Source organism: Gorilla gorilla, chromosome 3 (assembly GCF_029281585.2).
Source record: "Gorilla gorilla gorilla isolate KB3781 chromosome 3, NHGRI_mGorGor1-v2.1_pri, whole genome shotgun sequence".
Classification (NCBI taxonomy): Eukaryota; Metazoa; Chordata; class Mammalia; order Primates; family Hominidae; genus Gorilla; species Gorilla gorilla.
The window spans coordinates 25,673,235-25,786,365 of NC_073227.2; the positions used below are offsets into that span (position 1 = coordinate 25,673,235).

The 113,131-nt window shown below is 44.4% G+C and overlaps 2 protein-coding genes, 1 non-coding gene and 1 pseudogene across 3 annotated transcripts; 2 read left to right on the forward strand and 2 right to left on the reverse strand.

Annotated features, from left to right (window-relative positions):
- Positions 1 to 24,423: 24,423 nt before the first annotated feature.
- Positions 24,424 to 50,263, reverse strand: QDPR (quinoid dihydropteridine reductase). The gene is made up of 7 exons (XM_004038478.4): positions 50,013 to 50,263; positions 47,317 to 47,409; positions 42,437 to 42,533; positions 39,783 to 39,923; positions 30,262 to 30,370; positions 28,692 to 28,775; positions 24,424 to 25,267 (listed from the first exon to the last, which is right to left on the reverse strand). Exons 1-7 carry the CDS (start codon positions 50,115 to 50,117, stop codon positions 25,162 to 25,164), a joined length of 735 nt encoding a protein of 244 aa, XP_004038526.3. The 5' UTR covers positions 50,118 to 50,263; the 3' UTR covers positions 24,424 to 25,161.
- A 1,684-nt stretch (positions 50,264 to 51,947) lies between these two features.
- On the forward strand, positions 51,948 to 65,429 carry CLRN2 (clarin 2). Its single transcript, XM_004038480.5, has 3 exons — positions 51,948 to 53,582; positions 60,849 to 61,028; positions 64,797 to 65,429. The coding sequence occupies exons 1-3, from the start codon at positions 53,330 to 53,332 to the stop codon at positions 65,060 to 65,062; spliced, it is 699 nt and encodes a 232-aa protein (XP_004038528.3). The 5' UTR covers positions 51,948 to 53,329; the 3' UTR covers positions 65,063 to 65,429.
- Positions 65,430 to 66,909: 1,480 nt separating this feature from the next.
- On the forward strand, positions 66,910 to 67,013 carry LOC115934486 (small nucleolar RNA U13). The gene has a single exon (XR_004070277.1). It is a non-coding gene; the product is annotated as a small nucleolar RNA U13 (small nucleolar RNA).
- A 22,636-nt stretch (positions 67,014 to 89,649) lies between these two features.
- LOC101154288 (nascent polypeptide-associated complex subunit alpha-like) lies at positions 89,650 to 90,287 on the reverse strand (annotated as a pseudogene).
- Positions 90,288 to 113,131: the final 22,844 nt, after the last annotated feature.

Here is a 113,131-nt window from a genome sequence, read left to right on the forward strand (position 1 = left end):
TGCCCACCACCGTGCCACCTCCCTACCAGCTTTATATATGCGCAACTCTGCCTTAAATTTACTTTCTATCCTAACAAGTTCTTGATACATTCATTCTCAGTACACATTTTCTTAAAACTCAAAGTTTTATTTCCTCTTTTATCCTTCTGCCCCTTGGGAAAGCCCACTCATTTCCCTGCTCAGACAGCTGGTTTGGGAAAGTTGCATGCAGCAAACGGGAACAGCTTGCCCACTGAACCACCATGCAGGAACAGGAGCTACATTTGGAATTCACAGCCCAGAAAAATGTCCAGCCTGCTTACAAAGCACCGGTAGAGGCTCAAAGGAAAACAGATACAACATAATCCTTTTCTTTTGCTAAATGACATCCTCATTTACATCCTCACCATATTAATTCTCTTTGTTTCAACTTAACTAAAGTCAAAGACAGCTCCTCAGGAAGTGTTATTCACATGTATTAGACAGCCTAAAATGACAAAATGTTCTAATTCCATTCGTGGATAAAAGTCAATTTGACACCAACACTAAGCTGTTATTTTTCAAATAACAACGGTAATGTTTAATTAGAATTTAACCTGGCTGCTTGCTTTCATTTAACAACGTACAGTACGTTGACGAAAGCAAAGATTGACGTCCAATGTAAATGCTGCATTTCAAAAAAAGCTGCACACTAGTAGTATCTAATTATGCATAACACTGCCATTAATTACTAATATTTCAAGTGGCTTGGAGGGTTAGCTGGTCTTTAGTCCTTCCTATTATGACTACAGGTAAGCTTAAGTCTTTGTCAGATTATCACAATTGCTTTTAGTGATTACTTCTATAAACCAAGCCTACAAAAACCCTCCTAAATGATTAATTATATTTCTTGATCTGTTTTAACTAAAAAAGATAATAGAAGAAAGCATCTAGCATCATGCCCAGCACATAGTAGTTGCTTAATAAATAGTAGCTATTAACATAGTAAATAATCGGCTGGATGCAGTGGCTCATGCCTATAATTCCAGCACTTTGGGAGGCCAAGGTGGGCGGATCATCTGAGGTCAAGAGTTTGAGACCAGCCTGGCCAACATGGTGAAACCCCGTCTCTACTAAAAATACAAAAATTAGCCAGGCATGGTGGCAGGCGCCTGTAATCCCAGCTACTCGGGAGGCTGAGGCAGGAGAATTGCTTGAGCCCAGGAGGTGGAGGTTGCAATGAGCTGAGATCGTACTATTGTACTCCAGCTTGGGCGACAAAAGCAAAACTGTCTAAAAAAAAAAAAAAGTAAATATTCATACTTTTTTACTTGATCATTCATTACCAGAGTCCCGAGCTACTCACTGATGCAGTAAGTTTTCTTTCCTTCTTTCCTCTCTTAGACTCCTGCAGTCCATCATCTCTAATATCCACTCACTGCTTCATTCATTCATGCCACACACAGTCACAGAGCACTTGTTCTGTGCCAGGCATACATTTTCTCTAGATACTGATTCCTAAGGAAATCTCCCTCTTGGAGACCCCCAATGCATATATTAGAGGCTCTGAGAAGTTTTATCTATCTATCAAATAGAGGATGGATAGATAGATGATAGATAGATAGATAGATAGATAGATAGATAGATAGATAGATAGATAATGGATTAACTTTCAATATTTTCCTTACTTATGGACCTCTTTTTCCATGGACACCTATTACCATCCCAGCACAATGGTGTTCTAAGGAACACACTTTGGGAACAGTGCAGGACCACACCTGACACACTGTAGCACACTCGACCAAGATTCTGTCCTCGACCAAACTCTAGCCAGGGCCCTCTGAGCCCTTTCTCTACTAGGCCTCAAGGCATGGCCTAGAAAGACTTGAGCAAACACTAACATAGTTTCTAACAGCTCAGCCATATCCCTAGGACAACTCCAGCTTCCTTAAAGTGCCTGCCTGAGAAAACTCCAGGTTGCCAAAATAATGTACTGTTTGTTCCAGCAACCTGAGGACAGAGCCTGTCTCCCAGTCTCTGTGGGAGGGTAGGAGCCCACCTACGTTCAATAAGAGCCAGACAACAAACCCAGATGGGTTTCACATGGACCAATCTTTTCTCCCTACTTTTTGTAATTTGTCATTTCTCTGACTCAAATGAGCCCCCAGTCGCCCCCACCCTACTCCAGTCTCCCTTTAAAATGCCCGGTCACCTCCATACAAATCAAAGTGGAGTTTATACCTGACCTTCTTCCCTATTTCAATAGTATACAGTAGTTAACCCCTTTCGGAGGTTTTATGCTTTCTGGTTTCAGTTACCAGCAACTGTGATCTGAAAATATAAAAAGAAAAATTCCAGAAATAAACAATTCACAAGTTGTAAATTCCATATCTGTTCTGGCTATCATGATGAAATCTCACACCATCCCACTCTTTCCTGACCTGGACGTAAATCATGTCTTTGTCCAGGGTACTCACGTTGCCTGTGCCACCCACCCACTAGTCACTCAGTAGCAATCTGGGTTATCAGATCAAAAAAACAGTATATAGGTGATATGGTTTGGCTGTGTCCCCACCCAAATCTCATCTTGAATTCCCACATGTTGTGGGAGGAACCCAGTGGGAGGTAATTGAATCCTGGGGGCAGGTCTTTCCCGTACTGTTCTCATGATAGGGAATAAGTCTCAGGAGATCTGATGGTTTTAAAAAGGAGAGTTTCCCTGCACAAACTCTCTTCTCTCTTCGCCTGCCACCATCCATTTAAGATGTGACTTGCTCCTCCTTATCTTCCGCCATGATTGTGAGGCCTCCCCAGCCACGTGGAACTGTAAGTCCATTAAACCTCTTTCCTTTGTAAATTGCCCAGCCTCTGGTATGTCATTATCAGCAGCATGAAAACTAATACGATACGGTTTGGTACTATCTGTGGTTTCAGGCATCCACTGGAGGTCTTGGAAGATAACCCCTCAGATAAGAGAAGACCACTGTATTACTGATTAATATCTGTCCATACCACATTAACTGGTGTCTGACTTTGTTTATCTTTGCCACTCCACCTAGTTCTCCACACATGAAAAGCCCTCAGGGAAGACTCATTATAATTGATACAGGAGGATCTAGTTAATGCAATGAGGTCTAGGTGAGAATTGAGACTATCCTGCTTCCAAAAAGCAGGAAACAGGTATGTTTGTCCAAGACAACAAATTCCAGAACTGGCCTTAGAGTCCCACAGATGTAACTAAAATCCCAATTGGTCCATTGTGAAACCAACTTATCTGGGTCTCAGAGGTCCCAGTGAGGATTAACTGAGATAATGCTGAGGAAGACCAAAGCCTCCCCTGAGATATTTGTGATGCTTTACTCTCACAGTTGCCTTTGCCTGTGCCTAGCTACTCAGCCTGTGCATCACAGTCTGTCCCTCAAGACACAGATAAGGAAATCAGCCTTTCCTTTAATAGGAGGGAGCAAGGAGGCATGGATAAAAATTTTAACCAGTGGGCCAGGCACGGTGGCTCACACCTATAATCTCAGCACTTTGGGAGACTGAGGCAGGAGGATCACTTGAGTTCAGGAGTTCAAGACCAGCCTAGACGACATAGTGAGACTTCCTCTCTACTAAAAATCAAGAAAATTAGCTGGGTGTGGTGATGCGTAACTGTGGTCCCAGCTGCTTGGATGTATGAGGCAGGAGGATCACTTGAGACCAGGAGTTCGAGACTGCAGTTTGCCCCGCTGCACTCCAGTCTGGGCAACAGAGTGAGACTCTATCTCAAAAAAAAAAAAAAAAAAATTTAACCAGGCCGGGCACAGTGGCTCACACATGTAATCCCAGCACTTTAGGAGGTTGAGGCGTGCAGATCACTTGAACTCAGGAGTTCAAGACCAGCCTGGCCAACATGGTGAAACCTCGTCTCTACTAAAAACACAAAAATTAGCTGGATGTGTAATCCCAGTTACTCAGGAGACTGAAGCATGAGAATTGTTTGAACCCGGGAGGCGGAGGTTGCAGTGAGCCAAGATCATGTCACTGTACTCCAGCCTGGGCGACAGAAAGGCTGCGTCTCAGAAAAAAAAAAATTAACCAGTGGAGGCCAGTAATTTTTTCAACACATGCATGCACAGGCACACACACACACACACACACACACACACACACACACACACACACAGCATTTTTATAGATTTTTTCCAAGCATGAGATGAAACAAAGGAGCAGTTCCATGGCAAGAATAAAAATAACTCCAGATTAAATATCAGACACCCTGTTCTTTAAGAGTTCCTCTGCCTCCCACCACCTCAGCAAAGCTGTGCATTCTCCTTTGCTCTCTCCTCACACTTTTATGCAGAGCCAGTCAGCTCTTTGTGGCCTCAACCCCTGAATTTGATTCCAGGTCTACCAGCTCTCCGAAAGACATTCCCATAGAAGCCCTCATGAACAGGCAAGCATGCTCTCAAATAGCAAAGTTTTCCTCTGCCTAAGCCTGCACCTACGCAGATCCCAAGAAAGCCAACTTCAAGTCCAAAAATGGCCCATAAGGAGGCAGCTGGAGTGTAAAGCAGAACTCCCCAATCTCCAATCACTCAAACATGAGCTGCCTGAGTTTCCCCATATACCACGTATTCATACCATGTCTACTAGAATGATAACTGCCGAAAGATGCTTGTGTCCTAATTCCCGGAACCTGTGAATATGGCACCTTACATGGCAAAAGGGACTTTGCAGATGTGATTAAAAGGATCTCGAAAAGGAGAGATTATTCTGGATTTCCTAGGAGGGCCCAATGTAATTATAAGGCTCCTTATAAAAGGGAGGCAGGAGGGTCAAACTCAGAAAAACCAGGTGTGTTGTGAGGATGGGGCCCTAAGCTAAGGAAGGCAGGCAGCTTCTAAAAGCTAGAGAAAGCAAGGACTCAAGTTCTTCCCTAGAGCCCTCAGAAGAAATGCAGCCCTGGCAACACCTTGATTTTAAGACTTCTGTTTTTGTTTTTTGGGGTTTAGTTTTTTGAGATGGAGTCTCGCTCTGTTGCCCAGGCTGGAATGCAGTGACACGATCTTGGCTCACTGCAACCTCCACCTCCCAGGTCCATGCAATTCTCCTACCTCAGCCTCCCAAGTAGCTGGGACTATAGGCATGAGCCACCATGCCTGGCTAATTTTTTGTATTTTCAGTAGAGACAGGATTTCACCACGTTGGCCAGGCTGGTCTCGAACTCCTGAGCTCAAGTGGTCCGCCTGCCTCGGCCTCCCAAAGTGCTGGAATTACAGGTGTGAGCCACTGTGCCCGGCCACCATGATTTTAAGACTTCTGGCCTCTGTAACTATAAGATGATCAATTTGTATTGTTTTAAACCAATAAGTTGGTGGTAATTTGTTACAGCAGCAATAGGAAGCTAATACACTATGTACATTACATTATGTAGTGTATTCCTCAGGTAATGTTTATTTTTTATGCACTGTCTACTTATCCTCATCCTCACAATAATATCCATGTATTCGTGGTTTTGATGTGGTTGCTATGTATTTTCCTAATACACATCAAAATAAACAAATGATTATTAAATAAGAAGCATTCACCTCTGTCCCTCCCCATACCCCCGGTACACCTGCCCCGAGGGCACAGTGTAAATCCCACTTTGGAAAATTCTGGTGCAAAGAGATGCTCAAGGCCCTCAAGATGGGAAACCAGAGTTCCACGCCTGGCTCTTCCACTGATGGCCTTGAACGGGTCACTCTGAAACTCCTGCTCCCTAGCACTCTCCTCTGTACAGGGGTTCCATAGAATTTCTTGTTGGACCCCAGCCCTCTGCTGTCCACCAGGATTAGGCAGGACAGTTGGTGGCTGAGCAGAGAGTCAGCCAAGGGTTTCCATTCCCTGGGCCCTTAAACCCATTCCTCTTACCTGAGTTCTCCAGCTTGAACCCCCCACGCCACCCCACCCGGTACTTGGAGTCAGAAAGCTGAAGTTTAGAGCAATGACAACCTCTCTCCACTCCTCTTTTTCCCTCCAGAGCATCTATGCCTTGAGCCTAGATGACATCAAAGAAAAAAAGCTGCTTCACATCTCCCTCCACCCTCCGTTGGTCACTCTGAATCACACTCACATAGAGAGATGATCAGCCAACCACTCCAGTGTGGTTTAAAGGCAGGAACACTACAGTAAAAGTTCAAAAATCGGGTTTAAGTATGGCTTCATGACCTGCCAATCCTGTGATCTTAGCCTCTCTGATACTCAGTTTCCTCCTTTGTAAACATGGAAAATCTGACTTAGCTCAAACTATGAGTATGAAGATACAATGAAATAACATAGGCTCAATCTCACAGCACCAAGCCTGATACATGGTAGGTATTCAGCAAATGTCACCTGAGCCTAAATTGGAATCAATAACCATTTCCAAAGTGTGCAAAGGGGATGGACACTGTACAGGGACTCCTGATACGTGACGGCAGGGCACAGACCTTTTCCCATGGCTGGCGGACACACTGAGGTCTACACTGCTGTTGCGATGACTGTTGCTGTTTGTGTGCTGTTGTTTGAAGGTGGATTGGGCTTTCACGATGTTGCAAACTTGGCGATGTTTAGGAAGCTGCTACTATTACATTGGTGCAAAAGTAATAGCGGTTTTTGCTATTGCTTTTAATGGCAAAAACCGCAATTACTTTTGCACCAACTTACACATTTTTGAACCTATTTCCACTTCTGTGAAGTAAGCCAGAGAAATGAGGGGAGAAAGGGTGAGGGGAAGAAGACAGGAAGGCAGGAAAGGAGCGAAAGGCAAAGCGAACAGCAGCAGGTCTCCAGTGCTTGGGGTGACTTATCGATCTCAGATCCACTCACAGGGCTAAGCAGAGGCCCCACTAGGAAAAGAAAACTGAACCAAGTTTCCCACGCTAGTTTTCCAAAACGAATTGTCTCATCGGCTGCCAATGCCTGCCCCCTTGTGGAAGTTCTTCAAACTGCTTGTATTTTTATTTATATATTCATTTATTTTTAATGCCAGGACACTTGGAAAGGCTCATAATGAGAAAATGTTTTAAGCTTCCAGAGGTTCCCCGTTGCCTAAAGATAAAAACCACCTGACAGAGATCCTTCATGATGCAGCCCCTGCCCACGAAGACACCTCTCCTCCATGCACTCCCCGCCAGCACTTCATCCTGTAATGATAACAAGCTCCATAGTTCCCCAATAATTAATCGAGTTGATAATAGGCCAACTTGGGAACGAGATAGACCAGAGTTCAAAATTCTGATGCTTTTTCCTCTAGCTGTGTGGCTCTGGGTAAGTTATCTAACTCACGGCTGGGCACCGTGGCTCACGCCTGTAATCTCAGCACTTTGGGAGGCTGAGGCAGGTAGATCACCTGAGGTCAGTAGTTTGAGACCAGCCTGGCCAACATGGTGAAACCTTGTCTCTACTAAAAATACAAAATTAGCTAGGTGTGGTGGCACACGCCTGTAGTCCCAGCTACTCGGGAGGCTGAGACAGGAGAATCACTTGAACCTGGGAGGCAGAGGCTGCAGTGAGCCAAGATCACGTCACTGCACTCCAGCCTGGGCAAGACAGAGTGAGACTCCATCTCAAAAAAAAAAGAAAGAAAGGAAAGATATCTAACTCTCTCAACTTGTTCCTCATCTTTAAAATGGGAATAATAACAGCACCTACCTCCTAGGGTTGCCCTAGAATTAAATTAGAATTAAATGAGGTAACGCATGAAAAGCATCTTCCAAGGGTGCCTTATGCCCCATGCGCTTCAGCTGCCATGGGTAAATGCAGCCTGTTCTTTCTTTTTTTTTTTTATTATACTTTAAGTTTTAGGGTACATGTGCACAACGTGCAGGTTAGTTACATATGTATACATGTGCCATGTTGGTGTGTTGCACCCATCAACTCATCATTTAACATTAGGTATATCTCCTAATGCTATCCCTCCCCCCTCCCCCCTCCCCACACCCCACAACAGGCCCCAGTGTGTGATGTTCCCCTTCCTGTGTCCATGTGTTCTCATTGTTCAATTCCCACCTATGAGTGAGAACATGCGGTGTTTGGTTTTTTGTCCTTGCGATAGTTTGCTGAGAATGATGGTTTCCAGCTTCATCCAGCAGCCTGTTCTTTCTACCCCTGAGCCATTCACTTAACAAGCGCTTATTATGCATTACTTGGATGACAAAGGAGGCATAGTCCCTGCTTTAAAGAACTTGTAGTTGAGTGAAGAGACAGAAATATAAACAAGTAACTATTATACTCTTAATTTGACAAAGGTAGTGTTTGAGTTAAATATAGCTTGTGTCCCTCTCAAGCAAAGCAAAACCTAAGATAAGGGATTGTATGCACTAATTTATTTAAGGAAGTGGTCCTCGGAAGCAGAGTTGGGGAGTAGGGGCATAGGAAGAGTGAAACAGGGCAGGAGGGAAAGCCAACACACATTTTATTATGTTGGTGCAAAAGTGATTGCAGTTTCTGGTATTACTTTCAATGGCAAAAACCGCAATGACTTTTACAGCAACCTCATACCAAGCTGCATCACGTTCTAAGTAACTGGGGATGATGCCACTAGAGGCTGTCTAAGGAGTGGTGAAGAGTGATGTGCCTCATTGTGACACATTGTCAGAAGGACAGGAGGGGAACATTCGTCCACCAGCCCGTCTCCCAGTGGTCAAGTGTGTTGCCCCTTGGAGCATTAACTCTCCACCCTCCCAGGTTTGCGCATGTGCGAGTGCCCGGCACATTTCTGCAGACATCCCATTCCTCAATGTCAGGCAAGCCCAGAGGCAGAAAGCGAGGTAGGCAGGACAGCCAGGGAAATGCGGTCAGCTTGCACTTGCTCAAAGCTGGTGGCCCCAGCCATGACTGGAATAAAATGTGGGCAGGGAGGATGCAAGGCGAGGCACAAAAGGTGGCCGATGACGACACAGGAAACTGTCGGTAGGAGGGCCACCTGACCCAGCCCAGCCTTTGGGCAGAGGGATGGAATTTTATCAGATAAGGGTTCCTGGAACGGATGACTATGCCAGGTCTAGGAGGAGTTAGCTGAATCAAGGTGGAGAAGAGCAGAGAAAGGGCTGGGCTAAAGCAATGGAGGAAGGTGGAGTGCAGAGGCAGGAGGAGGGCAGGTTCAAGGAATAATTAGGGGGTACAATTGTCAGGGCGAGGCGAGGGACGGGATGATGAGTGGGGAGTAAGAGTGGTTGTGGATAACGTGGTTTCTGACCCCCGTGTCTCCACTCAAGACAGAAAGGGAAGGAGGAGAATGTGGCTCCCAGGATGGATACTGAGCTCTGATGCACCATGTTCAACTTAACTCTGCGATACTCAAGTGGAGAAGTTCAAGAAGCTCCCAGGTGCTGGAGTCGGATGCTTAGGAAGGCTTTAAAGTTGGCGTACGGAGAAATGGAACAGGATCTTGAAAAGGACTTGCTGTATCAGGTTTTCATTAATGTGCAAAGGCCAAGAACACAACAGGTACCAAGTCCCCACATTCCTAGGCAAAGTGTTAGGTCACTGGTGCAGGACCCATCAAGAGACTAGGAAGCCATTGTCAGATCCCACGCATACCCACCACCAGCCTTTGATGCTGGAGAGGTGGAAGAGGTAGAGACAATGTCTCCAGAGAGCTGTTGGAATCTTGCACCATTTCTCCTCTCCCTGCCCCTCTCTGGGGAGTGAAGAAGGAGGGCAAATGCTCATGTTTTCCCAAGGCCAGATGTGGGCCACATGGGAAGGAGCCAACCTCAAGCCATGTTGAAAGGAACACTTCCCAGGAGTTAGCCTGGAAAGACAAAGTGACCCTGCAGGGATGGGGGACCATGGAAGCCTAGAGGCTGAGGGGACCATGGAAGCCTAGAGGCTGAGGAGACCTGCTGGAGGAGAAGACTGTGTGCTTCAGGGTTGCTGTGGTCAGAGGATGCAACAGGGTGCACCCAGCCAAAGAACCAACATTTAATAATCTGCCATGCCCAGACAGCACCTACATCTGGATATATCTGAGCCAGTCCAGCACATCCTCCCTGTCCTATACTGTTCCTGGATCCAGCTTGCCAGCACCCTCAGAAGTGGATCCCTCAGCTCCAGTCGAGCCTTCAGATGAAGGCAGCCCCAGCTGACATCTGACAGCAGCCTCACAAGAGACCCTGAGCCATAACCCCAAAATAAGTCACTCCTAAATTCCTGACCCACAGAAACTGTGAAAGATAATAAGCTATTCTTTTAAGCTTCTAAGTTTTGGGGTGATTTGTTTACACACCAATAGATAACTAACACATGGCTCCACCCCACTACTACTAAATCAGGATTGGGAAAGTTTCCAGGAATCCATTTTTAATAACCTCCCAAAATGATTCCTTTGGTAACCAACTAAATTTAGAGGAAGAAGACCAAAGTGGCATCTCTGGGAATCCTGACCTTCAGGGTTTCCATGAACTTTACAGTCTTGTGAGTGAAACTGACAATAATCCCACCAATGTTATTTAGTTGTAATTATGATCTGGGTTTGAAGGAAGCAGGAAAGGGTTTGGGCACCAATTTTAAGAGTCACTGAAACATCACTGGTGTAACTTGTAGCTAAGTAAGCCAAACATGCTTCCAGCTAAACTGACAGCTCCACCCAGTGGACATTTTGAAAACTTTTCTCATCTGAGTTTTTTTTTTTTTTTTTAATTTTATACACTTGGATTCACTGGCAGCTGAAAGCCCACTATCACCATCAGCTAAGATGCTGATTCAGATCATGTTTGCATCTTTGCTGCTTACCAGCTGTTAACTACCTAAATTGCAAGCCCTTTCATGCACTTCCGAAGGAGTCTGATTTAGAAGATCAGAGAGCAAAAGTAGCTAAGGAACAAACACTACAAAAAAAAAGTCGTGGTACAGGCAGGGCGCGGTGACTCACGCCTGTAATCCCAGCACTTTGGGAGGCCGAGGTGGGCGGATCGCGAGGTCAGGAGATCGAGACCATCCTGGCTAACATGGTGAAACCCCGTCTCTACTAAAAATACAAAAAAATTAGCCAGGCGTGGTGGTGGGCGCCTGTAGTCCCAGCTACTCAGGAGGCTGAGGCAGGAGAATGGAGTGAACCTGTGGTGGAGCTTGCAGTGAGCCGAGATCGCACCACTGCACTCCAGCCTGGGCGACAGAGCGAGACTCTGTCTCAAAAAAGAAAAAAAAAAAAAAAAAAGGGCGTGGTACAAATATATTTTCAAAATGTTGGGTCTGCTTCTACCCATGGAAATAAATCAGATTTTTAAAAAGAAAGAAAAAGGAAGGGTGCAGTGACTCCTGCCTATAGTCCCAGCCCCTTGGGAGGCTGAGGCAAAAGGATCACTTGAGCTTAGGGGTTCAAGACCAGCCTGAGCAACATAATAAGACTCTATCTCTACAAAAAATACAAAAATTAGCCAGGTGTGGTGGCACGTGCCCATCATCCCAGCTACTTGGGAGACTGAGGTGGGAGGATCACTTGAGCCTGGAAGTCAAGGCTGCAGTGAGCTGTGATTGCACCACTGCACTCCAGCCTGTGTGACAGAACGAGGGCCTGTCAAAAAAAAAAAAAAAAAGAAGAAGAAGACAGAAAGAAAGAAAGAAAAGAATTCTGCATGAAATTTTTATTAACCAAAAATTCACTTCTCCACAGTAGATATTTTTAATATTTATTCAAAGAACCACCAAATTATTAGCCTTGCGCAGTGGCTTGCACATCCCAACGAGGCTTGTCAGAGCCTCTGTGAGGCACAGCAGAGCTGCCAGACCACTGCAGGGATGAGGTGACAATGTGCTGATGGGGACCTGAGTGGGATATGGGAGAGTCCAAGGGATAAAAAGACTTCAACATCAAATTTACTGATCCTGATTTCTGTGCTGTTTCCCTGAAAGCAAACAGGCACTGGGCCCACCCATAAGTGTTGCTTCGCATGAAATGGACAAGGTCACAACAGAGAGATGAGCTGCAAATCACTCACTCAACAGCAAGGCCATCTTTGCTTGGCCTGAGTGCCTATGTTCCTGTGCCACACCAGTTTCAGTCCCTTACATGGCTCTGGCACAACACAAAAAAAGAGAGATGGCAAGAGGAGCTGGGCAGGGGACTGAATCCCCCAGGCCATTACAGTGGATTCAGTTCAAGCCAACCCCACACAGGTTCACAGCAACCCATATTGCCCAGGGAAGACCATGACCTCCTTCCCTCCCCAGGGCTCCTTAACATTGACTGAACACTTACTATGCTGTAGGCCTTGCTTTACAAGCATTGATTCATCTTCACAACTTTAATGAGGAAACTTCTATTATTATGTTCATTTCACAATTGAGAAGAGTGACACATAGAGAGAAGTCTGCCAGTTCAGCAGTTACTCTGTGGCCTATGTGCCTGGCACTGAGCTACATACTGGGAGTTGCAAGGATGAGTTTTAAAAACAGACAAGTTGGTCAGGCGCGGTGGCTTACGCCTGTAATCCTAGCACTTTGGGAGGCCAAGGCGGGTGAATTGCCTAAGCTCAGGAGTTCGAGACCATCCTGGGCAACATGGTGAAACCCCATCTCCACTAAAATACAAAAAATTAGCCAGGTGTGGTGGCACACACCTGTAGTCCCAGCTACTCGGGAGACTGAGGCAAAGAATCGCTTGAGTCCAGGAGGCAGAGGCTGCACTGAGCTGAGATCATGCTACTGCATTCCACCCTGGGTGGACAGAGCTAGACGCTGTCTCCAAAAAATAAATAAATAACAGACAAGTAAATGGCACTGCTCCTGTCTCATGGAATTTATTTCTTTTTCCTGTTTCATTAAGTCATACAGCAAAACTTGCATTTATTTTATTTTATTTTATTTTATTTTATTTTATTTTATTTTATTTTATTTTAGAGATAGGGTCTTGCTCTGGGACCCAGGCTGGAGTGCAGTGGCATAATCACGGCTCAAGGGATCCTCCCACCTCAGCCTCCCAAGTAGCTGGGACTAAAGGCACACACCACCATGCCCAGCTAATTTTTGTATTTTGGGTAGAGATGGGGTTTCGCCATGATGCCTAGACTGCTCTCGAACTCCTGGCCTCAAGCAATTCTCCCACTTTGGCCTCCCAAGGTGCTAGAATTACAGGCGTGAGCTGCCGCATCTGGCTCACATCTTACTATATCATAACATATATCATGCACGCTGTCTTTCGCTTGACGCTGTACCATGAGAATTTTCTCATATCACTAAAAATTATTTGAAGATGTGATTTTTAATAATTCTTAGCACAACTAGATTGTGCTAATTAACTGTATGGCTTATTTGCAGTCTGGTATAATGTAGTAGTTAAGAGCGGTCTGAATGCCTGCTCAAATCCTGACATTTGCTGCTTGCTAACTGTGTGATGCTGGGCAAGTAACTTCTCTCTATGCCACACTCTTCTCAACTGTGAAACGGACATAATAATAGAAGTGTCCTCGTTAAAGTCGTGAAGGTGGGTCAATGCTTGTAAAGCAAGGCCTACAGCATAGTAAGGATTCATTCGGTCAATGTTAAGGAAGAGAGATGGCAAGAGGAGCTGGGCAGGGGACTAAACCCCCTAGGCCATTACAGCAGATGCAGTTCAATGTCAAGCAGACCCCTACTGGGTTCACAGCAGCCCATACACCCCAGAAAGGATCTGGACCTCCTTCCCTGCCCAGGGCACACCTCCCATTCAGCAGTTATTCTATGGCACAAATCATATTATATCATAATGTATGGTGATTATTTAACAATTCTGTGCTGCTGGTCTTTTGGATTGTTTCCAAGATTTCAGTAATGATGCAGGAATTTCATTTGTTATATTTTTTTGTCCTTGTTGCTGATTATTACATAACACTTAAGATATGGAATTACTAGATCAAATGGTATAAAGTTGTAAGACCCTCAAATTACTTGCCAGAAAAGTTCTGCTACTTGACTGGCCACCAGCAGGGTTTGAAATTACACTTTACCAATTACCACCTGCATTTTAAAAATCATTGCTAGTTTGGTAACTATTATTAATGCTATCTCACTGTTTCCATTTGCAGTTCTTAGATAACCATTGAGATGGGATATCTTAATTCTTCTCTTACTCAGATTTTCAGTCCAAATTACTTTATCCAGAGCTAAAAAATAATTTGCAAAAATGCAGTAGGAAATTCTGCCAGGAAACAGAAAACTGAGGCAGAGGCCAGAAAGGGACTTGCTTAGTCCAGGAGTATCTCCAGACTATATAGAGGCTCGCTCAATGCTAAGAACATTCTAGAAAAACATTAAGTTTCAGGCCTGGCATGGTGGCTCACGCCTGTAATCCCAGCACTTTGGGAGGCCAAGGCAGGTGGATCACCTGAGGTCAGGAGTTCAAGACCAGCCTGGCCAACATGAAGAAACCCTGTCTCTACTAAAAATACAAAAATTAGCCGGGCGTGGTGGCAGGTGCCTGTAATCCCAGCTACTTGGGAGGCTGAGGCAGGAGAATCGCTTGGACCCGGGAGGCGGAGGTTGCATTGGGCCGAGATCACGCCACAGCACTCCAGCCTGGGCGACAGAGCAAGACTGTCAAAAAAAAAAAAGAAAGAAAGAAAGAAGGAAGGAAGGAAAGAAAGAAAAGAAAGAAAGGAAAAGAAGGAAGGAGAAGAGAAAAGAAAAACATTACGTTTCTTCCAATAATCCCCTGCACAGAGCTCTAGGACAGCAGAAGCCCCTGGCACAGTAGGATTTTCTCTCTAATGTGCTTTCTTTATCCCCCACGGAGCTTTGCTCCCCACCGTCTCTGTCTCTAAAATGCCCCCCAGTGGCCTTTATTTTACATCTAAGTGATGGTATTACAATAGAAATTGACCTGAAGGGGAAAAAACTTGGACTCAGCACCAGTTTCCTCCCATGGACAGAGCCTCCGAAACTGACCCTTCCCAATTCTTTTGCCAAGCCCCCAGGAGAGGCTGTCCGTCGCACTTTGAAAGGCAGCATGCGGCCACACCATTCACTTTACTTAGACGCTTTCTATTTCCTGAGATTTTAAGCAGCTGTGACTTAAAAACACTCATAGGTGACAACAGCATATTGCCCAAGTCCCCAGCTAGACACAATCTGCCACAGAATGTGGCCACACTGGGAACACCACTCCCCAGGCCCCAGGCTATTCCAGAAGGATGAGTGGCGATATTGCTACCACCCTATCATTGCAACAAGTAGAAACTGAAATTAAGGACTAATGGCTTTGGGGCAAATTAAAAATGCAGAAGTCAGAGGCACTGTTTCCCAGAGAGGCCCACTCTTCCCTCTGAAGTACAGAAAAAAACAGTAAATACTAACCAGCTGCCATCTCACTGAATACCCACAGCCACACCATAACGGAGATGGTAGCACTCCCATTTTACTGATAGGACACTGCATCGGTCAGGGACCAGCCAGAAAACAGAACCACTCCAATAGAGGAAATTTAATAAAGAGGATGGGTCATATCAGAGATGGAAAAATCCAGAATCCAAACAGGGGACAATGAAGCGACCCAGAGATAAGCAACAGTGAGAAGCCACTGCAACTCAAGGGCTGAGAATCAAAGGAAGAGCCGTGGGCAGGCCCTGGGGAGCTGTTTCCACCCAGGAAGGAGCCAGTCAGTGGGAGTGGGGAAAAAAGAGGAGACGCAGCCACAGCCGAAGACGTCACCACTGCCCCTGAGATGCCACTGAGGCAGGAGGGGTAATGGGGATACTGTGCTTCTCCCCTCTCCCCATCCTCCCTTTCTCTACCAGGCCCCCAACTGCCTGATCCTACAGGAAGCCAGGGACAGGGGAGCCTGGAAAATGTGGTGCCTGACATGCAGACTGGGACTGAGAAGGGCAAGCAATAAATGTGAGAAAAGAGGCCAAAGGCTGGCCCATTGCTCGTGGTCCCACAACTACAGTGTGGCAGAGCTAGGTAGTGAACAAAGTGCACCTGTGTCCACCAACCTGCTGCATGGAGGAAGCCACCAAGGAAATGAGAGGCGGACAAAGCAGCAGATGGCAGGAATAAACAGGAGGAGATGTTACCGTCATGCCTCCCTAACCAGAGAATCATACAAACCACCAAGGGTGGCGCTTGGGTGTGGACCCCGGCTCCCTGACTCACTTGCATCACTTAGTAGGGATGTGCGGGATCGTAAATTTCTCCAAGGCTGTTTTCCCGTCCACTCATTCAGCACTTACTCAACACTGAACAGGTGGAGAGGCACTGTGAAAAATAATGCTTCAGGGGGTAAGAGAAACTAATCTTCATCCCTTCTCTCCTCTACGTTCCTAACCCACCAGGAACAGACAGGAAGGTAGAGGTGAGAAATCAGTTCTGCACAGGCAAGAAGAGGGCAGAAGAGTGAGCAACCCACACAGCCCAAAGTCCATGCAGCAGACCCGCCCCTGGTCCATATGTTCCAGTCAGTCTTTATTTACAGTCTCTCCAATCAGATAAATCCGTCCTTCCTCCTATGGTGAGGAGCAAGTGAGGACCTCAAGAGAGGAAAAGATACATTCCTGCAAAAACCTTCCCATCCTGGAGCTGAAGAGGTGAATGCCTTAAGGATATACAAGGATGTATGTAAAACCCCACACAAACAGCAGATGGCCCATGAATGCCACATATCATTAGCACATTCAGGGACCAAGTGCCAATGTGCAATCTCTTTTTTGTTTGTTTGTTTTTGAGATAGGGTCTGTATTAGTCCGTTTGCACGCTGCTGATTAAGATATACTCAAGACTGGGAAGAAAAAGAGGCTTCATTGGACTTACAGTTTCACATGGCTGGGGAGGCCTCAGAATCATGGCAGGAGGCAAAAGGCACTTCTTACATGGTGACGGCAAGAGAAAAATGAGAAAGAAACAAAAGCAGAAACCCCTGATAAACCCATCAGATCTCGTGAGACTTACTCACTATCAAGAGAATAGCAAGGGAAAGACCGGCCCCATGATTCAATTACCTCCCCCTGGTCCCCTTCCATTCCCACAACACATGGTAATTCTGGGAGCCACAATTCAAGTTGACATCTGGGTGGGGACACAGCCAAACCAAATCAGGGTCTCACTCCATGATGGCTGGAGTACAATGGCATGATCACAGATCACTGCAGCCTCAACCTCCCAGGCTCAAGTGATTCTCCCACCTCAGCCTCCCACGTAGCTGGGGCTACAGGCATGTGCCACCATGCCAGGCTAATTTTTGTATTTTTTTGCAGAGAGGGGGTGTTACTATGTTGCTCAGGCTGGTCTCTTAACTCCTGGGCTCAAGTGATCCACCCACCTAGGCCTCCCATAGTGGCTGGGAGCCACCATGCCCAGCCTTACAATGTGCAAGCTCAACTCACACTTAGTATGTCCCGCACCCTGTCCATAAGGGATCTCACAGACTTCAGTGCAAATTCAGCTTCTTTCTACACTGGCTATGTGGTTTGGGAAAATAACTTAAACTCTATGATCCTTAGTTCCCTCACCAGATATGGAACTAATATCTACCTCACTCAGGTGCTTAGTCCAGGTTCCCTAGAAAACAGCGAGAAACAAAAGCTTATGTGCAACTGGAAATCATCAAAGTTAAAAATCATGTTCTTCAAAGGGCACCATCAATAAAGTCAAAAGACAACCCACTGAATGAAAGACATGTGTGGCAAATCACTTATCTGATAAGGGAATTGTATCTAGAGTATATAGAGAATCTAAGAATTCAGTAATAAAAGGATATTATTAAAAATTGAGCAAAGGATCTGAACAGACATTTCACCATATGCAAATAGCCAACAAGTACATGAAAAGATGCTCAACATCATCAGCTATGAGGGAAATACAAATCAAAATCACAATGAGATGCCACTCCACACCCACTAGGATGGCTATAATCAAAAAGAGACAACCTATAATCAAGCAATCAGTGCCGATTTTTAAGAAAACCAAAATTTTTAGAGTCTAAGATACCAACTGAATTAAAAATTATGTAATACTTGTGGCACTTTGACAAATGAGACCTTGAGGTCCTTACTTGCTCCTCACCATACAAGGAAGAGGATGGACTTATCTGACTGGAGACATGTAAATCAAGACTGACTGGACTGGACATGTGGAAAAACTAAAACCATCATACACTACCAGTGGAAATGTAAAATGGTGCAGCTGCTTTGGAAAACAGCCTAGTAATTGCTAAAATGGTTGAATATAGAGTCACCATCTGATATTCAGTAACTCTACTTGTAGGCATGTACCAAAAGAAATGAAAATATATGTTCACACAAAAGGTGAGTTTTGCAAATGTTCACAGCATCATAATTGATTATGGCCAAAAAGCAGAAACAATTCACATGTCTAACAACTGATGAGCAGACAAATAAAATGGAATGGAATATTATTTGGCAATAAGAACTGAAGTATTGCCTCGTGCTGTGTAACATGAACTTTACTTTCCCGTCACACTTCCATATAAAATTAGAAACAGATAATAAGAATAACAACCAATACTTTCTGAGCACTTCTATATGCCAGTCCTTTTGCATGCATTCATTTGTTTAATCCCTGGAGATCATGATAATGTTCCCGTTTCTCATATGACTCAGATATGGAGATATAAGAAATATTCTCAAGGTTCTACAACAAGTAAATGGAAGATGTCCAAATTCATGTGACCTGACTCAGGGTCCCTCTATAACTCTATATTGCTTCTAGGTGTGGGTTATACTCACACTGAAAGTTCCAAAGAAAAAGTCACAATTGTTTAATGGAACAGACCACAGTGGGTTCCTCCCCAGTACTCTGGAGCCCCATGGCATGCTGTTCTATTCCTAGAAACTGTGTACGCTCTCGGCTTCCAGGAACATGCAGGCCGACCTCCAAGCTGGTGACAGCCCATTTGGAAGGGGGCAGAAGCCACAATCTGGAATGTAGCAGGAAATTAGCACCTAGAGGCAAGCTGTCTTCAGGCAAGTTCGGGCTGAGGGAAGCTAAAATTCAATAAGCCAGGCTTCAAATTACATGTATCTGATCAATTCCCCAAGAAATTTCAGCTATAAAGCATACCTGTGAGAACAAACAGATTAAAAAACTTGGTAGAGTTTTCCAGATTCTGTTCAAGGATAAAGTTTAGAAGATTCCAACAAAGTACCTAACCTAAGTTAATGTTGTCTGTACACCATTTCCTCTCCTCTCATGCTTTCATAACCCCACTCGAATCTTCCCTACTCCCCATTACTCTACTGAACTGTTTGTCAAGATCTCAAGGACCTCCCCACAACTGGGTCCAATGGTCAGTTTTTATAGCCCTTATCTTACTTGACTTCTCACAGCATTCAACACTGCTGCTCATTCCCTCCCTTCTTGATACTTTCTTCACTTTATTCCTGGGACACCACATTCTTACTTTTTCTCCTACTTTATTGGTTGTTCCCTTTCAGTGCCCTTTTGTTGATTTTTTTCTATTATCAGAGAAATTATCTTCTTCTCTTCTCTTCTCACGTATTTAGTGTATTGCCAGTTTCCAATTTATTTCCTCTCTGCTCCAAAGCCACCCTTCATTGCCTGTTCTGCAATAATGGAACTGGACTCTGTAAACATTTCTCCTGCACAGCTGATACAATGTTCAGTTTTGCCAAAAGAGAGTGTTGGAGGAGGGGGCTTCCTTTCCTGGTTCTGGTGTGCTTCCATATGGTTCCTGCCACATGGCTACCATGTACATGTGAGGGACATCCAGCAGCACTTCATGCACCCTGGCAGGGTGCTTCCTGCTTCCCCAGTGGCTGTAGACCAACACAGGCCCAGGGAACCCAACAAACTCTGCTGTCCAGTGCCATACCGTCTCCATGTCCACTTCTCTATGTCCTACTCTATGTCCACCGCCATACCTTCTCCAATGAAGCTCAGGTCCCAGCCTTGGGGAGGGACTTGTCTTCCAAATTTGTTCCTCAAGTGCTGTCCCTCAGTGCAAGAATATTCTTCAGAGTTCTCATTAGCCTTTTAGAATTAATCCTTGCTACTGGATAATTCTTTGTATTACACTGACCTCATTCACAATACTGCGTGGCTTCTGTCTTCTGGACCCTGGCCAACACATTCCCTTAGTGATCTCACCTAGTCTCATAACTTTAACTGCTTAGGACCCCCAGATCTCTCAGGACCCCTAGATCTCTCTCTCTCGAACACCAGACTTAATACAACTGCCCACTTAACATCTCCACTGGGGTATTAATAGAGCAAACCTCTATGTCCAAAACAACACTCCAGATACTCCCAATACTTGCTCTATCCACAGCCTTCTCTATCACACTTGCTAACTTAATCCTTCCATTTGCTCATGTGAAAAACTTTGGGAGACATCACTGACTCTTTTCTGTCTTACCCTCACATTAAATACACCAGGAAATCCTCTTGAATCTATCTTCAAAATATCCACCATTTCCCAATTCTCCTCTCACGACCTCCACTGCTACCACCCTAACCACTGTCATTTCTTGCCTGGATTCTTGCAAAAACCTCAGTACTCTCCTCAACACAACAGCCAGAGCAATCTTTTAAAATATATCATGCCACTCTTTTGCTCAAAATCCTTGCGGCAGTTCCCAAAATCCAAAACCAAATCCTTAAAATGCCCAACACCCCCTTACATTTGCTATTCCCAAACTGTGCACCAAGGCACTCCAAGGCAGCATGCACAGGGACTCTACAGGGTACTTTCCATGTTCTAGGTCATACAGCAATATCAGTCATATTACTACTATAAAATTGTTAGAACCCAACCACTTGTAAATCCAAATCATTAGTTATTTTCTTTGATGTAGGGGCATTGTAAAAAATTACTAAGACACTAAGGGCACTATGGGCCTAGAAAATTGGGGAACCCCTACCCTACACAATCATCTGTCTGATCTTATCTCCTGAAACTGCCCCTCTGCCTCTCTGCCCCAGCCAACCCAGCCTCCCTGTGTTCTTCACCCCACCTGGTACACTACTGCCTCAGGCTCTTTGCAATGACTGGTTCCTCTGTCTTAAAATGTCCTTACCTCAGATGCCCTTGGCTGCCTTCTACACTTTCTTTCAGATGTGTTCAAACGTCACTTCCTCACATGAGATATTCCATCACTGCCTGTATTAGTGTGGGCTGCCATAACAAAACACCACAGAGTGGGTGGCTTAACAACACACATTTATTTTCTCTGTTCTGGAGGCTGAAAGTCCGAGACTGAGGCTCCAGCCAATTCCATCTCTTGTGAGGGCTCTCTTCTCAGCTTGTGGACGGCAGCCTCCTTGCTGTGTCCTCACGCAGACTTTCCTCAGTGCATGCGTGTGGGAAGAAAGTGAGAGGGAGAACTCTGGTGTCTCTCCTTATAGGAACACTAATCCTGTTGAATCAGTGCCCATCCTCACGAACCCATTTCATCTTAGTTACTTCCTGAGAGGCCCCATCTCCAAATACAGCCACATTAGAGTGAGGTCTTGAACATACAAATTTGGGGGAGACACCCACATTCAGTTCATAACACTACCATTTCTGAAATTGCAATCCCAATCTCCCCAACACTCCCTCACCCCCTTACCTTGCTCTCTTCACCCCACAGTTCACCTTCCTCGTACTCTCCAGTGAATTCATATTATGAATTCTATTGTTTATTATCTGTCACCCTCTCCCCCAACTAGAATAAAACTCAATGATTAAGGGTAGGAGCCTTTGTCTACTTGTTCTTTATGTGTCCCAGGCATCTAGGTGAGTGCCTTGTACACAGTTGGTACTCAGATGAGCTGCTGAATGAATAAAGGAGAAAAAACATCTCCTTCCTGGCCCCTTTTCCCTTTTCATTCTCTTTGCACATCACCAGGGAAGGAAAAGAAACACACCTCAATAATCGATTAGTTTGAGGAGAGCTGGTAGTCTTCATTCCATTTAGAAACCAGATCTGGTATTCAATAATTAAAAATAATTAATAATTAATAAGCAGCCCAAATTTCCACCAACGGATGAGTAGGTAAACACCAGATTAAAAGACTTCCAAGCAGTCCATGATTCTAGCATACTCATCTATGACTGCTGGATATGAGATGTGATTTGATTTCTTTAAAGAAGAGAGGCCAGGCACGGTGACTCACGCCTGTAAATCCCAGCACTTTAGGAGGCCGAGGCAGGCAGATCACGAGGTCAAGAGATTGAGACCATCCTGGCCAAAGTGGTGAAACCCCATCTCTGCTAAAAATACAAAAATTAGCTGGGTGTAGTGGTGCATGCCTGTAGTCCCAGCTACTCGGGAGGCTGAGGCAGAAGAATCGCTTGAACCAGGGAGGCGGAGGTTGCAGTGAGCCGACGTCATGCCACTGCACTCCAGCCTGGGTGACAGAGCGAGACTCTGTCTCAAAATAAAAAGACAACATGAAAAATGAAGTGTATTTATTAGGATAATCAATAATTACCAGGTCCGGTTCTAAACGGAATGAAAACTACCAGCTCTCCTGAAACTAACTGTACCCTCGTTAAGTCTCTTAGTGTGTGGAACTGTTTCTTCATCTGAAAATTGGAAACAAGAAGACGTGCAAGGTACAGCATGAGGTAATGTGCTCAGGGTGCTTTCAACAGCTAGACTTGTATACTAGTTCCAGCTGCGCAGCTCTCTAGCTAGGTGACTTTGAACAACCAGTCCAACCTTCTGAGCTCCCATTTTCTTTCCTGTAATAGTTGGATAAAATCACCTCGTAGTGGCAAGAATCAAGAGACTTCTCAAAAGTTAAACATAGAGGCCAGGCGCAGTGGCTCACAGCTGTAATTTCTAAGCACTTTGGGAGGCCGAGGCAGGTGGATCACTTGAGGTCAGGAGTTTGAAACCTGCCTGGCCAACATGGTGAAACTCTGTCTCTTCCATCTCTACTAAAAATACAAAAAAAAAAAAATAGCCAGGTGTGGTGGTGGACACCTGTAGTCCTAGCTACTCGGGAGGCTGAGGCAGGAGAATCACTTGAACCTGGGAGGTAGAGGTTACAGTGTGCTGAGATCGCACCACTGCACTCCAGCCTGGGCAACAGAGCAAGACTCCATCTCAAAAAAAAAAAAAAAAGATAAACGCAGAAATTACCAAATGGTCGAACAATCCTGCTCCTAGGTATATATCCAAAATCATTGAAAACAGATACACAAACACTTATACATGAATGTTCACAGTGGCAATGCTCACAACAGCCAAAAGGTGGAAACAGCCCAAATGTCTATCAACAGATCAGTAAACAAAATTGCAGTGGATACATATAATGGAATATTATGCCACAAAAAGAAAGAAAGTACTGATACATGATGCAATGGGGAAGAACATGGAAAACATAAAGCTAGGTAGAAGGAGCCAGATACAAAAGGTCACATACTGATTCCATTTATACAAAATACCCAGAACAGGCCAGGTGCAATGGCTCACGCCTGTAATACCAGCACTTTAGGAAGACAAGGCAGGAGGACTGCTTGAGTCCAGGAGTTTGAGACCAGCCCGGGCAACATAGCAAGACCTGTCTCTACAAAAAACTTTAAAAAATATCTGGGTGTGGCACGCGTGCCTGTAGTCTCAGCTCCTCGAGAGGCCACGGTGGGAAGATTGCTTGAGCCCAGGAAATCAAGGCTGCAGTGAGCCATGTTCATGCCACTGTACTTCAGCCTGGGTAAGAAAGAGCAAAACTGTCTCAAAAAAATAATAATACCCAGAATTAATTCACAGAAACAAAATGCAGATTGGTGGTTGCAGGGGTTAGGGAGCAGGAATGGGGAGGAACTGCTTAAAGAGCTCTGGTTTTTCTTTTGGGGTGATGGACATGTTTGGGAACCAGACAGAGGTGGTGATTATGCACTACTGTAAATGTGCTAAATGCCACTGAACTGCTCACCTACTTAACTTTTAATACTTAAAATTAGCCTTAAAATGGCTAATTTTGGCCAGGTGCAGTGGCTCACGCCTGTAATCCCAGCACTTTGGGAGGCCAAGGTGGGCAGATCACAAGGTCAGGAGATCAAGACCATCCTGGCTAACACGGTGAAACCCCATCTCTACTAAAAATACAAAAAAACTTAGCCGGGCGTGGTGGTGGGCGCCTGTAGTCCCAGCTACTCGGGAGGCTGAGGCAGGAGAAAGGTGTGAACCCAGGAGGCGGAGCTTGCAGTGAGCCGAGATTACGCCACTGCACTCCAGCCTGGGCGACAGGGTAAGACTCTGTCTCAAAAAAAAAAAAAAAAATTATGTGAATTTCACCTCACTATAAAAAGAAAGAAAATACGTGGTAAAGGCCTTTAAAAACAGCAACTGTCTGGTGACTAGAGATCTGGGCTTAGCTCTGCCAGTTACTGGCAACAAGGTAATGTCTCTCTGGGCTTCAGTTTCCTCATCTGTAAAATGATCGGGTTGGATTAAACCACTACTAGTTCTCGACCAGGACAGCCCACATTGGCCATATGTGGAGAGCTGCTTCTAAATGCACAGGGCCATCCCATCACCCCCAGATTTTGACATGTCCAAGGCAGAATCAGGCCTGTTTTCTTGTGTTGAAATATTTATTTCAGGATTTAAATCCACCCCCTTCTGAGAACACCAGATTAAAAGACCTCCAGCAATCCATGATTCTAGTATACTCATCTCTGACTGCTGTATATAAGATGTGATTTGATTAAAGAAGACAGACAACAAGTGCATTTGTTAGGAACAACATTCTGAATACTCACGAGTAGTTATCTTGCACGCTTAACCCTAGGCCAGAGGACACAGGGCAACCACACAGGAAAAGGATACCAGGACAGAGTCCACGGAGTTTTGCTTATACCACAAAAGGAGTTAAGGCAGTTTAATTCAAGGCTGCGAAAACTACGTCTATGACATAAACATGACATTCAAAAATAACTCAGCCTTTAAAATGTCCCCAATACCAACAAATCAACAAAGTAGTCAAGATGACAGCCACTGTCAAGGACAGATGAACAGTCTCAAAAGCGATCCAACATGACACTGCTATAGCAGGTGCTATGCAGAGCCCTCCCTATGCAGTTAACACAGATTGACGGATGCTATTTGCAGGCTGCCAGTCTCGCATGTCTTTACTTCACATAAATGTATTACACTGTCCTAGGAGAGCAAATGCACGTTATGTGAGAGAAAAATAGGACTCATTATCTCGTACCACAAACAGGGGCTACAGAAAACACAAGGCTGGACAAGGCCATACTGAGATAGGTTAGTGACTTTTCTGGCAGGCCCCTCACAGGCACTGAGATGAAGCCTAAAAATATGCTGGGGTGAGTTCCGTCCTTCCTTCTGTGGTTACCACCTGGATTAGGCTTCCTGAGCTCGGTCGGTTTTTCCCTGTGATCCAGTCATGGAAGGTTCTGGAACAGAAAAGAAAAGTTTTTTTTATATTCTCAAAGCAAAAATCTGGGCACATGCTGACCTTCACAGTGACAGCTTGTGGGGTGGGGGGAAGGGGTGGCACAGCAGCGACTGTTTAAAAGCCACTAAGGGCTGGGCGCCATGGCTCACATCTGTGATCCCAGCACTTTGGGAGGCCGAGGCGGGCAGATCGCTTGAGGTCAGGAGTTCGAGACCAGCCTGGCCAATATGATGAAACCCCATCTCTACTAAAAATACAAAAATTGGCCGTGGTAGCACGTGCCTGTAATCCTAGCTACTCAGGAGGCTGAGGAAGTAGAATCACTTGAACCCGGGAAGCAGAGGTTGCAGTAAGCCGAGGTCGCGCCATTGCACTCCAGCCTGGGCATCACAATGAGACTCCATCTCACAAAAAATAATAAATAAATAAATAAAAGCCACTAAAGGTCAGGCATTATGGCTCACCCCTATGATCCCAGCACTTTGGGATGCCAAGGAGGGCGGATCGCTTGAGCCCAGGTGTTTGAGGCCAGCCTGGACACAATGGCAAGACGCCATCTCCAAAAAATAATAAAAAATAAATAAAAGCCAGTAGGCACGATGGACACATACCCAGGCCCCCAGTGAGTTCAGTGGTGTACTCATTCTAATCTCTGAGTGGCAGGATTTGGCATAAGTTTAACTTTCATTTTGGTATTTTTCTACATTGTTGGAATTCTTTTGTGATTTTAAAGATTCTAATTTGACCAGGCGTGGTGGCTCACACCGGTAATGTCAGCAATTTGGGAGGCTGAGGCAGGTGGATCACTTGAGCCCAGGAGTTTGAGACCAGCCTGGGCAACTGGGTGAAACCCTACCTCTAAAAAAATACAAAAAATAGCTGGGCATGGCACATGCCTGTAGTCCCAGCTACTCAGGAGGCTGTGGTGGGATGATTGCTTGAGTCCCGGAGATCAAGGCTAGGGTAAGCCATGATTGTGACACTGCACTCCAGCCTGGGTGACACAGTGAGACCCTGTCTCAAAAAAAAAAAAAAAATTGTTTTTAAAGATTTTAATTAGTTCAAAGAGAGAGACACATGCACAATACTCTGCTATATTACCTTCTCATAAATTTATGAGAGAAACAGATGGAATTCATTTATTTGGCATTTTTTTAATCAAACATTTATAGAGTACCCACAGCTGCACCAAACAATGGAAAAAGAGATAGAAAAAAACAGACTATTACAATAAAATGTTAAATACAGTAACAGGGCCTTTCACAAATCTGAGCAGAGGAGCAACTGACCCCACTTGCGGCAGTCAAAAAGACCCTCTAAGAAGACAGGAATGAAAAAGGGCAAAAGAAATTCACAAGAAACAAGAAGTAGATGATAATTCTTTAACACAAAACATTTACATTTGAGTACATCATCCATTTTGACAATTCACCAGCTGAGACTTCGGACCTTCATTAACTAAAAAGTGCTCAGCAGTTCCTTCCTGGGAGACTCCCAGTGCCAATCTGTAACCTTCTGGGCCAGCGCTGATGTGTAAAGGTCCAGTCATTCAGGCCCCTACTCTGGGGTTTGAACAAGCTCATATGAGCACATGGGCTCAAAAAACAAAGCGTTGCTAAAACTCTCTAAAGTACTGTCATGTCATGGCCTCATCTCTGGGGACAGGGCAGGGCTTGGTGAGGGAAGGCTCTGAAAGAGACCAGTGCCGTTTGGATGTGTAGGGTTTTGTGTGTTGGTTACACATGTTTTTTTGTTTGTTTTGTTTTTTTATACTTTAAGATCTAGGCTACGTGTGCACAGCGTGCAGGTTTGCTACACAGGTATACATGTGCCGTGCTGGTTTGCTGCGATGCATGTTTTAAATGGTCTTACTTCTTCACCCTCATCTGCAGCGTGGATAGGTGAGCGAGAACGCCATTCTACCCAGGGATGGTAGAGGAAGGATGTGCTCGCAGACATCTCAAAGCAAACTTTATGCCAGCTTTTCTGAGAGTTTTCAAATACCACAAATGGGTGGATGTGATCTCTAGAACAAAAGGGGGCCTGTGACAGCCCGTCCTCTGTGGGTCTGTGGCTCAGCACGAGTTCAGACACAAGATCCCAGATGTTCCATCTAGAGTCTAGGTCTTAGATCAGTATCTCAAGTGTGGTTGGGAGTGTCGGCCTTTAAAAAGAAATTCAAACACAAACACAATTCAAAGCTTGATTTCCTCTACAATTTCAATTTTTTTCCTGCAAATCAAGCATGAAGCATGATTCCTGGCATAGACAGAAATGACTGCCAGCACACCAGTTAAGACCATAGGCTCTGCAGCCACACCACTTGTGTCAGATCCTGGCTGTGCTGTGTGACCTTAGGCGAGTGACTTAGCCCCTGCCATCCCTCCAAGTCTCTACGCCTTAAACAAAAATGACAGCTCCTCCCTCAGAGTTTGCTATGAGCATTAAATAAGAGTTATGAAGTGCTTAGAATGGTGACTGGGACATAAAGTGTTATGTAAGTACACATTTCAAACATAAAACGCAAAACCCAAATTTCTCCCGATTTAATTTAAATGAGATTGTGACATCAGGCCAGAAGCACACTGTTAACTTCACAAACATCTCTTCTAAACAGTCGTCAAAGCAGTTTACACAGAGGCACTGCTGGGTCAGGCTGTCACCTTGACCCTCTCGGCACCCCTGCTCCCTGTGGGCAGGGATCCCATCTTTGTCCTCACCGTGACCCCAGAGCCAAGGGCAGCACCTGGCCCATAGTGGGTGCTCGATGAACACATGCTTACTAACTAGAGGGGCTTGAGGAACTGACACCTAAACAAACACAAAAGAGGAATTCAGCTCTCTGTCCCATGAGCGTTCAAATGCCACCCATATTCACAAATGGGCAAAAAGGATTTCAGAAATTAAAGGGCACTTTCTGTGGGTCTGTGGCTTGACACAGATTCAGATATGTGCCCCCAGGCCATCTACCTGGTGTCTCCCTCCCCCATGGAGTCTCCTCATCACAGCAGTAACGACGCAAACTGCAGCTGGGGATCACTGAGCACTTGCTATGGCCAGACACTGTGTTGAGTGCTTGCCGCACACTATCACATTTAATCCTAACAACCATGATGGACCTCATGATACAGGTGGGGAAACTGAGGCCTCAGCAGGTCAATAATGTGCTCAGCATGGCCGGTGGTGAGGGAGCGAGCCAGCATTCATATCGGCACTACCCATTCTGCCACTCTGCTGCCTGTCTCCAAGTCCAGCTACCCTGAGATTCCGTCTGATGTGCAATGCATCCTCAGAGTCCCAGAGACCTCCCAAGACCACCCGGATTGACGATCTCAGGGAACACAGACTTGTCCTCCGGACCACAGCAGGCAGAGAATAGGGGCTGGAAGCTGCTCAGTCATGGACATGTCTGTAATACTCACTCAACTAGGAATTCTAAGGGTGTCCAGGAGCTGAAGTCAGCCTCAGGCATTGATTTCCTGTTCATCGGGGTATCCAGGGTAACCCTGCAATGGACACAGATAAGCACGTCATTCATGTCGCTCCTTTCTAACAACAGGTGCCCAGTCCCCCTTGGCCAGGAAAACGCAAACATACAGCATGACAACCTAGAGCCTCTGGCACTGAGGGTGCTATTTACATGGAAAGATCAGACAGAGAGATAAGCAGAGAGAGAGCAGGAAGCTGTCCCCGCTAGCAAGGGCCAGATCTGAGCATAATTCAATAAGGTGCGCTGTGGCTCACCACTTAGGCAAATAAGAACAAAACAGAAGGAGCCACATTTTGCCTTTTTAAAAAAGAATCTTCACTGAATTAAACTGCTTTGTTGCTGTGTCTTTATTCACTCCCTAACATGCAGCACACTCATTTCTAAGGATTTAAGATAGTTATATGCCTTTAAATACGAGAATACTAAAATACTAAAATTTTAAATATGTGGCTATTTTCCACAAAACCTTAAGATTTTTGGCAGAATAATATAGAATTCAGATATGCATGAATCTCCCAAGAACATCAAGGCCTCAGGAATCATTCGAATCATTCAAAACAGCTGTGGGAATCATGTCACAGAATCGCAGAACCTCACAACTAAAAGGGAACCAGAAAGTCAATCAGTGCAGTCCCTACAGTCTCAGCATCCCTTTATAGGACCACAGGCAAGAGGCAAGCCTGCTGGTGCTGGAAGCCTTCCAGCAAGAAGGAGTAGCCTCCCTCCAAAGCAGCTGCCTCCGCCTGGGACAGCTGATGGGGGACAGTCCCCCGATGACCAACAGAAACACCTCCAACAGTTTCCCATATTCTCTCTCTCTCACCCACACATACCCCATATAATGACTTGAAAGACAGAACTACATATAAAAAAGTAAAATGTGTAGTCTAATTTTAAAGGAAGAAATGAAGGGAGAAAAGAAAGGGAGAGGAAAAAAAGAGGCAAAAAAGACAGACCCATCCAACCAGCCAATCAAACATTCTGGACAGCCCAGGAGAATGCAAAACTGGAAGTATTGCTATGGTCTGAATGTATCTCCCTCAAACTCACATACAAAACACAAACTGCAACGTAATAGTATTAAGAGGTGGGGTCTGCAGGAGACAAGTGGGGGCCTTTAGGAGGGGATTAGCATGCTTATAAAGGAAGCTGGAGGCAGCCCATTTGCCCCTTCCACCGTGTGAGCAAATATAGAAGGCGCCATCTATGAGGAATGAGCCCTCGCCAGGCACCAAATCTGCTGGTGCCTTCATCTTGGACTTCCCAGCCTCCAGAACTCTGAGCAATACATTTCTGCTGTTTATAAATCACCCAGTCTAAGGTATTTTGTTAGAGCAATTCAAACAGATTAAGATAATAAGTATCTTAAGAGACTTTGGTGTGTTTCAGAACCAGAGGTGAGAGCACACACAGGTTGCTTGTGGAAAGCTACAGTCAGACAAATGGTCACCCGCAGCAGTGGGGCAGAGGTGGGCAGCGGCCAGGGAACCCCAAGCACTTACGGGAGCACAGCGATGGCGGCTGCCCCGGGCGGCATGCCGCTGTTCTTCCCAGCCAGGCTCTGGCAGAGCTGGTGAACAGCACCCTTGGCCATGCCGTACCCGATCATACCTGGGAAATGGGGAGAAGATGGCTCAGTGACCACTGGCGGCCAGGGGGACAGCAAGGACATGCAATCTTCTCTTGAGATCTCTGTTGCCTGAAAACTTTATAAATAGCTGCATCTGGCCTCCTCCTTCAGGTCAGACGCCCTCACCAACCCCCATCAAAAAATTGCAGAGAGCCACGAGAAAGAGGGGATGGGAACACGTGGGTTGGGAGTTATGGCCTCTGGCCAGTTTCCAAGAACACACAGGCTTCACACAGGCCACCGGTGCATCCAAGGTGCAGCATTTCAGGGTCCAGAAGAGGCCAGGAAGAAAAGATAAATGAACATTTATGGAGAGAAAAGTGGAGGAGACATGACATTTCAGGTGTACCTACTATTCATCTAACACTTAACATTTATTACAAAAGCCAGAAGGTTGATCTTATTTTTATTCTTAGGAAACCAAGACTCAAGACAGGTTGAGTACATGCCAGGATCACACACAGACTTGTGCCAAAGCTGAAGGAGAGGTTAAAGCCCAGGCAAGAAATGGGTTCTGAACCTTTTGATCACTAAATGCTTGTGAGCACCTGGCACACAGAGGTACTCAATGGGACAGCAAAATCAAGCAGTCACTTGGAGTATAGGACTTAAAGTCAAATTACACATATTCAAATCCCAGTTCCTCCACTTACCACTAAAGAAATTCTGGGAAAGTTCCCAAAACCTCTCTAATCCTCAGTTGCTGCATCTGTAAAATGGGTTTGAGGTGTTTTCTAACACAGTCAATTCTCTAAGTCTCCAGACACCAACTGGGTGTCTGACAATTCAATTAGAACTCCCAGCTAGGTGTGGTGCCTCGTGCCTTTAATCCCAGCACTTTGGGAGGCTGAGGCAGGAGAATCCCTTGAGCCCAAGAGTTCCAAGACCATCCTGGGCAATGTAGTGGGACCCCATCTCTACAAAAATTAGCCATGCCTGCTGGTACATGCCTGTGGTCCCGGCTACTCGGGAGGCTGAGGTGGGAGGTTCACTTGAGCCTGGGGGAGGTCAAGGCTGCAATTAGCTATGATCACCTCACTGTACTCCCGTCTGATTTAAGGGCTCAGTCTCACAAGACCTACCCTACTTCAGATGGCAGTCACAAGTCCTGGGCCCTTAGACTTCTGACCGACAGGCTAAATCAGAGGTTTGCACAACCCCCTCTTCAGGTGCAATAATTTGCTAGAATGGCTCGAAGAACTCAGGCAAACGCTTTTTTTATAGTTACTGGTTTATTATAAAGGATACAACTCAGGAACAGCCAGGTGGAATGACACAGAGGCAGGGTAGGAGAGGGGGTGGGCATGGAACTTCCACGCCTGCTCCAGCCACGCCACCCTCCCAGAGCCTCCATGTGTTCAACCCAGATGTTTATCACATCTGGAAGTTTGTATAGAGCTTAATCTCCAGCCCCCGCTTCCTTCCAGGAGGTCGGTAGGTGGAGCTGAAAGTTCTAACCTCCTAATCGCTTGGTCATTCTAAGAAGTAGCTCCATCCTGAGGCTGTCTAGGGGCCCCAACCTACTAATCACCTTATCAGTATAAACTCAGGTGTGATCCAGAGGGGCTCATAACGACACACAGGAATAGAGTACTTAATTGTAAGCATACCCTTAGCACAGGACAGGCACTCAATGAAGGTTTCCCATCAAATCAATAGAAGTAATGTGCCCTGGAACCCGACTACCTGGCTTCGTGTCCAGGCTCTGCTGCTTGCTAGTGACTGACACTGGGAGAGGCTACTAAACCTTGGAATCCTCAGTTTCCCATTCAGTGAAATGGGAATGACAATCCCAAATCCTAAGGATAATACAACAATCAAATAAAATACCATGTACAAGTGTAGCAGACAGGGAGGGTCTCCAGGGACTATAGGAGTTTCATCAGCTTGAACAATCAGCCTGTTTCACAGCCTCCTGCCCTTCAGCCTGGTTTTTCCCACAACTTGCATGGAATGCAGTCACCAAGTCAGGTGAAACCAGCAACTTATAGAGATGATCCCAAGTGGACTTTCCTCATTACCATGCTACAGTCTCCACCCGGGAGGAGCTACAGCTTCATCACCAGAACATGTGACTATGTGCTGGCGTGATGACTCACTGCATCTGTGCCACTGGGACCCCTCCTCCACATGCAATGACACACCCTTTCCCCTCTCCATCACCCCATGAAACCCTCCTGGGAGAGATGCTGCTTTGGAGAATACTTCCAGTGTCCTCCTTAATTATGTCAAGTAATAAAACTCCATTGATTGTTTTTTTTCCAGGTTAACAAATCCCCTTTGTACAGTACTGAGCACAGAGGAACACTCAATCCTGGCCATTATTGTCATTCATGACTCTCAGCAGGTCACTGGGAACTCTTTTTCCTCGGACAGCAATAAGGAATTGCAAAAAGGGTCATCAACTTGGAATTCAAAAAGTGCAGCCCTAACTCCTGTTTTTCCAGCCACCAAAAAAAATCACAGGTTCTGTGGGCCTGCTTTTCCATCTGTCAGTGGGAGTGGTAACTCAGATCGCAATTTATTCACAAGGCTGTGCTGAGGATGGAAGGAGACTGCATCCAACAAGGGCCTTGGAAACCATGGAGGGCACGCACAGAACCCGATCAGGGTGGAGGGAGCCCAGCCTGGTGTAGGAGGGGCTTTGCTCAGCACCTTGCCAGGGAGATGTTCTCCCAGTGACTGCGGCAGGGAGGGGGTGATGCTTCTCCCAGTCTCCCAGCTCATCATTATTCATATTATAATACATGATTCCTCTCCAGATCAAGCAGTCATCTGCGGCCCATCCAGGGCATTTCCTTCCTTATCAGCGATGGAAGGACTGTGGCATGACTGGGATGGTGACAACTCTGGCCTTAACACCATCAAACCGACCTGCCATCACTCTGCTGCCCGTAAAGCCAGAGCCTGGAAAGTGGCTGCCAGGGTCTGCCTGCTCCTGGGCATCAAAACCCACTTACCCCACCCCATGTCATGGAGCCTCTTCTATGTGGGAATCCCTAGGCTCAGTGTTAGAAAGACGAAGAAGCACAAGGCAGCTCCCTGGCTCCCAGGAACGGCACAGCACACCAGAAAGAACCCAGAATCTGGACTTCGAGGCCAGGGCTTGGAACCCAGGTGATTCCTCACCACTGCGACTTGGGCGAGCAGCTCTTTCAGCCTCTGGTTCTTCCCTGCTAAATGGGATCCAATGCTAAGCTAAATAGGCTTTCCTGAAAACGACGTGAAATGTGACACATCTCATAAACTCGAAAGGGCTCTTTCATTCCCAGAAGAAAGTAAGTTCCACAGAGGCAGGGATTTTTATTGTTTTGTTCACCAATGTATCCCAAACCAAAAGGTGGCATTCAATAAATACTTTATTTGGCCAGGTGAGGTAGTTCAGGCTTGTAATCCCAGCACTTTGGGAGGCTGCGGCAAGTGGATCTCTTGAGCCCAGGAGTTTGAAACCAGCCTGGGCAACATGGCGAAACCCTGTCTCCACAAAAAATACAGAAATTAGCCAGGTGTGATGGCGCGCGCCTGTAGTCTCAGCTACCCGGTAGGCTGAGGTGGAAAGATGGCTGGAGCCCCCGGGAGGTTGAGGCTGCAGTGAGCCAAGATCACGCCACTGCACTCCAGCCTAGGTGACAGAGCCAGACCACATCTCCAAAAAAAAAGGAAAATAAATAAATAAATAAATACTTTATTCACTGCTTTCAGAAAAGAGCAATAGGTGGGTTTCTCAAAGGAGGATAATGGGGCTTAATCAAATGGTGGCCACTCAAAAACTGTGGGAATGAAAAAACAAACTGGGGCCAGGTGCGGTGGCTCACGCCTGTAATCCCAGCACTTTGGGAGGCCGAGATAGGTGGATCACCTGAGGTCGGGAGTTCGAGACCAGCCTGACCAACGTGGGGAAACTCCGTCTCTACTAAAAATACAAAATTAGCTGGGGGTGGTGATGCATGCCTGTAATCCCAGCTGCTCCAGAGGCTGAGGCAGCAGAATTGCTTGAACCAGGAGTCAGACGTTGCGGTGAGCCAAGATTGCGCCATTGCACTCCAGCCTGGGCAATAAGGGCAAAACTGTCTCAAAAAAAAAAAAAAAAAAAAGAACAAACTGGTAGCTCTGTTCATTAAAACTACGGTAGGTGATTCTCAGTAACTCAAGAGTTTCTCAATATTCCAGACAAACTAACTTTTAAATTATTTAATCTATGATGAAGTGAAAAGAATAAGGCACAGAAAAGCCTCTATTGAGTCATCAAATTATGGTGCTTTTCTTTTTTTTTTTTTTGAGACAAGCTTACTCTGTTGCCCAGGCTAGAGTGCAATGGTGCAATCTCAGCTCACTGCATCCTTGACCTCCAGGGCTCAAGCAATCCTCCCACCTCAGCCTCTTTTTTTGTTTGTTTGTTTGGAGACAGAGTCTCACTCTGTCACCCAGGCTGGAGTGCAGTGGCGCAATCTCGGCTCACTGCAACCACTGCCTCCCAGGTTCAAGCGATTCTCCTGCCTCAGCCTCCTGAGTAGCTGGGATTACAGGTGCCTGCCACAACGCCTGGTTATTTTTGTATTTTTTAGTAGAGATGGGGTTTCACCATGTTGGCCAGGCTGGTCTCGAACTCAGGTGAACCACCCGCTGTGGCCTCCCAAAGTGCTAGGATTACAGGCATGAGCCATCGCACCCTGCCAAATTATGGTGCTTTTTAAAAAGTATGTGAATGTGACATGGGTGCACACTAGAATGGGCACAGAATGCTTCCCAAAGGACACCCGAGAAGCCATCACTGTAGTTGGGCCTGAGAGGGAGTGCCATAGAGATCAGCGGTGTGAGTAGGAGAGAGTCTTCCTATTCATTGTGTTTCTTTTAGTGCCATGTGAATTTTTACTACATGCATTGGTTAGTTTTCCAATTTAAAAACTGATTACATTATTTAAATAAAAACTAATACAGTGCCTTCTTGTCTTTTCCCATAAGCTCTATTTGTCAAAGCAAGTCCTTTTCCAAGACCCTGTTTGAATCAGCTCCCTCAACAAAACCCTTTCAGAGGTGGACTCACCCCCCCAAGACCACTCCGCTTAGACCGTAATGTAGCCCGGTCTCACACTCACACCACCTGCACCCTTGCTGCCGGAGGAGGCTCTGAATATAATTATATTATCTCAATATAATTATATAATTATCTCTATATAATTATATTATCAGTAATTGCTATAATTACTGATTATAATTATATATTAATTACTGATCAATGTATTACTCAGACCAATCTGCTACTAACTAGCCAGGTTGTCTTAGACAAGGCACCTAAAATCACTGAACTTTTTTTCCTCCATAATCAAGGGAAAATAATAGGACCTACTTTACAGATACCGCTGGTGATGAAATAAGATCAAGCTTAGCCCAACAAGCCAAGCACCCAGAAGACAGATGCCTAAAAATATTTCTTTCTTTTTCGCCAAGTCTGTTGAGGTATAACTGAAACACAATAAACTTAAACACATTTAGGGTGTACCATTTGAGCAAATGTTGACATTGTGTATACCTGCTACCTATTGGTCTTCCTTTCCTCCCACTATTCGATGGATATTTGCTGACAGAAGCAAGGGACGTCTTTTATTAAGGTAGGTTTCCCTCTGCCCCGCAGGCATGTGGCAGGAATGGGGTCTTTCCTCTTTATGTTCCCCCACTGCGCCCAACTGTAGCTGCTCACTAAATGCTGCTATCACAGCAACAAGAAGGAATGATGAGTCACTGTAAACCTCTCCACCTTCTGAAAACCACTATTTCTTCTAGAGGTCATCAGGCTCCCTAAAATCCTCGGCACACACACTGTTTAAGATGTAATTGCTGTGGAGGCATCGCAAGTCCAGCGGGAGGTGGGGGGATGACAGCCCAGCCAAGGGACCAATCACAAAACTGCTTCAACAACTACCTCAAATTGCAAAAGAGGGTCAAGGTCTCAAAGAGCTATTTGGAAGCACAAGAAGAATATTTCGCCATTCTTAGCTTCTCTGTTTAATCAGGAGGCATAACAAACTCTTCAGTGATTAAAATAAACCAGGGCATAAGTGCTCATTAACCCAGACCTGGTCCTCAAAATCCCAGAGCTCTCTCTTGACTCCATTCGAACAACACAACACAAGAGCAGGGACTCTGACAAAGGAAAGAAACAAGCAAATAGCAACCGTAATGGCTTAATTCTAAAGAATGACCTTTCCTTGGGGACACAAAAGGGGTTATTTGCAAGATATGAAAAAAAAGACATTTCACTAAGAAGGTCAACACTTCCAAATTACTGAATGATCAGTGTGGTCCCCCAAAACTGATTTCCAATCACAGCACAGATCCTTTAATGGTAAACAAAAGTGAACACCATTTTAATACTGTTTGTCCTACAGAAGACAGTCTAGAAATACAATCTTGGAAATAGGAGGGTGAGGTTTTCTCAGTATCCTTTCAAGTGAAAAACTTCTCATGTGCAAACAAATCTTCTTGAGTTTGAGGGACTACTAAGCCTGATTCATCATTTACTTTCAAATTGTAGATCTATTTCCCCAGATTTTTCTGAGGTCTGCAGCATACTTAAAAGATCTCATGACTCAAATTATTAATAGCTTAACAAAATCTAACTTAAGAGGTTAAAGATGAACAAATTCATTAACATCGGAGGCAGAACAGCTGGGCAGAAATAAGCCTGGAGTAAATAATAATAATGGCTCACACTTACTATTGACTCTCTGTAATACCTTTCTCATCCATTTAGATCCATTGAGACATTTACAAGGTACAACCACCATATATATAAAGGAGACACTATTTTATCTTATTTTACAGATGACAAAACGCAGACTCAGAAAGGCGAAGTAACTTGCCAAATGTGTCACAGTAAGTGGCAGAGCCTTAAGAGAGAAGTCCAACGTGCACAGTTCCAGAGCCTGCAGTCTTAACCACTACCCAAAATGTAATCAAAGGATACTTGCAAACCAAAGGAAAGTAGGAGACTCTTCTGTCATTTAGAAAAATCAGTCTTTTGGTCCTAGGGTTTTGTTTTTTAAAATGTCAAGCTAAGACTCACTTCTCTGTTTACTTTCTACTGCCTCTGTTCCATGTCATCTTAAATAAAAATCAGATCTCAACCAACCAGACAGCTAACATTTACACAGCTTTAATGATTGCTATAGCCATGGACTTGTAACATCACATGCTCTAAGAAATGGAAGAAGAAAATGAGAGGGAAGGTATTGCTAGTAGTCACAGCCTCACAGTTCAGTGAGTTACATTAAAATTGAGAAGCAGCTGGCATAGTGGCTCGTGCCAGTAGTCTCAGTGCTCCGGGAGGCCAAGGCAGGAGCATCACCTGAAGCCAGGAATTTGAGACCAGCCTGGGCATCATAGCGAGACCCTGCTTCTACCAAAAATACAAAAATTAGCCAGGCATGGCAGTGTGTGTCTGCAGTCCCAGCTACTCAGGAGGCCGAGGCAAAGGATTGCTTGAGCCCAGGAGTTCCAAGCTACAGTGAGCTAGATCATACCACTACATTCCAGCCTGGGTGAGACCCTGTCTCTAAAAAAATAAATAACTGAGAAGGGTCCCAAGGTCTCTACCACTTACAAGAGAGTCAAAAAGAGCTCCCCCCACCTTTTTTTTTTTCTTTTGAGAGGGAGTCTTGCTCTGTTGCCCAGGCTGGAGTGCAGTGGCGCGATCTCGGCTCACTGCAAGCTCCACCTCCTGGGTTCACGCCATTCTCCTGCTTCAGCCTCCCGGGTAGGTGGGACTACAGGTGCCCACCATCACGCCTGGCTAATTTTTTGTATTTTTAGTAGGGACAGGGTTTCATCGTGTTAGCCAGGATGGTCTCGATCTCCTGACCTCATGATCCACCCACCTTGGCCTCCCAAAGTGCTGGGATTACAGGTGTGAGCCACTGCGCCCGGCCAAAAGCTCCCATTTTTTTAAAAGAAGAGTTCAACTTAGGTAGTTGAGGTAGACACTTTCTGCCTCCCTATGCTGCCCCTTTCTACCCCTGCTTAAATTCCTTTAGCCCTATCCCACAGGGAGTGTTATGGGCTGAAATAGATCCCCCCAACATTCGTATATTGAAGTCCTAATTCCCAGTACCTCAGAATGTGACTGTATTCGAAGATCTTTAAAGAGGCAACAAAGTTAAAATGAGCCCATTGAGGTGGGCCCTAGTCCAATATGCCTGGTGTCCTTAGAAGAGGAGGAAACGAGGACAGACACACAGAGGGAAGACCACATGCAGACAAAAGGAGAAGGCAGCCATCTACAAGAAAAGAGGATTCAGAAGGAGCCAGCCCTGCAGATACCTTGATCTCCAGCCTTTTAGCCTCCAGAGTTATGAGAAAATAAATCTCTGTTGTTTAGGCCACCCAGTCTGTGGCTACCCAAACAAACTAATACAGGTCATAAAAAATGCAAAAGAAATGACATAATGGAAAAAATACACAGTTGGTAGATGATTAGGGTTTTGGTTCAAGTTAAGTCTGCAACTTACTTCCTGCACAAACCCAGACAAGTTCCTTAACTCTCCAAGTTTTAGTTTCCTAACCTGTAAACTGAAAAAGATAATATTGATGAGATTAAAGTGAGAATATATGTGAAATGAAAAGAGTGAATATAAGACCTACGATTTATTGTGAATAACAGTAAGACTTGCCATTTATGGGTGCCTACCATGTGCACTTTCTACATAGCTACACCTCTACAGTTTTACAGCACTCTTCAAGTTAGATATCACTGTCACTATTTTACAATTAAGGAAACTACAGTAGACATCTGGTCAGAGACCGAAGAACTGGTTCAGGGTCACACAACTAGGATAAAGAATCCACCCCCAACCCTCTCATTCTCTTTTTGTTTTCTAATGTAGAGATAGGGTCTCACTATGTTGCCCAGGCTGGTCTTGAACTCCTGGGCTCAAGCAATCCTCCCGCTTCAGCCTCCCAAAAGTGCTGGGATTACAGGTGTGAGCCACTGTGCTGGCCAAATGAACCTCTCTCATTCTAAAACTTACGCTATTTCCAGCTGCTAAGCTGCTTCCCTGGAACACATGGATTCAATGTGATAATAATAATCCATGTTTATTAATTAATTAATATCCACTAAACCATTCATTCCAGTGTAGATCACAGATAAATAAACTAAATGGGGGTTGCCAGATCATAGCGTTCCTTACCACCACCATAAACATAAGGCCAGGCAAACAAAAGATCAGAACTCTTCTCCCTAAAATGATTCAGGCCCAAAAGAAGACAAAATCCATCTATCTGTTAAGCAGCTTAGAGGGTAAAGGCTTTAACAGTCCTCATCCCATGAAAGTGTCCAGCAGCCCCAGCAAGCAAGGTAAGCACCCCCACTCCACAGATGGGGAAATAAAGGCTTACCAGGAGTCCCATCCAGGGCAGCCTTTGCGCCAGCCAAGGTCAGGAGGCCTCCTTCCTTGAGATGCTTGGTAGCCAGATGGCTGGAGATGGTCGATGTCCATATGCTCTGCTTCCACATCAGGTCACAGTTCTTAAAGAAAGCTGAGTGAAAAAAACATGTGGGCTCAGCATTCCCAGGAAAGAAACCAAAAGGTAAGCTCAACTCATGCAGCCCCACACTCAGGGAGGCCCTCCCTCCTGGTCCCCGGGTCCCTGTCTACAGCAAGGTCTAACACAAACAGCACAGAGCTCAGTGGTCAGAGACACAGGTTCAAATCCAGGCCATGGGATCGCCCGAGGTTCAGCGTCCTTACCTACACACTGGCAAAATGTTGGCCAATAAATTTTAGGAAATAAACCTGGAGTTTACTGATTTGCTGGACTGGCTTTAATTCAAAGATTATTTTATTTTATGAATGGTATCAGATTTGTAATAAGAACCTATATGTCTACGTCAGGTTTTCTCTGTGATAAAAATCCAAGGGCCTATTACTGTACAGCTATAAAGAGAGCTTTTACTGAGCTACATATTTTATGTCTGAAAGTTTAATGTTAGCTTTAAAGACTCTTTAAAAGAAAGCTAAAATAACAACCATTTTACACTTGTTTTAACTCCCCGGACTTGCCAGAGACATAAGGAAGAACAAATGGTAACATATGTCACACCACCAACTGGGCAACTCGAAGGGCATGTGGTACCTGGTGATCAAAAAAGGATGTCCGCCTGATATAGGAGGGGTTGGTAGGTGATAAACAAGAAATTGCATTTCCCCACTAAAAAAGACTAGGAAAAAAACCTGATGGATCCACATTTATCATTTCTTGCTCCCAAAACATACAAAAAGGTTATCAAGCTGTTTTGCTAACCTGATCACCTCACAAAGCACCACTCTCACATTGACATGTGGGTCACAGAATGTCAACGTCTTTTTAAATGGCTTTGGCTAATAAATGTAGAAGGGATGACAGAATTAGAAAACTACCATTTTCCAACCCCTGAATAAGTGCTTCAGGCAGAGACTATCAACGAAGGCCTAAAACCACTGGGTGAAAAGTATAATACTTGGGAAACAGGACATTCACACACAATACCACAATACCACACATCCCACAGATGACTGACTTACTGCACACAGAAAAAAAGTACCTTTATAATGGAAGTCTGGCAGTTGCCATCTCAACCAAGCATCAAATTTGGCATCCCTAAGGGTAGGGCAAGCTGCCATGCTGAGCTTCCCAGGTGATGTCATATAAGGTACACACCATCACTCAGGAAGAATTCGCACCACAAGAATGTTTATGCTAAATCTAACTGAGTCTCTAGACCCAAATTCCAGTTCACGGGGAATACCAAGGATAGAGGAACAAGTCAAACAACACCTTAAAGAGAAGTTCAGACAAGTTCAGAATGTGAGACATGCTATATGAAAACTCCCAAGGACTTGACAAAAAGTCTTATCACAAGGGATTCTTTTAAAAATTCTAGATTTTCTAGATTAAGAGACTAAAAACAACATAATGCAGTACATAAACCTCGAGTGGAATATGTTTAGGGAAAAAGAACTATAACAGACATGGAATAAACTGGGGAAATTTGAATACGGGCTCAATATCATTAATCTTACATAATTACTGTTAATTTTCTTAGGTACAATGGTACCACAATAATGTAGGACGGGCTTATTCTTTGGAGAAACACGCTGAAATATAGTGAGGTGTAAACTTACTTTCAAACAGTTAACAAAAAACAATGCACAAAGTACACAGGCACAAGAAAACAAGCTCAACTCAAGTACAGCAAATGTTAACAGTTACTGAATCTAGATGGAGCATATAAGGGTGTTCATTGAACTGTTCTTTCAACTTTTCTGGTATGCTTAGAAATGTTCATAATGAAAAGTTGAAAAATGGGCCAGGCGCACTGGCTCACGCCTGTAACCCCAGCACTTTGGGAGGCTGAAGGGGGTGGATCACCTGAGGTCAGGAGTTCAAGACCAGCCTGGCCAACATGGTGAAACCCCGTCTCTACTAAAAATACAAAAAATTAGCTGGGCTTGGTGGTGGGCACCTGTAATCTCAGCTACTCAGGAGGCTGAGGCAGGAGAATCGCTTGAACCTGGGAGGCAGAGGTTGCAGTGAGCCGAGATTGCACCATTGCACTCCAGCCTGGCGACAGAGCAAGACTCTGTCTTAAGAAAAAGGGTAGGTGAGTGGAGGGGAGGGAAGGGAAGGGAAAAGAAAAGATGAAAAAAGGAATCAGCTTTAGTAAAATCTCAAGTTTGACTTCTTCTGACTTTCTAAATGATCTCTGCACTTCCTACACATCCTCCAATGCCTGAATAGCACATGGCCTGGGGCACAGGCCATGCTGATTTCATTCTGCCTCTACTTTAAACTCAAACTCAATGCCCCCGTCCCCTCACATCCTCCAGGGGAAGCTTCTTCTTTATCCATAAAATGGATTAAGAGCATTAATCACTCTCTCCCCGAGCAACTGTAAAGATTCCGGGATATACACAAAAAAACAGCTGGCCTGTCACCTAGTGCAAACGCAATCCTTGTCAGCTGGACAAAGAGCAGAGCAGAACAAATGAGTGACTCAGGAAAGGACTCACACTTGGATTTGGCATTGCCCCCGGCCCATCCTCCAGCAACGCAAAGAATTGCATCCACCTTCTCTTCACCCAAGAGCTTTCCAACCTCAGCAGTCACCTTCAACACAAGAACAAAAAAATGTATAAACCGTAAGGTAAGCCAACACAGGCTAGCATCTTTACAGATACTCAGTTTCTTTTTATCTTCTTTTTAAGCCAGTTTACAGTACCTGGCAATTAACGCTTTGAGAATTAGACGGAAGACTAAGCTCTGATGAGCATTTTAGACACTGAAGCCCAAGTACATTTCAGTGTGATTTTTAAAAAACAATCTAAAGTCTCTGTGTATACATTCTGAAAGGCAGAGACATGGGCATCCCTTGAAATACAACAGTTAATAAATAAAAGTAGGGAAAGGTTAAAAAAAAAAAAAAAGAAAAAAGCACCTAGAGCTTCACTGCCTGCCCATAGTTAACATCCTGGTGTATTTCTTTCCAGACTCTCTTCACAAATCACAGAATTATAATCCAAAAAGAAGATCAACCCTATTTTCCCCACCCCCATCCAAAAATCCCTTTAACCGCAACTCTGAAAAAAAAGCCAACGAAAAATTGTAAGAAAAATCATGAGCCAAGAAAAAATACAGTCAATAGCAATATGTTGGTAATATTAAGTACATGGGGGTTCACTTTAATGATCTCTCTGCTTCTGTTTGTTTGAGATTTTAAAGCATTGAAAATATATGTATGCCCTCTTGTTATAATTTATTAAAAGAACAGTCTGTCAGGACAGGCAATTCTGGCCATCCACCATGACTCTTCCATATTTCTCTGGAATGGCTGAGATGACAAATCCCAATTGCTTCATTAAGATCAATCTCCTTAAGATTTCTTTTTTTTTTTTTTTTTGAGATGGAGTTTCGCTTGTCTCCCAGGCTGGAGTGCGATGGCGCCATCTCGGCTCACTGCAACCTCCACCTCCCCGGTTCAAGCGATTCTCCTGCCTCAGCTTCCTGAGCAGCCGGGATTACAGGCGCCTGCCACCACACCTAGCTAATTTTTGTATTTTTAGTAGAGAAGGGGTTTCGCCATGTTGGCCAGGCTTGTCTCGAACTCCTGACCTCAGGTGATTCGCCTGCCTCGGCCTCTCAAAGTGCTGGGACAACAGGATTGAGCTACCACGCCTGGCCCAATCTTGTTAAGATTTAAATCAGGCTGGGCACAGTGGCTCATGTCAGTAGTCCCAGCACTTTGGGAGGCAGAGGCAGAAGGATCACTTGAGCCCAGGAGTTCAAGACCAGCCAGGGCAACATAACAAGACCTCATCTCTACATTTAGTTTTTTTTTAAAAAGACTTAAATCAACACCCTGTGTCTCTCCCAGTAGGAACATTTCAGTTGATTACCTCTTTCCCCAGTTTCATGACAAAACTGAATGTTATGCTGTTTGTTCAGAAATTCTTAAGGTTGGGGGTATGGTGGAGAAGGTACTCCTCTTCCTTTGGTGGAGTAGTAGAAGAAGGAAGAGATTTTCAAAGAAAAGTTTATAAGCATCTCTCAATCTCTGTCTTACATATGCACTCTACTGTCAAGTCTTGGGTGGGGACAACCTCCACATTCAATCTACAGGGACATTAGAAACCTATAATTAATCAGAGCAGAAGAGACACTGAAGAGACACCAATTACAGAGACCCGCACCTGGCAGGACTGCTGCTCTCCAAGCCCAGGCACCACCCTTCCATTTAGTTTTGGCTTTTATTACTTTATTTTTTGTTTGTTTTTTAGAGAAGGTTGGGCTCTGTTGCCCAGACTGGAGTGCAGTGGCATGATCTCGGCTCACTGCAACCTCTGCCTTCCAGCCTCAAGCCACCCTCCCACCTCAGCCTCCCGAGTAGCTGGGACTACAGTTGTGTGCCACCACATTCAGCTAATTTTTGTATTTTTTTGTAGAGATGGGGTTTCGCCATGTTGCACAGGCTGGTCTTGAACTCCTGGGCTCAAGTGATCCTCCTGCCTCAGCCTCCCGAAGTGCTGGGACTACTGGCATGAGCCACTGCACCCAGCCATTTTGGCCTTTATTACTTTATTCACATGAAATTATTTTGCTTTAAGGCAGCTTAGCATAGCAGTTAAGAGAACAGCCGTCAGATCCCCACTGCCCATGTCCAAATAGTGGCTATGCAACCTTTTATCTGTTTGACCTTTGACAAATACCAGGGCCGTTCTGTGCCTCAGTTACCCCCATTTAAAAGGAGGATAAAATTAGAAGCTTTGTTTTGGGATGTAATGAAGACTACATGTGTTAATGAAAATAAAGCACTGAGAATGGTGCCTGGCAACTAACAATGATGCCATGTCAACTTTCACTATTAAATTCACTAAGGTCAATCTGTATGACTTAGGTATGGGAACATTGAGACCACACTGAGAAAAATAAGAACAACAAAAATGAAGTGCTAAAATAAGTCATCTGGCTTTTACATTCCAATCTATGTCAAACTGACACTTTAGAAAGAGCAAATGAGTAGCAGAGTTGTGCTCACAGTTTTATGTTCAAAATGTATAGATTTATACATGTATATTTTGGAGAGACAGACTGGAAGGAAATATAAATAAGTGATTAACTACATGTTAGAACTATAAATGATTTCCCTTTTCTTTTTGCTTATTTGTATTTTCTATATCATACATGCATCACTTCTAAAATTTTAAAAATTTGTTATAAAAACCAGATAAGGATCATAAAACATCAGTATTGAGATTACAAAGGAAAGTGCAACTAAATGAAAAGCAGACCCACGTACAGACCAAGTGGCACCTGAACTTATTAAAGTTCGTATCTGGAGACCTATGATCCTGACTCCACCGAGTAGCCTGTTGGCCTTGTCACTTAGTCGCTGCAAACTTGTCTTCACAGCTGTAAAATGGCCGGCCTGCCTGCCACACTGAGTGGTTGGGAAAATATGGCGCTTCACACAGTGATGTGAAGTTATCCTTGGGAATGTGGGCTACAGCACTAAAAACCATTAAACACAGAGTCAGCTGCGCACAGTGGCTACTCGGGAAGTCCCAGCTATTCGGGAGAATGAAGCAGAAGGATCCTTTGAGTCCAGGAGTTCCAGTCCAGCCTGGGCAACACAGTGAGAACCTGACTCAAAAGTCATCCAGGCAGTTCACCAGAAGGGCTTCTCAAGAAAGTTAAGCACTGCTTAAGAGCATCTAAGATTTTTCTTTTCTTTTTTTTTTTTTTTGAGACAGAGTCTCACTCTGTCACCCAGGATGGAGTGCAGTGGCACAATCTTGGCTCACTGCAACCTCTGCCTCCCAGGTTCAAGTGATTCTCCTGCCTCAGCCTCCGGAGTAGCTGGGACTACAGGCGTGCGCCACCACGCTCAGCTAATTTTTGTATTTTTAGTAGAGACGGGGTTTCACCGTGTTGGCCAGGATGGTCTTGATCTCCTGACCTCGTGATCCGCCCATCTCAGCCTTCCAAAGTGCTGGGATTACAGGTGTGAGCCACTGCACCCAGCCTAGAGCATCTAAGATATTTATACCATGATATCCATCAAACTGTTAATAGTGCATCCTTCTGGGAAATGATACTATGATGGGGAGAAAAGGGACAGTTTCACGGTTTATTTCTATATTTACATAGTTTTGTTGGACTTTTGTTTTATAATATGCATATCATTTTATAATTAAAAATAACCTGTTTTGTTAGTGTTCCTGCTGTGAACTGGGTAACTCCACTTTTTAGAATGTATCCTAAATAATCAGATATGTGGGCCAGGTGCAATGGCTCACACCTATAATCCCGTTACTTTGGGAGGCCAAGGTGGGTGGATAACTTGAGGTCAGAAGTTCGAGACCAGCCTGGCCAACATGGCAAAACCCTGTCTCTACTAAAAATACAAAAAAGTTAGCTGGGCATTGGGGTGCATGCCTGTAATCCCAGCTACTCAGGAGACTGAGGCACAAGAATTGTTTGAATCCGGGAGGCAGACGTTGCAGTGAGCTGAGATTGTGCCACTGCACTCCAGTGTCAACAGTAGAGCAAGACTCTCTTAAAACAAAAAACAATAATAATCAGATATGTAGACAAAGATGTTCATCACAACATTCTTGACAATAGTAAAACAAAAATCCTGCAAAAAACTCAAATGTGCAATAAACAAACTAAATAAATTATGGCCATTCCATAAAATGGAATATCACGCATCTACAAAGAGGTTTTTTCAGTAATCTGGAGAATTATTTAAGTATATAAAAAAAAACAAAGCTGACCGTAAACTATAAAATACAAAATTACCTAAACTTGTAAAAGGAGTAACATACAATATGCATAGAAAAAGACAAGAAAATAGGCCAAAATGTTAACAGTGAACTAACTCAAAATGATTATATAATCTATCTTTGTATCGTTTTTCACTTTTTCCAAATTTTCCTCAATGAACACAAATGGCTTTCCTAGTTAGAGAAACAACAGCTTTAAAAAAAAGGAAGAACAGGCCAGGCGCGGTGGCTCATGCCTGTAATCCGAGCACTCTGGGAGGCCAAGGCGGGCGGATCACAAGGTCAGGAGTTCAAGATCAGCCTGGCCAACATGGTGAAACCCCGTCTCTACTAAAAATACAAAAAATTAGCTGGGGGTGGTGGCAGGTGCCTGTAATCCCAGCTACTCAGGAGGCTGAGGCAGGAGAATTGCTTCAACCCAGGAGGCAAAGGTTGCAGTGAACGGAGATCATGCCACTGTACTCCAGCCTGGGCGACAGAACAAGACTCCGTCTCGGGGAAAAAAAGAAATAAAAGGAAGAACATACAGCCAAAGGAAGAACATACAGCCAGTGGTCACCTCTCCCCAGGGTTCCCCTCACAACGTTGGGGGGCCTTTTTGAAACTACCTGGTCAGCCTGCTCAGTGAACGAGTCTGTCATTTTAACAACGACGCTAGCGCTGGCCTCTTCATTCTCCACCACATCAATGCTGGCAACCCACTGGAAGGAGAAAACAGCTTTGGTTAAGAGGCAGTGAGGTGTTATTCCATGAAAGAGTCACACATAGAAATGAGGGGAGCTGGCCAGGTGTAGTGGTTCACGTCTGTAATGCCAGCACTTTGGGAGCCAATGTGGGAGGATCTCTTGAGGCCAAGAGTTTGAGACCAGCCTGGGCAACATAGCAAGACCCAGTCTCTACAAAAAAATTTTAAAATTAGTCAGGTGTGGTGGCACATGCCTGTAGTCCCAGCTACCCGGGAGGTTGAGGTGAGAGGATCACTTGAGCTCAGTGAGCTATGATCGCACCACTGTACTCTGGGCTAGGTGACAGAAGGAGGCCTTATCTCCATTTAAATAAAAAAAAAAAAGAAAAAGAAAGAAAAAGAAAGGAGGAGAGTGGAGACAGGTAAGAGGCTTCAATGAAAACACACCCTATATTGGGCTCCATCCCAGGCCCTCCTACCTCCAAACACTCTACTCCGCCTCCACATTCACCTCTAAAACACAAACCCTGCACTTCTAGAGACATCAAGGGCCAGCAAATTTTCTGTAAAGGGCCAGATCACAATTACCTTAGGCTTTGCTGGCCATATGGTATCTGTTGTTACTCAAATCTGCAATTGTAACAGAACACAGCAATAAATAGGGGAAAAAAATAAGTGCACCTGTGTTCCAATAAATCTCCAGAGCTGAAATGTGAATTTCATTAATTTTCGTATACAACAAAATATCATTCTTCATTTGATTTTATTTTCAACCACCTGAAAATGTAAAACTATTCTTAACTCTTGGGCTGTACAAAAACAGGTGGCAGACCAGATTCAGCTCACAAAGGATCCCTGTCCTACAGCAGAGAGGGATGGACTTTAGGATTGGAAATCAGACAGATCAGGTTTGAATCCCAGCTCTGCCAGAGTGGCTTTCTCACTCCGATGCTGGGCAGAGGTTCCTAACAAAAGAGGTTGTTTGTTGATGATTAACAGGGTCAGTGTAAGAATTAAATGAAATGGAAGATGCTAAAGCTCCTGGCACAGGTGATGTTCAGTCCTTACTCAGGGTCTCTTGGTCTGAAGTCCCCAGAGATAATTATCTCTACCTTAAGCTGTAAACACAGCATCTATTCACCAACATTTGTTATATTATTAATTAACTTGTTATTCCACGGGGGATACTGAAACAATGAAAAGTCTCCATCATCCTAGCCCTCCCTAAGATGGCAGGAAGAAGCTCGGAGGGGAAAGACCAAGAGCCAGAGGTAAATCAGCTCTCCAGATTCTGCCAAGACTAACGTGAACCAAAGTGCCACCACCAGGAGAAAGCACAGCCTTCACCCTCTAACACATGACGCTAACAGGATCTACTGCCTTAAAGATATTGGGGGCATTAAGAGTCTATGGGAACTCTGGTACTGGGAACACAGTGCCTGGCCCTTGGCAGAAGTGCTGCCTCTGTCACCACCATGCATCTCTGAAGACCTGGGAAAGCGCCCTTATCAGTGTCCCCAGGCACTGAGCAGATGGGTGGCAGGAAGGGAGTGGTGTGACTGAATTCTTCAGAAGCATATTCCTGTACCAGATTCTGAGCAAGAAGAAAACCTTGGTAAATGTACACTATTTGGGTGATGGTTACACTAAAAGCCCAGACTTCACCACTACACAACATATCCATGTAACTAAACTGTACTTTTGCCCCCTTCATCTATAAAAATTAGATAGTTGTTTTTTGTTGTTTTTTTTTTAAAGAAAATCCTGAAAGCCTTTTTCTGGTCCCAGGGGAACTCTTGCCCAGGCTGCTGTGCTGCTGCTGCTAACTAAGTTCCCAGAACGCTGCCGCTGGCAGGGTCTCCACCGGGAAATTGCTGAGGCCTGCTGAGCGGCTGAGGTCAAGGGTCTTTGGCCATGGGTCAGCTCTGCTCCGACTTGCCGCCTCCTGGAAATTGACACCTGACTATGCAAAGTAGTTGAAATAGTCTTTGCAGAGCAAAGAAGCCGTTAGCGTTTTTCCGTGCTGAGCCTTCAAACTGTCAGATCCAATGGGGCTAAAAGAACAGGGGTGGGTAGTAATAGTAACATTAATAGACAGCATTTAAACAGTTTTTACCAGGCGTCAGGTAATTTATGTGCAACGACACCAATTATCTCATCTAATCCTCGCCAACTCTCACTGTCAGAATCTCCATTGTACAAATGGGGAAACCGAAGTCCTACGGCGTTAAGTAATCAATACGCGGTCTCATGACTAGTAACCGGGACTGGGCTGTCTCATTCTAGAGCCTTCCTTCTACACTCTCTCTCCGTCCTCTCACCCCCCGCTCCCGTTCCTCCCCTTTGGAATTCTCTCTCGAGTCACGCTGGACTTTTTGGGTCTGGCGGAGGCCCACGGAGCACCTCCTTGCACAGCAAAGGCCCAGCGCCCTGGGACTGGCGTGCGCACGCACTCAGAAACAGGAATAGATGCGTAGACCTGTGCGCGCACGTGCAAGCAACACGGGTCAGGGGGTGCACAGGGGCCCCCACCTTCCTCTAGACTGCCCCCGCCGGGTTCCACACGAAAGCCCCCGGTCACCCCCGAGGAGACCCAGCAGCCCCAGCCCGCAGCATTACCCAGTTGCGGGCAAGAAAAGCCTGCACGCATCGAGAACCCAGAGCGCCCCTGCCGCCGTACACCAGCACCCGGCGCGCCTCGCCTGCAGCCGCCGCCGCCGCCATCCTGCTCCTGCCAGCCCGGCTCCCGCAGCTCCGAATGCCCCGAGCCCGAGCGCCGCGCCCCGCCCCGGCCGGCCAACCCCGCCAAGAGGGAACGCGCGGCGGCCGCGCCCCGCTCCGCGCCCGCTGCTGCCGCCTAGCGCGCTGCCACGCTAGGGGCGCCCCGCCACCCGGAGGGACTGTAACTTCGGCCAGGCCCTGCCCCTGGGACGGGGACATCGGCGAAGCCCCTCCTCCCACCCGCCGGCAAGTGCTGGGCCTCGGGGCGTGCAGCGAGCGGGGCTAAGGGCGAGGAGAGTGGAGAGCGGGTGTTTTACGAGCATTAATTTGTGAAGTGTAAGCATGTAAAATATAGTATAGTACAATTTTCGACCACTGTTTTGGCAATTTTTTATTTTTAATTGTGCATCAAAATAGAGATTTAAGTATTCCCACCTGCCAAAAAAACAGAAGAGGTCGCTACGCTCAAGGAGCTGAAAGTCCACTGCGGAGACGAGACAAACCACACTAGGTCTTATTTCTTCTATCTAACCGTAAATTTATACCCATTAATCCAAATGGCCCTTTTACCACATGCCACCCATCGCCAGACATAGATCCTGGCATTTTCTCCCTTGTATATTAGTTATTTCTGCCCATGGCCTGTATCTTTAACACAGAGCCTCTCATCTACAGCACTACTGACATTTTGGGCCAGATAATTATTTGTGACAGGTGCTGCCCTGGGTATTGTAGGATATTTACAGCATCCCTGGCCTGCATATACTAGAAATCAATAGCAAACCCCTACCCCTCACTCATAACAATCAAAAATATCTCCAGATTTAACAATTGTCTCCTAGGGGCAAATTCATCACTGATAGAGAACCAGAGCTCTAACACTCTCATAACCTTCTTGATAGCAGAACCCTGTATTATATACATCTTTGTGCCACTTCCCATCTACATATAGCCTTGTACACAGCAGACACAGATGTTTGTTCAGTAAACTTGTGCCAGGTAAAGCATGCAGAAATATGTCACTAGAGAAGAGGATGCAGCCAGCAGCACATTTTGTTGTCAGAAGCTTCATTATCAGAAATAGAACGGCTAGGAGGCTGGATGGAGAGGAGAGCACCATCTATTTAGTGCCCCTTATATCCAAGGCACTGCGCTAAGTGATCTGCCTGTATTTCACTTTACTCCACACGATAATCCTATGCAGATTAGAAAGCTGAGGCATGAGAGTCACAGACACTTGTCCAGAAGAGTGGGAATTTGAACACAGGTCTTCAATAGCTAGAGTTCCACTTAACCACACCTTTGTTCAGCAAGACAAAGGCTTGTTGGGAATCAAGTGTTTCCCTTAGAGTTTTTCTGAAAACAATTGCTTAACCCTCAAAACACCAAAAGTTGACACAGGTCCCTCACTGACGGCAGAAATATGACTCAATGATATTTACGCAAGTCCTGACTTGTCAAAGCATGCTTAATGTTAAAATAAGAACGTGAACTAACATTATTGATCACTTAATGTGCCAAGCAGTCTTCTGAGCCTTTTATATGTGTTCTGTTATTTTTTACCAGAAAAACATTTGCTGTTTCAAAGTCACTGGGATGAAGATGAGCTGTTGTAGTTCAAAGACCTGAATTTCAGCCCCAGCACCGACATCCAGTTTTCCATGAGAGAAATGGCTGAAATCGTACATCTCCTGTTTACCATAAAGGGTTGCTGGAGCATAAGAGGTGAGCAAGCATATGGTCAAAGCATTTTGCATTTTGTACGTGGTAAAGTGCCACTCATCTGTATATATAGTAAGAGACAGGATCTCACTCTGTTACTCAGAGTGGCATGATCATAGCTCACTACAGCCTTGAGCTCCCGGGCTGAAGCAGTCTTCCAGCCTCAGCCGCCCGTAGCTGGGACTACAAATACACGCCATCAGGCCCAACTATTTTTTTTTTTTTTTTTTTTTTGTAGAGATAAGGTCTCACTACATTGCCCAGGCTCAGAAATTCTCATCTTTATTTTCACTGTGGAGTGGCCACTGAAGTGAGCCCCAGTTACGAGGAAGGAAACTGACATTTCCATTAATGGGTCCCTCTGCTTCCTTGACACTCTCCAAGTGAGATTCCTGGGACCCCTATTGGTTAACAGTGCAACTTCCTGAACCCCCCTTCAGGCTTCTGTGACCAACTAAGAAATTTTACTGCTCCACTTCTGCCCAACTTTGCTCCCCAGAGATATGGATAGAGTGGCTGTTGCCAGTCTCACATGATGTTAAGTTGATATTCAGGAATAAGGTAAAAGTCAAAATGTCAAAGTCCACAGTCTAAGATAGAAAGGAAAGAATATTTCATTCCTAGTATCTACAGATTAAAAGGAAAGCCTAGATCTTCCACTATTAGAAGAGATGAATACCCCAGCAGTGTGGCTACTATTTGCTAATACACTAGAAAAACACTTTTCTCTCCCATTTCAGATAATGTAGAAGGAGGGACGGGTGAGAGCAATGTTAAGTGTTGGATTCCAGGCTGCCCCAACAGCCACAAAGTAATTCTAGTCACAGTTTACCCCCAGCAGATTCACACAGTGAGAAATTCAAAAGGCCCTATTTACACATTTCAATATTAAAGCCCCAAGAACCGGGGTCATTTGATGGTATTAATAACAGTCCTAAAGATTCTGACAGCAGTGACATTTCAGAGAAAGAAATGCCAGGGCACCCATGCATCAGCGAGATCGACATTTGATACTGCGCATTGTTGGCAATATTCAAGTGCTAATCATTCTGTTTTTGTTTTCCTTCTAACATACGCATTTTTTGAGATTGGTTTGCGTCTCTTTATCATCAGAGCTACATGGTTTTGCTTATTACTAACTCCTTTATCATTACGAGGTCCACACCAGGGCTATTTAAATACTTGAAACGAGGAACAGTTAAACAGTCTGCTGAAACATTAGTCTAGGAGGAGATATAAGGTTACTTCCTTCAGTAACACACTCCGCTACATAGTCAGGTGAAGACTGTCTCTATAGAGGCTTCTGGATGTGGTTGTAGGAAGCATGGACTGTGCAAGCTTGCGCGGAAGGAGGACGAGAGGATGGACTTACAATCTTGAAACAGAGTGTTTGGAAGAGCTGACCTTGGAGCAGAGCATTGCCGAGTATCTGAAAGATGTCAACGACCCTCGCTGCTGCTCGGAGACCTTGGGGATGACCTGCACCCACTAGCATGCCTGGATGGTTCAAAAAGGCGTGGTATGGGCTGGCGTCTTTACTGAGCTTCTCCTCCTTCATCCTGATCATCGTTGCCCTGGTAGTGCCCCACTGGCTGAGTGGGAAAATCCTTTGTCAGACTGGAGTGGATCTGGTCAACGCCACAGACAGAGAGCTGGTCAAGTTCATTGGGGACATTTACTACGGGCTCTTCCGAGGGTGTAAGGTGCGGCAGTGTGGGCTCGGGGGCCGCCAGTCCCAATTCACGAGTGAGTATATTGGGGGCATGAAAGCTGATTCTAGGCACTCATTTTTGTTAATGTGTAAGAGTGCTTATGTCTCATTGTGGAATTTGGCTGCTGCCTCAATGTCAGGCATAATGTCAAAGTCCACAGTGAGCCAAGGGTTCTGGATCCACATCAAAAAGATCTTTCCTTCCTTCCTTGCTTCCTTCTTTTCTTTTTCTGTAGAGATGTATAGAAACATTAGAAATAAGGATTTGTGCATTTTTGCAGTTTACCTCTATTAATAATGACTATTAAAATATTGAGAGTTTACATGTGTCAGACATTGTAAGCGCCTCACACCACTTGTCTCCTTAAAGCCTTACAACAAAGTTATACAGAAGGAATTGTTAATGTTCCCATTTTCCAGAGGAGTACACTGAGGCTTGGAGAGGTTACATAACTTACCTGAGGTCACCCAGCCAGGAAACAGTAGAGCCGGACTCCAGACCCATGCCACATGACCACAACAGTGGGTGGAGGCTGCCTGCAGAACTGAACCTTTGGGAAGCATGATGACCGCTTCCACATCTACTTTTGTAAAAGCTTCATAGTCTGAGAAAATGCAAAGGGGCACTGTGCTTAGGTTCTGGAATCAGACTACCCTGGCTGAAACCCCTACTGGAAAGTGTACTGGTGGGGAGACCTCAAGCAAGGCACTTGCCTGTTCTCTGTGAACGTGAGTGGGCACGGACTTTGGGTGGCGTTCAGTGTGGCATCAGAGCTGCCCAGGATGTAAGCAGAGCAGTCTGCACAAACAGGAATCCAAGCTGGACTTAGGAACGGGCTTCTGGAAAGGAAAAAACAAAACAGGCAATATTCTGCAAGCCTTTTGAATCGATGAGATCGCTGGTGAAAAGTGTCCACACAAAACTGTAATTAATCAATACCATGCCAATGCAAGGTGATACAGAATTGTATTCATTCCTTGATTTCTATATTTCAGAATTGTAGTAGTTTATAGAAATCTGGCCAAGGTAAATGTCGTATTAAATTTATAAGGACAAAAAGCTGGAACCGTTGACAAATATAATAGAAATTGTCATCATTTAAATACACACAAATTTACATTTGTTATGTATATTCAAGATCAATATGTCTGGGCGTATTTATATTTACCTAGCAATTAGATTAGACCCTGGATATTGAAAAAATAGCTCCATCAAAATTATAACATAAAACTTGAAAACACACACACATAAACAAATAAAAAAAAGAAATGCTAAAAGCTAACCATGACAACTACATGGACTACTTGATTCTGAACTAGATGCTTTGCTATAAAGGATGTCATCGGGACTGTAGGGGTCAAGAAAACTTCCCCTTTGCACTCTGAAGGTTCTCTAAACAATCTACTGACAAAAGGCAGATTAATAGGGAAAATGGGAAAATGGCATACACATTTATTAGCATGCATAGGGGAAAAATCACAGAGTGATTGTCCGCTATCTCAATGGGGTACAGGTGGTTGTATCCTCTTCATCTTAGGGGAAAGAGAGATGGGAAAGTGTGGATGATTTTAGGGGACTAGTAAATTATTTTTAGGGAAATTCAATGGGCTTAAAGAACATACAGTGAGCTGGGACAAAGTCTGTTGAGCCCACAGAGCAGACATTGGTTTGTGACAAAAGTCTGTCCAGCTGTGTTAACAGACTTTAGTCTTTCTTCCTGTGATATGGGTACAATTAATGAACACTCAGGGAAGGGACCAGAGGTCTTTTTCTTTGGTAGGTCTGGATGTAGGCAGGTAAGGGAATGTCAGAGAACAACCTCATCCTGTGCTTATGAGACAGACAAAGAATGGAGAGACACGAGGGAGAGGGGAGGCCAGAGAGACCTTGAGACTTCACAAAGCTTCATATTTTAGGGGTGTTGGTTTCTGAACCCCAACAGGTAAATCATTGAAACTTGAATGGGGTGAGAAGATTAAACAGCAGTCACATGCCAGCATTAACCTAATGACCAGACCCCTGCCATTCCCAGCTCACAGAAATGTAAACTGCTTCGAGTAGGAAGCTGCAAACAAATGCATATTTTGTTTGAGCCTTGGAGGAACTCAGTAAGTACTTCTTGCCTTCCTCCTTCTTCCTTCTTAGAAGGACACCCATGGGAAACATTCCCCTGGGTTCATCTAACGTGGTCTGGTCTGGAAAGCATCAGAACCCTGTGAGAAGCATAAAGGACATTTTATTCTTGTCCCTGAGTAGAAGCCTATTTGAGAAGGTTTTGTTTCCTGCTGCCCTGGGGTTGTCTCAGAGGAGGGTCTGTAAACATCCATTCGCAGTATCTTGGATGTGATTCACTTTCAAAGCATTCACGAGGAGCCTGGGGCCAGGTTCCTCCTGTGCTTGGCTGGCTTTACCCCAGTACAGCTCAGGGACACTGATAGTGCCAGTCTAGTCTCCTTTAGATTTACAGCTTTTAATTCTAGCACAGTGTAACCTCGAGGCAGCTACGGGGTATATCAGAGCCTCCCACAACCAGGAGTCTGTTTCTCCTGGGGTCTCTTTCTGCCATTCACTATCCATCTGTAGAAAAAAAAAAAATAATCCCCACAGTTGCAGATCAGTGTAGATGGGGACGTAAGTGAAAATGCTTTGCAAACTCTGGGATGGGGAGGTTTTATTGGGTCTCGTTCACAAACAGCCACTTTTCTCATCACAGAGTTCTCCCCAAAAAGTCACCCAGAGGAATAAATTCCCACGCCAATCATGGAGAAAACCAAAGAACTATCCATCACAAAGATTAAGGTCCTTTTTTTATACCCAGGCCCTATGAAATAAAAACAAGTCAACATGGCTGTTTGGGTGGCTACAGAAAGAAAAAGACAAACATTACTTTAGCATTGTCCACACATTCAATTTTACTATGGGGTATTTAGAGACCAGGCTCTTAAGAAAGCAGGGATGAACAAACCAGACAAGTACTTGCCCTAGAAAAGCTTACCATCTGGCCGAGTACAGTGGCACATGCCTGGAATCCCAGCACTTTGGGAGGCCAAGGCAGGTGGATCGCCTGAGATCAGGAGTTTGAGACCAGCCTGGCCAACATGGTGAAACCACGTCTCTACTAAAAATACAAAAATTAGCCGGGCGTGGTGGCAGGTGCCTGTAATCCCAGCTACTCAGGAGGCTGAGGCAGGAGAATCACTTGAACTTGGGAGGTGGAGGTTGCAGTGAGCCAAGATTGTGCCATTGCACTCCAGCCTGGGTGAAAAGAGTGAAAATCCATCTCAAAAAAAAAAAAAAAGAGAGAAAGAAGAAAGAAAAGTTTACCATCTGATAAAGGAGAGGCAGATAAATATATACTAGGCACAGAACACAGTATCTGAAGCCACTGCCTTGTAGTTCATTTCCTTCCATTTTTACTATGCTAGAGAAGAGATTTTATTACGCCCATTTTACTGATGAGGAAATTAGAGACCAGAGAAATCAATACATAAAATAATTTCTTTAAAAGCACCTAATGTAATAGATTGCTTTGCAGCTTTTAGTTCTCTGGTTCCTCTCTACTTCCTGCCTCACAGGTATTCCACTAGTGGCCAGGACCTGGGTTTGACTTCAGATGTCCTGCTTTTCTTATTTGTCCTGCTTTTCTTATTTGCCCTGCTGGGGCGAAAAGGACTGCCAGACCTCTCTGGGATTCGGAGCAAACAAATTATCTTAGATGCTGATAGAATGATTAATCAATTCTGGTATTCAAGTGAGTTGCCTCTAATGAGTAGGAAACAACTATATCTATTCAAATTCAAAATAAGACCTCCAGAATTCAAAAGACTCTATGTTTAGAATTTTAAACCTCTACTTATCTATGCTTTCTGATTTTTCTGCTCTAGCCCTGTAATAGAGTAGTTAAGCTGGCACTTTTCTTGCTGTGGGAGCGTGGCTAAGCTATGTCACTTCTCTGAGCCTCAGTTTCCTCATTTGTAAGCATGAGAGAGGGTGTCCATGAGCAACAGAACAAAGAATATGTATAAAGCCACCGGCACATAGTCTGCACCCCATATAGGTGGCTGTTGTCATTTATCACCATGAGTCGTGTAGGGTCGTGGATTTCAAGCTGGAAACTTAAATTTAATTCCTAGTGGGAGACATCTAAAACTCTTGGAACCTGGGTTTCAAATGTGAAAGGCAAGTGAGCAACAGCTTTCCTAGGGCAGCACTGGGTGTCACGCTAAGGCAGAGTCACCTCTCAGTGAGAAAGTAGAAAGAACTGGTGCATTAACACTCCTGAGAAATGATTTGAATTTCTACTTTTTTCTTCTTTTTTTAAAAATAATTTAATTTAGAGACAGAGCCTTGCTATGTTGCCCAGACTTATCTCCAACTCCTAGCCTCAAGCAATACCCCCATCATGGCCCCCAGAAGTGCTGGGATTACAGGCATGAGCCACTGCCCCAGCCTCGAATTTCTAAATAATGACATATATTAAAAAATAATAAAATCTCTATTAACCATGAGGTCCTGAGCCCTGTGTTATGGCCCAAGAATGTGGGGGTTGAGTGAAATTTGCCCTTTGCCAATAAGTATTTTTTAATTATAGTTAATGCACTTCCTACTATGAAGGCCGAGGACTGGGCACTCTTTACCACCCTCTCCACATCACTCCATATGCCCCAAATTCCCTCTCCCCCGTCATCCTAATATGATTATTTCTCAATTTTTAAAAATCAAATCTGGATATGGGTTCAATCATTATGTGGATATAATTCTTTCTTTTTAAAAGATGAATTATATACATTATGGACATTATGGATACTTTATTAAATCAGTCTATTCACATACTGTTTTTTCTCCAATCTTTTGCTATTGTAATGAATATCCAATATTTGATCCACGCTTTGAGCACATGTGGGAGTGCTTCTGGAAAATAAATTCCCAGAAGTGAATTTGCTTTAGTAGATGTTGCCAAATTGCCCTCTAACAAGGTTACATGAATTAATATTTCTACGAGACTTGAGAGTGCCTCTTCCTTACACCATTGTCAACACGGTGTGTTAGCAAACATTTTGATCTTTGCCATTCACATAGGTGACTGTTTTCTATTGTAAGAGTTTTGGTAAGCATTACTATGTTAGTCATGTGTCCTAAGGATTGCCTGGTCAAGAAAGGGGATAATGAAACAATTTAAAAATCAGGCACAAGTGGCAGGGTCTGGTGGCTCACGCCTGTAATCCCAGCACTTTGGGAGGCCGAGGCGGGCAGATCACTTGAGGCCAGGAGTTTGAGACCAGCCTGGTCAACATGGTGAAACCCCCGTCCCTGCTAAAAATGCAAAAATTAGCCAGGCATGGAGGCGGGTGCCTGTAATCCCAGCTACTGGAAAGGCTGAGGCATGAGAATTGCTTGAATCAGAGAGAAGGAGGTTGCACCAAGCCGAGATGGTGCCACTGCACTCCAGCCTGGGTGACAGAACAAGATTCTGTCTCAAAAAATAAAAATACATAAAAATCAGGCACAAGCTACTGTGTCTGAAACAAAAAGGGGCTGAGAGTTTGAAAAGAGAAAAAAAAATCTAAGGGACATTAAGATGGGATAGAAGCACAGGGAAGAAAGACGCTTTACAAAGACAAACTCACTGGAAAGGAGCTCATCTTCCAGGGTAAAGTTTCCAATGCTGATTAGATAACCATAGGGAGATAAAAATAAATGGAAATTCAGAACTGGAAAGAAACATCAGAACGCACAATGTAAACGTGGAGTGCCTGAAAATGTGTGGGTGGAAAGGACACCTAACGGGAAAAACAAAAACTCTAGTTCTCAGGACTGGGAGACGCCAACCTTCAGTGACTAAGAGAGGCAGGTGAACCAGCAAAGGAACTAGTTCCATCAGGGTGGGTATTCAGCAGGAACCTTGGAGCAATTGCAGAGGAATGAGTATGCTCAGAAGTTCTGTAGCTTTCATAATGTTCAATTCTTCATGTAAAACTACTAAAGATCATGCCTTGACACTGTTGATACCATACAGTTGTGAACAACAGTTCTCAGAAAAGGAATTTGGAGTAAAGAATTTATTCCAGTTAACGGTTTGCAAACCAGGGAAACACAGCCTCTGGTGTAAAAGGAAGGTGTATTCCAGAGAAGAAAGGGAAGGCTCAGATTTTATAGCAAAAGTTCCCACCCAGGTTTCCAGTCAGGTCTGTTTGGGTAAATAAAGGATTCAAATTCACTTAGTTCTGATTGGTGGATACAGCTGAACCCTGATTGGTCATTACAGCTGAGCCCTGATTGGCTGAGGCAGATCTCAAAGATAAAAAGGTGTGGGTTTTCAAGGAACTCAGAAGATGCGTGTGACCCCCTCATCAGTAAATGGCCACTTGGCCCTATTTTAAATTTAGAGCCAGTTAACCACTCAGGACCCATCTTGAAGGACTGGCTCTTTCAGGGTCACATTTGTTCTCATAGTATATTGAACTATAATCTTATATAGAATTAAGAGTTGCCTTCCCCAAACACAAGCAATTTAATGTCTCCAAGCCTGTGGGTATAGGGAGTTTATAAAATCTACCTCATGTCTTTGTCATGCACATTGAACAAGATGACGATGTAAAATGTTTGGCCCATGACTGCACTTAGTAAATGTTGATTATCCTCAATTCATATGCAGGGATTACTATCCCCATTGTACTGATGAAGAAACTGAGGCTTGAGAAGTCACATGACTTTCCCAAGACTGTCAAAATATAACAGCAATAACCACAGCTGCCATTTTTGAGAACTGACTTTCCCAGGCACTATTTGAGCTACTCTATTATGTTATGTCATTTCATCTTCACAGCTGGTACTGCTGGCAAACATAGAGAAAACAAATATGAATTAAGATTTCACTAACTTATTTTGCCATATTCATAAGGCAAATTAATATTTTAATAAAACGTTGTGCAACCTGAGAATTATGTGTCCTTCATACATGGGGATAAGCCAGGGTCTACCTTGCTAAGTCACTGGGGCCTGTGTGCATCAGTTCACATCAGATCCCAGAGCTTCAAGCTCATTGCAACTTAAATTGACAGCCAGGGCACATTTTGATTTTGTGTCCACTCTAAGGAACAGAGGCTTGTTGGTCAACTGACAAGCATGAATCTGGGGGCCGTGAGTTCATCTCAGAAAGTCTCCCACTGTTTGAAATCCCCACGCTTGCTGTCTTGCCCTTACCCCTGTCTGTCGAAGCCTTTGTGGTAAGCAAGCTTGGACTTCGTGAAAGTGAGTCTAACTCTGACATTGAAATAGTGGCTGTGTCTTGTCTCCCCAGTCTTCCCACACCTGGTGAAGGAGCTCAACGCAGGCCTTCATGTGATGATTCTGCTGCTCCTATTCCTGGCCTTGGCCCTGGCTCTGGTCAGCATGGGCTTTGCCATTCTTAACATGATCCAGGTCCCGTACCGGGCAGTCAACGGTCCTGGGGGCATCTGCCTATGGAATGTCCTGGCAGGTAAGAAGTCCCTTAGGGAGAGAAAATTATGTCCACACCATCACAGGGCTGGGCTCCAAGTAGTTGGGCAGAAGGTGTGAAGGAACTAAAAATGCCCCACTGGAGCCTTGACCTTCCTGGGTCTAAGACCTTCTTGATGAGCATGGAATGAATGTCCTCTTTTTCTTTTTCTTTCTTTTTTTTTTTTTTTTTTTTTGAGACAGGGTCGCACTTTGTCACCCAGACTGGAGTGCAGTGGTGCGATCTCAGTTCACTGCAGCCTTGACCTCCTGGGCTCAAGTGATCTTCCCACCTCAGGCCCCCAAGTAGCTGGGAGTACAGGCGTGCACCACCATGCCCAGCTAATTTTTTGTATTTTTTGTAGAGACAGGGTTTCACCATGTTGCCCAGGCTAGTCTCAAACTCCTAAGCTCAAGGGATCCACCTGTCTTAGCCTCCCAAAGTGCTCATGAGTTTCCTCTTTAAGTTGCAGAGTCTGTCACAACAAAGAAGCATCTTATTAGAGTACGTGAACGGCTGAGGGCTTAGAGCAGTGAAGAGAGATCGAGGTGAACGAAGAAGCCAGAAGACAGAGAGCTGGAAGTAGGGAGAGGTGGGGGCCCTGAGATGGGAAAGAGATGGAGCTGGGGCTGCAGCTAAGGCTGGGAGGAACTCCACAAATGACAGAAGAGAAGGGTAGTGTGAGCAAGAGGCCATTCGTGAAAGGCTCCTCCATTCAGGCTCTGGGTTGAGAAGGGGAAGTGAGTGCCATCTAGTTGCCAAGGTCTTTGGTGTTCCCCACACACACACACTTGGGCATATTAATGCAGACGTGGCTCACTGGCTGTCTCAACTCTCCCTCCTCTCACCTCCCCAACACCTTCACTGCACCATGCCCTTAAACTAGATGCAACTTACTGAGCAACCACTAAGGGCTGGGCAGGGACCTGGAGATTTTGCATGCATTGCTTCATTTAAATCTCACCACATCCCTATGGGAGGTATTATTAGACCCACAATTAGAGATGAAGAGCCTGAGGCTCAGAGAAGTTAAACAGTCGCACCACAATGAGTGGCAGAGGTGGTATTCCAACCTAGGCATAACTGATTCTAAGCTCTTTATTTTTCCACAGATCCATGCTCTCATTTATGACCATCATGACCTGTTTTCCAAGCCAAAAACTACAAGATGTGTGTGTGTGTGTGTGTGTGTGTGTGTGTGCGCACGTGCACGCGCATGTTGATTTGGGAGTATATTGATGCACAGAAATTAATTCATATTTAATTATGCACTTAACACATCATCTGTAATGAAAATAACAGAATCTTGTGAAATGAGGGCTGTCACAGAAAACTCAGGTCAAATATTCAAGGTACCATTAGAACAATAATCCCTCACTATGATTGCCTTATACAAGAATAATATAAAAACAGGTAATGTTATTTTATTATGTATTATAATGTATATCAATCAATCATTATGTATTTGCCTTTGTTTGCAGATGGTAGCCACCCTGTAGAATTGTTCATATACATGGCTTACCCTCATCAAGACTACAGGTGTCTTCCTCATCTGCATGAATCCTCACAGAGGCTGTCATGTAAAAAGTGCTCAACCCTGCTTATTAAATAAATACTTATCTCTGTCCATTCCTTTCCTCAGAGAGATAGCACTCTCAGACTCTACTGATGAGAGTATTAGCAACAGGCAAAAAAGCCTGGGCAACACAGCAAGACCCCATTTCTACAAAAAAATTAGCTGTCCATGGTGTCCGGTGCCTGTAGTCTCAAATGCTTGAGAGCTATAATCCCAACACTTAGGGAGGCTGAGGTGGGAGGATTGCTTGAGCCTGGGAGGTCCAAGCTGCAGTGAACCGTGATCATGCCACTGCACTCCAGCCTCAGCCAACAGAGTGAAACCTTGTCTCAAAAAATAAAAAATAAAAACAGGCAAAGCTTTATGTCTTTTGACAAAACTTTATTTCTTGCCACTGAGCTTAAAAAAACAACACTGTAGTGTCAGAAGGCAGAAAAAGGTGAATAGCCTTTGAATATCTTTTGACTAAACAATTCCATGTTTGAATTTATGCTAAGGAAATACTGGACAAGAGAACAAGGATGTACATAAAATGGTATTTGCTGTAGCACTTTATAATATCAAAAAATTAGAAGTAATCTAGACATCCAGAAATAAGGTCATACTTACATAAATTATAGTGTGTGACCTTATTTCTATAATTTAGTAGAGACTGTTTAGTCTCTACTAAAAATACTTACATAAATTATAGTGTGTAGTGCATAAAATACTATGCATTCATTTATAGTCATGCTGTAAGCCTGGCACGGTGGCTCACGCCTGTAATCCCAGCACTTGGGGATGCTGAGGCGGGAGGGTTGCTTGAGCTCAGGAGTTCAAGACCAGCCTGGGCAACATAGTGAGACCTCATCTCCACAAACAAACAAACCAACAAAAATCAAAAATTAGCCAAGCATGCTGGCATGCACCCATGATCCCAGCTACTCAGGAGGCTGAGGCAAGAGGATCGCTTGAACCCAGGAGGTCGAGGCTGCAGTGAGCCGTGACTGCACTCCAGCCTGGGTGACAGAGCAAGACCCTGTCTCAAAAACAAAAATAAAAACAGACAATAAAGTCATTCTGTAACAGAATATGTAACAACATGTAAAAATGTCCAAGTGAGGGGGAAAAAATCAAATTTAAAATCAAAGTAAGAACACCATAATACTAATTTTCTTAAAGAGAAAGAAACATAAAGAAAAACACTAAAATGTTCAAAGGGTTCAAACTGGCTTTTAGGATAAAAGTAAATTTGCTTATGATTTTCTCTGGTGTCCAAATTTTTCTTCGATGAAGATATACTAATCTTTTAAGAAGCATCATAAATGTGTTATTAAAAATATTAATTAAAATTGAAACCAGAGGAAGAGAGGGGAAGAGAGAGAGAGAGACAGATTCCTCCCAGAAAGTCAAAGTTTCAAGCAAAACATAGGGAAGTAGTTTGGAATTCTTCCAGTTTTCCCCTCCCTCCTTTCCTTTTTCTATGAATGGTCATCCTTATCCTTAAGCATGGAAGGAGGATAATTAAACAGGAGAGCAACAGTTTTTCTTACATCTTGCCACATAGCCTTCACGGTCTTCATAGAAATCCTAGGATATTTTAGACAATGAACTTCTCCAAACGTGGATCCTTAGGAAGCATGGTACTGGGTAAGGGGAAAAATTGGAAGAGTGGGCCGGGCGCAGTGGCTCACACCTGTACTTCCAGCACTTTGGGAGGCCAAGGTGAACGGATCACTTGAGGTCAGGAGTTCGAGACCAGCCTGGGCAACATGATGAAACCCCGTCTCTACTAAAAATACAAAAATTAGCCGGCTGTGGTGACAGGCACCTGTAGTCCCAGCTACTCAGGAGGCTGAGGCAGGAGAATGGCTTGAACCCGGGAGGCAGAGGTTGCAGTGAGCTGAGATGGCGCCACTGCACTCCAGCCTGGGCAATAGAGCAAGACTCCATCTCAAAACAAACAAACAAAAATAATTGGAGGGGTGGAAATTCAAAGCTGATAAAGCAGATCCTCTCTTTCCCCGCACAATCCTGCCTTTCTCCTTCATACTGTGTGGGTTATCTCCTACTTTTAAAAGCAAATTAAAACTTATGTCTTCCTCATAATTTTGTTAACCCAAAACAAGTTTGTCACATGTGGCACAGAAATGCCATCTCTCATAGAGTTGCAAAAAGGAGCCGTGAATGAGGGTGACCTTTTTGAGTTTCAGGCGGCATCGTGGCGTTAGCCATCACCAGCTTCGTGGCTGCGGTGAAATTTCACGACCTGACGGAACGAATCGCCAACTTTCAGGAGAAGCTCTTCCAGTTTGTGGTGGTGGAAGAACAGTATGAAGAGTCGTTTTGGATGTGCGTGGCCAGCGCTTCGGCCCATGCTGCAAACTTGGTCGTGGTGGCGATCAGTCAAATTCCCCTCCCTGAGATTAAGACCAAAATCGAAGAGGCCACGGTCACAGCTGAGGATATCTTGTATTAATAGGCTTCCCCTGTTCACACCCTGTCCTAAGTCAGTTCTGTGTGGGAATGGAGTCCTCATGTTTTTGCAGCCTTCCCACTCCATCATGGCTATGTTCTCAGCAGTAAGAAAAAGGATGTGAAGGACCAAGGCTGTTGCCTGGTCCAGAAAAGAAAAATTTGCCCGGAATCCCCAGCGTCCTTGCATTCCTCTCTCATGACCTTGGAGTTCAAGTTGCAGCTGGAGACTCTGCCACTTGCCAGCTGTGTGTGACATTAGACAATTCACTTAATGTCTATGTCTCTGTTTCATCTGTAAACTAAGCACAGTAACAACTTTGCAAGGCTGTTGTGAAGTTTAAATGGGTGATGATATTGCCAGATTCTGCATTCTGTAGAGCACTTGACAAATATAAGATACTACATACTCCAATAAGTGTCTGTAGATCCCTGGTTGATTCCATACAATATTGGGCTGGTGAGTGGGGAAGAATTCTAAGAGGAATATGATACTGTTCCCGTTCCTGCCCTCCAGAAACACCTATCTTTCCACATGACACAGGACTTAGCAACGGTAACACTAAGAATGTAAGTAACTGCCATTTTTTGAGTGGTTACTATGTGCTAGACACTGTTCTAACTCATTTATTAACTCATTAGGTCCTAATGGCAAAAACAGCAATTACTTTTACACCAACCTAATAATAGAACAGCCATAAGGGACCGAGGAGGGAATTAAATCTTGGGGATGGGATGTGGTATTAAAGAAAGTATCACAGCGTGAACATTTGATCTGAGCTTTGAAAGATGAGTAGACTTTTTCCAGTGGTGAAGGAAGCAAGGTTAAAGAAGGGCATTCCAGGATGCGTCAGTAAAAAGGCTGGGCACAGGGCATGAAATTACAAGGAGGGACTGGGCACAGTGGCTCACACCTGTAATCCCAGCACTTTGGGAGGCTGAGGTGGGCAGATCATGAGGTCAGGAGTTCGAGACCAGCCTGACCAATATGGTGAAACCCTGTCTCTACTAAAAATACAAAAATTAGCCTGCTGTGGCGGTGTGCACCTGTAGTCCCAGCTACTCGGGAGGCTGAGGCAGAAGAATCACTTGAACCCGGGAGGCAGAGGTTGCAGTGAGCCAACATCATACCACTGCACTCCAGCCTGGGTGACAGAGTGACACTCTGTCTCAAAAAAAAAAAAAAAAAAAATTTCAAGGAGGGCTTAGTAGCGTGTGAGTACTCAATGGGATTAGAATGTCACTTTAATCACCTGTTGGAGAAATTCGGCTGTTTTGTGTTGGGTTTTCCTAAGTGCCACTGGAATGATTAATTTTATGTGTCACTTTGGATGGACCACAGTACCCAGATATTTGGTCAAACACTTCTAGATGTTTTTTCAAAGGTATTTTTTGATGAGATTAACATTTAAATTTGTGTATTTTGAGTAAAACAGATTACCATCTGTAATTGGATGGAATTCCCTCATCCAATCAGTTGAAGGCCCTAATAGAAAAAAGGCCTCGCTCCCCTGAGGGAGAGAGAATTCTGCCAGTAGACTTTTTGGACTCACACTGCAACTGTCACTGTATCTCCAGCCTGCCCACCAAGCCTCAAGATTCTGGAATTGCTGGCCTCCTGAGTCATGTGAGACAATTCCTTAAAATATCCCCCTCTTTCTCTCTGTCACTACACACACACACACACACACACACACACACACACACACACAGCCTGTTGGCTCTGTTCCTCTGGAGAACCCTGACTAACAGAGGTACACAACTCTATGAACTCATTTTCCCATGGTGCTAGCTTGGATGAATCTTTTCCCAGGTCTCTATCTTCATGTCATGCAAAAGTTATCTAATGTGATCCTTTTGTAGTTCATGAGGATGATGATTGGGTTTTCATGCACGTGTGTGAGATATGCTACCCTGGAACCTTGTTATGACATCTGCACATTACCCATCTGACCTGAAGGAAAAAAAAGGAAAAGGAATTTTTTTTTTTTTTTAAACAGAGCTTCGCTCTTGTTGTCCAGGCTGGAGTGCAATGGTGCAATCTCAGCTCACTGCAACCTCCGCCTCTCGGGTTCAAGCAATTCTCCTGCCTCAGCCTCCCAAGTAGCTGACATTACAGGTGTGCGCCACCACCCCCAGATAATTTTGTATTTTTAGTAGAGATGGGTTTTCACCATGTTGGTCAGGCTGGTCTCAAACTCCTGACTTCAAGTGATCCACCCACCTCAGCCTCCCAAAGGGCCGGGATTACAGGCATGAGCCACCGTGCCCAACCTAGGAATTTTTTTTTTTAAGTGATCTAATTCCCCAGATTAGCTCCATCTAAAATGACACCTGATTTGGTGACTTCAGGAAGTGCTCATGTCCTCTCTCTCTTCTTTATAATTCCTTGCTGGGCTCACCTGCCCCTTTCAGCCCTCTTTCCACATCCCAGGCATAGCTTCAGCACTATTTAGTGGACTGATGTCACTCACCAAAGATGCAGATGGCACATGGCTAGAAGAGACAGTTATGTGATAGGAGATGGATCCAAAAGATAGTGACAGACTGCCAAGCTGTCTTGAAAACCAGAGGAAATGTCAATATCGTATCAAGTTTGAACACAAAGTCCTGCTGACGGGTTTTTTTTTTAAATCAACACAAATACAGAAAATCTGACAACAGTTTATATGACAAGTGTCTGAGGATCTTGGTACATTTATTCATTCAACAGTATTGATACTGATCTAGGTGCTGGGACTAAAGCAGTGAACTGACAAAAATCTCTGCCCTCCAGACATTTCATTCTCCCAGCAGCTGGGGATGATTCATACTGAGAAGGCTTGTGATGGAGCTATGCAAAGAGTTAGCACGGTGGACAGGTGTGGTGGCTCATGCCTGTAATCCCAGCACTTTGGGAGGCCAAGGAGGGAGGGCTGCTTGAGTCTAGGAGTTCAGCCTGGACAACATAGTGAGACCCTCTCTCTCTATTTCCAAAAATAAAAATAAAAATAAAAAGTCATCAGGGCCATAGCCTTTGAACTGATCACTGCCTTCAGTCATATGCAGACCATCATGCCAAGAAGGGAGCAGAGTGGGCTGGGTGCAGTGGCTTACGCCTGTAATCCCAGTACTTTGGGAGGCTGAGGCGGGCGGATCACCTGAGGTCAGGAGATCAAGACCAGCCTAGCCAACATGGTGAAACCCCGTCTCTACTAAAAATACAAAAATTAGCCGGGTGTGGTGGTGGGTGCCTGTAATCCCAGCTACTTGGGAGGCTGAGGCAGGAGAATCGCTTGAACCCAGGCTAACGTTGCAGTGAGCTGAGATCACGCTATTGAACTCTAGCCTGGACGCCAAGAGTGAAACTCTGTCTCACAAAAACAAAAAAAGAGGGGGGGCAGGGTGAATTCAGTTTTGCTTCTAAGTGTAGATTAGGATTGACTTTAATCAAGACAGTTGTGTTTCTTTTTTTTTTTTTTGAGGCAGAGTCTTCCTCTGTCGCCCAGGCTGGAGTGCAATGGTAGGATTTTGGCTCACTGCAACCTCTGCCTTCCGGGTTCAAGCGATTCTGCTGCTTCAGCCTCCCGAGTAGCTGGGATTACAGGTGCTCACCATCACGCCCAGCTAATTTTTTGTATTTTTAGTAGAGACGGGGTTTCACTATGTTGGCCAGGCTGGTCTTGAACTCTTGACCTCAGGCAATCCACCCGCCTCGGCCTCCCAAAGTGCTGAGATTACAGGCATGAGCCACTGCACCCAGCCGGATGTGTTTCAAGAAGTCAAAGTGCAGGCTTTTGTACGCATGTGCATTTTTTCTGTGGCAGAGGCCATAGCTTTTGAAAGTGTTTCAGAAGTATCTATAACGTCTTTAAACCATGATCCAGCAGGTGGCAACCATAGTGTTACTGGTAATAATCAGGCTTAGTCTGAAAGACCATCTTTCAGGAATACTGTAAATGAGATTCCTATATGGCATTTAGCAGGTTGAGAGTGGGGGTGGGAAGAAGGGAGATTAAATATCTGGGTCACAAAATTCACTTGCATTATTTTTCAAATGCACAGAGGAAAATGTAGCTCTTTTATCTTGACTATAATTAATTTGGTCACTCTATAAGTGAATAAATAGTAGCTTCAGGAAGGGGGCTGGTCACAGGAAAAGACCAAGGCAGGATTAGAGGGTTGGGACTTCCAGCCTCACCCACACCCATGACTTCTGGGAGGAAAGAGGGGCTGAAGGTTAAGTTGATCACCAATGGCCAATGCTTAATCAATCATGCCTACATAATGAAGCCTCGGCAGAAAACCAAAAGAACTGGGTTTGGAGAGCTTCCAGATGGCTGAGTATGTGGAGGCTCCTGGAGGGAGGTGCACCCAGGGAGAGCATGCAAGCTCCGCGCTCATTCTCCCATACCTTGCTCCATGCATCTCTTTATCTGTATCCTTTGTGATCTCCTTTGTAATAAACCAGTAAATAGAAGTGTTTCCCTGAGTTCTGTGAGCTGCCCCAGCAAATTAGCCAAACCCAAAGACGAAGTTGTGGATTTGGCTAATTTGAGGCCAATCAGTCAGAAGTTCCAGAAACCCAGACTTGCTACTAGTGTCTGAGGGAGGAGGGACAGCTTTGGGGACTGAGCCCTCAGCCTGTGGGACCTGATGCTATCTCCACATGGATAGTGTCAGAACTGACTTAGAGCACACCCACCTGGTGTCTGCTGCAAAACTGATTGCTTATTTGTTGATGGAGGGAAATTCCCCACATTTGGTCATAGAAGTCTGTATTAATTGTTGTTGAGAGTAGTTTGAGAGCTCAGAAAAACACTGAGTTCTTTCCTCTCAGAGGTCACCATCTTGTGTGGGCCAGGCACTGTACACTTTCTCCTTAATTCTGACAACAATTATTCAAGATAAATAATATTATCTTTTTTTTAACAGATGGGTAATTTTAGGTTTGGAGAATTTAAGGAACTTGCTCAGCCCCATTGCTAATAAGTAATGGAGAAAGACTTCAGCCCTCATTTATATGACGTCAAGGCCACCACTTTTGCAATACACCAAGATTATTGCCTTGAATCACTCTTGAGGCTCCTTCTCAGGATTTCTGCAAGTGGCTGTGCAGGTTGCACCCAAGGGAGGTGCAAGTATAGGGGGTGAGGGACTAGCCCATGCACCCCTGGCTTGTCCTGGCCTCATCCACAAAGGTGCTTTCTCCTAAAGGGGATGCCTTTTCCTAAGGCTCACAAAGGTGTCCAGTGGCCTGCAGTGCACTATCCCTTCCAGCTGACCAGTCCATGCAAAGTCAAAATGTTAGTCATAACATTATTTTATGACATTAATTAGAATGTGATGATGATTAATTTGCATATGCCCTTTAAAAATAATTATCCTATGCATACATTTGTATGCTTGCTAATGATATGATATTACTCATACTAACTGCAGGGGCCAAAGCCAATAAACTTTAGCTGCAATTAAGAAAAGTAATTTGTTACTGGTGAAAAGAAGTTCTACTCTATGTTCACAATATAAAAAATGAGTAATTGCCAGGGCCGGTGGCTCAAGCCTGTAATCCCAGCACTTTGGGAGGCCGAGTCGGGTGGATCACCTGAGGTCAGGAGTTCAAGACCTGCCAGGGCCGGTGGCTCAAGCCTGTAATCCCAGCACTTTGGGAGGCCGAGTCGGGTGGATCACCTGAGGTCAGGAGTTCAAGACCAGCCTGGCCAACATGGTGAAACTCTGTCTCTACTAAAAATACAAAAAATTAGCCAGGCGTGGTGGAGTGCGCCTGTAGTCCCAGCTACTTGAGAGGCTGAGTCAGGAGAATCGCTTGAACCTGGGAGGCAGAGGTTGCAGTGAGCTGAGATCATGCCATTGCACTTCAGCCTGGGCAAAAAGAGCGAAGCTTCATCCAAAAAAAAAATGAGTAATTCATGGTTTTCATTAATGAAAATATAACTAATAACATATACAATTTATCAAGACTTTTGGATAGCAAGGATCTTTCCATGTCAAATCAGAGCAGAGTTATATGTTACAAATATACTTCTCTCTCTTTCAAGAAAAATGTGAAACTATGAAGAGTAAATTAAACAGCTCCTCACACTTCCAAAAGCATATAATAAAAATGCTAACTCCTTCAATTTAAAAAATCCTGTTTTCTATATCATAAATAACGTCACTGCAAAGAGGTTGATGGTTAATGAAAACTAACCCATGCTTTAGCAAAAATGTGCAACATAATCCAAAAAGACAATTGCATTGTTTTCCTAGGGTTCCTGAAACAAATTACCACACACTTGGTGGTTCAGAACAACACACATTTATTATCTTGAGAGTTTCAGAGGTCAGAAAACCAAAATGGCTCTTACTGGGTGCTATGGTTTTGATGTGTCACCCAAAGTTCATATGTTAGACATGGCCCCTAATTCAAAAGTGTTGAGAAGTAAGACCTTTAAAAGGTGATTAGGTCATGAGGGCTGTGCCCTGGTGAATGGATTAATTCACACTCTCTCATCGTGTAATGCTTCCCACCGTGTTATGATGCAGCAAGAAGGCCCTCGTCAGATGCCAGCATCTTGATATTGGACTCCCCTGCCTTCAGATCTATGAGAAATAAATTTCTTTTCCTTACAAATTACTCAGTTTTTGGTATTCAACACAAAATGGACTAAGACACTGGGGTAAGTCAAGGTGATGGCAGAGGTCAAGCACAACGTCTCATGCCTGAAATCCCAGCGCTTTGGGAAGCCAAGGTAAGAGGATTGATGGAGGCAAGCCTGGGCAACATAGTAGTGACCCCCATATCTACTAAAAATTTAAAAACTAGCCAGTCATGGTGGCATGCATCTATAGTCCTAGCTGCTCAGGAGGCTAAAGCAGGAGGATCACTTGAGCCTAGGAGTTCCAGGTTACAGTGAGTTATGATCATGCCACTCCACCCTGTCTGGGTAACAGAATGAGACCCCCTCTCAAAAAAAAAAAAGAAAGAAAGAAAGAAAGAAAGAAAGAACAAGAAGAGAAAAGGTATTGGCAGAATTGTGTTTCTTCTGGAAGCTCTATGACAAAGTTTGTTTCTTTGCCTTTTTTAGCTTCCCGAGGCCACCTGCATTTGCTAAGTCATGGTTCCTTCCAGCAATTATATATTCCCAGACTCTGCTTCCATCATACAGGTGATATGGCTCTGACCCTTCTGCCTCTCTCTTAAAAGAACCCTTGTGATTATACTTGGTCCACCCAGATAATCCAAGACAACTTTGGGGAACAGATTTCCACCTACCACAATAATGTTAATGCCAGTATTTCTTGTTCTAACAATATTCATGAAAAGAACATAATGTTTAGATATAAAACTCATGAACAAAAAAGGTATTAATTATTAATCATTACTAATAGATTAGCATCACAATTTAGAAAATACTTGCTGGGGCTGGGCGCTGTGGCTCAAGCCTGTAATCCAGGACTTTGGGAAGCCAAGGTGGTCAAGAGATCAAGACCATCCTGGCCAAGATGGTGAAACCCCATCTCTACTAAAAATACAAAAATTAACTGGGCATGGTGGCGCATGCCTGTAGTCCCAGCTACTCAGGAGGCTGAGATAGGATAATAGTTTGAACCCGGGGATGGAGGTTGCAGTGAGCCGAGATCGTGCCCCCTGCACTCCAGCCTGGTGACAGAGAAAGACTCCATCTCAAAAAAAAAGAAAAAAGAAAATACTTGCTGGGAATGAAGTGCTAACCTACTTCCAGTACTTAAATATTAAGCCAGGTTCATCGCTGGAAGTCATAGAGGGGAAGGAGGCTACGCAAGGCACAGGGAATCTCAAAGGTGAAATGTGAAATGTGATTTCATGATGTGATACTGGAGAGGGACACAGCAACTCAGAGAAGTTCCTGAGCCCATTTTATTTATTTATTTTGTTTTTATTTTATTTTATTTTATTTTATTTATTTTATTTATTTTAATTTTATTTTATTTCTTTTTGAGATGGAGTCTCACTCTGCCACCCAGGCTGGAGTGCAGTGGCGTGATCTTTGCTCACTGCAACCTCCATCTCCCGAATTCAAGCAATCCTCTTGCCTCAGCCTCCCAAGTAGCCGGGACCACAGGCATGTACCACCATGCCCAGCTAATTTTTTTTTTTTCTGTATTTCTTTGTAGAGACGGGATTTCACCATGTTGGCCAGGCTGGTCTCGAACTCCTGACCTCAAATGATCCGCCCACCTCAGCATCCCAAATTGCTGGGATTACAGGCATGAGCTACCATGCCCGGCTTCCTGAGCCCATTTTAGATGAATTTCTACAGGTGAGAGATTTCTCCTATTCATTTCCTCATGATTCTTCGTTTCCTTTTGTTTTGGTAGTTTGGGTTGTGAAACCAAGAGTAGAGCTTCTTAACAAACCTATGCAACTAGGACACACATGAAATCCTTGCCAAATAAATTAGGTTGTATGCTCTCTGTTTCTTACTTTCTTTTCTACGGCAGTGTCAATCATGAGTCAGCAATAGTCACAGCTTGACAAAAATAAGGCCAATCAATAACGGAGCGTTTGCCATATGCTAGGCTTTCTACTAAGTTCCCCACATGCATTGTTTCATTTTCATTCTCATAAAAATTCTGAGACGTAGTTGCTCTTATTACCAGTTTTGGGGTTTTTGAACAAAAGTTCTCTGAAAAGAAATATGGAGGAAAGAGACTTTATTCCAATGAACAGTTTGAAAACCAGAGAGATGCAGCCTCCTTCTACCCCTCTATGATTTTCAAGGATGTACCTAGCCGCCTAACATATAAGGATTTGAAGTAGGTGCCTACCCCATTCCCAGCCTTGCAAACCAAGGAGACACAGTTTGTAAACTGAGGAGATGCAGCCTTCAGTTTGTGAACACAAGTTCTCTGAAAAGGAATTTGGAGGAAAGAGACTTTATTCCAGTGAACAGTTTGCAAACTGGGGAAACAACTTCAGTGTAAAACAAAAGTGCATTCCAAAGAACAAAGAGAGGGTTCAGGTTTATAGCAAAACGTCCACCCCAGCTTCCCAATCAGGTCTGCTTATGAAAATAAAGGATTCAAACTTTCTTAGCTCTGATTGACCAACACAGCTGAGTTCTGATTGGTTGGTAGAGCTGCACCCTGATTGGTTTATATAGCTGAGTCCTGATTGGCCAAGGCAGGTGAGCTCTGATTGGTTGGTTCAGGTGAGACCTGAAAGTCTCCAAGTTAAAAGGGTGTGGGTTTGCGGGGAACTCAGAGTATATGTTTGACCTCTAATAAGCAAATGGCTCCTTGGCTGTATTCAAAACTTAGGCCCAGTTAGCCACTCAGGATCCATGTTGAAGGATTGACTCTTTGAGATTCACATTTATTCATTACATTTATTCACAAGTTAAAGAATTAGAAACACAGCTTTCTCATTTGTAATATAACCAAGTCACGTAAGATAATCTCTAATTTTCTTTCCCTCTCTAAAATATTATGACTTTTAATGCTATATAATGTATCCAGATTTATAGTGAATAAAGCACCTAACTATATGCCGGGCACTAAGCTAGGCATTTTCATGAATGCTATTTGGTAGTAGTTGACTACCAGTGTGATTGGAGATGCTGTTACATACACTGACAATTCAATATTGTGAGGATTTCAACCACCAATTCAACTATATTCTGAATATATTGTATATGCATTTCTCTGATGTTCGTGGCTGAGTTCTTGGTTAAATAAAACAAATGTAAAAACATGGCATGTAATTGTTTGCTTTATTGCTTTTTGTTTTGGAAAAAATAATAAGCAACACTAACAAATGACTTTGGAACCACAGTGATTTTTCTTTTGTCATTGACCTCTTGCGGAACAATAAATTGGATATAATACATGTTTTTCTTCTAACATAACAATTCTCTCAACCTTACAGATTTCAAGGGAGTAGGAGGCAGGAGGGAGTGAGGAGGACAAAAAGAATTCTTTCTATTGAAAAGGCGATGTGGCCAGGCGCACACACTTGTAATCCTAGTACTTTGGGAGGCTGAGGCTCAGGAGTTCCAGACCAGCCTGGCTAACATGGTGAAAGCCAGTCTCTACTAAAAATACAAAAATTAGCTAGGCGTGGTGGTTCGTGCCTGTAATCCCAGCTACCCGGGAGGCTGAGGCAGGAGAATCACTGGAACCTGGGAGACAGAGGTTTCAGTGAGTCGAGATCACACCACTGCACTCCAACTTGGGCAACAGAGTGAGACTCTATCAAAAAAAAAAAAGAGAGAGAGAGAGATGTTTGTAAGAGGCCCACAGAAGTTCTCAGCACCAGACCAGGTGTGGTGGCTTATGCCACCCTGGGGTAGGAGGCAGGAGGGAGTGAATAGGACAAAAGAATTCTTTCTATGGAAAAGGAGATGTTTGTCTATTAATATAATCCCAGCACTTTGGGAGGCCGAGGCAGGAGGATCAGTTGAGCCCAGGAGTTTGAGACCAGCCTGGGCAACATAGGGAGACCCCATCTCTATAAACATATATTAAAAAAAAAAGAAAGGAAAAAAGAAGTTCTCAGCACTGTTGAAGAGAGAAATGAGCCATCCTCGAGTCATCCTGTCTACTCTTGTTGAAGCTTCCCTGGGTACCACAGCTCAAGTGGCCCACCTGAGAGGTGGCTCCTGATATACCAGCTGTTTATTAACTATGTCAGTAATGGTGATTTCTGACTCCAAAACAAACTACTCAAAATTTTACTTTAGTTTTGAAAAGTAGTGTTCCTATGGTGAGTAGTCAGCTGAACCATTTTAAAAGCCCATCCTTCAGGGTTTTGCTGTAGTAGGTTATTCCTTGTAATGAAAACAATTTTCTTGAAAATTAATTAATCGTGATGTTTTAAATCTTGTTTTGTAAGTATGCCTTTGTTTCTTTAAAGCCCTCATCATGAAGGCCTCGTCTATTTTCTCAGTCATCACTATGGCAAACTTTAACAAGTTAGTTAGAATTTACAAAACTGTGGCAAAAACACTGTTAGGTACTTCAGAAAGTAAAGAATGGGAAAGTAAAGAATGCATGACTTTTTCAAGTTTCCTTTACATAGCACGTTGTATGCCTTTCAGCAAAAATGAAAATAATAATAATAATACATTGAAATAGGTAATATTCCATTTATTAAAGTTATACATTCACAAAATTTGTTCCTCCTTAAATTGAAGTTCAGCTTATAAATATTATTGTTCTGTTTTTTAGGTTAGCAAATTTTAGTGATCTCTTTTTAAAAGCTTTGGTTTACCATTTGGTCCCCTTTATGAACGTACTAAATAAACATCTTGACACAGCCTGTATAACTTAATTTATTTTCCATGCACTTCAATTAACTGACAAAATTTAATAATTCTTCTAAGTCTAATGAATTAAAGTTAAAATGCTGTGAACCTTAAGTTATCTTAAAAATTCTGGCTGGGCGCAGTGGCTCAAGCGTGTAATCCCAGCACTTCGGGAGGCCAAGGAGGGCGGATCACGAGGTCAGGAGTTTGAGACCAGCCTAGCCAACGTGGTGAAACCATGTCTCTACTAAAAATACAAAAAAAAAAAAAAAAAGCTGAGTGTGGTGGCAGGCGCCTGTAATCCCGGCTACTCGGGAGGCTGAGGCAGCAGAATTGTTTGAACCTGGGAGGCAGAGGTTGCAATCAGCCGAGATCACACCATTGCACTCTAGCCTGGGCGACAGGGCGAGACTCTGTCTCAAAAAAAAAAAAAAAAATTCCAGCCCTGTATATAAATAAGCAAAACATGATTCCAAATCATTAGAAATATACGGCTGTCCTGTTTCACCAGCAGACCAGCTTCTCTTTCATCACCAATACATAAAATAATAAGGAAGTACAAATTTTAAAATCAAAAATATCAATACCTTGATTTTGCTTCTTTTAAGTATTTTTGTACTTAATTCTAAGCTTTGTCAGGGCAAAAAGACACTTACTCACAAAGTAAATGATTACATCATCTCTCACAACTTTAGGAATTACCTTCCCATCTATTTTGGGAATTGACTTCTCAGGAGGTTTGAGGTTGCGTTGTGACCTTGAGTCTTGCCTCAAATTAAACCCAGTTTAATAGTGAAGCCTGCCTTATACCTTACCACTATTGTTCATCTTTACTACCCTGCTCGACGTTTTCTTTTTGCTTATCTTTAACATGCTAGATAATTGATATTTGTGTTATACTTACTGTATACTGCCTGTCTTTCTCCATGAGAATGTCATCTCTATGAGGACAGGATTTTTTTTTTTTTTTTTTTTTTTTTTTACAGAGTTTCACTCTTGTTGCCCAGGCTGAAGTGCAATGGCACGATCTCGGCTCACTGCAACCTCCACCCCCTGGGTTCAAGTGATTCTCCTGCCTCAGCCTCCTGAGTAGCTGGGATTACAGGCATGAGCCACCACGCCTGGCTAATTTTGTATTTTTAGTAGAGATGGGGTTTCTCTATGTTGGTCAGGCTGGTCTCGAACTCCCAACCTCAGGTGATCCGCCCACCTCAACCTCCCAAAGTGCTGGGATTACAGGCGTGAGCCACCGTGCCCAGCCAGGACAGGAATCTTTCTAGGGCTTTTGCTCTTTGACAGATGTTAAGCACCCAGAAACTGTTCCTAAATTATTTAGAAAATAGGCCAGGTGTGGTGGCTAATGCCTGTAATGTGCCAGTTGTAATTTTGCAATATCTATACATATGTAGGTACAGTATGTGTGTATGTACCTATATATGTATCTATACAGTATGTAGCCTTTTCAGACTGGCTTCCTTCATTTAGTAAACTGTATTTACGTTTCTTCCATGTCTTAGTAGCTTGATAGCTCATTTCTTTTTAGCACTGAATAATATTCCATTGTCTGTGTGTACCGAAGTTTATTTATCTATTTATCTACTGAAGAACATATTGGTTTCCTCCAAGCTTTAGTAATTATGAATAAAGCTGCTATAAACATCCTTGTGCAGGTTTTTTTGTGGTCATAAGTTTTCAACTTCTTTGGATAAATGTCAAGAAGTGTGATTGCTAGATGATATGGTAAAAGGATGCACAATTGGAAAAATTGTGTGTTGAGGGTGGGGGTTAGATGGTTTCAGGATGAAACTGTTCCACCTCAGATCAGGCATTAGATTCTTAAAAAGAGTGTGCAACCTAGGTCCCTCACGTGCACAACTCACAATAGGGTTGGCGCTCCTGCGAGAATCTAATGTGGCCGCTAATCTGACAGGAGGTGGAGTTCAGGCAGTAATGCTTGCTGGCCCACAGCTCATCTCCTGCGGTGCAGTCTGTTTGGTTCCTAACAGGCCACGGACCAGTCCCAGTCTGTGTGGCCTGGGGTTTGGGGATGCCTGCTATAGACAATGGACAGATGTACCGAAAAGAGTAGAAGGTTGTATATTGGCCGATAAATTTTGTAATACCAGCTATCTTGCAGAAAGTGTTTCCCACGTGCCAGCTACTGTGCTAAACACTTTATCTGCTTTACCTGTATTATCACATTTAATTCTCATGGCATTTTTATAACTTTTTACTTTTACATAGCCTTAGACTTAGAGGAAGTTGCAAAGAGAGTACAAAAATTTCCTAAATATTCTTTAGCTAGATTCTCCAAATGTTAAAATTTTATCACATTTGGGCCAGGTTCAGTGGCTTATGCCTATAATCCCAGCACTTTGGGAGGCTGAGGCAGGAGGATCACTTGAGTCCAGGAGTTCGAGGCCAGCCTGGGCAACAAAGTGAGACCCTGTCTCTGCAAAAAATGGAGAAATTAAAAAAAATTTTTTTAATTAAAATTTTTATCACATATGCTTTATCATAGTCTCCCTCCTTTTTCTTTCTCTATGTGTGTTGTGCAAACATCTGTGTGCATACATTTTTGCTGAACCATTTGCAAGTAAGTAGCCAAGGACATCTTACCACTTTACCCCTAAATATGTCCATGTATATTTTCTAAAACACAATGTACAGCAACCACTGTACAATGATGAAAACTGAGAAATCAACACTGGCATAGTTCTGTTATCTAATCTACAGATTTTATTCCAGTTTTGTCAGTGGTTCCCTTTATGTCCTTTATAGTTCTTGTTGTTTTAATATTTTCTACTGCTGCAAGGTCCAGGTTGCACTTGATCTTCATTTCTCTTTAGTCTCCTCTATATCAGTACAATCCCTCAGTGCTTGTCATTTATGACACTGACATTTTTGAATGACATGGGACATTCTTTTTTGGATCTCCCTTAATTTGAGTTTGCCTGATGCTTTTTTTTTTCTTTTTTTTTTTTTTTGAGACGGAGTCTCACTCTGTCGCCCAGGCTGGAGTGCCGTGGCGCGATCTCGGCTCACTGCAAGCTCCACCTCCCGGGTTCACGCCATTCTCCTGCCTCAGCCTCCCAAGTAGCTGCGACTACAGGCGCCCGCCACCACGCCCGGCTAATTTTTTGTGTTTTTAGTAGAGACGGGGTTTCACCGTGTTGGCCAGGATGGTCTCGGTCTCCTGACCTCGTGATCCGCCCGCCTCGGCCTCCCAAAGTGCTGGGATTACAGGCGTGAGCCACCACGCCCAGCCCCCTGCCTGATGCTTCTTTATGATTAGATTCAGGCATGTGCTTTCTCGGCAAGAATACCTGCAAGATGACATTTTGCCCATCTCAGCGCATCTCAACAGAAAGCGTGTGATTCTTTTCTCTCCCATTGCAGATGGTGTTCACTTTAATCATCTACGAAGTAGTACTGGCAGATTTCTCCACTGTAGTTTCTACTTTTCCCATTTTAATTAGTTAGTATCTTGTTGAGAGATATTTCTCATCAAATTCTCACCATTCAAACCATGACTTTAGCATCCATTGATGATTTTCTGCCTGAATCAGTTGTTACTGTGGTGATTGCCAAATGGTTCCTTTTCTAATCCCATTATTTCTTCTAAGTTTATTGGTTGGCATTCTACTGTAGGGAAGAGCTTTCCCTTCTCTCCCACTGATTCGTACATTTATATCACTATAGACTCATGAGTTCCTATTTTGTTCCATTGTTTACTCTCCATTACCATCATCATTTATTTTGATACTCAAATTATCCCAAATTTGGCTGGTGAGAGCTCTTTCCAGCCAGCTCCTGTTCTTTTGACATGCCCACACCATTATCTGAGCACTTCCTCGCCTATGGCATGGCAAGAGTCTAGGCTCATTTAGTACTTTCCCCATCCCAGCCTTGGAATCAACCTGAGAGAGCTACCATTTTGTTGTTGTTGTTTTTTAACATGGTAGAGTTTTAAGTCAGGTGCTGTCATCGTTCCTATTTTATAAATGAAAAAGAGAAACTCAGGAAGCTGGATATGTGGTTAGAGATAACAGAAGAATGAAGGCAACTCAATAACATTTTGCTACCATGCCACACAAAACCATGAGGAAAACACCATTAAAATAACAACTGGGCCATGGTAGTGATTTGGGAAGACCAATTTAACTCCCATTTGAGATTAGGGACCACTGCTCCCTCACCCTGGAGCACTGGCTAGCATGCGAACTCTTGCCAACTTCATCCTTGACAAAGAAACAGCAAAAAAAGAGAAGAGGCCATCAGCAGCTGCTGCAGTACCTGCTAGGAAACCAAATGCACTCCACACTGGTGTTTAATTGTCAAACAGACAATGGAAATTTGATTGCACTGAATTTTGAATATCTTCAATTTTAAGATTTATCAGAAATACACTGTCTGGGTTTTCAAAAATAAATATTTATTATCATTGGTGAATGTGATGTATCCTTGCTGGATTTTTACTATGTGAAAATACATTTTGTATTGTTTATTGAAAATGTAATAAATTGATGCAATAAGACAATTTTTAAAAAAGATTCCTCTTTTCCCAATACCCCCAGCATTTTTGACAGCTTTATTGAGCTAGAATTTTTACAGCATAAACTTCAGCTATTTAAAATGTACAACTCAAGTGGTTTTCAGTGTATTTACAGAATTGTGCAATGTCACATTTTTAGAACATTTTTATTACCCAAAAAAGAAACCTTCTGCCCATTGGTAATCACTCTTCATTCTCTTCCCCATGCAGCCCTAGGCAACCACTAATCTACTTTTTGTCTCTATGAATTTGCCTGTGCTAGATATTTCATAGAAGTGAAATTATACCAGATATGGTTATTGTATAACCAATGACTGGTTTCTTTTTACTTAGCCTAGTGTTTTCAAGGTTCATCCATGTTGTGGCATAATATCTCAACATTTTAACTTTTGTTTTTTTTGAGACGGAGTCTTGCTCTGTTGCCCAGGCTGGAGTGCAGTGGTGCTATCTCGGCTCACTGCAAGCTCTGCCTCCTGGGTTCACGCCATTCTCCTGCCTCAGCCTCCCAAGTAGCTGGGACTACAGGCACCCGCCACCACGCCTGGCTAATTTTTTTTTTTTTTTTTTGTATTTTTAGTAGAGACGGAGTTTCACTGTGTTAGCCAGGATGGTCTCGATCTCCTGCCCTCGTGATCCGCCCGCCTCGGCCTCCCAAAGTGCTGGGATTACAGGTGTGAGCCACTGCGCCTGGCCCATTTTAACTTTTTTATGCCGTCATAATGTCCCTCTTCCCATGCGATACACATCAGACTTATTTTCCTTCTGCTTTCTTCAAATAACTATATTAAGCATGTTTTTATTTCTACAGAATTTTCTTCTTTGTAAGTTTTAATGGCTGTACCAGTAGTGAATCCCATGACATCCCCCTACAGTGGAAATTTCCAGGCTTGTCATTTCAGACAATGCAGTCGTTCCTGTAATCCCTATTCATGCAGTCATTCAAGATGAATCTGTTTACAAAATCTGAGCCAAAGGATGACCCACAACAATAATCACTTTACTACTCAACTGTTCCCTCTTGCAGCTAAATGAAGGTTTTGTCCTCGGGAGACGGTGACATCACCTCTAGGGCTGACAGGCCACAGCCACTGACCTCCTCATCTGGGCTTCTCCCCGGAAGAGGTGGAAGTCATTGTCATTGTTCCTCACAAAGGGCCGCTGTGCTGAAACGCAAAGTAAACAAGCAGAAATGACAGGCTGCTTCATTATAGAACTAGCACTTCCTTCTCACACTCATTTCTTAGTAAACAGACATGGGTTTGTTTTCGCTTTTTACTTTTTATTGGTGAATATGTATTTAATATGCCTAATTTTTATATATATATATATGCATAGAAACTACAGTATTGCAGTTCTAGGTAACTATTATCCAGCTTCAATAATTATCAGCCCATGGCTAATTTTGTTTCCCCTGGACATTTACCTCCACTCTCCACCTCCATTAACAAAAGCTTCTTACTGAAAATTATTCCAAATAGTTACTTCATTGTCCCTGCCCTGTCATCCCATAGATCCAATTATTTTCATTTTGTTTTCAACAGATTGTTTTGGGAACATTACTATGTGTTTGGCACAATGCCAGGTCCTGGGGATACAAAGATGAAGATGACATTGTTTGGGCAGTTTACAGACCAGGAACTAGAAACACAAACATTGTATTTTATGATAACATGAGGTTGGAGGATGGCCGGAGCTGATCCTGACACAGCCTGGATCAGGAAGCGGTGGGGTTTACAAACAAAACCATTAATAGTAATTACATGGCCCGGCGGGGTGGCTCACACCTGTGATCCCAGCACTTTGGGAGGCCAAGGTGGGTGGATCACCTGAGGTCGGGAGTTCGAGACCTGCCTGACCAACATGGAGAAACTAAAAATACAAAATTAGTCGGGCATGATGGCACATGCCTGTAATCCCAGCTACTCGGTAGGCTGAGGCAGGAGAATAGCTTGAACCTGGGAGGAGGTTGCGGTGAGCCGAGATCACGCCATTACATTCCAGCCTAGGCAACAAGAGCAAAACTCTGTCCCAAAAAAAAAAAAAGGTAATTACATGCTGGGGCGAGGGTAAGTTTACAGTAAATTTGCTAGTATGGAAGTGCTTATGTGCTATTATTTTAAAGTTTAGCTGGGGTTAAAGTAGCTACAGCAATGAGGTTGGAGTTGGCTAAACTGTGAAAGCAAGTTCGATGGAACCCTGGGTCCACTGTACTGGGCATGAATCACAATCTAGATAACCCAGAGCACTTACTGCAAAGTCAGTGATAGCTCTTCTGTTTTCCACATTGCCGCAAATTTCCCCTAAGGTGAGGCCTGCAGCTAGCTTGAATGGGGAAAGTCAGGGCGTAGGTATAAATTAATGTCTTCATAAATTTGTATCAGCCTCACAGGTATGAATCTGTTAAATGTATATACACTTATAAAATATATATGTATCTATATATAGCCAGCCAAAACTGGGAAGAAATTGAATTGCCTCTGTATTAAGAGAGACATAATAAAACCAGACAGTAGCTTTGCCTGCCTAATGAAAGGAGGTGTCTCCTACAGGCCACCTGGCCTAGACAGCTGACACCCCCTGGGGTACGGGGACAGTTCTTTGGTGCAGTGATCAGCATGTCCTTAACAGACTGTTCCCGAGGTAATACCTACTGCGATCTGCTCACCTGTGATCTGTCCACATGCCGTCTGCCTGCGCTGGGTTCTGTGCATGCATGCCAGTCTCTCTGGGCCAGAAGCCAGAACTGGGATGGAATTCAAGGAACCACAGAAGTCTCCCTCTCACTGTCAATTTTGAAGAATGAAGAAGGGGTAGGCAGGCAAAGGCAAAGAACTCAGGATGAGGGCATAAATAGAAGCAGAGGTATCGAGTCAGGAAACAGCACAGCCAGGTCACAGCAGTTCAGCACCCACTGGGACAAGCGCAAGACAAGAAGTACGGAAGGAACACAGGCAGGCGAGAAAGGTAGGGCCAGGTTCAAGAGGGATTCCTGCGTCCTGTGAAGGAACTGATGCTTCACTGAGGGCTGAGAAGCAGGATAGGTGGCGCATAAGAAGGAGCCCTCGAGCAGCTTGTGGACAGTACATGGGAGCAGAGGATCCAAGCAGGAAGGTGGTGCGGCGTCAAGGGCAGAGGGAGGCAGCCTTCAACCAGTTCTGAAATGAACCAGGGCTGTCATGGGCAGGGTTATGCCCTGCACCGCCCCCCCAACTTATGTTGAAGTCTTGACCCCGGGTACCTCACAATGTGACATATTTGGAGACAGGGCTTTTATTTATTTTGTGAGACGGAGTCTCGCTCTGTTGCCCAGGCTGGAATGCGGTGGCGTGATATCGGCTCACTGCAAGCTCCGCCTCCCGGGTTCAAGAGATTCCCATGCCTCAGCCTCCCCAGCAGCTGGGATTACAGGCTCGCTACCACAGGGCAGATCCCTCATGAGAGTAGATTCCTCAAGAATAGCTTGGGCCATCCCCGTGGTAACAAGTGAATTCTCCCTCTATTAGTTCACAGGAGAGCTGGTTGTTTAAAAGAGCCTGGCAGCTCCTCCTCCCCCCTTGCTTTCTCTCTCACCGTGTGACAGTCCTGCTCCCACTCTGCCTTCCACCATGAGTAAAATCTTCCAGGTCGGGCGCGGTGACTCAAGCCTGTAATCCCAGCACTTTGGGAGGCCAAGGTGGGAGGATCATGAGGTCAGGAGATCGAGACCATCTTGGCTAACATGGTGAAACCCTGTCTTTACTAAAATACACAAAATTAGCCAGGTGTAGTGATGCATGCCTGTAATCCCAGCTACCAGGGAGTCTGAGGCAGGGGAATCGCTTGAACCCGGGAGGCAGAGGTTGCAGTGAGCTGAGATCACGCCACTGCACTCCAGCCTGGCGACAGAGCAAGACTCTGTCTCACATAAAAAACAAACAAACAAACAAACAAACAAAAAACAAGCTTCCTGAGGCCTCACCAGAAGCAGAGGCAAGCACTATGCTTTTTTTTTTTTCCTTTTTTTTTTTTTTTTTTTTTTTGAGATGGAGTCTGGTGCTGTTGCCCAGGCTGGAATGCAGTGGCACAATCTCAGCTAACTGCAGCCTCTGCCTCCAAGGTTCAAGTGATTCTCCTGCCTCAGCCTCCCAAGTAGCTGGGATCACAGGTGTGCGCCACCACACTCAGCTAATTTTTGTATTTTTAGTAGAGATGCAGTTTCCCCACATTGACCAGGCTGGTCTGGAATTCTGGACCTCAAGTGATCCACCCATCTTGGCCTTCCAAAGTGCTGGGATTACAGGCCTGAGCCACCACCTCTGTCCTACTATGCTTCTTATACAGAAGCATAGTATAAGATTCTGCAGCATTCTGTCTGCAGAATTGTGAGCTAAAATAAACCTCTTTTATTTATAAATTACCCAGCCTCAGGTATTCTTTAATAGCAACGTAAAATAGACTAACACAACAGCCATCTACAAGCCAAGGAGAGAGTGCTCAGAAGAAACCAAGCTTTCTGACATTTTGATCTTGGACTTCTAGCTCCAAAATTATGAGAAAATAAATTTCTGTTGTTGAAGCCACCCAGTCTGTGGCAGCCCTAGCACTCTAATACAAGGGTACAATATGAAGTGGAGGAGGGTCAGGAAAATCAGCAAGACATCAGTTGCAAGAGAGGATAGAGGAGAAAGGATCGGGGAGGTCTCCCAGACGTCTTGTTTGACGACTGAGTAGAAGGCAGTGTCACTACCTGTAATGGGATCCAGGGATGAGGTGGATCTCAGGGCCTGTGGATGAGACATCCCAGTAAAAATGCATAGCAGACAGTTGGATGTAAAAGTCTGAAACATTTCAAGAAGAGTGAAACAACCATGATTTTTGTCCCATTTCTGGGACCCTATTGCTCTGTGATATCTCTGAGCCTCAGTTTCTTCAACCGTAAAAAAGGTATATTGGCGGGGCGTGGTGGCTCACGCTTGTAATCCCAACACTTTGGGAGGCCGAGATGGGTGGATCACTTGAGGGCAGGAGTTTGAGGCCAGCCTGGTCAACATGGGGAAACCCCATCTCCAATAAAAATACAAAAACTAGCCAGGGGTGGTGGTGCATGCCTATAATCCCAGCTAGCGGGGAAGCTGAGGCAGGAGAGTCGCGTGAACCCAGGAGGCGGAGGTTGCAGTGAGCCGAGATTGTGTGACTGCACTCCATCTCAAAAAAAAAAAGGTATACTAATACCTTTCCTGTCTACCAAGGAGAGTAGTTGAAGGGGCAAATGATAATAATACCATACATGTAAAAATTCCCTGAAAACTGAATAAGGCAGCATTAAAAAAAAAATATATATATATATATATATATAATTATATATAAGCTTTTCTGGGACACCACTTTTAAAATCAAAAGATGATTTTAAAGCTTTTCTGAGTTCATTTGAGGCTTTAAGAACAATTTGCCTCAAAATGACAAAGCTCGTTCTGGGCATGATCATTTTATCAAATCCTGGATCTGGTAGTTAAAAGTGTCATTGTTTTCTTTTTTGTTTTGTTCTGTTTGTTACCAAAGGCTATAACTATTTGGTGGCAATTTGCCATTTCTGGAATCTTAATCATACTGGCTTATAATGTGGTCTGCTCTGAACAGAGCTTATTTATAACTACACAACTATGTGCATTTTCTTTAAGACTTAGGAGGAATATTATAAATCAGGGATAAATTGTTTCATAAGTGAATCAGAAAGAAATTAGAGAAGTAATGAGCTTTGACTGCCTTAGGTATTGTTGCTGTGATTATTAAATGCATTAGCTAATAGTTTTACCATGGATACTATATAATACTATCACACCGTATATGTTTTAATAATCATATCAAAGCAATCCATGGTGCAAAATAATTTCTAAACTATGATTCTGTTAAACATGTCTAAAAATGAAAGTGGTATGACCACCTTTTGCCACTAGGGGGAAGCAATCGATTGACCATAAACTCATCATGTCTCAGCGGGCGTGGGGCTGCCGGTTGGATCAAGGAATCTTGAATGATTCTTTCAGCTCAGAGTCACTCTGTGATTCCACTATGCTTCCAGTTTCAAGTTCCAATTGAGTAAGGAAATACCTTTTAATATTTTAGATAACGTTGCTAAGTATAACGAGGGTTATTTCTCAGCGGGGTGTTGCAGGACCCTAGGAAACAAAAACTGTTAGAACTTCAGAGGTCTTGACTGGGCGCGGTGGCTCACGCCTGTAATCCCAGCACTTTGGAAGGCCGAGGCGGGCGGATCACGAGGTCAGGAGATCGAGACCATCCTGGCTAACACGGTGAAACCCCGTCTCTATCAAAAATACAAAAAATTAGCCGGGCGTGGTGGCGGGCGCTTGTAGTCCCGGCTACTCGGGAGGCTGAGGCAGGAGAATGGCGTGAACCCGGGAGGCGGAGCTTGCAGTGCGCAGAGATCTCGCCACTACACTCCAGCCTGGGCAACAGAGCGAGACTCTGTCAAAAAAAAAAAAAAAAAAGAATTGTAGAGGTCTTACATCCTACCAGTAACCTGTCAGGTCACAGCCATAAAGGTTTTCTCTCTGGTCCTCTGTGTCAGCGCAGGGTTGTAAAAATCAAATTACTATACTTGATTAATAACTCATCAAGGATAAAATAGTATAATACATAGGCCCAGCAACTCTAACAAGTGACTGGCCTTTTTTTGTGTGTGTGAGACAGGGTCTCACTTCTCACCCAGGGTGGAATGCAGTGGTGCGATCTCAGTTCACTGCAACCTCCACTTCCCGGGCTCAAGCAATCCTCCCACCTTAGCCTCTCGAGTCTCTGGGACTGCAGGCTTGCGCCACCACACCTGACTAATTTTTGTATTTTTTGTAGAGATGGGGTTTTGCCATGTTGTACAGGCTGGTCTTGAGCTCCTGAGCTAAAGTGATCCGCCTTCTTTGGCCTCTCAAAATGCTGGGATTAGAAGCGGGAGCCACCACACCCTGCCCAAACTCAATTTTATATCTATAAAGTTTCACTCTTTTTAAAAATTATCACTGTAATAATATATATCAGAAAACTTGAAAAAAATACAAAATTATGAGAAAGAAGATAAAGATTAAACCACTGTTTATATTTTATTTTCTTAAATGGTTTCCCAAATTACTGTATTTAATTAAGTCAACACCTTAAATCTCTTCTGGAATAAGGAAAGCAGGATGGGTAGATAGACCGACACAGATGTGAGGAATTATCTCAATAGTTTCCAAACCTGGCTGACGGTCAGAATTACCTGGTGAGCTTTTTAAAACTAAATCAGAATCTCTTTGGGGAGGGAGGAGAGGAAAGAAGGAAGCTAGACTCCAGAGAGAGAGAGACAGCGAGCGAGAGAGGAGTGTGTGTGTGGTGTGTGTGTTTGGAGTTACCCAGTTGATGGTTTAGAGTTGGCATTTGCGAGCTGCTGAGGTAAACAAGTTTGCAGGTGTTGCCACGGAAAATATACAGAGCTTCCTTGGTGTTCATGGGGATGTAAAAACAAAAAAAAAAGAAAGAAAATATAAGGCACCAGAATGGTTAAGAACTTAAATTTAACCCCAATAGTGAAGACCAAATTAGAATTAAATTATTTTACCAAAAAAGAAAAATTACTTTGTCATATGAAAAATCGTGGCAAGCATACATTTGACATATTGATAACTGTAATGATACGTTTGGGTTTTTTTTCAGTCAGTGTTCTTTTATTAGAGAAAGGAGTTTATTCTAATCCTCAATACTGAGAACAGTTTGTCTCTGAAAGTATATGTAGATGAGCAAACTGCTAAACAAGAAAACAGTCCGGGCGCAGTGGCTCACACCTATAATCCCAGCACTTTGGGAGGCCAAGGTGGGCGGATCACGAGGTCAGGAGATGGAAACCATCCTGGCTTACATAGTGAAACCCCGTCTTTACTAAAAACACAAAAATTAGCCGGGCGTGGTGGCGCATGCCTGTAATCCCAGCTACTCGGGAGGCTGAGGCAGGAGAATTGCTTGAACCAGAGAGTTGGAGGTTGCAGTGAGCCGAGATCACGCCACTGCACTCCACCATGGTGACAGAGCAAGACTCCATCTCAAAAAAAAAAAAAAAAGAGAGAAAGAAAGAAAAGAAAAGAAAACAAGAGTTCTCATTCACAAAGGACCTCTGCAGTTTAAAAATAAAAAAAAGGCATCAGGATTTCTCAGGACAGTCACTTACATTTCAGGGACACCAGATTATTCTCTTTTTAATTTTGAGACAGAATCTCACTCTGTCACCCAGGCTGGAGTACAGTGGTGCCACCACCGCTCACTGCAGCCTCAACTATGGGCTTGTGCCACCACACTCGGCTAATTTTTGTAGTTTTTGTAGAGACAGGAGTCTCACTATGTTATCCAGGCTGGTCTCCAAGTCCTGGGCTCAAGTGATACTACTGCCTGTATTTCCCAAAATGCTGGGATTACAGGCGTGAGCCACTGCTCTTGGCCCAGGGTAGTATTAAAGGAAGATCCCAGACCTGACAGAGGTGAAAATAAGAGAAAAGATTATTAGTCTCCTTTATTTTGGAAGCAGAAGAATGCCAAGAAATTCTTTAAAAGGCAAGTGGTTGGCCATTAATAATCGCCTGGGCTGGGAGTGCAGTGACTGTGGGACTTTGCATAATTTGAATGTTTATTTTATTCTAATATTTTTCCAAGAAGAAGCCATAATTTTATTTATGATAGAAACAGGTACAAATTTCAAACCAAGTTGCAGTTATTCTTTTGAAACACACAAAAACAGTCATTTTCAGGTGGTCACATTGTTAATTCTGTAATAGCAGTTACAATATGATTACTGTTGTTCTTCAAGGCTCGGACTGCCTTTGCTCTCAATACATTTGCTTGTGACATGACCAATTCTACGTCCTTAACTTCCACACCTGTATCATCAACCTTTTCCTCTCCAGTCTCCTCTTGTATAGTTGGAGTCTGTGTGTTTTCTTGAATGTTTGAGACAGCTCACGCTGTGTCTTAGCAGGTGCTACCCATGCTTGTTAAGATAAATCCTTGATCTTGGCTTCCCCAAAAACACACACATAGGTATCTGAAGCAGGGTTCTTGTAGACATCTGGTTTTGTGATGACAAAGAAGATATTCTTATATTTCCAGTAGTGACTGTAGTAACCCCTGTTATCTACGGAAGACCGAGTTTGGACATAGCCTTACGTGCCTTCTTTTCACTCTAACTCTGTTTTGCTTTACTGATTAACACTCATTGATTTCAGCTGCTGCTGCCAGCTGGGCTGCTTGTGTGGTATCTCTGTGGAATCCTGTTCCTCGAGCTCTGGTACTGATTTATCACTGTCAGCTTCTGTTCCAGACCCGGTCTCCACCTGGGGCTGTGGCAACTCCTGCTCTGTAGCAAGAATGGTTTCTGTGGCTTCACCAGGCATTTAGTGCAGGGAACATGAGACCAGGATGGTGGCAGAAAGACAGCCAGCAAGAAGGCAACAGTTTATTTTTTAAAAACTAAATGGGGCTGGGCACGATGGCTCACACCTGTAATCTCAGCACTTTGGGAGGCCCAGGCAGGCAGATCACTTCAGGTCAGGAGTTCAAGACCAGCCTGGCCAACATGGTGAAATCCCATCTCTCCTAAAAATACAAAAATTAGCCGGGTGTGGTGGTGTGCACCTGTAATCCCAGTTACTTAGGGGGCTGAGGCAGGAGAATTGCTTGAGGCCAGGAGGCGGATGTTGCAGTGAGCCGAGATTGAGCCACTGCACTCCAGCCCAGGTGACAGAGCAAGACTCCCTCTCAAAAAAATAAAAATAAAAAAGAAAAGAAAAGAAAAAAACAAAAAAACACTAAATGTACATCATACGACCCAGCATTTATGCTCCTGGGCATTTATCCCAGAAAAATGAAAACTTATTTCTAGATGAAAGCTTGTACACAAATGTTCATAGCAGCTTCATTGGGAATTACCAAAAACTGGAAGCAACCAAAATGTCCTTCAATAGGTGATTGACAGAAAAATAAAACAAAACAAAACTGTGATACATCCATTCCGTGGAATAATACTCTGCAACAAAAAGGAGTGAATTACTGGTATACGTGAGAGCTTGAATGGATCTCAAGAGCGAATACTGGGTGAAAAAGTCAATCTCAAAAGTTCACATACATCCCAGCTACTTGGGAGGCTGAGGCAGGAGAATCAATTGAACCTGGGAGACGGAGGTTGCAGTGAGTCGAGACCATGCCACTGCACTCCAGCCTGGGCAACAGAGCAAGACTCCAACAAGTTCACATACGTTATGATTCCACTTATATAGCATTCTAGAGATAATACAATGATAGAGCTAGAGAACAAATTCGAGGTTGCCAAGGGTTAGGGATGTGAGGCGGTAATTGTGACTACAAAGGGGTAGCTCAAGAAGGATCTTTGTGGTGATGGAATAGGTTGGTATCTTGATGCCAGTGGTGGTTACAAAAATCTACATAAATGATAAAAGAACATTGAACTGTATGAACACCTTAGACCAATGCACCTTCCTGGTTTTGATATTACACTAATTATCTAGATGTAGAAGTAACCACTGAGGAAAACCAGTGAAGGGTAAGTGGAATCTCTCCGTACTTTCTTTCCAACCTCCTGTGAATCTACATATATATATATATATATATATATATATATATATATATTTTTTTTTTTTTTTTTTTTTTGAGGCAGAGTCTTGTTCTGTTGCCTGGGCTGGAGTGCAGTGGCGTGATCTCGGCTCACTGCAACCTCCACCTCCCTGCAACCTCTGCCTCCTGGGTTCAAGAGATTCTCCTGCCTCAGCCTCCTGAGTAGCTGGGATTACAGGCACATGCCACTACGCCCGGCTAAGTTTTGTATTTTTAGTAGAGACGGGGTTTCACCATGTTGGTTAGGCTGGTCTTGAACTCCTGACCTCGTGATCCTCCTGCCTCGGCCTCCCAAAGTGCTGGGATTACAGGCATGAGCCACCGCACCCGGCCACCAATAATTTTTTGTAAATAAAAAAAAATTTTTTTAAAGTAAGCATATCGCTGTTCACCAAACAAAAACACATCAGCTGGTCAGGCACAGAGGCTCATGCCTGTAATCCCAGCACTTTGGGAAGTCGAGACGAGTGGATTACTTGAGGTCAGGAGTTCAAGACCAGCCGTGCCAACATGGTGAAACCTCGTCTCTACTGAAAATACAAAAATTAGCTGGGCATGATGGCTCATGCCTGTAATCCCAGCTACTCAGGAGGCTGAGGAGAATCGCTTGAACCCAGGAGATGGAGGTTGCAGTGAGCTGAGATCGCGCCACTGCACTGCAGCCTGGGTGATAGAGTGAGATCCTGTCTCAAAACAAAAACCAAAGCGAAACAGAAATAAAAACACATCACCTTCCCTAGACTCCAAATTTTACTCTAGCTATATGCTAATACTTCCAAAATTGGCATCACTAGCCAGCATGACTCGCCTGCTCTCCAGACCCATATACCCAGCTGCCTATTGCATCTTTCCACTTGGATATCCCCAGGTTCCTCAAACTCAATTTGTGCAAAATGGAGCTGTCTTCCTTGCTACCTCCTTCATTACCCTCACCACAATTGCTTCTCCTCCTGGGTCTTCAATCTCAGTTGAAAGTAGGATATCCACTGTGTTGCTTAAGCTAGAAGTTTAGGAGTCATCTTTAAATTTCCCCTTCCCCTCGCTTCAGATCCAGTCCATCACGAAGTCATCTTGATCCTACCCTCCAAGTAGCATGGCAATTTTCCACCTCTCTCCTCTGCTTCAGCTCCATATAGGACAAGCCACCATCAACTTTATCCTGTGGCCTACAAAAGCGTTCAACCACTGGACCCTGCTTACCTGTCCAGCTCCATCTTCTCTTCACTATCTATACTGCAGCCACATCCCCCTTCTTCCAGTTCCGTGAAAGACCAGACACATTCTTCTGCCTTTCCTCACGCCTTTCACTCACCTTCTCTCCTCACCTGTATCAGTCTTGCTTTTCGTTCAGGTCGCAGCTTTACTGTTAATTTTTATGGGAGAACTTTCCTGACTCATGAATTAGGTAAGAGCCTTCTGTTCCGTGCTCTTGGAGCACTGCGTACTCCCCTCTCACAAGCTTTGCTCAGCTCACACTGGTGAATTGTCTTTCTTCCTTTCTGCACGATGTGCTGAATAAAGGCAGAGGTTATGTCTCTTGTTTATCTTATAACCCTGTGTGCCTATCTCATTACCTGCCATATAGTGGGTCCTCAACATATTTATTGTGAAGGAATGAAGCAAATAGATCAATGCTGGGGCTCATGAGTAAGTAAAGGAATTAAGCAAATAGATAAAATGCTGGGCTCAGGAGTAAGTGAAGGAATGAAGTGAATAGATCAATGCTGGGGCCCTTGTACCTCAGGACACTCTTGCTCATCTTGCTCACCTGCTGTATCCCCAAGTGTCTAGGGTACTGCTTGAAACAAAGCAGCCGTTCAATAAATATTTGCTGAATGAATGAATGGCTGCACATGCCGAATTTCCATCCCAGTAATCTGAGGAGGAATACATTACGCTGTCTGTGATACAGTTACACTGAGAACATCCTCTTAATTCTTAATTGACAAAGCAATCCTGAGATCAGATTACACAGGAAGGAAGAAAATATAAACAGAAACACGAAATAATATCTCAGGTCCTTACCCATGTTTTATTTACCTTCCCCCAAGTAAAACCATTTTTCACAACTTATTAGAAGACTAGATTTTCTTTCTAAAGGGGTTGAATCAGAGATACTCCAGATTTGGGGGCCCCAGACCCAGGTCAGGGAGGGGGAGACACCTAACAGAAAATAGGGAAATTAAGTGAAAAGCTGCAGACTGGATTATATGACCCCAGATATATTTCTCCTGATTTGCTCCCAAAAAAACTAGCAGTCAGGCTATTAAGACAGACGGGCAATTGAAGGATCCCCTTTAGGGGAAAGAGGAAGCCCAAGAAAAAAGCTTGCAGAGTTTGACATTTGGTGATGTCCCAATGAAATGATGGAGTCCCACCTAATCACGCAATAGTAATACCTACCAATTATCAGGTCTTTCCCATGAGCACGAAGAGGTTTCATTTGGCCTTTCAGTCCTCACTTTGTGTTTGTTTGCTCTTTTGTTTTTGTTTTTTAATACTTTCAACTTTTATTTTAGATTTGGGGGTACAGGTGCAGGTTTTTACATGGGTATGTTGAATGATGCTGAGGTTTGGGGTGCAATTGATCTCACCACCTGGAAAACTACTAAGTGAACATAGTACTAACATAGCTACTTTGTCAACCCTTACCCCCTCCCCACCCCCAATCCCTCACTTATTCAACAGCCAAAGATCACCAGGCATTGGAAGAAATCCTGCCAACGTCAAAGTGAGAGACCAAAACAAACAAATAAGAAATCAGAACTCAGAACAAACAGAGCCAATTCAGAGAGCAGAAAAAAAAAAAACTTCAGAGAAAGTGTAATTAATATCCACAAAAAGACAATAGTAAGTATTGCATCAATGAGAAAAGAAAGCTCTGGGAAATTAAATTTTTTGGTACCAGAAGTAAGAAATTCATAAACAAAAAAACAAAGAGATGAGAAATAGATCAATGTTTTTTTAAAAACATATGTTAAACAGATGTTCATGGCTCACACCTGTAATCCCAGCACTTTGGGAGACCAAAGCAGGTGGATCACTTAAGGTCTGGAGTTCTAGACCAGCCTGACCAAAACGGTGAAACACCATTTCTACTAAAATACAAAACTTAGCTGGGCATGGTGGCAGGTGCCTATAATCTCAGCTACTCAGGAGACTGAGGCAGGAGAATCACTTGAACCCAGGAGGTAGAGGTTGCAGTGAGCCAAGATTGCACTACTACACTCCACCCTGGGCAACAGAGCAAGACTCCCTCTAAAAAAAAAAAAAAGATACAAATAATAAAAAAAAAAGATGTTCAGTCTTTATTTGTGCTTAGTAGATGCCTAATATACAGTAGTAGCTGTTATCATCTCACTCAGAAGATAAATTTGCCAATGATCTTTGCACATGAGATTCCTTCTTTTTTTTTTTTCTTTTGAGAGACAAAGTCTCACTCTGTCACCCAAGCTGAAGTGCAGTAGTATGGTCATGGTTCAGTGCAGCCTAGATATCCTGGGCTCAAGGTATCCTCCCATCTCAACCTCCTGAGTAGCTGGATCTATAGGCACACACCACCATACCTGGCTAATTTTTTTATTTTTATTTTTGTAGAGACGGGGGCCTCACTATGTTGCCCAGGCTGGTCTCAAACTCCTGGACTCAAGCAACCTTCCTTCCTAGGCCTCCTGAAGTGTTGGAATTACAGGCATGAGCCACCACACCCAGCCTGAGATTCCTTCTAATTGAAATACATCTTCTAGGACTAGTTTATTAAAACAAATTTCAAAGTTTCACAGATATTATTTTAGAACATTAAACTTAGATTTGTACATAGCCATGAATTTATTCAGCATATGTAATATACAGTGCAATCGTATTGATTTAAACAGCATTAACAAATGCTGGTATTTGTTGCTGGCAACAAATTAGACCAGGAAGTGGCATTAAAACAAGGATGAGGGGAAAATATGTAATAAATGCTCCTTGGCCAGTGATGATGAAGGCATGTTCAACAGGTTGGCCTCCGATTCATATAAGTAAGAAGGTCCACTACTAAAATTCAGAATACGCGTTGACTCAGCATTGGCTCAGATTTCAACCCCTCCCGAAAAGTCTTAAAGGGATATTAAGATAAGCTAATGTAAACAAAAACACATGGGCAGTAGAAGGCCAACAACAGACACTGGGGCCTACTTGAGGATGAAGGATGGGAGGAGGGAGAGGATCGGAAAAACTACATATGCTTATTCCCCAGGTGACAAAAATTATCTGTACACCAAACCCATGTGTCCCACAGTTTACCTATATAACAAACCTGCACATGTGCCCCTGAAGCTAAAAGCTTAAAAAATAATAACAAGCTAGTTTTAACATCTAAATATTGTACCAGGCACAGGTTATATTTAGGAGTTAAGTTTCTAAAAAGTCCAGACTATTTCTTTCCAGCTTTATACTTATCTAAAAAGACCAAATACACTAAACCAAAGATGAAATTCAAATTTTTAAAAAACTGATTTTCCTTATATGGAATAGGAAAAATTGCAAAGTTAAATAATTCTTGAGTTTCTTTTCACTTCTAAGTCCTTTCTACCAATAGTAAAATAATAAAATTAATCCTCATATTTAAATTAAAAAATTCACAAAACTAACTGAATTTATCAAACAGGAAATCAGGCACATGTGCTTTACAGATAGTTTAATTGTCCAGGAATTGAAGTGTCCTCTACTTCCTCCATAGATAGTTCTATTACCTGATCACTGCTCTGCTGGAGGAAAAATCAGTTGCCTGCATAGGCCCCCGCATTGATCCAAATTCTAACACTCAATTTGCTTTGGATAGAGTTTAGAATTTCTCCCCCTGGGGAAAAGAACTAATATTCTAGTGCAAGACTGAAATTCAAAATACAGACAGTTATTAGAAAACAAACATGGTTAGGTAATTGTATTTGCTTATGTTGCTTTTCCACTGACTAATGGGTTAGAGCTGAAGAAGCGCTCCATTTGTTTCAGTGAAATCTATCATTCACTGATTAAACATGCATTGAGCCAGACACTGTACTTTGCTCTACACTTGATCTTAGCTAAAAGGCCGAGAAGCAATCGTATTTGGCTCTAATAGTAACATGATGGAAAGAAAGTAAGACCATCAAGTAGTTGATGGTCAAGCCGCTTTAATGTAGGCATAGGCAGAACCTCATATTGCTCAAAGCTTTATTTAAATAAAAAAGAATGTGGACGATGGTTCTTTCTGAGCCTTGCTATGAAGTGGTGTGGAAAAGTCCAGTGAGTAATCCCTACTGCTCATGACAAGCGCAAAGTTCTATTTGCTGCTTTAATGTCAACACAGTTTTTTTTTTCTGAGATTTCTGGAAGTTCTGTAACTTAAGGGTTAAAGGTAGAGACCCTAGGGTTCAACAGGTCAGGGTCCAAATCCCTGCTCTGAGAACTGTAGCTTGGCCTTGGGGAAGATACTTTGTACCTCTGAACCTCACTAATTTATGAAGGTTAGATTTGGCAACATGTGACAGCCAGCTGAAATCAACAGTGACTGAAATGCACCAGGACTTAACACATTCCCATTAAAGAAGTGTGGACTTGCTGTCCTGGACATGTATAGAATGTCCATGAAGCCACTATGGACCCAGGCTCCCTCCCCTGTCTACTCCACCATCCCTAGGGTGTGGCTTTGTCTTCACAGCCCAAGATGGCTCCGGAAGCTCCATCCACTGCATCTACATTCTACTACATCTGCATTCTACAGGCGGCAGGATGATGGAAAGGCCTGAAACATTGGTTTCTGACCCCTTCCTTATAGCAAAATGGCAGGTACTAAATGCAAACCCTTTTGGTCATTCATTCAACAAATATTTGTTGAGCACCTACTATGTGCCAGTGGCAATAGGAGGCACTAGAAGTACAATGGTGAATAAGATAGACAGGGTTCCTGTCCTCATGGGCCACAGGTTATTGGAAGAGCCATAAGAATGATTTAATTGGCATGGCAATAAGCCCTGTGGAAAAAAAAATTGAGAGTTTAAAAATCATAGATGCAGAGGACCTGATCTAGGTGCAGACGTCAAGAAAATGTTTCTTTGGGGAACTAAATTTGTGCTTGGACCTGTGAGATGAGTAGGAATTACTACATGGGCAGAAATTGCTTGTTGCCTAGAAAATATCCACACACACTCTCTCTCTCTCTGTCCTCCCACCACTCTCCCCCACATCCTAGACAAAGTCTTGCTCTCGTTGCCCATGCTGGAGTTCAGTGATGCAATCACAGCTCACTGCATCCTTGAACTCCTGCGCTCAGGTGATCCTCCCACCTCGGCCTCCCAAAGTGCTGGGATTATGGGCATGAGCCACTGCACCTAGCCGAGACTTTCTTTCTTTGCTAGTTTTAGAACCCAGATTTCATTCAGGATAGCAGCCCTCCTTCCAGACAGGGATGGCCAGTGGAATGTAGGTGGAAGTTGTTGAAAAGTGTCCTTGAAAGGGAGTGACTCAACTAGGTGGGTGCCATTGGTCTTTCCCCTTCCTCCTGCCTAGCTGACACTGCAGCAACCACAGACCTTGAGGATGGAAACTATACACCGAATGTTGGGAAAGGCAGCCTCATTCACGCAGCTCTTTGACCCCCTCCTTAGCCACATAAGAACGAGCCTGGGGCCAGTGCCATGGCTCACGCCTGTAATCCTAGCACTTTGGGAAGTCAAGGCAGGTGGATCACCTGAGGTCAGGGGTTTGGAACCAGCTTGGCCAACATGGCAAAGCCCCATCTCTACTAAAAATACAAAAATTAGCTAGGCATGATGGCGCATGCCTGTAATTGCAGATACTTAGGAGGCTGAGGCCGGAGAATCACTTGAACCCTTGAGGTGGAGGTTTCAGTGAGCCAAGATCGTGCCACTGTAATCCAGCCCGGGCAACAGAGCAAGACTCCGTGTCTCAAAAAAAAAAAAAAAAAAAAAAAAGTGCCTGGAGCATTTCCTAAGAGATAAAAGAGAAGATACAGAGCCTGGCCGGGCGCAGTGGCTCACGCCTGTAATCCCAGCACTTTGGGAGGCCAAGGCAGGCGTATCATCTGAGGTCAGGAGTCTGAGACCAGCGTGACCAACATGGAGAAATGCCGTCTCTACTAAAAATACAAAATAAGTCCGGCGTGGTGGTTCATGCCTGTAATCCCAGGAACTCTGGAGACTGAGGCAGGAGAATTGCTCGAACCCGGGAGGTGGAGGTTGCAGTGAGCCAAGATCGCACCATTTCACTCCAGCCTGTGCAACAAGAGCGAAACTCGCCTCAACAAAAAAAAGGGATAAAGAGCCCACACAGCCTGGGCCTGGCTTGTCACCTTGTGTGGGAATGCCTTTCCCTGTTTCAGGCTCAATGTGTGCTCCTTTGTTCTGTTTAAGCAGGTGTGTTAATGGCCCTCAGGTATGCCCCTGGCTATCAGTGTTTTAGACCCCATAGGGGCAGGGAGGAGACAGGGTCCTTCTGCTGCAGCATGAAACAGGTGCAGGGGGGTGTGTCTGCTGTGAGGGGACTCGCTGGTCATGGGGGACCGACATTCACTATTGAAGCTGATTTCTCTGTCTCTTCTCTGTGTGAGTAAAGCACTGTTCCATCCAGGGCTCAACTGTGTTGTGTTCTCCCTTGTGACTCAGACACCAGGATGCAGTGGGCGGAAGGGCTAGGACTTCTGCTCCTGATAATAGGCAACAGATGCCACTTGCTTGACAGTTTGGCTCAGTGAGCAAGTCTCTATGAGATGCATCATGATGGGGTAGAAATGCAAGGGCTTGTCAGCCACATTGCCCCAGGGTGTTGCTGACTCTCTGGGGTGTAGAGGGGTGGGGGAGGCTGGCCTCCCTCTGATCACAGAGTGATATTCCCATGGTATCCCAGGGGCTGCAGACAATGTCAGAGGGAAGTTGGAGGAGCCCCTAGTGCAGACAGTTTTACCTATCCCAGTCACTTGCAGGCCTCAAATAAGATCTGGTTGCACTCAACACAGAACCACGAATGACATTGCTGAAAACAGAACTGTGGAAATGAGGTCCTTCTCTGAGAATGAAATACAAAAATTGAAGGACAAATATGGACGAATGCCAGGGAAGTCTCACGGAGCCTGGCTGGCACATCTGTTCGATAAAGGGACAATATAGACCCAAATGTCTCTGGCCAAATGGCGCAGTTAAGGATGAGGCCAGTTGAAACAGGGTCCTTTGCAGCAGTAGCCTTGGAAGTTGTTCAATAAGCCATGGACCAAATACTGCCTTTGTAACCTTTGGAGCCTGCTGGCCCCATGGAACTGCTGGTAACCCCAAAATCCATACATGCCAATTGGAGTCTCTGGCAGCAGGAAACTGCCACTAGAGGACACCAGCCTCTCCAATCTTGGACACATAAGTTGCCTGAGGCAGCTGCCAGATACACCCCTTTCAAACAGCAGCTCCTTGCTTGCTATTGGGCACTGGTGGAGACTGAGCATCTTATAGCCGGAGTGCTGCATGTGATGCTATGACCTAAACTACCCATTCTCACTTGTGTGTTTATGAATCCTATCAATAAAATTGGACAGGATCAATAGAGCTTAATCAGCAAATGGAAATGGAACATCCAAGATTAGGTCCAGCCCGGACCACGGGAACTAAAATCCTCCATAAACAAATAGCCAGCTTAGCAAAAGGGACCAAGAGACCCACTCTGTATGCTTTGCCCCTCCAGTGGCGACCTGGGGTCCAAGATTCAAAGATGTACCTGCCAGTGGCATGACATGGTTTACTGATGAGTCTTCAAAACAAAGCAAATGGGGTCCCCTGGCTTGTGGCTACCATCTGCCCAGCAGATGGTCATCTTTTGACTTAGACTGGATATAAATCTTCTCCCCAATGGGCCAAACTGTGTGCAGTGGTGATGACCATGCAGTCCACACCTACTGCTATACCTTGCTACTTTTCACCAACTTATGGGCTGTTGCCAAGAGTCTAGCCCTGTGATTGGGGAATGGCAGCTGAATGACTGGACTATTGAGAGATCCCTCATGTGAGGACAAGAACTATGGAAGCAGCTTGCTGACTGGAAAGTATGAATATATGTCACTCATGCGGATGCTCATGGAAAAGGGCCTTTTGAGATGGATCATGAATGAAACTCATGCCGATCAAGCTTATGCCCTATGAGTGACAACCACCTGCTTGATACATCAACCCACTAGACATGGAAGTCCACCACAGATACAAGAATGGGCCAAGGCCTGAGGGATGATCCTGAAAGATGAGACTAAGGATGCAGTACAATCTTGTGATTCTTGCCAAAGGGCCTAAATTGTTTCAAGAGGAAAATTAGGGCACATAAACTGAGGACTAGGACACACCTAGATCTGGTAGGTTGACCTCACTGGACCCTTGACCCCTAGCCATGGGCCCCATTGGTGCCTCACTGCCATTGACACCTACTCAGGCTATGGTGTTGCCATTCCAGTCTGTCCTGTGGATGCTATAGCTACCATAGATGCCCTTGAAAAGAACTTACGTTTTTGGATACCCCAAAAGACTTCAGTCTGACCAAGGAACCTCTTTCACTGTCCAAGCAACACAACAATGGGTGGACCCCTTTTTATTTTGAAATGGAGTTTCGCTCTTGTCACCCAGGCTAGAGTGCAATGGCACGATCTTGGCTCACTGCAACCTCCACCTCCTGGGTTAAAGCGATTCTCCTGCCTTAGCCTCCCAAGTAGCTGGGATTACAGGTGTGCGCCACTGACTTCCATGGAATATGATGGACTTTCCATGCACCCTATCATCCACAGGCACATGGAGCCATTGAACAATGGAACATCCCACTCACACCGTCACTGATGAAAGGACACATGGCCTGCGAATGGTGTGGCACCCCTGTCTCACTAGGGCAATGTAGACAGTGAACACTCCATTCTAGCACAACAGAAACATGACACTGCAGCACGTATTGGAAAATACTGAGTTTGGTGGGAGTCGAGGTGGACCAGGGAACTGCCTGCTTACCTGCTTAGGCTGTGCCTGTGATATCTCAATCTCAGTATATCCAACAGTTGTGGTTTTTTTTGTTTTTTGTTTTTTGTTTTTTTTTTAGAGCACACATCTTGGGGATGGTTTGCAGTCTGGGCCACCATAGTACTCACACAGGGCCTCCTGACTCTAATCTGGAGCTGATGTTTCCCTGGATGCCTTCCTTTTATGGGAATCCCACAGGGCTACAGGATGGGACCAAGGAGTACAAAGGTGCTAGGGTACCTCTAGTGTCTCTAGGGGAATCTAATTCTTCCATTCATGTGGGTGATGCTGCTGAACATGTCAAGTTTGTACAGAACATGACCTTCCCTCCTGGACTGGATGAATAAGACCAAAAGGTCTGGCTCAAGCAACAAGGGCAATGGCTGTCCTGAGAGGTAGTAGCCTCAGTACTGGAACAGACAGCCTGGGTTGTCATATCTGGGCAGCTGATACTCCAAGTAATAGAAAAGAGCACCTCTGACCACAGGAAGCATGAGAAGTGGGTGCCTAATCTTTCCTCCTCTTGTTTCTTCACAGTACATGGATTGAGAACATATCAGCGAAGATCATCCCAGCAGTAGCAGCAGTGAAAGACTGGAAGCGTTGCCAGGTCTTCCACTTGAGTATTGTGAGCCTATCCCTCCAGATTAATAGTTCACATGTGGCCTATTGCAAATGTGACAGGGGTCCCAGTGGCCATCAGTGGGTTCTGATCAGACAGTGCCACCCTCAGTCTGGGTTCAGATACACAGAATACATAATATACCCCATGAACGAAGCTTACCTTAACCATAGATATAAAATAAGAGGTGGACTTCATTTTTATTTTTTTATTTTTTGAAACACAGTTTCACTCTGTCGCCCAAGCTGGAGTGCAGTGGCACAATCTCAGCTCGCTGCCACCTCTGCCTCCCGGGTTCAAGCGGTTCTCGTGCCTCAGCCTCCCAAGGAGCTGGGATTACAGGCACACACCACATTGCCCAGCTAATTTTTGTATTTTTAGTAGAGACAGGGGTTTCACCATGTTTGCCAGGCTGGTCTTGAACTCCTGACCTCAAGTGATCTGCCTGCCTCAGCCTCCCAAAGTGCTGGAATTACAGGCATGAGCCACCACACCCTACCTGACTTTCTTTTTTAAAAATAGATTTCAGAGTGAGGTTTAATTCTATGCTCACTAAAACATCCCAGCTGTTTTCAGAAACATGAAAAGTCCTAAGTTGCCGTGTGACTTTTCTTGGTGTCCATCCTGAGGGCTTAGTCTGTTCCAGATGCCACAGGAGGAGCCAGCACCACCAGACATCAGACGGGTTTGTGGAGGGTTGCTTTAATTAATCACCCTCCTTAAACTTGTCATTAACATAATGCACCCAGTCCAGAATCAGTTGCCAGTCAGACCTACAGCAGCCCCACCATGCCCATGGCAACCCTACATGCTCACCATGGGAATCCAGTTCTTGGCTAGCTCCTGGTAGCATGAACCCAGGGAACCTCACTCAGCATTGCTGCACCATCCACACCCTTAGGGTGAGCCTGTCTGCCAGCCTGGCCACACTCCAGTGGTATCCTGCCACCTGAACCATGGTTAAACCAGACACACATTTTGTACAATTGGACTAGAGAATCTTAGAACAACTGCTTCTTGGCCAGAGTTAAATATGTGCTCTCCTGGGTTACATATTCCTCTGTGGGGTGTAGTAGCTTGCAAAGTGCCTGTCCTCCTTAGATGGGGAATGTTGTTTGAGAATTTGGGGTCCTTCGGTGTTTGTGCAAGATGACACTCCAAATTGGAAGGGCCACATACTTCTGGCACATCACAGGGTTGCCTGAGTCCATTTGCCAGGAAAACAAACATGCCTGGTTCCACTCTGCTGCCCATGTCCTCATACACAGTATAGGCACACAGGTCCTGGATAAAGATGATACACATCTTGTCATTGACTGTGTGGAGATAGCGAATGCTACTGCCTGTGCTATTCAGGACCAGCGGGATGCATTAAACTCACTAGCCAAGGTGGTGATGGACAACCAAAGTTCTCAATTATCTGCTGGCAAAACGGGATGGCATTTGCATGACTGCCAACACCTCTTGCTGGGTATAAATCAATAATTCAGGCAAGGTAGAAAGTGAGCTAGAGAAGATTCCTGCTGAAGCGGGGTGCTGGTCAGCTGTACACACGCAGTGCCCCCAAGACTCATTCTTTCACTCATTTTAGCACACTCAATCCTGGCCCTTGGGGGCTCCTGGTTGAGGACCATCCTCCAAGGACTGATCGTCCTATGGGTCTGGTTCTCCTAGTCACCCTGATGAAGGGCTGCCTCGAAATGACAAGGAGTCTCTACAAACAGACTGCATCCATATCAGTGGTTCACAACACTAAACCCATTTCTCCCTCTAGATTTAGGGTGGGCAATGATCCTACTGGATTTGATGTGCTTTATCTGCTATTTCAGTGGCTAAGTGAGGGTCAGGGGTGGACCATTGGGAAAGGAAGACTCAGGTATGAAGTCTTTTGATACCCCCTCCTCCGTGGACATGGTCACATAAGAATTGGCCATGGGCCTAGAACACGTCTTTACTAAGAGCCCACACAGCCTGGGCCAGGCTTGTTGCTTTGTGCGGGAAAACCTTTCCCTGTTTCAGGCTCAAGGTGTTCAGTGTGTGCATCAACGACCTTCAGACACGCTCCCCAGCTCTCAGTGTTTCAGACTCTGTGGTGGTGGGGGTGGATGTAGGTAGTCGGGGCGGGGGTGTGTGTCAAAGGGTCATGCTGCTACAGCACAAGAGAGGTGCAAGGAGGCCAATTGCCCTGTGTCTGCTGCAGGGGGACCCATTGGCCATGGGAGACCAACACCCACTATTGAAGCTGCTTCTGCTCTGTCTCTTCTGTATGTGAGTAAATCATTGTTCCATCCCATTCTTGACTGCACTTGAACTTCTGCTCCTGATAATAGGTGTCAACCGTAGATAATGAGATTCAGAAAATATGACTGAATATAGAGCTTATTTGAATGCAAATCTTGAGGATAGCCACCTGGGAAACAAAGACTCCAAATGAATAGGGTCAGCATTCCAAAGTGGAGAAGTTAAGGTTTCACTTATATAGGCAGACAGAGAAGTTTCAGCAGGATTACATTTTTGATACAAGACCAGCACATATGTTATAATGATTTGCTACAATGATTTGTTACAGTGATTTGGTTACAGATTGCTACATGGCAAGAAAGATTACTGTGTTAACCCCTTAGGAATGATAATGATCTGAGGGTGTCTTCTCTCTGGTCCCGCTTGTTCTTCCTAATTACTTACATGGAAAAAAATGCAGAAGATGCAGCTAAATGCCATGTGACTAAGGCCACATAGCCACATTCCACAATGCACATTAATGCATTGGACCATATTAAAATTAAGAACTTCTAGCTGGGCATGGTGGCTCATGCCTGCAATCTCAGAACTTTGGGAGGCTGAGGTGGGTGAATTGCTTGAACTCAGGAGTCCCAAGACCACACTGGGCAACATGCTGAGACCCCGTCTCTCAAAAAAAAATGCAAAAATTAGCCAGGTGTGGTGGTGCACGCTGGTAGTCCCAGCTACTTGGGAGGCTGAGGCAGGAAGATTGCTTGAGCCTGGGAGGTCAATGCTGCAGTAGAAGCATGATCATGCCACTGCACTCCAGCCTAAGTGACTGGGCAGTGAGTAACTGGGATTACAGGCACACACCACCACACCCAGCTAATTTTTTGTATTTTTAGTAGAGACGGGGTTTCTCCATTTTGGTCAGGCTGGCCTCAAACTCCTGACCTCAGGTTATCCACCTGCCTCGGCCTCCCAAAGTGCTGGGATTACAGGCATGAGCCACCACACCTGGCCCCAGTCTCCTGACTGTTGAACTCTCCCAGTGAATGTTGGTATCTTCATCTCAAGCTCCTGCTGGACTTTTTTTTTTTTAATCTGCTTGTCCCCTGTTACTTCCAAGTCAACATTTATCATTAAACTCCCCCTCCCCATCATAGCCCAAATAACTTGCCTTCACAGCTTCTCTCTTCCTAAGCAGGAAGGGAGCATTTAGGGCCCCGAACAAGGCACTGGTTTATGTTCTGTCACACTCATAAACCTGTATCCAGCTGATTCTGCATTTCATTTCCCAAATGGGGTCATCTAGCAAGTTCCATCAGAAATTCATGCCTTCAGCTAGCTTATCTGCTGTTCCAAGATAAGTTTCAAAAAAAGGTAAAACCATGACTCTCAAAGAGATATAAAAATGGGTCTGGGCATGATGGCTCACACCTTAAATCCCAGTACTTTGCCAGGCCAAGGCGGGAGGATCAATTGAGCCCAGGAGTTCGAGACCAGCCTGGCCAACATGGTGAAACCACGTCTCTACTGAAAATACAAGTATTAGCCAGGCATGGTGGCAGACACCTGTAATCCCAGCTACTCAGGATGCTAAGGCAGGAGAACCACTTGAACCCAGGAGGTGAAGTTTGCAGTGAGCCAAGATCGCACCACTGCACTCCAGCCTGGGTGACAGAGTGAGACTCCACCACACACACACACACACACACACAAAAAAAAAAAAAAAGAAGAAGGAGAGATATCAATATGAACACATATTAAAGATTTTATGTAACTCATGAAGAAACCAGAAAATCGTTATATCTGGCTCAAAACAGAATTTTAAGATTGGATATGTGTGCCGGGTGTGGTGGCTCACGCCTGTAATCCCAATACTTTGGGAGGCAGAGGTAGGAGGATTGCTTGAGCTCGGGAATTTGAGACCAGCCTGGGCAATGTGGTTGATATGACTCCGATGACTAGAGGGACACCAGGGTTCTTGGTCTCACGCCTAGAGGATTAACAACAGGGACACACGTGGAGTGGTTTTAAGGAGCGAAAAGGCAAGAACGAAGGAAGGAAGGAAGAAGAAAACAGCTCCCCTGAACAGAGACAGAGGAAGGGGGGATTCAAACAAAGAGAAAACCCCGTGTGCTGCGGAAAAGTGGATGCTTATATTGGGATGCTGGAGGAGGCAGTGTCTGGTTTCCACTGGGCCCAGGAGATTGGTTTGACCAGGTGTGTCATCACATAGTTCGTGGAAAAACTGGCCCTCCTATCCTAGCCTTTTAATATGCAAATGTAGAGTGCCATGATGTTCTACACACTTGGGGATATGTGGGGTTGGCCCTGTTGTCAGGCACATGTGAGCACAAGGGCAAGAAAAAGATGGCGGGAATCGCCAAGTTTGGGTGGACCCAGTTTCTAATGGCCTTCCTGTGCATATCAAAGCTTGCCAGCTGGCTCTAAGAGCCAGGGCTTTCCTGCTAGAAAAGAAATATTTCTGGGGCTGCTTTAAAAGAAACAAAAACTTCCCAAGGACCCCTTTTCCTCTCTATCTGCAGAAAATAATTTCTTAATAACTCCTATAACATGGTGGAACCCCATTTCTACAAAAAAATACAGAAATTAGCTGGGCGTGGCAGCATGCGCCTGTAGTCCCAGCTACTCAGGAGGCTGAGGTGAGAAGACTGCTTGAGCTGGGGAGGTCAAGGATGCAGTGAGCTGAGATCATGCCACTGTACTCCAGCCTGGGCAAAGAGCAAGACCCTGTCTCAAAAAAGAAAAAAAAAAAAAGGATATATTTATAGATCAGGAATATTGAAATGAATGTGCAAATGGAGATAAAACTGGTTTTTCCACATGGGATGATGGGCTGTCAACTGAATGCCCATCAATCGGACAGGATAGCACATAGCACTTACATATCTACAGACAAGACTTGACTGCATCTCATAACTGTCTGCAATTTACAGAGTTGTGAAAAAGCTTCCATAGAATCTTAATAAGATAACCCAAAGGAATTCCCTCAACAGTTTCTCTGGGCCGGGCATGGTGGTGTGCACTTGTAATCCCAGTGCTTTGGAAGGCCGTGGTGTGAGGATCACTTCGGCCCAGGAATTCGAGACCAGCCTGGGCAACATAGAGAGGCCCCATCTCTACTAAAAGCAAGCAAGCAAACAAACAAACAAACAAAGCCAGGCCTAGTGACACAAGCCTGTAGTCTCAGCTGCTCGGGAGGCTCAGGTGGGAGGATCACTTGAGCCCAAGAGTTCAAGTTTACAGTGAGCTATGATCGTGCCACTGCACTCCAGCCTGGGCAATAGAGCCAGATCCTGTCTCTAAAAAAAGGGTTTCTCTGGATGATGCATTGGTTTTCACTAAGGCACCACTCTTCCCAACACTGCTCAGTCTTTCTCCACCCTTGACTCCAGCATCTACCAATCATAGTAAAATATAGCTTTCACCACCCCACCAGCTTCTGCAAAGAGTGTCTATTGACTCCCACAACCACAATAAACATCTCTTCCTGCCTTTCAAGATTCCCTTTAATCCAGCATCACTGTCTTTGTATAACCACCTCTTATTCCAGGCAGGCCTGATCTCTCCACCCCAAGCCAAGCCAACGCCCTCCCACACATTCTCCTGACCCAGACGTCCCCTCAATCATCTATAGCATTCTCATTCTGCTGGCTCCTTTCCAGCTTTCTTTTTGTTTTTGCTTCTATTATCTGAAAGCCACACATAGCACCTATTCTGTTCTTTAATTATAGATGCTACCTGCACTAGACCTTGATCATGAATTCATTCAAACATATTATGAGTACCTTGCATTCGTTCCAGGGACAGTCTAAATGCTAGATCTAGGCACTGGCTATGCAGAGATGAAAAAGGCATGGCTCCCTAGATGACTGGGGGGGAAAAGACAATGAGAATGAAACCACCTTTGCAAATACTATAACTAAGAATATTATGACAGTAGGCCGGGAGCGGTGGCTCACGCCTGTAATCCCAGCACGTTGGGAGGCCAAGGCAGGCGGATCACGAAGTCAGGAGATCGAGATCATCCTGGCTAACATGGTGAAACCCTGTCTCTACTAAAAATACAGAAAATTAGCCAGGCGTGGTGGCACATGCCTGTAGTCCAGCTACCTGGGGGAGGCTGAGGCAGGAGAAGCACTTGAATCTGGGAGGTGGAGGCTGCAGTGAGCCAAGATTGTGCCACTGCACTGCAGCCTGGGCCACAAGAGTGACACTCTATCTCAAAAAAAAAAGAAAAAAAAAAGAAAAATAAAATTATGACAGCAAAAGAGATCTGACATAACTGATTCCATCTTGCTGCTGCTGCTGCTGCTTGCTTGCTTGCTTTTTTTTTTTTTTTTTTTTTGAGATAGAGTCTCGCTCTGTTGCCCAGGCTGGAGTGCAGTGGTGCAATCTTGGCTCACTGCAATCTCCGCCTCCCGGGTTCAGGCGATTCTCCTGCCTCAGCTCCCCCTAGTAGCTGGGATTACAGGCGTGCACCACCACAGCCCACTAATTTTTGTATTTTTTTTGTTTGTTTTGAGATGGAGTCTCGCTCTGTTGCCCAGGCTGGAGTGCAGTGGCACGATCTTGGCTTACTGCAAGCTCCGCCTCCTGGGTTCATGTCATTGTCCTGCCTCAGCCTCCCCGAGTAGCTGGGACTACAGGTGCCCGCCACCACACCCAGCTATTTTTTTTTTTTGTACTTTTAGTAGAGACTGGGTTTCACCGTGTTAGCCAGGATAGTCTTGGTCTTCTGACCTCGTGATCCACCTGCCTCGGCCTCCCAAAGTGCCGGGATTACAGGCGTGAGCCACTGCGCCTGGCAATTTTTGTATTTTTAGTACAGACAGGGTTTCACCATATTGAACCAGGCTGGTCTTGAACTCCTGACCTCAGGTGATCCGCCCGCCTTGGCCTCCCAAAGTGCTAGGATTACAGGCGTCAGCCACGGCACCCAGCTCAGCGCTTCTCACTTTCTGACCCACTACCCACCAAATTATCCTTAAAAACTCTGAACCCCAAATTTTCATGGAGATTGACTTAAGTAATAATAAAACTGTGGTTTTCCAAACAGCCAGCTCTGTGTGAATTAAACTCTTTTTCTGTTGCAAATTCCTTGTCTTGATAAATTGGCTCTGTTTAGGCAGCGGGCAAGCAGAACCCATTGAACATTTGCAAGAATACAGGTGATTGGCACTTTGAGACAGGCTGCTTTGGGAGCAGAGGGAGGGCACATAACCCAGACAGGGAAGGACAGCAAGTATTTCTCGGAAGAAGTGGCATTGGTCAAGCAAAGAAGGGAGCAGAAGGAACAGGAGCATATGCACATATAACTCTGTGAAACACTGCCTTTTCTTTTTTTATAACAATATTTTTACAATCACCATATCTCTTGCCTCTACTAGATAATAGAGGACAGCAGAATATAAAACTTTGACATAAAGATTTTTTTGAGCTAAAGGCACTTAAAATACAGCAGATGCAAGAAGGGTACTCTGGCCTCTCTTTACTTCCTGAAAGCAGGAGATCAGCTCTCATGTGAATGCTGCCCTCCCTGAACCAGAAAGAAAGGAACATTATCACCAAAGAGGGAGAGTCAAGGCCGAGAGAAATCTAACAACTCTTGTTAGACTAACTTTTATTTCCTTTAGTTTTCCCATATAAATATACTTTTTCAAAATTACTATTTTTGTTCAACCTAGTATATGAGCACTTAGGCCTAACCATTTTGGGGGGTCTCGATTTTCCTGTAAGGGCTTCCAAGTACGTGCAAAACTATTAAATAAAATTTATATGTGTATATATATATATATATATGATTATTATTTTTTGAGACAGGGTCTCATTCTGTTACCCAGCCTGGAGTGCAGTGGCACAATCATGCCTCACTGAAGTCTCAATCTCCCAGGTTCAAGTGATCCTCCTACCTCAGTCTCCTGAGCAGCTGGCACTACAGGCATGCACCACCACATATGGCTGTTTTTTTTGTATTTTTTGTACAGACAGGGTTTTGCCATGTTGCCCAGGCTGGTCTCGAACTCCTGGGCTCAAGCGATCCACCTGCCTTGGCCTCCCAAAGAGCTGAGATTACAGGTGTGAGCCACTGTGCCCAGCCAATTAATATGTTTTTCTCTTGTTAATCTGTCTTATGTCAACTTAATTCTCAGGCCCAGCTGGAGACCCTAAGATGGTAGAGGTTAAGTTTTGCCCCCTCTACAATAATAAAATCCTTGAAGACAGGGACACTGTTTTAGATTCTTTTTTATTCCGTGATTTCTAACAGAAAAACATCTTAAGCACCTTGTAAACTTAGGGTTTGAAGGATGACTAAATCTTTCATCCCAAAGTGATCCACAATCCTGATTATTTGTAGACTGTGAAATGTACTTTTCTTTTGTACCATTAGGCATGTGAAAATGTAAATGGTGTGGTCCTTGAAGCAAAGAGAAAAGTAAATGATACACCAGAGTCTCAGGCTGGACCCGCAAGTGAATAAAACAGGTAATGAATTCAGCTGAGCAGATACAGACAAGGGTAACCTACAGCTTTGAGGCTTGGATGTCTCTGAAGCTCAGAGACCCTCTACTCACATACCAGGGAGGGGACAGGTTTTCGCATTCCATTTTTTAGCTTCAGAAACTGCGGCCTGATCTATCACGTTAGAAGGAGGGAAGAGCTGTAAAGTGAATGTAAAGATTTCGCTGTCTTTGGAGCAAATATAGATTAAAATTTGGTGAGTTTATTGAGTTTATGATGCAACTCCATTTTAACTATCTAGAGAAGGTGGAAGCCAGAGTGGACCTACCAGTCCAACCCACTCAGCCTTCAAGAGAGGAAGATCAAATCTCTCCTCTGGAGTGTCTAGCTCTTGGAGAGTGAAATAGACATTCTTTCTTTCCCGCAACTGAGCTCAAGGTGAAGACTTTGCTCACTGCAGCTGGTGTGAGCCTCCCCACACCCCTGCACCTCAGCTAAAATTGCAATCAGATCAACAGTGGTGTAATTTTTTAAAAAAGAGATGGGGTCTTGCTCTGTGACCTAGGCTGGAGTGCAGTAGTGCAATTATGGCTCACTGCAGACTCAACCTCCCAGGCTCAAGCAAACCTCCTACCTCAGTCTCCCCATTAGCTGGACTACAGGCACACATCTGGCTAATTTTTTAACTTTTTCTAGAGATGGGTATCTCACTATCTTGCCCAGGGTGGTCTTGAACTCCTGGGCTGAGTCGATCCTCCCACCTCGGCCTCCCAAAGTCCTGGGATTATAAGCATGAGTCACTGCACCCAGCTGGCTGGTGTCATTATTAAGAACAATTTTTGTATCCCTCCTTGTGCTTACCCATATTCTCCGAGTTGCATTCAGCTGTGTACTTTTTTACAATGAGAAATTTAAAACCAGCCGGGCGCGGTGGTTCACGCCCGTAATCCCAGCAATTTGGGAGGCCAGGGTGGGTGGATCACTTGAGGTCAGTAGTTCAAGACCCACCTGGCCAACATGGTGAAACTCCATCTCTACTGAAAATACAAAAATTAGCCAGGCGTGTTGGCGGGCGCCTGTAATCCCAACTACTCGGGAGGCTGAGGCAGGAGAATCGCTGGAACCCAGGGGTGGAGGTTGCAGTAAGCTGAGATCACATCACTGCACTCCAGCCTGGGTGACAGAGCAAGACTCCGTTAAAAAAAAAAAAAAGTAAAAAATAAGGAATTAAAAAAAACAAAACGCTTTACAGAAAATAAAAATATATTAAAATATTGAGCACTACTTGAAAACTTTCTATTGAAACCATCCTCACTGTGTTGACAAGAATTTCATGCCAAGTTCTAGGCAGAAATATAGTTATAATTAAGCATTAATCAGGCTGTACTTTGGCCCACTTCCTTGTTGCTAAAAGTCACCTAGCACTACATACTGACCATTTGCATTCCCATTGTTCCTATAGACAGGATCTCTGACATTAGAATCATAAGCTTTCTGTTTAAGGATAGCTTAAGATATTTTTCAGACCTTGAATTCCAGCTACCAGTTTGAAGATCCCCAGAGAGGAATGGGGTCAGCTTAAGAATACAGGTTCTTCAACGCCCTGTCCCATGACTTCACCCTGCACTCTTCAATCAACGATCTCCACACTATAGCCCTCTCCAAAACCCTTAAAAACCTTGACCCCAAATTCCTCAGGGAGATGGATTTGAGGTTTCCTCCCATCTCCTCCTTTGGCGACTCCATGATTACACCTCTTTCTCTGCTGCAACCCTGGTGTCTGGGCGTATTGACTTGCTATGTGCACGAGTCAACGAACCTAATAGTGTTACATCATTTTCAAAAACAGTATTTACACCGTTGCACCCATGGAACAGATGAAAGGACACGAATAAAAATAACTCAGGCCGGGTGCGGTGGCTCACGCCTGTAATCCCAGCACTTAGCGAGGCCAAGGCAAGTGGATCACAAGGTCAGGACTTCGAGACCAGCCTGGCCAACATGGTGAAACCTCGTCTCTACTAAAAATACAAAGATTTGCCGGGCACAGTGGCTCACGCCTGTAAGTAATCCCAGCACTTTGGCAGGCTGAGGCGGGTGGATCACCGGAGGTCAGGAGTTCAAAGCCAGCCTGGCTAACACGGCCAAACACTGTCTCTACTAAAAATACAAAGATTAGCCAGGTGTGGTGGTGGGCGCCTGTAGTCCCAGCTACTCGGGAGGCTGAGGCAGGAGAACCTCTTGAACCCGAAAGGCG

What these genes read in the sequence shown, in the direction of transcription:
- QDPR (XM_004038478.4), bottom strand. Translation starts at nt 50,117, where the DNA reads ATGGCGGCGGCGGCGGCTGCAGGCGAGGCGCGCCGGGTGCTGGTGTAC. An exon ending in GGGCAATGCCAAATCCAAGT is followed by an intron (nt 39,924 to 42,436) that starts GTGAGTCCTTTC and finishes TTTTTCACTCAG; the next exon opens with CTTTCTTTAAGAACTGTGAC. An exon ending in CCCTTAGAATTCCTAGTTGA is followed by an intron (nt 25,268 to 28,691) that starts GTGAGTATTACA and finishes TTTCTGTTCCAG; the next exon opens with AACCTTCCATGACTGGATCA.
- CLRN2 (XM_004038480.5), top strand. Translation starts at nt 53,330, where the DNA reads ATGCCTGGATGGTTCAAAAAGGCGTGGTATGGGCTGGCGTCTTTACTG. An exon ending in CCGCCAGTCCCAATTCACGA is followed by an intron (nt 53,583 to 60,848) that starts GTGAGTATATTG and finishes TTGTCTCCCCAG; the next exon opens with TCTTCCCACACCTGGTGAAG. An exon ending in CCTATGGAATGTCCTGGCAG is followed by an intron (nt 61,029 to 64,796) that starts GTAAGAAGTCCC and finishes TTTGAGTTTCAG; the next exon opens with GCGGCATCGTGGCGTTAGCC.